Raw genomic sequence first — 143072 nt, 5'->3', positions numbered from 1 at the left:
TTAGTATAAGTCTTCCTTTTCTTATTAATATATTTCATTTCAATAAAAAAATATTTTGTTAGATGATATATATTTAATAAAAACCAAAAACAATCATAAGGCATACCTAAAAAAATAGACAGTATAAAATAAGATAAAAAGATATCTCTCAAACTAAAACCCCTTTATCTCATTATCCTGTTGAACTTTTTATGAAAATTATTCAACAAAAAATGTGTTTCTTAGAAAAAATTCTATCATTATTCCAAAAGCAAGCTTTAATTATATACATAAACAATATTCTAGAAATCTTGATATAAGTGTATTAAAAAACATAAGAAAACCTTGAAACTTCTCAATCTACTTGCCTAGACTAGGTTTCAAATTAAACCATATAGATGTTGACCTGATTTGATCCGATTAACTTGGCAGGTTTAAAGACAACATAGACGACCAGTAAAAATCCGGTTTGACTTCAAAAATTAAGAAAAAAAATTTATGTTGAGATGACAACACCTTCGATCAACCGAGGTCAACCCGCCAAACCTATAGTCCGGGTCATAGATTTGACTAGGTGTAATGACTTTATTTTTAAAAAAAGTAATATTTTATTTAGTTATATGATAATAAATATAGATGCTTATAAGAAAGGAAAACCCAACCCCTCTCTTTAAACATCAAAGCTAGCCACCACCACATAAGCAACACACTAACAACACACTAGAACCCCTCCAACACCCATTGTTGAAGAAAATCATCCACGTTCAACTATCATTAATAGATATCATTGTCATCTTTATAGACTACAATTAGAGGTGAGCAAAAAAACCGAACAACTGATTAAACTGGAAAAAAAATAATCAAAAAAACCGAATAAAAAAACTGAATTAACCGATTAAAAAATCACAAAAAAGTTCCAGTTCGATTTCGGTTTTCAAAGTCTAAAATCGATTGAACTGATCCAAACCAAATCGGTTCAACCAGGCCAACACTTAAAAAAAAACAAGTATAAATAAGATATTTTTTTCTAACCCTAAACCTAAAGTAGCATTCTCTAAAGACAATCAACCACCCCTCCTTTTGCTCTCTACGTTTCTCTTTTCTCTTATTTTTCTCTATACTCCACATCCCATAATTGTTAGGAATTGTTAGGCTCCTGCTGCTCCATGCTCCTCTGTCCTCCTATCAAAGGCACACCCTTCTTCACATTTAATTTTAATTCTTTTGGTTCTCCTATCAAAGGCACGCCTCCTTGGCTCTCTTTTCTTTTGTTTTTAATCTTTTTATCCTTTTTCTTTCTATTTCTCATATAACCTTGTAATTGTTATATAATTTTTCATACCCATGTAACCGAAGAACATGGGTAATTGTTATATTATTATGTCAAACCAGTAAAAGGCGTTTCTGTGCTTTTCTTTTGGTCTTGTGAGGACAACAATTGGACATCAGGTTTGGTTATTTATTAAAGAGACCGAGTATAAAAATACCACACACTCAATAGATGGTGTGGATCTATGTAAACTATTTGTAATTGATTTCCTCTCGTTCTAGTTTTACATTTGAATAATTGATATCTTTTGATCTTCCCTCTCTTTTTTTCCAGTTAAATGACTTCTTTTCTTTCCTTTTATTTTGTATATCTTTAGCGCAAAGTTTAGTTTTTGGGCAAGGATCTAACAAAAAAAAATTGGGGTTAGATTTCTGGATATTATACATGCCTAACCAGTTCAGATTGTTGAGAAAGCCAAGATTTCTAAGAAAATAAGCTCAAAGCTGTGAAAATAGAAATAAGACGAACCGGTTTAAATTGGTCTGGAAGGAAAAAAACCGAACCGAATCAAATCAAACATGGTCGGTTTAAAATGGTTTTCGATTCGGTTCGGTTTAAAAGCTTGAAAAAAAATAAGTTCAGTTTGGTTATTTATTTTGGCCCAAAACCGGACTGAACCGAAAATACTCACCCCTAACTACAATTAATCTTAGCCACTTCTCATTATCCACATCAGTCATGATATCCTCTATTTAGAAGCACTAGCTCCTTAACATCAACACCTAATTCATAAATGAGCTTAGCATTTTGTTTCTTTCTTTAATTATGATTTGTCCTTTATTTTAATTTTAAAACAAGTTTTAAAATTAAAACAAAAGACAAAGTGACATTAGTAGACAAGCCAGCTAAAATAATACCACATTAGTGATATTACATCAATAACAGCTTGTGTAATCCAAAGAAGTCCATTTACAATTAAATTTGAAGATTTAAACCATTCAATTTTTAAGCATCTTGGTTAATAAATCGGTCAACCTTTCAATTCATTGATTTTTACTTCTCTAGTTTGCACTTGTTATTCAAAGTTGTCATTGATAATACTTTTATACCTAGAAAAAAAATCATATCTTGCATATTATTCATTATAATTTTTTTATCAGTCCACTTTGTCATTAATATTTAGCAACTAGTCATTTTATTAATTACAGATATTGCCTATATTTGTGGAAAGCTATGATCTTATGTTTGGTTAACCATTTATATATAAAGGGTTAACATTATATGCTTGTGGTTTCCACAAATAGTTGGGCACCATATTCTTCCTCTCTAGCTTATATGAATTTAGATGACTAACATGTCTAAAAGAGTTGAACCCTTAAATAATACCTAAATAAAGTACCCTAATAATGGTAAGAATTACAATAATAACCATTATAAGAAAGTTCACCATGGACACCTCCAATATAACTACCAATTGGGTTACTTTGAAACTTTGATGAGCAAGTCATAAGACCTAACAAAATAGAGGCCTGCACTTTTAATGGTCGTCACGACCCTTGGATTTTAATAGGCAGATTCATGAAATGGATCACATGTTTGATTGGTCTAACTTGTCTGAAAATAGAAGAGCTAGGTTTGTTAAGATAAAACTTATTGGTGCTGCCTAACTATACATAGAAATTATTGAGGATTGTTTATAAAAAAGAGGTAAACCTCTTATCACTAACTGGGTTGAAATGAAATAAAAGTTACAAGAGATAAGACAACAAATTTACTAATAAGTATATGGTAAGATGTGTTGTAAAGAAGGACAACCCCATGACTTTAAGTAGGTTTCATAGGGTTCGAAACATGATCTTAGAAAACAAGTTATGTTCTTAGGTGTTTCTACTCTTGAACAAGCTCATACCTTAGTGCAAGAATATGAATGTTACTAAGAATCAATGGAAGAAATATTAAAACCCCTGTAGTACCCTTTTTATGTCTCTATTTAGCAATAGTAGTACTTTGTTAGGTGCTCTACCTTACAGATCCAGTCTTATTAATGCCCAACTTTATAAATAAGATAAGGGTTTACGAGTTATCAATGAAGTGTCTAAAATGAGTTTAATATTTTATTATGCTAAATATGTAGGTTTAGGTTCTATTTTAGCTAATTATACCACCAAACCCCTAGTCATCAAAAAAACATAAGGATATGGCTAGAGAGGAAGAATATGGTGATAAAATGTATGAACCCAATCCTAAAGATTTTAATGACCTAGATGAAAATGAGTTTTAAAAAAAACTTAATATAATAAGTCCACATGAGTTTGAGAATGAGATTAAGGTTGAATTTATTATGTTTGCTTTATTTGTTAAGGAAGTTTCAGGAAACACTTTAATAGAACCCTTTAAAAAGGTAAGTGCGATGTTGAAAGAGTTTAAAGATATTTGTTCTTCTAAGCTTTATAATTACTTATCTTCTATGCTTGACATCTTAACTCATAATAGATCTTGAGTAATTAATTCCTCTTATCACTAACCCCCTTTATACATGATAAGAATGATGAAAATGATCCTAATCCGCTCAAGAGTTGAATAGTGTTTGTTTCATTCCACACACTCAGTCATTTAGTGTTCATGTTTATAAATCTAAAAGCCTGAAGATCTTCTTCATGTATCTCCTCATACTAAGATGTTTGAATTAGTTGAGTCTAAGTTTATAATTCGCATGTTGAGACCATAAAAAAAATAAACCCAAACAAGTAACGAACAATACAAACTTCAAGCTGGTTTACATAAGTATCATGATGTTTTTAATATTGAAGATTATTTCATGATATATATTAGACTTGAATGGTATTCTCTTAAATCCAATTAAAAATTATAGGGGAGTAGTGTTAGATATCAAAGAATCATCTCAACCTAAAAGTTTAAGTTATTCGGTGAAGTCTTAAGATATAATTTATATTATTCTCTAACACACCCCCTTAAGTGAAAGTTCTTTAAGCTTGAAACTTGCATGAACTCATATTACATTAAGCTATTAATTAATATTAAATAGAAAAAAAAATGGAGGTGGTGAGATTCAAACTCATAACTGTTTAGTCAGCAAGACTCTGATACCATGTTAAAGAACCATCTCAACCCAAAAACTTAAGTTATTAGGTGAGGTCCCAAGATATAATATATATTATTCTCTAATACTATACACTTTAAAGTGTTAAAAATGGTTGAATCAAATACTCATGTCATCAACTTACAACCAAACTTTAGTATTAACTCTACTTTTAATATAGACTTAGTTATATATCAATGGTAACAGCCTATCCCTGACGATCCTCTTAAAAACTTTATCACATTACCGTTATCATTGGTTTAAAAGGAACATGTTAATGATATTTTGGATGCATAGGTTGTTTTTATCAGGATTTGTGAGGTGTAGTGAATCCTAGTTCAAAGGCAAAGCGACTTGATTCATACTGTATTTAGATTACTAAAGAGACATCGCAATAATTTGATCTTGATCTTTAAATGTATAATTGAAGCTGCAAGAGTTATAATTAATAAGGTTGAGTTTTTCTAACTCCATGAAAGTTAGTAGAGACACCAAATTTAAGACACCATTCACACACATGTATGGTTAAAAATGACAAATGATAGCTTTACCCTACATTATTGGATTTTATTTGGGTTATTGTTAGGCTTAATTTATATTATTTTTCTTGATATTTTATTTAGTGTGTTACAAAACTAATTGTTGGTTGTTATTAGGATTTTACTATTTATATATAATTTTTCCATATAATAAAAGTTTGATAAATTAATAGAAGTTGGAGAGTTACAAACTTCTCCTCCTCCATTCCCTTATTTTCTATTTTCTTCTTCTTCTTAGATTTTCTCTCTTCTTTCTTTCTTTCCTTTATTTGCTTCTCCTCAAATCTCACTTGTTCAGTATCACCTTCCAAGCCATGCTTCTGTGCTTAGGTTTTTTTTTTTAATTTTTTAAATTGGATGGAAGAAGCATTGTCGAGCCATTTTTTATAAAGAAAAATTGATGCAGTCAATACATCATCTGGTTGCTCAATTTTCTGTCACAAGATAGGTTGCCGAAAAATCAAGCTATGATTTTTTAAAATATATATGATGATGAGGAAGAAATCGTCGGGGGAGGGAAACCAAGAAAAAGACGAAATATATTATAAATGATGACTGAGCTGCCATGACGACAAACTCAAATCGATAATAGCATAACAACTACTTCGACATTTTGTGATTTCGAGAAGACATAAAAACATGTGTATCTCACTCCATACTTTGAAAATCTTGATCTTGTCGTCATCAAAGAAACGGAGAGGGTTGGTTCTTTTTTATCCAGTCATTGCTGGCCGAGATATTGTGGACGTCGTTCTTCCAGAGATCTCACATATGAAGGTACTGTCGTATTCCACAGTATCCTCATCAAAATCTAGGATGATGTAACTATATTTCTTCGAAACTAAATCATAGCTCCGTATTACTTTATTGGGAGCAAAATATTCATAAAACTCTGGTCGGCGGATATCCAGAGGTTTGCCGGAGGCATAGCAAATATTACTTTATTGTCACTGCACAAGATTCTCATATTCAAACTTTGGAAAAATCATTTCAAGGTTGAATTTTAAATAAACAAATATGATCGGAAACTTCTTGGCCTGAACGATTAAGCTGTTAGAATCTAGATACTAGCTACCAACAAACAAGAAGCAACAACATAACCAGACAAGCTTAGCTAAAGCCATCGAGCTGGAAAGTTGGGAGGAATAAAGAAAGAGAAGGTGGAGGATTAACCAGCCAAGAGAAATCTTCCTCTATGGTTTAAAAGTTGATAGCGAAGAAACGAAATTATTAATGAGACCTGGTCAAGAGCTTAAATCAAACGGTGTTTGATACTTTACGAGAGTCATAGTCTTTGTCGCTAACCTTTCTAATTTGTCTTCTCTTTTTAGTCACATTTATGGACTTTTCACGTTCCATTTTATTTTATATAATCAAGCATTATTTATCATTAGTTCACTTGCAGAAACCCACACCATGGATCTCATGATTCTTTTTGAGCATCCGTCTTTTGAATCCAAAGTATCCTCACCAACCATAATTCTAGTAACACTTCTTGCCCTTGTTGCAGGATTCTACTACAAACATAAGGCCTCAAAACTTGCAGGCAAGAAACTCCCACCTGGTTCATTGGGATTTCCACTCGTGGGCGAGTCTATAAGCCTTGTGAGGGCACAGAAACGAGACAAGATTGATGAATGGATGTGGAAACGGATCGACAAGTTTGGACCTATATTTAAAACCTCAATTTTCGGTACCAAGACTGTGGTTCTGACAGGCCAAGCTGGCAACAGGTTTTTGTTCAGTGGAGGTGATGGCATCTCTTACAAGCAACCAAAGACGATTGCCAGCATACTAGGAAAGTACAGCCTCTTTGAGATTTCTGGGTCTCGGCATAAGCTTATCAGGGGTGCAATAGTTGGGTTTTTGAAGCCCGAGAGAATCCAGATAATTGTAGGTGAAATAAATTCACTGGTCCAGCAACAACTATCCAAGGTACCAATCGAACTCAACTCTTACATTACAAGTTGTCCTTATCAATACAGCACTTGCTTTATGTTTGATGACTTTCAGTGATAGTTATCAATATGTTTCTGTTCTAATTGTAATGATCTTAGACAGAGTACTTTTACTCCTGACCAAGAAAAAAAAAATAATTTTACAGGAATTGGATGGAGTAGATTCTGTAAAGATAGTTCCATTCATGAAGAGGATTGCATTCAATATCACTTGCAATATCTTTTTTGGAATACCAGACGGGAAGGAAAAAGATACGCTCTTTGAAGAATTCTCGGTTGCTGTTAAAGGGTGTTGGGCTGTTCCCTTGGATATTCCAGGGACTGTATTTCATAGAGCAATGCAAGCTCGAGCTAGCCTCTGCAAAATACTCTCAAAAATTATTGATGAAAGGAAAAGACAAATGGAAGAAGGGACAGTTGATGTCAATGAAAACATCATCTACTGTTTTCTTAGTCTGAGAGACGAAAATGATGAACCTTTGATAGAAGAGGAGATTCTTGACATGGTCCTATCCTTAATAATGGCTAGTCATGATTCAACCACGATTCTCTTGTGCCTGCTCGTGAGGGTCCTTTCTCGAGATGCCGAGATATACAACAAGGTTCTTGAAGGTAATAAGATTTATCTTACATATGCATAAAGAATAAATTTTCCATTTCATTCAGGTAGAACAGTATAAAGCTTGTTGATAATATCAAAGCTGCTTGCTGTGTGCTTTGAAATCTTGATAGAGCAAAGGGAGGTTATCAAGGTTAAAGGAGGCAGTGATGGGAAGATCACATGGAACGAAATTCAAATGATGAAGTATAGCTGGAGAGTAGCTCAAGAGATCATGAGATTTTATCCTCCAATTTTTGGCAACTTTCGACAGATAACCAAAGACATCAAGTTCGATGGCTTCGATATTCCCAAAGGATGGCAGGTGCGAACCCTACTTGTTTTCTACCTTCTCCATCAGTCATTAACTTGTGTTTTCTTCAAATGTCAGAGTCATTACGCTTGCTTTTCACTGCTACACTAAAAGCTTCTCTGTTTCAGAAGACAAAATAGTCGAGACAGAAGTGGGAGGGAAACCATTTCAAGCTCTCCGATAATGGATTCAAGTATATAGAAATCTGGAGGGTTTAGTTGTTTCGAATTCTAGTAAATTCTAACCAGCAAGTACTCATCTTAATTCCAGGTTTTGTGGGTGGCTTCTGGGACGCACATGGACAAGAGCATTTTTGAAGATCCAGAGAAGTTCGATCCCTCAAGATTCGACACTTCATCTAAAACATTCCCTCCATACACCTATATTCCTTTTGGAGCAGGCCTGCGCATCTGCCCTGGAGCAGACTTTGTTCGAATTGAATCAATGCTGGTAATCCATCATTTTATAACAAAGTATCAGTGGAAAGAAATCATTCCTGACGAGCCTATAATTCGTGATCCCATGCCTTATCCAGCAATGGGCCTTCCCGTAAAGTTTTATCCAAGAAGTGGCGATCTGGCCATAGCAGGCAACGATATCTAATCCTTCTTGACCACTGGATGCTGTAGCCGATGAAGCTACAGTGTAGATGCTTTCTTGTTTTTGTTTTTTTTAATAACACGAGTCTTCAAGTCAGCTTGCGTGTATCTTGATTAATCTTATAAATCTGAAAGTTAATGACCATGTAAGCTTCTAATAACCTTAAAATTTGTGAAATTCAAACCGGTAATTTTTTTAAAATCTGATCAGATAAGCTATATCTCTTAAGATTATTTCTTGATAATTATTACTATATTAGAAACATTACATTAAAAAAAAGCATAATTAACCAGTAGATGAAAAAAAAATAATCATGAAGGGATTTAATCGCAAGAAAATTTCATCATAAAAATTAGACTCTATTCTTAAAAAAAAAATACAAGGACCAAATGATGACAAATTTGTAAATTAAAATAATAGATGGGTATTAGATTATTATTTTTTTCCTTCAAAATAACAAAGACTATATGTCTTATTATATTATTAAAACATGTAAAAAATGACATCAATTTTCATAATCAATTGAACTTGCAGTAATGAGAGATATCGATTGCATTGCCAATTAAGGGGATGGAAATTAAGGCTAGTTATTATTCTTCATACTCTTTTAATTTAATAGATGGATAAATTACTGAAAAAAAATAATTATTAAATTCAACTTGATGATCGACCCAATCTATTAACTTAAAACTTAATCCAAGCTGGATTTTTATTTGATATGTTTAAGAAGTTGATCTGATTAAACTTTAATGAACCAACAAGTTGATTTATAATTTGAATACTCGATAAACCTAAATAATACTTGATTTTGATTAAAAAATATTGTTTTATTTTTTTATTTTTATTTTTTCAAAAACAAAACTACTTTAAAATAAACCCAGATTAATGCATTAACTTATATGTTAATCCAATCATCCTACAATCTAAATCTCATACCGAAACTTATAACTATGCTAGAAACAAAAGGAAATCTAGCTAGGAGCCTATTCCTACTATACTTGTAACAAAACTGTAATAGATATCTATTCGATGCAAAATATTTGGCCTGTGAAACTCAATTTTCACAATAATTTAATATTAATTGCACCAACACATGATAATTTAATTCATAAGAATAAATTCATTAGAATTATTTTTTAAGAGTATTTAAACTCTTTATAAATCTAAAATTTAATAATTATTGAATAATATCATTCTGAATTTTCAGTTTATTTGTGAGAGTGATTCTTACGTTAACACAAATTTTATTATATTTTTCTATTTGATTTAAAATGAAAATTGTTGAGCAAAAATTTTCAAACCAATAATAATAATAATTTAGACGAATTGTTATTCGTGCAGCCTTGCTTCTAGAAAATGAATTGTCGTAGGTCACATTTTCCATGAAAATAAAGAAAATATTATATTTTATGAATTTGACTGGGAAAAAGAGAGAATATAATGTTGTGATATTCCTGAAAGAGAAGAAAAACAAGCACAGAAATTAAGCTTAGTTCCAAGCCTATTTGGAGGGTGTGTTTGGTTTAGCTTTTGTGGTTGAGGTTATGGTAGGGTACAACCTATTTATACACAAAACTCAACCACAAAAGCTAATTTTTCTTGTTTTTTATGGTTTTTTTAGTGGGTCCCACATCTAACCTCAACCTTCACCTCAAATACAAACACACACGGAATACCCCTAAACAAGCTTTTTTTCTTTCTTTTTTCTTTTTTCTTTTTTCTTTTTTCTTTTTTGGTAACCCGGGGTGTCCGGACCAGTTTACACGCACCACAACTAATCTCTGAATCCACTGAATACCCTGGAAGCCTAATAAACATGTAAGACATCACCGGGGGTGATAAGCTTTCTTTCTTGGTTTGCCCATGGAGCACCCAACCTTCTTTAATGTGAGGAGCAATAGAATGGAAAATAAGCTTTTTCTGTTTATTTCTTTTAGAAAAACAAGCAGTCTCAGTACGTGTCAATGCTCAATTTGCAACGATGACATTTTATCTTTAAAATTAGCCTACTGTAGGCATTGCGTTTCATTTCAAATAGAGGTTGATTAAAAAAAAAATTAATTAATTTTTTATATATTTTTTAATTTTTTTATATGTTATAAAAATTATTTTAATATATTTTTAAATAAAAAATATTTTAAAAATAATTGTTGTCGTACTTTCAAACACCTCAACTACAACAAGTCTAGTCCACGTTGATCAAAACTTACTGTTTAAAATTTTTTTTATTTATAAATATATTAAAATTATATTTTTTTTATTTTTTTAAAATTTATTTTTTGATATTATCACATTAAACCAATCTAAAAATATCAAAAAAAAATATTTATTTTAAATAATAAAAATTATTTTTTAAAAAAAATACAATTAAACCACAAAAACAAACCCATCTTTACTCAGTCAATGAAATATTTCCACCTACCAGAGAGAAAGAAGGACATGACTCGTGTGCAGAGACTGAGAGAGGTCAAGAGCTCATAGCACACGGTTTGACTATTAGAGAGAACTGGAGAGCGATGTCAGCAGTCAACCATCTCTCTTCAGTGGGAAGACTCATCTGTAATGTTGACTTTGTAGCCAGCTTATTTGACAGGCAAGGTGGACGTAGCTACTGTCTGAAAACGTGGTTTACTCTGTATTTTTAAAAAAATTAATAGTTTTTTTTTAAAATAATTTTTTTATATTTTTAAATAATTTTAATGCGTAGATATTAAAAATAATTTTTTAAAAATAAAAAAATATTATTTTAATATATTTCTGAATAAAAAAAAGTTTAAACTCAGTATCATTCTATCAACATCCTGTAATGTAATAAGATGGTGGAATCACGGTGTGTTTGGTTTCCCAAAAATAACTTGAAAAAACTTAATTTTTTCATTAAACTACATGTCCGGACATCCTGATGAAGACAATACAGAGAATTTCACAATATGTTTTAGGAAATTAAATAAGAACTCTTTCCAGAAGAAAGTGAAATGAAGAAAAATTTTCGGAATCGTGGAAAATGCGAAATGGGATGCTTTTCATAAATGGTCCCGAGAAGAAGAAATTAATGCTAGTCATGAAAAAAAAAAAAACCTTTCCTCTCAACATGTAACAAACATTAACTCAAACCTCCTTCTCACCCAAAAATAAAAATAAAAATAAATTCCTAACTCGTCTTCCGGTAACAAAAATTTATATATTCCAGGCATCCAAGTGTGTGTATTAGACTATTGAATAAAGGATGTTCGACGAAAATCTAGAGTGTATACATGTTTCAAACTATAATCATGTAAAATAATAACTCATGATAAATATATTTTCAACGCAAATATAATAATGGAATACTAGCATGCCTACTAAGCATATATCCAAACTTACAATTAATATTAGTTTGAAGTCTTAACATGCATACTAATTATATACACACACACTTAAATTAAAATAAAAAAAAAAATTATTACTTGTTGGAGCATTTTAAAGTAATGAGACTTTTATTAATAAATTATTTGTCCTTGAGGTTTTATTACTCTTCACTTTTGCAATTAGAATATTTGCAATATATCTTCCAAGATTTGAACACCACCAGCTTAGTTTAGATGCACTTCTAAGTAGAGTCTTTGAATCAAAATAAAAGAACTCAAAATAACTCTCAACAAAGTATGGACATAAGCTTTAGATTTTGAAGAAAAAACCAAATCATAAAAAAAATAAAAACACTAAAAATAAGGTGAGAAACTGTGTGGGAAAATTTAAAAAATTCAAGTTAGAAATTATTCACTCAACCTTCTTTTTATAGCAAATTTTAGAATCTAAAAGGTTAAAGAATTAATTCATATCATTGTCAATCTTTGATTAGCCATCACATATTAAGAATTAAATCTAGAAAAAATAGAGGGCTCTTTGAGATTAATTTTTCATTCACCATAATTTGATTAAATCATGTAAATTAAAATAAGTTTCTAACAATGCTAGGGGAATGAGAAGTTGTAAACCCTCATATTATTTTATGAAATTTTTTATGTTTAGGGAATTGATTTCATGAGATCATTTCTTGTATCTTTTATATATGTTTATATGTTGTTTGTTGTTGATTCTAAAATTGTTACAAATTTTATAAAGTCTAACATATTCTCTAGGTTTGGAATTCCAAGAAATCTAATAAGTGATCAAGGAACTCACTTTTAGAGTCAAACTAGTTACATGACCCACGTGATGTCGCGGGTTATTTTTTTTTTACATAAAAAATATCAAAAAAAGCTAATATCTAAAAGTGTTAGGTCTTTCTGCAAAGCTATACTCAAGAGTCTTGGGTTTGGCTGCAACGTCTGACCCAAGAGTAATATTTATGATATTAATAATAACATTAAACTTGTATGATCCAAGTTTAAGTGGGTCTGGCTGCAATACCAGACTCAATAGCCTTGGATATGGGTGTGGCTGCAAGGTCGTGTCATAAAAGTGTGATAATTAAATAAATTAATTAAAAAGAAAAAAATAAAGCAAAAAAACCAACAGGAAAAAAAAACCAATGAAGAAAAGGGAAAAAAATCTGAATTAATTGGGTTAAACCTTTAAACCAGATTAACCCGTCAAACCTTGGATTCGTGTCGTGAAAGTTTGATAACTAAATAGGAAAAAAAATTGACGGGTTAACCCAGAATTAACCGGGCTAACTCGTCAAACCAGGTTAACCCGTCAAACCCGGGATCCGTGTCATGAATGTTTGATAATTAAATAGAAAAAAATTTAACATTAACAAACTAAATTAAACGAAAAAATTAATTAAAAAGGAAAAAAAATAAAAATAAAAACAAACAAAATGCATCAGCATTTTCACTGTGGACTACACTGTGAAGAAAAAGAAAAAAAATCTGAATTAACTGGGTTAATCCTTCAAACCAGGTTAACCTGTCAAATCTAGGATTTGTGTCATGAAAGTTTGATAACTAAATAGGAAAAAAAAATTAACGGGTTCTGGGTTAACCCGTCAAACCCGAGATACGTGTCATGAAAGTTTGATAATTAAATAGAAAGAAATTTAACATTAACAAACTAAACTAAAACAATTAATTAAAATGAAAAAAAAAAAAATCCAGGTTAACTCGTCAAAGCAAGTTAACCCGTCAAACTCGGGATCTGTGTCATGAAAGTCTGATAACTAAATAAAAAATTTAACATTAACAAACTAAATTAAACAAAAAAAATTCACTAAAAGAAAAAAAACAAAAAAAAGCAAAAAAAAAACCGAAAGACAAAAAATAAAAAAAAATGAAAATAAAAATGAAAAAAATTAAAAAAAAAAAGACGGCTCAGCCTTCGGACTGTAGACTGCACTGTGCAGTCCAAAACCAGGTTAACCCGTCAAATTCGAGATATGTGTCATAAAAATCTGATAGTTAAATAGAAAGAAATTCAACATTAACAAACTAAATGAAAAAAATTAATTAAAATGAAAAAAAGAAAAAAGAAAAAATTCAAGTTAACTCGTCAAATCAGGTTAACCCGTTAAACCTAAGATCCATGTCCTGAGAGTCTTATAACTAAATAAAAAAATTTAACATTAATAAAAAAAATTTAAAAAAATCATTAAAAGAAAAAATACGAAGGAAAAAAAACTCGAAAGACATTAAAAATGAAAAAAAAACAGAAAAAAAATAAAAAAAACTAAAGACATAAATGTAAAAAAAATAAAAATAGAAAAGAAGAAGACATCAGTATTTTATTATAAACTGCATTGTGAAATCCATAGTAAAATAGTGATGCATTTTAGTATATTTTACGATTATGGAAACTTTGCTAAAAAAAAGTATCACGTAACCCAGAAGTTTTCAACGGCTTATCATCTACGAGCTAGTGGACAAGTAGAAGTGTTTTATATTGGCTTAGCTCTTGTTTAGAGAAACTTAAAGTAAGGATAAGTAGAATATTAAATTCTCTTGTTTAGTTTACGGAGAGTGACGGTTTTTAATACCATTATCTCTTTAGATGAATTTGTGCACGTGTCCTCCCCTGCGTCTATGGCCTCTGGATATTTATACACCCTTGTTGACAAGAATCGTATGGTCTTACTTATCAACCTTATACGAGGTCGTACTGTTTGATACCTGGAGGTTGTGACATTGCGAACATGCCATTATTCTCCTTGGCGGGCCGGGCCTGAAATATTTGCTTGGGCAATCATGGTTGACTAGACATATTGTTGGGGCTTGGGCTTTGGCCTAACTAGTGTTGACTGGACATCTTGTGCAGAAATTTTAGACAAACATCAAATTTGAGAAAACAAATGAAACAACTGCAGAAATTAAGATGGAGAAATTAAAAGCTCCGTTTTTTAGTTTGATCCATGAGTTGCACAAATCTGAGTTCGACCTTTGTTGGATGTTTACATGTGTGCTAGGGTTTGCTTTTTAAAATATTTTTTTATTCAAAAATCTATTAAAATAATATATTATTTATTTTTAAAAATTATTTTTTATATCAGCACATTAAAATAATTTATAAATATTAAAAAAATATATAAAAAAATTTAATTTTTGAGAAAAGTGAATTCCACTGCATCTCCAAACGCTATCTTAAAGTAAATTTTGATCTAAAATGAACTTTGTCCTTTGAATTGATCTATGAATAAACAATTTACATGCCTAATGTAACAACTCTTTATTATTATATTTAGGAAAAATATCATCTAGACAGGTAAAAATATTTCAATGCAAAAAAACAGATATTGGCATTGTTAATGTAATTTTTATATTCATTTAATAAAACAAAACAAAAATTATGTACATGATAATAAATTTATTGATTACAATCAAAGACCAAAGTCACAAAACTAAGATAAAAATGTTATTTTTAGAAAAAAAATTTTTGAATATTTGTTTTAATTTTAAATTGAATCTCACAAGTCTTAATTGGTTTGAATCAATAAAATTAAATTTTATTTTATCAAATTAAGCATTAAATCTACATCAAGACTTATTTTTAATATTACAAGAACTTTATATAAAGTCAAACCCGTGTCTCGGGTTATAAGACTGGGATAACTACATAGAAAGAAAATTAAAATAAAATTAAAAAGTCTAACTTCTAGCCAACTAAATGGTGAATGATAAAATTAAAAAATAAAGTAAAAAAAAACTCAAGCTAACCTTCTGAACCTGCGATTCAGGTTATGAGACTAAAATTACCTCATTAAAAACAAGCTAATAAAAATACAAAGCTCAATATTAAAGGATATTAGTTGTCGTATTATTTAGGTGGGAGCTACGGTGGTTTTTTCCAATGAGAAACATATATTTTATACTTTTAAAAAGTATAATCTTTTAAAAACATATATCACATTTTCTAAAAACAAAAATATATGTTTCTTATTAAAAAAACTATCGCATCTCCGACCCAATCAAACACTATATAAATCCAGCACCTAGAGAGAGAGAGAGAGAGAGAGAGAGAGAGAGAGAGAGAGACTCTAAAATGCTGTATTTTGGGTAATGTTAGGGACTCTACCGTAGGATCCCACACCTCTCTTTACTTCCTTTTGGTTTCTTTGCTTTTTCGTGTAAATTTTTGGTCTATGAACTTCGATTCTTTAATCTCCCAAGAAAATCAAACAAAAACGACAACGCTGCAAACGTGAAACGTTAACGATCAACAAGCCACAGCGATCATAACCATACAATGAAAAAAAAACACCAGGTCTGCAATCTATTTGTTACATTTCTGCCGTTTTATTTAACTATTATTCAAAGATGTTTGATTGCAAAAAAAAATTAAAGAACAAAAAAAATTATTAGATAATAATATAAATTATATCTTGGAAGCTTACCTACTAGTTTAAATTATTAAGTTGAGATAGTTTCTTAACATGGTATCAAAACCTTGATTACTAAGCGATCATGAATTTAAATCTCACAATCCCTATTTATTTGATAAAAATTAAGTAAAAGGTAATATGAGTATATGCAAGTTTCAAGTTCAAAGGTCCTCAAGGGGCGTAGCGTGGTGGCAAAGGGTTTGAAATCTGTACAGTAGATGTCGAGTTCGAGTCATGGCGTGCACCTCTTGTAAGAACATGTGACAGCCAGGGTTTTACTCACTCACCTGGGCCCACAAAGTGCGTTTTCTAGAGGGGATGGGGTTTCCTCGAATTCAAAAAAAAAAGTTTCAAGTTCAAAGGATTTTCATTTAAAGGTGTGTGTTAGAAAATAATATAAATCATATCTTGAAACATTATCTAACAGCTTAAACTATTGAGTTGAGATATTTCTCTAACAGGACTAAATAATTTTCTCTACCTACCCAATTTAGTTCATGATCTAGCAAAGAAAAAGAGTTGAACGTTTGTTTCAAATTCAAATTCAATTCTCAAAACCTTAATTATTTTAAATTAATAAAATTTTATTTTATTTTTTCAAACCGGTCATCAACCACGCGCTAGTTAAAAAAAAAAAACTAAATGATAAAAATAAAAATAAAAATAAAAATGAAAGGACTAAAAAAAACCTAGATAAATCACTGTACAATACCATTACAATATATAGTAATTCCCCTGTAATACTAAAATAATTTTGTCACACCCTTTTTTTTTCCCAATATATCATGTTTTAGTCTTCAAAAGAACGCTCTCTCTCTCTCTCTCTCTCTCTCTCTCTCTCTCTCTCTCTCTATATATATATATATATATATATATATATATATATATATATATATATTAAGAAAGTGACAGGCTATATTATAAATCATACACAGTTTGTAATCTAAAATCATGAGATTTGTGCATTATTGTAGAACCTAATTGTGCTACAGTGATTTTTACTCATTATCAAGAGTATATTATAATGTAAAAGACAGAATAAAAAAAGAAAAGCTCTAAAATGGTTTCCAAGCTTTTTAACTTTTGCTTGCTAACGCGGACCTCCTCATGCTGACATTTTCCACCGCCCCAAACTGGGCCCCAAGCCACCGCACGTGTCAAGCACTAATTGTTCCATCCATGATTTTTCCATTTATCTTTCACCATGCTAAACTCAATGGTATTGTCAGAGCTTCACTTCACGCTGGTGTGTTATACACACCAAATAAAACCCTTCGCTTTAAAATATTTTTTTATTTATAAATATATTAAAATAAAAATAAAATTATTTTTAAAAAATTATTTTTCATATTAACTATCAAAACGAACTGAAAATATATAACAAATTCATTTCAAGCAAAAAATAATATTTAAAATTTTTTAAAACACGATTTGCACCGTGTTTCCAAATACTTTCTTAATCTTTGACCTTACAACAAAAATAGTTTAATATTTATTAAAATTTCAAATTTAATCATTAAAATTTTAATTTTTTAAATTAATAAAAATAAATTTTATTTTATCGAACCAAGTATCAACCAATACTAAACTTCTTTTTTTCAACATCAAAATATCCTTATAGCTAGCTAACCAAAACAAACTTTCAAATCTAATCTAAACAAAAACTCAACCTTTGAGGTTTAATTAAAAAAAAATAAGCAATAAAAAAATTAAAAAAAAAACCTAGAATAAAAAAAGAGGGTTGAACATGTCTCGTATTCAAATTCGATTTTCAAAACACCAGCATCAACTGTGCACAAAAAAGTTTTCTCAACATCGCATGTTTCTTTCTTTAGGCAATTGGAATAAACTATCAATTTCGATTTCAAATCAACACAACATGAAAATAATTAAATTAAAAAAAAATCAAATAATTAGAAAAAAAATAAAAACCAAAGAATTAAATAAACCAGATAAATCATTGCATAATACCATTACAATTTATAGCGATATCCCCTCTAGTGTTAGTGTTACAGTTATTTTGTGACACCCTTAATTTTAATTTTTATTTTTATTTAACAAACATAATGTAAAAGACAGTAAAATTTTCATTTCATTGAAGGAAGATAATCCTTATCTTCGTTAGATAAAGCACATGCCACTTTTTTCGTTACCAAACCACACACAAGATGGTTTGTTTGGAGGATAAAAAAATATTAATTTAAAATAAAAAAAATAAAAATTTTTTTAATTTTTTTTAAAAAACAGGGACATAATTGAAAAGTAAACCATTACCAAATTTTTTTAAAATATTACTGTAATATATTTCTAAATAAAAACAATCACTATCACATTCTCGAATACATTTTAAATGTTCCATACATGATTTTTCTTTCACCACATTAAAATTATACAAGATTTTGATTTCTTTTTACTATGAATATCTCACAAAATGATTGTTTTTTAAAACATTTATTGCTCAAAAATTTATTCAAATAATATTATTTTATTTTTTTAAAGATCATTCTCTTGATTTCAAGCCATTTAATTAAAATACACAATTGATTTCAATTCCTAAAACATCTATGGAACAAAAAAATGAAAGAAAAACAGAAGAAATTATTTCATGGATCATGTCCCATGACTGCAAGTAGTCTAATGGATCTAACCTCCAAGCCAGTTTTCACTAAGGGAATCATAAAAAAAACAAGACTAATGCTAAGTCAAAATAAAATAAAATTGAACAAACAATCTCTTGTTACAATTGATTAATCATAATTGATTTTAAATGTATAAATCATTTACATCATAAACCATCACTCTTAATTACCAATGGTTTTATGTGTCAGATAATCGAAACGCCGCCGTTTCCAGTCTCATAGCCCTTGCGACAACCAGCAATTCTTGAACTGAGACCTGGCTGTCTCCCTGAAACTCTGTACCTTCATCAAACAAAAATGAGTGCAGCACAGGCCCAAACCAGGCCCAGCCCCAACCCTGCTTGTCTTCAGCAAGTAGCAGACAGGCCCACAATCCACTCCTCTCCCTTGCACCACGATCCCCCATGCCCTGGTAATCGCATCTTCCTCCTCCTCCTCTTCACCGTCCTCCAGTTTCTCCACAAAAATCACCCCATCAGGCAACTGGGTCTCTCTCTTTTCCCATCTCTCCATCAAGCCTGGCCATTTCTCCTCCGCCACCTCCTTCTCCGTCTTCAGCACCGTCGTTCCACCGCTTTCCTCCGCATAGACATGGACCAAAAGAGGCGCTTCCCTTAAGTTGTTAACAATCTCCACCACAGAATCCCTCATCCATTGTTCAACCTTCTCATATAAAACTGCAGATTTCTTGTTTCCATCAGAAGAATCGGCTGTCTTTACAATTCCCGGCGTTGTAATACTCTTCATTGACATCGAGACCCTCCCTTTCCTGAATCTTGCACCATCACACAAGTTTCCGGATATCTTGACATTATTACATGGCCACAGATGGGCATTCTTGACGGGATTGTTTCCAGAAAACCGGCAAAGACCATTCCCTTCAAGCCGAATGCCCGCTGATGCCATCTATGTATGGAGACGGCAAAGAATAGAGAAGAGAGGATAAAACAATCGCACAATACCTCAAGCCCAACAACGGTGTTCCTTCTATCCGTTTCCCTTCTATTTGATGATGATGATGATGATGGGATTTCCGGATTTGTGAGGAGCTTAAATTGTAATTTGTTGGTACGAGGGACGTTAGCAGTGTTGTATGGCAACTGGGACAATTATAGGCATTTACTCTCCGTATCAGAGTTGAAGTCCACAAGAAGGAAAAGGTCGGGCAAGAAAAGATCTGTGGACGGTCAAGATTGGTGTGAGAAGTGCAAGCAAGAAGGGTTCAAGAACCTGCTCATGTAAAACTTCCGTATTCTATTGCTAATGTCATTGGTTGTTGCCTTCTCTTATAAAGACCATGTCCACGAAGGCCCCTGTCATGTCCACTCGTTTCCACCTCAGATTCTAATCCTCTGCCTACAAAACCACTGAGATCTAATTGCATCCCTCTTGGCTGTCCAGTTAGGTTGAAAAATGCTTTTTCAAAAATTTAAATTTTTTATTTACTTCAAATTAATTTTTTTAATGTTTTAAAACTGTTTTGATGTGCTGATATCAAAAATTATTTTTAAAAAATAAAAAATATATTATTTTAATATACTTTCAAGCAAAATACATATTGAAAAACAATTGATACGAACATTACCAAACACTCAACAACACTATATTTTTTTTCTTTCTTTTTTCCCCCTATCTCTCTCATAATAATAATAATAATAATAGATTCTTTTTATTTAATCATGTTTTTCTTAGTAGTATAATTGATAAAGAAATTGTTTTATTTGTGAAGAAGATAAAAAAAGTTTTTTGTTTTTGAGTAAATGTTTTTTAATATGTATAAAACAAGATCATAAAAGTATTTCGTCATAAAAAATGGCATCAGCTAAAAAAAAGGATAAATAAATGCTTTTAATATGTGTTATCTTTCTCAAGACGAGAAGTGAAGAAGGGTCATGATAGGATGGGTGTAGTTGCTGATTCTGCTAACGGCTGTAGAAAATAAACAAAGGCAAAAAACCAACAATTGCGTGTTTGGGAGATGTTTAATAATCACGTGGTGCACACAAAACCTACCAGGCAATTATAGGCAGTGATTTCAATCAGGGCCGTTCGATTTCAAAAAAGATAGGAATGCAACGTGGAGAATGTGGCAGTATGGGATGGGAGGCACGCTGGCACGTGGTAGTCTTGCTGCAATTGCATGCAGCATTAATGCTAGCACACGCCCATTGGCTCCCTCACCAACCACATCAATCAATTCTTGACACTAGGAATGCCAAGTCATCAACGCTTATTTGGCTACTTAAAGTCTTAAACATGACGAGCACTCTTTTCATTTTCTTTTTTCCTTTTCTTTTCATTTCTCAATAACTGTTTTTTTAAACCGAAACCAGTCTAAATAGGTTTGATTTTTTTTGTTTGAATTTGATTCGGTTTTTTTAGTTTCAAACTTATAAAACTAAACCTATTAATTTTTTAAAAATTCTAATCGATTTTTTTTACAGATTAATTTTTTCAATTACTTTTTTCTAGTTTAATCAGTTTTTTCATTTTTTTTTCTCATTCCTAGTATAATGCTCTCTCTCATTCATATATATATATATATATATATATATAAAAACCAATTTAGAAACATGAAAATTTATTCAATGGAAAGTTTTGAAATAATATAAGTTTGTCATTATAATTGAATTAATATCTAAAATGCCTTTATAACTTTTATATCTTTTTTTCTTTCTTCTACCATAGTTTTTTTCAAATCAAAACCCAATTCTTATTTGGAACTTGTAATTTCCAAATCCTCTTCCAAGTATAATTTTAATTTGATAAAAAATTAATTTTATCCAAAGTATTCTAGTATGTTGGGAAAAAAACAAAATCAAGAACAACTCCTAATTAAATTGTAACTTAAAAACACAAAAAAAAAAATCAGTCTTAATCTTATATTTATATGATACAAACATCACTAATGTATCATTCAAATAGTAAAAGTAAACAAAAAAATATAAAGAGAAGCAGAAGATGGATTGCAACGGAACCAACTCATCCACACATTCTTCACCGCCGCCTAACCCATCCACGTCACCACTTAACCGTGCATTCTTCTCCACCCTATAAAATTTAAGTCCCGTTTTCAATTTTAGTAGGGTTCGATTTAAAATATTTTTATTTAAAAATATATTAAAATAATATTTTTTTTATTTTTAAAAATTAATTTTAATATTAAAACATCAAACCAATATAAAAAAATAAAAATAAATAAATAAAAAAACATGGATACAAACCACGTTTTCAAACATGCTAGAAGTGTGTTTGGTATTGCGTAGCTATTGTGGTTGTAGTTTGAAAAAATATATGTTTGGTTAAAACTGTGGTTGAAATTAAAGTTAAACACAAGGTAGTTTAATGTGTTTGGTTAAAAAAATGTTTTTCAAATTGAGGTTATAAAATAATATATATATATATATATTAATGGTTTTTAATTTAAATATTGTAGATTTAACTACTGTTATTATATTATGAAATAAATAATATTGATATCAAATATTTTTTATTATTCCATTAAACTATGTGCAATTTCATCACGTACGAAATCTATTCAATAAGGACTATATTTTCCATAGTTTCTTAAGTGCGCAACAACAAAAACTGAATTTTTTGTTACGTCATCATGCGATCTCCTTGTAATTTTTTGAATAAAACACAATTACAAATAAAAATAAAAAACTGAATTTTTTTAACTGGGTCGGACCCGACAAGAACATAATTGGGCTTGCGATCAAATTTTGTAAATGCTACATCATCAATCGATCTCCTTCTAATTTATGTAGTGTTACTAAATAATATTAAACACTAATTTTTTGAGTAAAATATTTTTTTTTTGTAATGTAAGTAGTTATTCACTTGGCACTGTTCACCTGAACAGTGCAAATGTGAATTATATTGAGCTAGGCACTGTTCACTTGGAGTGAACAGTGTCCAGGTGAATTATATTCACCTGGTTGCAGACGTGAGAAGCAGGTATTTCATAAAAAATATACATGAGTCCCACATGAAAAGCAATTGAGTTTTTTATGTTACCAAACTTAATATTTACACAATAAACTTTAAAAACAGAAGCTACCGTCTAAACAAACACCCTCTAGAACATCTAAGCCACATCAACACCTAGTTATGCCTTCTTTTTTACCGTCTAAAACCAACCATTTGAATTGCAACAACACCCAGACCAACACAACCCAACCACCAAATGCCTCCTAGTTTTGTCCTTTTCCCTACCACCATAACAACAAAACTAGCATGAAAACCAATAGGAACGCTTCACAACACAAGAACCGTCACTCTCCGACCACCAATAGCCACCATCCAAACCTCTATCCAACCCAAACCAATCCAACTCCTCGCCGCCGACCAAACACTCACATATAAAATCACATTATGTAATTTTAATTGTAGCATATTTACCGTGCTCAAACTTTTAAGAGATTTAAGGTAATATTTCCTTACTAAAAGAAACTTTAGTATTCTAGTAGTAACTAGCATTTCAAATTCCATTTATTTCAGTCAAAATAATCTGTGATATTTGATAATCACGTATAAAAGTTGATATATATTTTTATATTTTCATAAATAATTTTTATTTTTCTAAATTATTTAAATCATATTAAATTCAATATGATCATAAATTATTACGTGTGACTCTAATTAAATAGATAGAGTGCATGCTTATTATACTTTTAGATTACTATACTTTTTTCTTCTTTACATTTGGATGAGACAATTAACCAATTTATATTATACTTATAAAAAATTATAATTTTCACTCTGTCAAATCTTATCTTCAAAAAAATCAATTAATCTCAATTTACAACATTTAAGCTTTATATTAGCAAATAAAAATATTCCTAAAGATAACATACAATAAGCAAAAAAGAAAAATAAAATAAAAATAAATTATACAAACAACTGAGAAAATTGGGCCAACATTTCTGAGAAAATTCAAAGACCAAAAGGAAAGAATTAATGGTGAGTGTGATACATGCACCAACATATGGTGGAAGCTCGTCATGTCTAGGTAACACGTGAGCCTTTCATTGGGCTATGAAAGGAGTCTTCACCAGTGACATTGGAATTATCTTAGTGTTGCATTCTTATTAGGGTAACGCATGTATTGAGAAGAGGTCTGGTGTCTCATCACTAATCTTTTTTTATTTTTATTTTCCTTTCTCTTTTCTCTCTACTTACATTAGCTTTCATGACTCACTCTCTCAAAATTAGAATAGAGGGTTATTAATTTGTAATGACGTCAAATTTGATCCTCATTTTTTTATTGCTATTTTTAGCAATAATTTATTTGTAATAACCCCAATTTACTTACAGGATATTTCATTTCTAAATTATCATTGAAAATACAGGGAATTTTACACACACATACACACTTTTTTACTGAAATTTCAACAAAGTTTCCTTTATATTTTTCAATACCAAGTTATCAACTGAATTAATTTTCACAACTTGCAAATAAAATTTCTCTCATCATACAAGACTTCCATATTTATATATTATCATCAACATAAGAACAACTTCTTCTTTTCCCTCCATATTTCCTCAAACATATCAGTTATTATATTATTTTAAAAAATATCTTAAGTAATGAAAGATTAACTTAATTATGACATAAATCCAAACACATATTCATTTTAATACAAATCAAACCTAAAGCTTAATCTACATAATTACAGTCATATGTTTTCAAAAGAAACTAATTAAGATAGGCCATCCATATTTAATTTAGATTCATATATTTCTTAGTTACAAAATTATATTACATAGCAAAATATGCATTGGATACACAAATTACATAAGCAATATCCATTACTTGTCATGTCGTTGTGAAGTACCTGAAATTTATATAATACTAGGCATAATTAGTTTATACACAAAGAATATTTACTAATATTATTACTATTACTTATATTTATGTAATTATTCCCAACTCAAGCAAATTACATAGTTTAAGAGCACAATATCATCTCTCATCAAACTAAACTAACATTTGTTTTGTTTCTATATGAACATATTTCTCCAATTACCCATTAACTAGAGCATTATTTCCAAAAACTAGTTTTTCTATTTACCTATTAATTAGGGAATTATCCAATTAACCAGGGAACCAAAATATCTATTTGCCTATTAACTATGACATTGATCCCATTAACCATGGATCTAACATCTTCGTCTACCCATTAACTAGGGCACTAATTCTATTAACTAGAGTAACTAGTTCCTCAATTGTCAATTAATCAAGGCATTAGTTCCATTTACTAAGTTAACTAGTTTCTTCAACAATTTATTGTTTATCAAATAGGATTACTATATATTCAAGGAAGAATTACAAACATAATTAAATAATGCTGAAGTTTTAAAGTGTCCACCACCTTCCTGGATTCTGGGTGCATAAACTGATCCCCTCAAGTTGAGTGGGTCTTAGAAGTGATCATTTTCGATTTGGTTCGATTTTTACGTAAAAAATAACAAAATCGATTTAAAAAAAATCAAAACCGAACTGAAACCCAATCGATTGGCTCGATTTTTTGGGTTTGGCTCGATTTTTTCTAGTTTGGTACGGTTATTAATTTCAGTTCGGCTTGGTTTTTAATTTCGGTTCGGTTTTTTGGTTTTAGACTTATGAAACCAAAACTAAACCGGTCGGTTTTTTTAAATTTTCTGAACTGAAACCCAATCGATTGGCTCGATTTTTTTGAGTTTGGCTCGATTTTTTCCAGTTTGGTACGGTTATTAATTTCAGTTCGGCTTGGTTTTTAATTTCGGTTTGGTTTTTAATTTCAGTTCGTTTTTTGGTTTTAGACTTATGAAACCAAAACTAAACCGGTCGGTTTTTTTAAATTTTCTAATCGGTTTTTTTCATGGTTCGGTTTTTTCGGTTATTTTTTTTGTTTTCTCGGTTTAATCGGTTTTTCGATTTTTTTTCTCACCCTTAGTGGGTCCTACTGTCTTTCTTATACTAAGAGGAACAATATCATGTACTATTCTTATCGCAACATAAAAAATTGTTTAGCCAAGTTTAGTTCCACCTTCCCTCGATTTTTAATTTGTATTTGGAGTTTTATAACTCTGTCTTAAATAGGACTAGTTCATAGGAAAGATATCATCCCTCACTTTCATTTATTCAATTTTTTTTTCATTTTCAAGTCCTAAATCTGACTAAGAGTTGGACAACGAAGTTGTCCAGTTTCCAAGTTTCTTTCTTTTGATATATAACAAACTATTTCATTTATTTTTCTCAACATTCAATGCAATTGTTTCTCCTAACTAACGTTATTTACCCTATCATCCTAATAATCAACAAAACTTTTTCTCACTTCTAAAAATAACCAAAACTCTTATTAAAAACACATCCACTTTCTCTATATTCCTTCATTTATAATATTTAAACATAACACAAAAATCTCCATAATTCCTAATTTTTTAAAATTTTCTTAACAAAAAGTTCAACTAACTTTCAATTACAATTTAAAACACAAAAATATATATTTCTTTTCCATCCATTCTTTACATCTAACACATGCTAAAGTAGACATAAACAAACAACATTCATACATTGATTTGAATTTTCTTCAATTTGGTCCTTTTATGACTGACAGGCCCGACACTACTACCCTTCAAAACCCTAAGATTTGTTTTTTTAATTGTTTATTATTTTGAGTTGTTTTCATCCATTTTCATCCCAATTACATTAAACAAAGCCAAATTCTCATTCCATTAATTTTATTCATAACCCTAACTTGAAATTTGCAATTTACACTTCAATTTTTAATTGTAATCAATTTAAATGTTGTAGTCAAGTTTAAAACCCCTTAAGTGGTAATAAAATGAGTTTCGATCCTTAACTAGTCAAACAATTTTCGACACTCCCTCTTTACTCCCCTTAGCCAACCCTTCACCACCCAAAATTTCCCAATTTATTTCACTTTTTCTCCTTTAATCATTGTCTAAGAGTTGTTCCCTCACTATCTAATGTAACTCTTACTCAAATCCTTTTAATTTTATTGCATTTTCTCTCAATTTTTGGTGAAAAAAGATATGAAAACCCTCCACCTCTTTTCTTCTCTTTGATGCTAATCAATGGAGAGAAATAGTTGGGGTCTTATAGTCATATTTCTAGGTAATTACACAATTGACCTTTTATATTAGTTATTTTTTTATCCTATTCTTTTTTTTTTTCTAACACTTGTGCTATATACTCTTTTGTTTCCTTTAATTTCATCTCTTGTCATTTAACTCTATATCTTTGATTTAATTTAACCCATTTCATCTTTGGGTTAATATTTTAATATTCAGAATTTTAACCAAGGTTTAACATTATTTTTCAATTTAATCCTTTAATTTTTAGTTGGTTAGGAATTGAGCTTTTAATTTCTTTCGGTTTGCTTTTCATAGGTCTATCTCATCTTATGACCCGGACGTGGATTTAGCAGATTCACCCAGGTTTACTTTGGTTATTTTGTTTTTGTCATTTTTGTTAATTGATATTATTTTTTCTTAATTTCATCCTTCTACATTTAGTTGTTTGTGAATTGACTTCGTAATCTTTTTCCAGTTTGGTTTCTATTGAGTGATCCTAGTCTCAAAATCCAGATCATGAATTTAGTAGGCTGGACCAGGTTGACTCAAGATGGTTTTATATTCTTTTTTAATTGATTCTTTTTTTATTTTGTCCTTCAACATTGGGTTAGCTGAGAATTAAGCATTATAATGTTTTTTTTTCGATATGGTCTATGACTCGAATCATAATTGTTTTTAAAAAACATGTTAGCAGTATCTGAATATTATGTTTTTATTGTTAAAAAGTGTTAGCTCGAAACGCTGTAAAGCACGGGCCACCTATCTAATATCAACCTAAAAGAGCTACACATTAAAATTAAAAACTTTTTGAATAACATTAAGCATTGTAGAATATTATTAAGATTAAATTTTATTTTTCAAACATTGATTGTAAATTCTATTTTATCTATACCTTACCAATCATATAATACTGTGGATAATAATATTATATATTTTAGGCTACCTCATCAATAAAATGCATTGGTATTAATATATGGCAATCCATTACTCATTTAACTTTATTTCTTTTTATTAATTTCCTCCCCTCTTACCTTTTGTTTTCTTTTAATGTGAGTTCGATTTTGTCAAATATTATTTGACTTAATTTAGGTGACATGATGACTAATATTCCTCTTATTTTTTATCATATAACTTCAGTATACCTTTTTATCTATTTTCTACCAAACTAATGTCCCATTTAATTAACTAATTTTTTTTATTATTATAAGAGTCAATTATACCTGGCATTTTGAATTGGTGGTTCTATTATGAGTGTCTTTAAATACCATGCATAATACAACTTCTGGAATCTTTTTTTTTTGTTTTAAATTCAAAAATCCATTTGTCAATAGCCATGAAGTTATATTCCGATCCTTATTGTAAGATGTCTTTATACCAACTAAAATCATACATCTTTTTACATTTAAGGTTTGATAAGAGTTCTAAATTTTTATCTTTGAGGTGTAAAGGATCACTTATAAAGGTTTTGGACATAGCAAAAATTAAAGATGCAACAACATCTTTAATGGACTCATCCTTATAGTTTAAGATTTGGCTTCCTTTTTATTCTATCTTTACATATTTGTAAATAAACTCATGGTTAAATTGAGTAAGTAGATTATCCCACCATCCTTTTAGATGACATGTAAAACCAGCTACAAATAACTCAATTATATCTTTATCACAAATACTTATCTGGGTTTTATAGGTATTAGATACCATGATCATTTGTTAGAGTAAACTAATGATTTGATACTCAACTAATCCATCTTTGTTATATTCATAAATAGAGTTAAAGTTGTATTTGTTTGGGATAATTATGGGTTTTTTCTTCTAAAACTACATTTAAGGCAATGGGTCTTGGGTAATACATTTAAGAAGAAGATGGTTCTTATTTGAGTTTGTTTATTTTGAGTTCCTTTTCATCGAAAGATGAACTTGGAATATTTAGGGTATTGTTGTTCTTACTAGACTAGGTAAAATTAAGATGATTCTTAATTTCTTTGGAGAATTTTGATGAGATCTCATAAGGTTTGAGAATAGGTCTTAAAACAACTAGAGTATTAGAAACAACAGTCTCTGAATGACTTCAAGAAATTTTTATATTCGCCAATTGGTCCTTCAAATACTAAACAAATTTATTAGTATAATTATTTTGCTTTAAGATCTTTCGAATATCACTAGACTTGACATCCTCATGTTCTCTTTTCATTTTAAAAGGATTTCTAATTAAAAAAGTTTCTTTAAAAGGAATCTTAATTTATGTAGATGGAAGATATATAACTTTTATCTTAGAACTTATACCAGTTTTTAATTTCTAGTCTGTATATAGATACAAATTTCATTTAAAAATGACAGTCTATATAATTTTCTAAAACATAAAATTAAAACCATTCAAAAAAAAATATATGAAATGCATGGGTTTTCATAAATTCATAATATTGTTCTTGAATTTTAGTTTTAGTTTTAGTTTTAGAAAAAAATTGGAAAAACCACCTTTTTTCAAAATTATTTTGAGAATTAAAATCATTTCTTAAAAATTCTTTATTGAAAAAATCCTTTTAAAGCATGTCGAGTTCCCTATCTGTAGGTTTTGTTTTTAGGAAGGCAACCTGAAAGGTTGTAGGAGATATGTTTGCTAATTTTTGTCTAACCGTAGAAGCAACATTTTAGACATAAAAAAGATTGTGGTATATGTTTTGAATTATTTATTCATTTGAGATTAATATTTTAGGTTGCGGTCATCCTTATGAATGGTTAAGCTTTATAAGGCCTGACTTTTAGATAAGAAATTAGGTTCTATCTTGTAAGATTGGCTTATGGATAAGGAATTAAAGGCTCTAGACTTATTATCTCCATCACAATCATGACTTGAATCAGTCTTAAAGTTGGTTGAATGTCTAGCAAAAGTTATATTAACACGACTATCATTGTCATTGTATTGAGTGATACAACTCAATCTTGGTTTAATGGTTTGTGACTCTAACAACATTTTCAAGGGATTTTTCAATTATCAATGACTTTGTTAAAATTCTCAATATTTATTTCTTCTTTGTTGGTCACCTTATTACAACTGAAATTAGAGTTGGAAGATGAAGAAGCTCTGAAGTATGAGGACATAAAAAATATATGTTTGGTTTAATTAACAAGTTAATCCTATAAGATAATAATTGAACCAACAATCTTATTGTCTTCTTAGATGTATTATTAAGACTACTCTTGTAGGTTTAGATCTGCCTATTTAAAACATAAAAAAAATGAACTTATGATTCATCCCTGTCCCATGATCATAGACTCTAATACTAGTTGTGTGTGTGTGTTCTTTTGTATTTTAAAAAATCCATGAAATTATACAAAATATTGACAAGAATTCCACATGAGTTGAAAATTTAAATAAAGATGATGGTGTGGTTGTTAACTTAGGATTGCTATTATTAAATGAAAAGTAATCAATGAATTGGCTTTTAGTTTGAATCTTGAATTGGGTAGTTAGTGAAAATGTAATTATAAGAAGCCAAGCAAACACCTATCATATAACCAAGATCAATATATATAACATTAACATAACTAACTAGTCAATTGTTTACATCTTGTTTGAAACAAAATCATATGCTAAATTGAATTCATAAGTAAATTTGAATTTAATTGATAACCTATTATAATTTTTATGTTTGAAATAAAATATTATACTACATAATTTAATTCAATTATATTGTTTAGAATACATGTGAAAATAAATTTAACTAGCAATCTTGAATAATTTTTTCTTAATTTAGAAATCATTTTTGTTAGAGAAATCATTTCCTTTTGTTACAATGACCCTTATATATATTTTTAAAATGACATGAAATATAAGCATTTTAAAGAATATATGAATAGATTTATCTGAGTTGGAGTAACAATAAGTAAAATTATATTATGAGCTAGGATTAATTATGATAACAATCTAATAAATAATTTCAGTTGGCTGAAATACTTTATCTATTGTTACTCTACCTAATAAATAGGAATTTATAGTTATACCAATTTTGTTCCATATAGTAGCTATAATTTTAAATACTTATTTATATTTAATTTATACCTATTCACGCATCAATCAACCATCATCCACACATGTTATAAAAAAAAAAGAGAAAAAAACCATCATCCACGTATAATTGGTTGGCAAAACAAAAAACAAAGGAAAAAAAATAGGCAAGGAAAGATTAAGGAAAAAACCAAAAAAATAAAAATATAGAAAAAGAAAATGAAATATTAATAGCATAATATATGAGATACAAGAATAACTTCAGAAGGATTGATGCCAAGTAAATGGTTAAAAGTGTAATTGTGATTATTTTTTAAAATGTTTTTTATATCGAAATGTATTAAAATGATATTTTTTAAAAAATTAATTTTGAGATCAGCGTAACAAAACGATCCAAAACACATAAAAAATTATTTTTTAATAAAAAAATTGAATTTTTAGAAAACGTAGTTTGCACCGCATTCCCAAACGAAGTAAAAAAAATATATTGTATTGCCAAAGGTTTTTGAAATAAAAAAAAGAGGTGTATGAACAGGAGAAAGCAAAAATAGGATTTTCGTTAGCATGCAAGTGTTTTTAAAATATTATTTTTAACATTAATTTTAAAATAGATTACTTAAATAAATTCAAGGGTCTCCCATTTGATTCATTTACTTTTGCATATTTTTTTATAAATTCAATTCCATTTAAAATTCAAATTAATATCCTCAAAAGAATTCCAAACAAAAACACTTATTCAATCATCTAAATTAAATTAAATTCACATGGTTTTACACAAACTGTTTGATATTGCGTTTTAAATGAGAATTGGATAAAATTTAAATTTTTTTATTTAAAATTAATTTTTTATATTTTTGAATTGTTTTAATGTATGATATCAAAAATAATTTTTTAAAATTATTATTATAATATATTTTTAAATAAAAAATAATTTAAAAAATATTTGTTATCACAATTTTAAAAACTCTATTAAAAAAATAAAAATAAAAAGAAGTAGAAGCAGGAAGTGATAACAATGGGGGAATAATGTGGGGGCCCAAACAAAAATCCCTCCAAACGTCGTTTTTGAATTTGAAAGGAGAAAAACGAATCTCCAAGCCCCCAAACCTCCCTCCCTCACGTTGTCAGCGTCAAAAACTCCTTAAAAAAATAAATAAAAAGGAAGCTCGACTCCTCCATGTCTTCTAGCACTTGAAATCAGACAAGAAATAAGCCAAAGCAAGCGCGCTCTCTTTCTCTCTCCCTCTCTGTAAATTCAAATCACTAACACTTTTCAAAACATATCTTGCCACCCCTCCTCCTCTTTCTGAAACCCTAACTCGCTTCCAATCTCTCTCAAATCCTACTAAAAGTAGATACAGATACCCTTTTTAAAGAAATCAAGATTTGGCTTAGCGGGTAGGGAATCTTTTATTGCCATTTCTTTATTTTTGCCTTTTGTTTTAAGGTTTAGCGGTAAATTTCTTGATTTTTAATTGGGTTTCAAGATTAATTTTTTAAAAAAGTTTTGATGCTAGAGATCTTAATTTAATAGGGTTTCCAAGAATTTTTTTCTTTTTGATTTCGGCTTACGTCTTTGTTGTTAAAAGTCTTAAATTGGGTTTCAAGTTTTTACCTTTTTTCCTTTTGGTTCCTGATTTTGGTACTAAAAGTCTTGAATTTTGAATTAGGTTTAAGCTAATGGAAGATCGAGGAGGGGATACAGGGAGGTCCAGATCTGATTCCAAGGTTGGTTTCTCTCTTTCTTTGGTGCTTTTGAGAAGTTTTATGTTCCTGATTCTGGGTTGTTTTAGTTGGCTGGTGAGAAGCGGGCTAGTGGTGAATTGGGAGAGAAATCAGAAGTTGCTCGAAAAAAGATTAAAATGCGTAATCTTGAATCTGTGCTGAGGTTTGAAGGTAAGGTTTTATTAATATGTAACTTTTTTTGCTGCTGTTAGGTGTTTTGATATTGAAATTTGTGCGTATCTGGGATGTCAGAATGCAGCTATGTACAAGTACAATAGACAAATCTGTTCACTAGTAATACTTGTTAGCAGAACAAGACCAACAAGAAACATTTAATTGAAAACAAATTGCAATGCCTGGACACGTAGAATGGTACTTTAGTTCCACTGTAGATTAACTTGTTGTGGCCCGTTGAACTTCCAATATAAATATCATTTTAAAGCTTTGTTTTTTCTACTTGATAATGGCACAGAAGTAAGCAGCAATCACTTGAAAAACAAAGAAGACGACGACCGCTTTCAGTTTACTGAAAAGATGTCCCAAGTCACCAATGTTCCGGTAACCTTGGACTTCAATGCTTATCGAGCAGAAAGAAGTGGAAGGACCGCATTATCAGTTGAGGTCACTGCTGCCTCTAAGCCACTGGATCTCAGTAATGAAGCTTGCATTGCTAATCACTTGGTGAGAAAGGATATGGCAGAACATGCTGAGAATTGTAATGAAGTCCCATTGCTCAAGAAGCATGAGAGCAAACATGACAATAAATGCGCAACCTCTGTTGGCTTTGGCTTGGATCTGAATGCACAGGATGATAGCTCTGTGAACCAGGAACCATTCCACACCCAGAAAGATCATGAGAAGACAAGAGATATTTCTGAGTGTGGGAGTACTACTGGTCCAGTGCAGGAAAAGGATCCATTAAGAATGTGGAAAGAAATGAAGCAAAACGGTTTTCTGTCATCTTCATATGGAGGGATTTCAATTCAAAGTGGTTTTATGACATCTTCTCATGGAGGGATACCAATGGCAAAGCAACGTGGGAGGAAACCCAAAGATGACGTTCTCAAGGAAAAGATGGAACTTGCGAAGAGAGAGCAGGTGGATAGGTTTACCAAGATTGCTGCTCCAAGTGGATTGCTAAATGGCTTGAACCCTGGGATCATAAACCATGTGAGAAATAAAAAGCAGGTCCATTCCATAATAGAGGCTTTGGTAAGGTCTGAAAAACTCGAAAATGGCTGTCTTGAAAGCAAACAAGCATATCTAAAATCTGGAACTAAAGAAAACAATAGTATGAGTGATTCTGGAATACATCGACTCAGTTTTTCTCATGGGAATGGGAGTTCAACTTCTTTATTTGGGAGCAAGCAAACAAGAGAGTACCCTATATCCAACGGGGAGGGTGACTCCAGCATGGTAGACATGGTACATGACAGAAATTTTGTTTCACACTCAGCTGCCAGTGAGAATGATGCATTGACATTGAAGTTGTCTTCAGCAACTAACGCCTTGGAGGAATCTAGAACTGTTCTGAATGAGGAATCAGCAAACAACGCAAGTGTTTCTTGTCTTTCTGTGAAAGGTGTGTTTAATTTTTTTTTAGAAGGAATTGACAATTTAATATTCGAATATTTATATGTGAAACTGCGGTAGATAGGAATTGCAAGACACCAGGTGTGTTTAAAATTATAGTAAAGGTTATTTTTCAAAATATTTTTTGTTTGCAAATACTTTAAAGTAATATTTTTTATTTTTTAAAATTTATTTTTGATATCATCGTATTAAAACGATAAAAAAACACTAAAAAAATAATTTAAAACAAATAAAATTCAAAAATTTTCAAAAACAATGTTAAACTACAAAAACAAACATAACCTAAATGAATTATGTATCTTTATAGAATTAGGGTATTGCTATTTATCACGACATTGAAGTTACACGACAAACTGAAAGCCAAGAACATCTTAGCTGAAAGTACTTTGTTTTTGTACTTTCAGCTGCTACTGTTTCTTCTCAATGGTTGGAACTTCTTCATCAAGACATTAGAGGACGGATAGCAGGTAATGCTTTATAATGTGAATGGTTGTTGAGTATTATCTAGTATGGTACATGATGTCCATATGTTAATAAACCATCTCCTGTACTTTCAGCCTTGCGCCGAAGTAGGAAGAGAGTCCGAGCAGTGATAACTACTGAGTTACCATTTTTAATATCAAAAGAGTTCTCAGCTATTGAAGTGGACGGTGCTTATACTATGAAAAGTTCTTCAGAAGTAGTGTCCAATAATGCAACAGCTGCCATGCATCAAGCAAGATGGAGAGCATTGTTTGATCAGTTGGACAGTGCACTTTCTGAAGAAGAGAAACAACTTGTAAGTGTGATTGGAAAGACAAGTGCAATAGGAGAGACTTTTCCTTCTTTCTCATGCTACAAAATTCTACTAGTAATCTAGAGATGTGTGTGTGTGAATTTGACTCTCAGTGATTCCATGGTGATTTGCGATGGTTTGGTATCAACTTATATCTGACCAGACTAATTCATTTGCCTGAATACACTAGACAGTTTCTGAATACAGAAGTTGTTTCTTACTTGTAATAGGATTTCCTTTTTTTAAACAAATCTTCTTCTGCAGAGCTTATGATAGTATAGAAAATTCATTTTTTGAATCCAATTTCTTTCATTAGCTTATTTAGGTGCTTTCTGGTTTGAATTTCAGGAAACTTGGTTGAGCCAGGTAAAGGAAATGCAAGTGCACTGTGATCAGGGGCTGCAGCATTTGCACTATAATGCAATTTTAGGTTACCCCAGGTAAATTACTACGCCATTATACCTTTGTCAAACTTGTGGCAGGATCTGGTATAGTATCTTAAATTGCATGATTGAGCTCATATTATGGATGATGAATTTTGATGACTGAAGACACACTATCATTTATCATCATTATAAACAATCTGTTTCGTCAACATTCTTTTATTCATGCATCACCATGTGGCAAATATTCTGCAAGTTACTTCATAATTATGCAGTTTTCTTCAATGTGCAGAACTGAGAAAGCAGATAGCTCGCAGAAGGAATTGGCTGTTAGAGCTGCTGCAGCTTCCATCTATTCAACCTGCAATTTCCTGAGTTCGAAGGAGAATGTATCTTGTTTCTGATCTATTAACCGAATTCTAAAATATTAGCAAACAACTGATCAGTTCTTTAATCTTTGCAAAGCTATGCTGGATAGCAAGCTATATAACATCAAGTTGAGCCCCCATTTTTCTCTCTTTCTTTTTCTTTTTCAAAATGTAGCCAGAATCATTGTTGTGGTAGATTGTTATAAACTCTAGTTGATAAAGGAAGTTGCTGAGAAATAATAAATCGACTATCAGGTTCTTTGATGTGTTTTTCTCATGGCTCAGTTCCGAGTGTAGCATGAAATTGGATCTCTTTGTTCATGAAACAGTGCTCTTACCCATTTTTCGTGCTTTTATTTTTTCTTCTCTTGTTTTCTTTGATTTTTAGAACAGTGCACATTAGAAAAGGCACTTTAGTTGCATCTCGGTTTAGGTCATGTCTTCTAGTACAGTCTTTTTTCTGGTAATGGATGAGGTTAGCTTATGCCAAAGCATGTCTTAAATAATTTCAGATTGACAAACACTACACTATTTTTTGCGTCCTTAATGCTTCATCATGAGCTTATTTTATCTATTGACGACAATTTTTAAGATTTATTCTTTGTCAATAATTTCATATCTCAATATCAATGTCTTGATTTAGACAAAAAAAAAGAAGCAATCTTTCTCCATAAAGACTGTTTTTGGATCAAATCTCATCCCTTGAAAACCATAAATGCACCTTTTTAATGGATGTGGTTCAACAAAAATGGTAGGAAAATAAAAGGAAACAATATGTAGATTGGACTTTATTTTTTGATTTTCATGGTGTCAGATCATGTATAGATATGGAGTTGATGTTTGGTTTTGCAACAAAAATCTCATTTTATTATTTGCTGTAATTAAAAATATAGGGACTTGAATTGAAATTGAGAAAAAAAAATATAGCATTTGCAGTTTCAAGCACAATTTGTTTTTCCATCCACGTAGCTTTTTTTCAGTTTAATTTTTTTCATGTTAAGTTAGTTGAAATTGATCTTGATAGATTGATTCAATTAGCTTAATAAGAGGTTATTGTTGTGTAGAAAAAAAATCTCGATATTGGATTAATGTTTAATTTTAAAAAAATCAATTTTATTATTTGTGAAAAATTAGAAATAAAGGGATTGAAATTAAAACCAAGAAAAACATTAAAGTTTTTGTTTTCAAAAACTGTACATTAGTGCTTTTTTTTTATCCTTTTGATTTGATAATTATATATTTTGATTCAAAACTTTATTTTGTTCACATTTAAATTTTTGAATTTAAAAAATAAAAGAGAAAGTTGTCAAAAAATAAAAAAGAAAGAAAAAGTTATTAATTGTCAATATTATAACAAAAAAAAACTTATTATTGGTGTTAATGAGTTCCTTTCGACAAAAAAGTATATTGAAGTTAAGAAAGAAAATATTTTTTTATTTAATTTTGTGTTTTTTTCTTAACTGATTTAGAGTCATTTTAGGTTGATAAATTATTATTTTTTTAGATTCTAAAGGTGATTTTTAGGTGATTTTTAAGTTAAAACATGTTGAGAATTTTTTTTTAATTAAAACCTCACTAGTTAATTTTCTAACCTTCTCTTTGGTAGGTAGAATCTAGAAATGTAGACAACACATCTTCTGCTTTCTTTTAGAAAAAAAAAATGATGGATGACATGTCGTTCGATACTTGATCCAAACAAAAAAAAATTAAGCCTAGGTGTGTTGGACCACGTAAAGCCCAACTGTTCGCCTTTCTTTTAACCTTTTTTTCATTTAATTTAATTTAAAATTAATTACAATAAATCAATTAGAAATATGTTTGAGATGCTTGTCTCGACAAGTATTCATTAAAATAAATTAATTTAGAAACTTTTTAGAGTAATATTTATAAAATTTCTTTCAATTGTTACATGTTTTTTAATAAGATTATCTTTTCTTTTTTGTATGTTAGCATATGTTTTTTTTGTATAACCCTTCATAATATCTTTTTTTTCTCATAAATTTTATTCAATTATTTTTCTATATGTGTCTGTTTATTACATCACATAATTAGAAAAAATGATTCCAAGAAACAAGGTTGTTAAACCCAACTAGATCCATGACCCGTTTAATAGTTTGACAGGTTAAACCATATTAATCAAAAACATCTTCACCTCAAAATTAAAATAACAAATTTCAATAAAAAAATTCAAACATTAGTCAAATGAGGTTTCAACTGTTAAATTGAATTTACACTTTAAAAAAAATAAAAAAATTAGTTCACAAGAATGTTACCTACACTTTGAATCCACTCTCGTACATTAATTGATAAATTAATGTAATTTAATTATTACATTAATTTATCAATTAACACTAAATAGTAAATTTAGCATTTCCAAGAATTTCTTAACATTAATTCATTCATTAATTATTTTTCTATTTGATGTGTAATTTAAACAAAATTGTTCTTCAAATATTAAAAATGATAAGAATATTTCTATTAGACTTTATATTTTTATTTCATTTTAATGTATTGTGTTAAGTAAATGAAAGAAAATAAAATATTAAATAAAAATATAGGATAATTAAAATACATTAAATAATTGTGCGTTTTATATGGTAATGTTTTTAAGTGTTTAAAATAAATTCTAAAAAAAAAGACGTGAATTGATTAGAGTATTAGATGACTCTTAACTAGTGCTCTAAGTGCACTTTTGAGCCCACTGAAGTCTTGAGCTTGGTGGATTTGTTATCCACCATTCGGAAACAGAAGGATAAAAAAAAACAAAACACTTTGAATTCTCCTATATATATATTCTCCTATATATATATATATATATATATATATATATATATATATAAATGCCCTGCTAAACTGAAAAGGCTTCTTAAGATCTCTCATAATAGTTTCAATGGGCTTCTTGAAATGCTCCATTGAATTCTCTTTTTAATTATTGTGCTAATATAGTAAACTTTTTCAGAAGAAATATTAATTATATTTTTCACTATAAAACATGACTCGTAGTCAGACCAAAGCACAAATTTCTCGTTTACTATAATTTTTTTTTTTTTACAAGAGATTTGGATCTCTCTGGTTCTGACAGACTAATGATCAGCTGCTCTGGATAATTTAAACATCATGCACAGAGACCTAGCAGAACAACAAAGCTTGATATGGGATAATCATGTGTGCACAAACATTAGTTAGATACAGACAGCCTCAGTCATGTCCAAAACAAAAATAACATTGTTTGCATTTTAACTCTCATCCTATGCTTCCTAAAATTACATTTGCATCATGGCTTCTATAATTTACATGGCTTTACATTGGCTAGTAGGGACTGCAAGCAAGAAACTCATCGCGTAAAGAAAAGTTAGTCTTTGAGTATCGGAAACCAACCTGCTATGGTGTGTAGGCAGAATAATGCTACCTCGGTTGTGTATAAGCAAGACTAGAGCCAGTTTGGGGCAATCTTGGTTGATATTGTTTTTGAAGATGGATCATCTGAAAGCTTGGCAAGTGATCGATACTGCAACTTTACACTCTCTGCATTGTCCAACGTCTTCACTACATACCTGTAAATGGCTTTGTATCAGTTACAAGGATCAGTTGCTCACCACCTTTCATACAAACAGGCCACCATGCATGGTGCAGAAATCTCAACTGAGACAATCCCCAATCCTAATGACTAGAGGTTTGCTCGATCATTTCAAACCATTTAAGATGTATCCATCACCATATCCGTTATCTCATCTAAGCTGCAAATGTACTCACTTATTTACAGTACTGATCAAAGTATTAACTCATTCAAAACAGATTTTGTTCCATGTATCTCCATATGCATGTAATGACAGCCAACAAATTCAAAATCAACAATGCACAGATGTCTGATAAAACTTCTTGGTCACATAACAGAAAGCGCGCACAAGAGATAAATGTATTAATTATCAAGGGAAAGAAAAGAGCAATTGACATCGGTATAGAATTGACCTGAGCAATGCACCAAACCTTAAAACATGCAAAAATTGAAGGTAAGAAAAGCAAGAAAGTGACCAACCATCCATTTAAGCATTGCGTTGTCACAACAGCCTCCCGTCCAACAAACCGCTGAGGTGTCCTCTTGTTTCCCTGAATATTTTTTAATTCATATTGTTAATTTTAAATGATTAATAAACAACGCATACAGGGAAAACTTGGGAGCTTCGCTAAACAACCTTTATAATAACCCGGTCTGTCACAGCAAATGGGAACTGCACACCTCTACCCCTTGGTGGATCCATGACCCCTGAATCGCCATAACCACCTTTGTCCTATAAAAGAAAAAACAGTGGTGATTTTAGAAAAGCTATAAAAGTTGAGGCCACTGGTGCATCCTAAAACCAAAGGGTTGCCGAGGAAACAAATAAAAAAAAAATGTAGTGGATAGTTAAAACATAAAAGAATAATTAAAGAAAGCATCTGAGTTGCAGGGTTTTATAAATCCCCAGTGATTGACACAGTTTTTTAAATGCCAGGCTATTGACTTGTCATCAGTGAAGACATCTCATTGAGAAAATCTACTTCCAAATGAGGAAGAACCATGCAGCTCAGCATGACTGCAATGAAATGGAAAGGTATGCATTGTTATGCAGTCTGCTCCTATTCTATTGACAATTGTTAAAGAGAATTATGTTAAAAGGAAACCCAGGGCTTGACAGGAACAAACCTGGTCAAACCTCTCTCTCCTCCTTTTGGATGAGCGATAAAATTGTAACTCCTCTTCCCGCTGAAATGCCTGGACAGCATATCTGAGAGCTGTATAGACAGCAGCAAAATGAACAATTGAAAAGGCAAAGCCAAAGAAAATGAAAGCTGTGATGCACTGGTCATAGTTCTCTTTATCATAGTGACTATAGACTCCCTATATCTTGCCACTGCTTAAAAATACAAAGCCTGCGATTTTTTCTTGTAGGAAGCACGATCATAAAATCCTACAACCTTCAACAACAACAACAAATTACTACTTACAGAGGTTGGGAGCTATTGAGTCTTCTGAAATTGACTGTGAACAACTGTAGCAAACTTTCTGAAAATGCAAGCATAAAACTGAAATCAAAATCATATCATAACAACTGTAAGAACATCTTAGAGAGCGAGAGAGAGAGAGAGAGAGAGAGAGAGCAGAACGCAACACAACTGTAGATTTCTAAAATAACAGAGTCCAGTGAAAGTAAACCATTTGCACAGAACAAGCAGAGGCGCACAACTTTCAGCATTGCTAAGCAGAAAGCTAAAATGCAGAAACATCTCATATAAGTTATAAAATGAGTGGAAGGAAGACAATTCAACAAGAAGAAAAATACTTCATTCCAGTATATCAATCACAGGGTCAAGCTTGCTCTTCTTGAAAGTCCAAGAAGTGTTATCTCTGACCAACAAAAGTTTGCTATTTCATTAATTGTTGATCATAAGGCCTTGAAGACAGTTATGATACTATTGACAGATTGTCAGGACATGGTTTGTAGCTTGCTCTCGCCCAAAGCAATAAAATACAACTATTATAAAAACCAGCACCTAGAAACATGCATTACCATTAAAAGTTAAAAAAAACTGTACAAGTTCAAATAACAAACTACAAGCACTGCTTAAGGGTATAAGATAGAAAAGTGGCCAATTACAAGGACCAAACATGCAAATGACGCACTTAAAAGGCAGTGCTTGTGTCAGAGCCTCAACTGAGCCAAAATTACTGTTCGATATGGACATCCAGACTTCATTATAGTGCTTCTGAAGGAAACTTTATAGTAACAGTGACTAATGCTGGAGGTCTGTCAGAAGCAGCTTGAAGCTTTGTAGTAATTTTAAAGTTTGCAGATAAAATTCATTGAGGCACACAATTAACGAAGCTCAAAACCCCCACCCCCTCTCTTTTCTCTCACACTCTTTGATCTGGTACTTTCTCAGTATGAGAAGTTATTCAAACCTCCTATGTTGCAATGAATGATTTCAAAGACCAAAAATTCCTTCAATTGAGAACTGACCATTCTGATAACATGCTGCATTCCACCAGCTCCAAATGAATGCCCACAAGGCAATATCATAGCGTCATCCATTAAAGCTCCCCTGAATCCATAAACCAAAGTAAATAAATTGCACAAGTAAAAACTTTGCCAGCAACATGCTTACATGTAGAATAAAAAAAATGGCATGCCAAAACAGATATTCCAAAAACTTCTGATTCGAACACAAATAGTCCATGTCATGCCAAACACAAAAAATTCGCATACAAACATAGAAAAAAAAATTCAACAATAAATCTCAAAAACTTACGTAACAGGGTCCGATAAAATAGCCCTTAAAGAATCTCCAGACTCACTCGAAAATGCTGAAACCTCCTTCCTTCCACTAAATCCACAACCATTCTCCACACCCATATCCTTTCCACCAGCACCAGACCCCCCCGTCCCCTGCAAATACTGCGAATAATACATCTCCCCATCTGCCTCCGCGATCGTCACCGCATTATTCCCTGTCTGCCCCAAGCCGCCGCCGCCGCCACCAATTCCATCCTTCACCATTTCCCCACTAATCCCTAAACAATCAAGCACAAATAACACTAATAAAGAAGACGGAAATAAAGAAAGCTTTGAAAAAAAAGATTTTCTTTCCACTTACCAAAAGAAGAAAGATGCTTGGGCTTTGCATTTCCATTTCCAATTTTGTCCAAATGAACACTATTACTAGCATTACTAATAGTTCCACTACAGTTATTGTTGTTACAGTTAGTGTTTTTGCTGTTACAATCAATAGCAGCAACAAGCACATCAACTCCATTCTCATGATCACCACCGTCTACGTCATCAACCTCCTCCTCATCGTCCTCCTCATCATCTTCATCATCCTCACCGTCGGTATCATCTCCACTAGTTCCCTGCGGTTCACGCTGATAAACATTCCTCGGGAAATCCTGGTGGTGGTGGTGGTGGTGGTGGTGAGAGGGAAAGTAACGGTCGGAGCCGGCGGTGGAAGTGGCGGTTGCAGTAGTGGTGGAGGAGAAGAGCTTGTTGTCATCGATAAAACCAGTGAGTTCTCGAGTTTTGGGATCCCCGACACGGCGTTGCTGCTGTTGTTGCGGAGGCGGTCCGGTGCAATTGAATCGTAATGGATCGTCTTGGAAGAGGAGTTGTGAATTTATTCCGTTTTGTGGAGAAACTAAAGATATTTCCTCTGTTGACATTTCTCTTTGCTTTTTCTATTTGAATTTACATGGACGAAATCAAACCCTAATTTGAAGGAATTTGGGGGTTTGTTTCCATATGAGAGAGAGAGTGAGAGAATGAATTAAGACAATAGATCACTGATTTACAGACAAGGGTTCAGGGGAAAAAAAAAAGAATCTAATTCCAAACACAGATACGCTGTCGTTTCACTGAATGAGAAAAACGGTGACGTCTTCAAGATACCGTTGTGGACCCCAAAACTGCCACATGAGTAATTTGAAAGCGAAAGGGTAAGCTAAGCAGCAGCCTCAGTAGGAGTAACCGTAGAGGATTAATTAATTGTGAAAGGAAGAATGAAAGGGAGAAGGAGCCAAGAAAGGAGAGACGGAGTCAACGAGTATAGACTTTGACCTGTAGAAGAAGCTAGTTAAAAAGAGGAGATGATGAAGAAGAAGCGAAGGGAGCAGTGTCGTGCTGAAATAATTATCTGTAAATCAATTGATTATGAGTAATCAGAGGGTAATAAATCTTCTTCTTCTTCTTCTTCTTCTTCGTGGGTTGATGATGAGTGTTATAGTGGGAAAAGGATGCGATGGTTGGGTTTTTGAATTACCTCGGAAATTAATGACAAGAGAATCTCCAGAGGTGGTAACTCCATTTCCCTCCCTCTCTCTGTTTTTTTTTTAGAATTTTTAATAATATATAGATTTTATTTTATTTTATTTTTGTTGCAGAGCTCTCCGATTCCTGCACCATTTCAATATTACATTGAAACGAAGGAGAGGTGTTCCGATTCGATAGCTAAAAGGGGATGTCGGGACTCCACTAATAACCTCGCTGCTTGCCTTCTTTCGTCAAGTACCTGTGAGTACTCTTCTACTGCTAATCTCGACTCTCTCTCTCTCTCTTTCCTTTTCTTTTTGTTTAGATTTTGTTGCCCTAATATCTCAATATTGATTTTGTTCTGTTAATTTGTGTTCAAATAAATAGATTTGAAATAGTTAGAACTACAATCTTGGTTCTCAAACTTGAAGGTGTTCTTCTTCGTGTTATCTCTCAACTGTTCCCCCTGAGAAGATGCAGCTGCTTCATCGAGTTTCTCTAACTTAGGTCTTGCTGATTTATTTGTTTTCTATGAAAACATTCTTGTGATCTCGTCCACAGTTCAATTTCACCACTTTCTCATCCACCTGATAAATAGTTTTTGAGTTCGATGAAACCAACCTTCTAAAATTGCTCTTGTAATAACTTTACAGTTCTAATTTCATATTCGGCTACAGTATGTTAATCAACTAGTAGAACATTTTCAGCAAGCTATGTAAATCTAGTCCTTTTGTTTACATGGGATAGCAACATATGCCATTCCTTCTTTGCTTGTTGAAGATCATCTTAATGTCCCAACTAATCATCACTTTACAGTTCTAATTTCATATTCTGCTACAGTATGTTAATCAACTAGTAGAACGTTTTCAGCAAGTTATGTAAATTTAGTCCTTTTGTTTACATGGGGTAGCAACATATGCCATTCCTTCTTTGCTTGTTGAAGATCATCTTAATGTCATAAAACCGATAAGGTCAGGAAATCACCTGGTTTTACGATCATTATTTTTCCAAAGTATTTGGATACATGCTGCATTTATAACTTGTCCTGCAACATTGTCTGCACTACCATTTTGAAGATTGAATGATAATTCCCAATAGAGAGAGCATCTGGAGGTTATTTTTGCTAATCATGATGGAAACAACATTGTAATGCTAAAATTAGTAGAAATGATCATATATGCCAGATAAATCATTTTACTGTCCCATCTCCCCCCATAAGGGTTTTGTAATTTTCCTTCTTGCATTGACTGAATCTGGCTTTACCCTCAAGCTTGCCTGCTTTAACCATAATGTACTTTTCTTAATTGAACTGATTTTTTGCTTGACTTGACAGAATATGGATTTAGTTTGACTATTGAATCTCTTGGGAAATGGTTTTCTTTTATTATGGAGATTGTTTCAGTTAAATAGAACATTTGGAATGAACAAATGAAACATTGGATTATCTTATTTGTGATGTTTGATGACTCATGAATATACCTATTGTTGTCTAACCCCAGTCACTTTGGATCCATTCTTCTACCGAATTTGAAAAACTATCGCTCCAAGATTCCTATATTCTGGATGTTCTGCTTCCTAATGTCAGATAACCATCACTTCTTCCCTTCTGTTGTTCTCATATGCCTTTGACTGTGCAATGTTCTGTTTTGAATGGAAAAACATCAATCCAATCTGTAAACAGCTTTTCTCACTACTTGCTAAAGCAAATACATGGCAATTTTTGCTAATGAACACGACGTCATGTTCATATTGATAAAACTAGAGACAAGACTCTTAGCACAAGGCTGCAATTCTTTCATTGCAAATCTCATGTCCACTTAGATTTATGATGCATTCCTCATGCCTTACTGAATTTACAGTGAAGTGCTCTCTATTTTTCCTATGTAGCATCCAGGGAACTGTTTCTTCTTGTCCAGAATGATGGAGAGGGCATCTTGAAAGTGAATCTTACAATCACAGATATTAACGTTACTTTCCCAGAGATACAACTATCCAAACACGATGCCAAAAAGGTTCAGCTCGTTTAATTTCTAGCATTTATGCTTTACAGAAGTGGGACATGTCTTGGTGGGAATACATTGGGAGTCTTGTTTGACAACTGAGATAATGGGGGGTTGGGTTATAGAGTTGGAAACAAAGAACCGGTTTGATAAACAACCTTTGTAGAATCAATTGAGCATCTCCTACATATTGATCTTTGGTCTCTATCTTTTATTTGATAAGTCCAATTGCATTCTTTGTTCAGATTGATGTCTCAGAAAATGTTGAAGGAAGTCCGTCCATCATATTAAACACAGGAAATGGTTCGTGCAAAATTGAAATGGGATCAAAGAAACTAAAAGTCAAATATGAGCCGTTCTTTGGACATGGCACCTATTTATCCCCCAAAAACGGAGCCTACTTGTTTTTGATAGCTTTGATATCTGGAGGGGCATGTGCCTGCTGCTGGTTTCTAAAAAGCTCGCATGTTGATGGAGTCCCATATCAGGAACTTGAAATGGAGCGGCCAGACTCCCATTCAGCTAATAATGTGGAAACAACTGAAGGGTGGGATGAAGGGTGGGATGATGACTGGGATGAAATAAAGGAGGTGAAACAGCCAAATGGACATCGAACAGCAAATGTTTTATCAAATGTCATCGCTTCCAGGAACTCTGATGCAGAAGAAGGGCGCAAAGATTGGGATGATTAGGGAAATAATACAGGTATAGCTTTTCCATTGTCCATGAAAATGGAAAAAAGAAACACGACAGAGACGTTACATGTAGAAAAGTCAGGAAGTCAAAATTTAGTGTTCAAGATAAGTGCTTGAGTTTATGTGGAAGCAGATTGAAAATTAGATAAATGAAAACAGTTTTGGTACATGAAACGAATTTGTTGATATTTTATTTTAATCCACTAGGGAATATTATTTTTTTCTTGATTTTTGTTCAGAAAATACGTTTATGAAGAGGAAATTCTCTTTTTTTTTTTCTTATTTCAGGCTTTTTAATTATTGTAATTGCTTTTTAAATGGAGGGTTGGTTGTATTAAATGTTTAGTTTTGTATTAATTAAAATAAATTAAATTAGCTAATCATGTAAACAAAATTAATTTATTTTAAATAAAATATCCTTAAAATAAATATTTGGATCCAACTTTAACTGATGGTCTTTTCTTATTAGTTGTATGAGCTTGAATCAACAATTGTTTTTCAAGAGTGAGAACACTCAATCATAGTCCCTGTAGAAAATGCCTTTTCTCTCTAATCTAGTTTTAAAACCCTGACAGGTCGATCCGGGGCTGGATTGAAGAAAAGATAAGAAAGGGAAAAACTCGGCTGACTCGACGGGTTGACCCGGTTAAAAACTCAGTTGCAACCCGTTGACTTTTATTGTTTTTTTAACTAAAACAATGTCATTTTAATTTTTTTAAAAAAAAATTAATTTGAACGACCTGGTAACCCAGTCAAAACTTGAGTCTTGAATCGGGCCGAGTCTAAAAAACTATGTCTATAGTGTACTAGCATGGTGTAGTTTTCAAACCTACAAAAATTATTATAAAATATGAGATTTCATATTAAATTGGACATTTTAAATTTTCAGCACATATAATTAAACTCACATTTTAAGACTGATATTTTTTTAAGAAAATATTTTCCTCTATTCTTCAATGTAAAATAAACACTCCTAAATAGTATTAATTTGAATAAACATATTTCAATATCATGAAAAAGGAGAAAATGTTTTAACCTCACATAGGAAAAATGTTTTAACCTCATGCAGAAGGGTAAATATTTTCTTGACACTACAACTTATAATATTCATCACAATCATCATAATCGTTTGGAAATGTGAGCCAATCTATATTTTCAAAAAAAAATTAAAAAATATTTTTACTAAAATTTAATTTTTTTTATATTTTAAATTATTTTGACGTGCTAATTTTAAAAATAATTTTTAAAAAATAAAACAAAAAAAAGCAATCACACTCCTAAACAGACCTATCCTTAATTTTTCTATTTAATTTTATTTTCATGATATATATATATATATATATATATATATATATATATATATAAAAGAGTTTAGGAAGTGAAATAAAAAGAAAAAGAGGACAAGGGGCTAAGGTGATTATGAATTAAAAAAATAATTAAAAGAGATCATACACGTTAAATTAAAAAAAGAAAGTTTTATTAATTAGAAACCTGTAATCAAGTAGAAAATAATTTAATTGACTAACATTATTTTTTAGTTTTTTTCCTGTTTTGTGGAGGGTTTCAGCAAATATAAATAGGAAACACATACGAATATAGAGAGGGGACTCTTGCAAAATAATACCTAGCTAGCAAAAAAACACACCGGTCCCCTGAATCTCCTACTGTTCAGCCTCCCGCCCCTGTTGCCACCATCGGATTCTTACCACAACCAACAACCACCCACTCCAATGGATTGTCTCTCGTCAGCACTAGTAGCAGCGGCATTCATAGCAGCTCCAACAACCCATAACATTGGCAAAAAGAGTAGCAGCAGTCGAGAAAAAAAACAACCTCAGCATTGTTCTGCGAAGCCATCGATGTCCCACCATAAAAGATGTTGATATACCGGAAGAGGAGTATATTGGTTACTAATATCATAAACACAACAGAAACTGTAAAATAAAATTATTCATGAGCTTTTAAAATCTTGTTCAATAAATTTAGAGTTATTTAAATATTTATTACTTGAAGATCTTATTTTTTTCGGCTTTAAATAATGTTTTAAAAGCTGGGATGTCACAAACTACAAGTCATTCGGTTGTCCAACCTCCAATTGTAATCCATATCAATCACCTGTAATAAATCTTCTAAATCCCTATATTAATTATTGTTATGCTTAGAGTATTAGCTTAAATATTATGTTTACATAGTTTTTCTGTCTAATAAACAACCACTCTTCAAATAAAAAGAGACATAAAGGTTACCATTTATAGGAAAATCTGAAAAACCCTATAAAATAATAAAATATTAATTTTTCTCTGGAATAATATTCATATATTAATTCAGGATAATTTTAGAAATTAATCAATATATATATATATATATCAGTCTTTACGACTCTAATAAATGTCTAATATTAAGAGAGCATCGATTAGGAATATTTTAGAAACAATAATTTGATGCAATAAGAATCACATAATTATAACAACTTTATAATTCCCTTTTGTAAAGCATTTTTATCTTATAGAATTTACCTTTACTCTGGATTTATTAATCTATTATTATATGAATATTAAAGATAAATTAAGTCTTTATTAATAATAAATATGTATTTACATTAATATAATATGTCACATGTAACTAACTAATTTGTTATAAGGCATATTAAACTAACATAGTAACCTACATAACTATTCATGTACCTCTTTAACCCCACCGACGTGTGTTGGAAATGATCGCAGTCCAACTCGATCACCCAGTGCGTCTCCAGCATACATTATTGTTTTTTGTTTTTAGTAGTTCTAACATTTTTCATATGTTTTGGAGTTACTTTGCATTTTTAATGAAGTGTGATTTTTAGGTTCAATTGTTGTTCTAAAATCAATATATGTTTATGTAAAAGTAAAATTTGATAAAAATATAATAGCAAATTCATTGGTGAAATTTTGAGACATGTCATGTAAAATATTGGAGGCAATCCCTCTTTTTTAATCCTAAAATATCCTTTTCTAATCCCGATGAACTTGAAAAGGTAAAATCTTGTTAATCTCTCTTTTTTTAATCCTAAAATATATTGCCTTCCTAATGAATCTTAAAAGGGTAAAGTCTTATTTCAAACTCTCTTCTTGAACCCTTTAATATTTTTTCTAGTTTTAAAAATTTTAAAGGAAGAAATCTTGCTTATATTATACCTAAGATGAGAACTAAATGATTTGATAAATAGTATGTATTTATACCATGATCCCACTATACTTTCTTTAAGGTTACTAAATGATTTGATAAATAGTACGCATTTATACCATGATCCCACTATACTTTCTTTAAGGTTAACCTCATGGTTTTCCTATTAAATAATGGTTTCAAATAAGGCTAATATTTATCAACTAAGCAAACTTGGATTTGAGATAAAGAAAAGTTGTCTTTGGTATATCTTTCATAAATAAAACATATACATTGCAGTCCTATTTTAAGCCTTAAATATCTTTTGAATGATAACTCAGACTAGGATCACCTCTTATAGTGGGGGCAAGTGATGAAAATTCTCCAAATAAAAGAAAAGAAGAGTTAGCAAAAGAAAAGGAATAAAAAAAAAGCTCTCATAAATGTCTCTAATAATGGCACAAAGTCCATAATTAAAGACCAAATATCAACATCAAAAAAATGAGATAGAATTTAGAGAATTGAAATTGATATGACATCGATCATTAAAATATCAAAATCAAGGCAATAAGCTTAAAAGGTATGCACGATTGAATAAATGACATGTCTTTACACCTATAAACACCGTTTGACCCTTATATATTCTATTTTTTCATAGACATAAACCTTAACCTATATTATGTGCTTTTAAAATCCTTTTTGATCAAAAGCAATTTGTTTGTGTTGATAAGTCTTTATCCTTTAAAAAGAAGAAAGATGTTTATTAAGCAAAATCATGACTCAATTAGTTACTGCATATCAATTTTTAAGACTTTGAATGATGAATTTTCACCAATGAATAAGAAATCAACATAAAGTAAAGCAAGGTGTCTTTCATTTTTTAAAGCCAAAACTCTTTTTTAGGATCAAACCTTGTTTTCCAAAATAACGCTTCATTTATCAAAGAATTCATTTGAGTTAGTTACAACTAAATGTTAGGATAACCATTCTTTTTCAACCAACATTCATTTCATTATACAGCAACAAAAACACCCAAGATTGTATCTTAGCATTTGAATGATATGTTTCTAGCTTTTGACTAAAAAATCAATTTTTTTTTCATTCGATAAAAACACTTTTGAATTAATATCTCAATAATTTCATTTCAATGATTGTACTTATACAAATACAATCATTAAGGTTTGTGACTTGGTCCTGAAACATGAAAGATGTAAAAATAAATTGTTTTACGATACAATTTTTCTCATTTAACTTATTTCCTAAAGTTCTTGATAAAAATGATGATAACAATGCATATATGTCTCACGTTGGTTTCAAAAAAAAAAAACATTGCTAGATTAACTGAGGGGTGTAATTTTGTTTATATAAATCCATGAAAATGACAATAGATAAATGATAATTTGGAGAACTTTATCATAAGTATTGAATGGTAGAGGAAATAGTTTTGTTATGATGAAAAGTGAGCAAAGAGGAATAAATATACTTAAGCTGCTTTTAAAGGTAATTTTGGGGGGCAAATAAAACTTCAAATATAAAAACCATTGACAACATCAAACATAAAAAGCCTTATAACTTAATTGCTTAGAAATCAAATTTAAATGAATAAGCGAGCCTAATATTGTGGTCAATTGTATTATCTACAATAAAGGTTTAAAATGATGCGAGAAAGTTCGCACATTTCATTAAGGAAACTCATTTTAAATTTCATGTTAAGATTGATCACCTAATAATTTTGACCCACCATTAATAAATTTCATAACAAGGTTAGTTACCTCTCTCGATTTGATCACTTTTAAACTTATCAGTCATAATAGTATTTTTAAAGAACCTTATTCATTCATGGCAACTTTTATTTTTCAAAAAACTAACCAATTTGATGGCATATTCATTTTAAGAAGCCCAATAATTTGATGTCATTTTCCTTTAAGGATCACCAATCTAGCGACAACTTCCTTTTAAAAAGCCAAATAATTCATCCCGATGAACTTTTCCTTTTAAAAACCATTAATCCGGTGGTAACTTCCTTTTAAAAAAATCCACCAATTCGATGATAGTTTTCTTTTACCAATCTGATGGCACTTTTATCTTAAGAAATCAACTAATCCGATGGCAATCTTCTTTCAAATAGCACTTCATTTCAAAGTTAAATTCATTAGTCTGATGACAATTTTCTTTTGACCCTTTTTTTTTATATTAAGGTTGGTCATCTAATAATTTTAACCATTTTTTAGAATTTCATAACATTGTTGGTCACCTTATAATTTTAATCTATTTTTAAAAAAATTCATGTCGAAATTAGTTACCTAATAATTTTGACTCGTTTTAAAATTCTCATGTGACGGTTGATCAACTAACAATTTAGACTCATTTATTAATTCTCATATTGAGGGTTGGTAACCTAACAATTTGAATCAGTTTAAATTCCTTTCAGAGTTGATTCTAAGATTGGACACCAAATAATTTAAACTCATTTAGATTTCATGTTAAGGTTTATCACCTAATAATTGGGATCCATTTTGATTTTCCTGTGTTATCTTTTTTTTTCATTTAAAAACTTATTATACAAATTCAAAGGACATTGAATTCTATAATGTTTTTATGTCGTAAATATTGTAAAGAAAATGAAGTTTTCATAACCTATTTTTTACCCCTAATTTTTCTATTTATTTTTATTTTTTATGATATATATATAAAGAAAAATGAGTTTAGGGAGTAAAAGAAAAGGAAAAAAGTACAAGAGACTAAGGTGATTAGGAACTAAAATAATAATGGGAGATTATATAAAAGAGGAAAAGAAAATAAATTGGAGGATCAATGAAAATTAAAAAATTATTGAAAGAGATACTACACATTAAGAAGAGAAAATTTAATTAATTAGGAAACAATTTAATTGCCTAAAAATATTTTTTTTATTTTAGTTTTTCCTATTTTGCATAGAATCACATGCAATAAAAATAGAAGACATATAAAAATTGAGAGTGCACTATTGAAAAAATAATACATAACTATTAAAAAAAAGGAAAAAAAAGGAAAAAAAAGAAGAAAAACACTAGTATCTTGAATCTCCTACTATTCAACCTATCGACCGAATTCTGACTATAACTAATGAACACTCACTTCAACGGACCCTTTCTCATCAGCATCAACAACCTTACAATTCATAATAGCTCTAACATCATATAACATTAATAGAAAAGTAGCAGCAATTGAGAAAAAAACAATAGTAAAAGCATTTTTTTTTTAAGATTCATGAGTTTGAATTTCATCATTCTTATTTATTTGATAAAAATTAAATACAAGGTAGTATAAATTTGTACAAATTTCAAATTCAAATAACTTTCACTTAAAAAATATATTTAAAATAATATAAATTATATTTAAAATTTCACCTAATAATTTAAAATTTTAAATTAAATTAGACATTTAACAAATTCTTTTGCTTTTAAGAAGTTTTACTGATGATGGCTTTGGACACCTTATTTTCTTCAAACTCTTGGACGATAGTTTCTGTAAAAGCTGCAAAATCCCACTTCATGTCAAGTGAGCATTTGTTGAAAAGGGCACTTCCCACGTAGCAATCCAATCATGTATATTCACATAATAACATTATTTTAAAAAAAAGATTAGGAATATAGCATGTTTTTACATTTTGATAGAATAATATTATTTAAAAAATGATAAAATAACATGTTTTTACATTGTTGTGCTTTAGAATATTAGTCAGGCTAATTAATTCAATTATATAAATAGATTAACCATTTCATACGAAAACTATAATTTTTTGAATTTGTTTTAAAATATATTATATGAGTGTCAATAATATAATCAGATTTCTGATAATAAATAATTATAAATAGTTAAACAACTAGATAAAAATTTATCATAAATAAATTATATAAATAGCTTAAGAAATATATTTACTAACCAACAAAACAAAACATTACTGTTGAATTAGAAATGCAGGCCATGGAAGTGCAAAATATTTTATATGCGTGTCTCAACAAAATGATGCTTTCTGCTCTTTTGATGTATTTTGTTTTATTGCTTTTCCATAGATTACAGGATATGATGGTTTTGCTGCCACTCGTTGCTGTTAAATTAAACACCCTTACAATAAAGGTAAGATTGGAGCCTCGATTGGAGGAGCAAACGAAAAGAAGCAGTGCCTAGGGCAGAGGTAGCTAAGCGTGGAAGGGTATGGATGGGCTGCATGTGCATGTATGATAATACTAAACAGACATCTTTTGATAATGGAGATACTGTGGTAAGGCAATTCACAAGTACAGCAAGAAAAGAAGAAGTGGGATTTTCAAGCTGTCACTTCCATGGCCAAGAGGCTTAGATATTCCATCCTTGGACAAGAAACAGGATTGTGAAGGACCCCATGCGCTGCTGCTTGAAGATAAAAAAGTGTTCCTATGAGCATGAGGTGGTTCTCTTGGGCCCAGCATCATTTATAGAACCTTAAGGCTGACTCCACTAGCAGAGTAGGGACAGCACACTGGTTCCTATGCTCTGCACATGGCTGTCCAAATTTGTACGAGAAAAGGTTGTTCTTCCCAGAGGGTGAAAGATGGGTGTGTTTAAAGGTGCATCGCGGTTATTGAGAAGGGGTAAAGGAATGGAAGAAAAGGTTAAGCCCCATGTGAGATTAGCTGTGTTGAAATGAAGACAAGTCCAAGAGGAAAGGAACAAATAACCCATTTAAACAAAGTTGATTATGAACAACTGAAGGCATTGGTTGTCAAAATCCAACATTTTAAAAAGAATGCTTCTATTCCGACAGCATCATCTTGTGCTGCAATATTCTATTCCCATACCTTGACACTCTTTTTTTCTAGGGCCTTGCTTCTTTCTAGCTGTTGCCCTACCTTTCCCTTTTGTCTTTTTTTTTAGGTTTTCCTGTGCCTCTTCCTGTTATTCAATTGAGCACTAAGATTACTTGCTTCAAAGTGGGTGCTAAGAATCTTTTCGAGTCCTTGGGGTCTCTAGGACACTTTTGACTTGTAAAGAAAGCATTTTAATGCCTCCACCCTTGCTATCATTGGTAACACATGATATTGATACTAAGCGAAACAAGCATTCTTTATTCGGGATGTTGAGAGTCATATTTGCCCTTTGCCAAGTACAAGAAAATAAGAAAAACTTGTGAATTTATTCAATCAACCTGCTGACCTCTCCTGCACTGTAAGAATCGGGATTAGCCTTAATGGATTTTACTATCTTCGGGTCAGGTGGGATTGGGATTAAGAACAGTGCAAAACTATAACCACAAAGAGCAGGCACAAGCAGAGATGGGGAGCTACTTCTTTGTTAGCACAGTCACAGCTTTGTCCGCACCAACAGGGGTTCCTTACATATGCAAGGGATCTGCATTCTGCTATTTATATCTCTTGAAGATGCTACCTACTACTGTGCTGGGACCGATGCTTGAACTAGAAGAGCAACTTTTTTGCCCACTTCTCTTACTGATGTGGCATTTTTTCTTCAGGGAGATGATTCAATAGCTGGTCACTAAGGCTTGAAAGCACAACACCAAACCACAAGACCGAAAAAAGGCATTGGTCTGCTATCGATATCAAAGCAAGACTTGTAGCTAGGAAAAACAACTATACGAGTTCAACCAAAGAGTTCAAAAACACCTCGAATGCACTTAAGTGTCATGAGCTAAAGATGTGAAATTAGTTAGGAACCAATTCTACTATCAGCTCACAACTAGAAACAAAATCACGATACAAAATGCAGTACAGAAGAATTAGTAACAACCGAGCAACACGATATCCAAAGGGGTCCTATATTAGAGCCCGGTGAAAAGGAATCCGGTAATCTAACAGTAACATCGAGAAGAAACCACAAACATAAACTAAAAACAATTCAGGAGAAGAACCAATACAAAACAAAAGGAAAAAAGAACTCCCAACAACTGAATTTCTCCTCGTTGATTAATTGAATAAACCGGATTCCTTTTCCCCGGATAACCCCGTTATAAATCCCATCTCTTAATTTCTTAATATGATTCATGTTCACCCTGAATCCTCTTGTCCCTCTGAAGGACATCTGATCAGGTCTAATATATTAATTACTTCTCCCATGTCTGGCCGGTTTGATGGAACTTGCAATGTGCAAATCAAACCCAACTTCATAACTGGAACCACCTCATCTGCTGGGAAATTCCCCATGAGCCTCCCATCAACACATTCTTCCACCCTGCCTTCCTCCAATGCTCCTCTAACCATGTCACAAAGCACAACCACATCATCTTCCATGTATTCGACAGGTCTCTTGCCAGTAACAATCTCCAGAACCAAAACCCCAAAACCATACACGTCGCATTTCTCAGTTATCTTTACTGTTCTACAGGCAAATTCTGGTGCCATGTAGCCAAGCGCACTCTGAATTTTGCTGCTTAAAACATAACGGTCTAGCATTGGCAACAGCCTTGCTAGGCCAAAATCACCTACTTTCGGTTCACCTGAACTGTCGAGAAGGACATTGCTTGATTTTATGTTGTAGTGAATAATGTTAGACTGATGCAAATGAGCCAAGCTTTTTGCAGTCCCTAGAATTATGTTGAACCTCTCATTCCATGACAGAAAATGACCGCCTGATCCTTCGTGCAGATGCTTATACAAACTACCACCAGAGACAAACTCATATATGAGAAGCTGCAAGGATTGAGTCCAGTAATAACCTTCAAGTGCCACAAGGTTTTGGTGCCTGATTTTCCCCAATTTCTTAACTTCTCTTTCAAAATCTTCTTGAGACTTGACAAGACTCGAGACAGTGAGCTTTTTGATTGCAACAGGATGACCATCTCTGAGGACAGTCTGGTAGACTGCTCCAAACCCACCTCTCCCAAGTTCACAATCCTTGTTGAGCAGAGCATGTGCTCCTGTGCTAAAGTCAGGCTTTCCAGTAAACATGACAAGTTTTCCAGAGTTGGCATCTGTAGTAGGAGAATCACTAAAGCCATCACCCGCGGATAACGTGAGAGCAGCTGCAGATCGAGATGTTGATGACCGAACACGGAGATTAAGCACGGTGATGGCAATCACACCAACAACAATGACAGCAGCAGCACCAATGGCAATGAGAGCAGATATGCTTAGAATGATTCTTTTGTGACCAGGATTTTGAGGAAGTGAGCCCGGAGTAGAATCAGAAGAAGAGTTTGGATTGAGAACAATGGGTTTGGGAAGGACTGCAGGGCAAGACTTATTGACTGCAGCCCCACAAAGGGATGGATTTCCAGAGACAGATGAAGGTGATATGGTGTTAAAGAAAACTCCTGCAGGTAGTTCACCTTGCAAATTGTTGTGGGAAATGTTAAAGGAGATGAGATTGGGAAGATTTGCCAACTGCTTGGGTAGGCTGCCAGTGAGGCTGTTTAAAGACAGGTCCACATCTTTTAGGTTTCCAAGTTTTGCTATTGCTGCAGGTATTGTTCCAGCCAAGTTGTTTTGGGATAGGATTCTACATCATTGAAAGAAACAGAAAAACAAGAATGAGAAAGCTTGTTAAACTAATGAAAACATTATGCCAGCTTCAACCAATATTAAATTTTCAGGAAAAGAGAAGCAAAGGTCAAAGGACAAGGATCTTTTCGTGTTTTAGAATGTAGACATCATATAACAATGAAACACAACGAAAGTATCACATCCTTTTAAGCAATAAGCAACTACAAATTCAAATTCTAACAAATAATTGGTAGAGTCCAAAATCATAATCTAGAGACTGTATAATCTTCAAACTTAAACACCACCAACCCTAACAATAAAGGTATCTACAGCAGCAACTGTCGTGTTTTATGAAGAATTTGAGATCTTACCAGCGCAGAAAAATATGTTTCTAACAGTTTGATAAAGAGAAATTGAAACAAGATTTATGAACTTATCTAACTCTAGGCTACCAAATTGAACAAGGATAAGAAAACAAAAAACAAAACAGATAGATCAAAGAGAGCTTACAAAGCCATTAATGAAGAACAGTTCCCTATTGCATCTGGGATTTGCCCCGACAGTGAGTTCCTCTCCAGTCTCAGTTCCTTCAAAGCAAAAGCTCCTCCAATTTCCGTAGGAATGCTACCATTTAGCTTGTTATCACTCAAATCAAGAATATCCAATTCCTTCAAATCTCCAAAAGTTCCCGGAACAGGACCAAAGAGAGAGTTTTTTGACAGATTCAAGAACTGCAAGCTGCTTAAAACCCCGATGGAAGATGCAATCTTGCCAGAAAAATCATTGTGTGATAAATCCAGGAATTGAAGCTTTGGAGCAGAGCTAAATTTTCCACTGAGCTTATTCTCCAAATGCAAAACTTTCTCCAACCTTGAACCAAAAATCCACGTAGGAAGGTCACCACTCAGCAAATTCTGGCTAAAATCCAAAGCCAAAAGGTTTCCACAATTGGCCATAGATTCTGGCAAATTCCCACTTAAACCATTTGCAGAAAAATTCAACACCTTCAATAATTGAAGTTTCCCAATTGAAATTGGAACCTGACCCGAAAATCTATTCCCAGAAAGATCCAAAGTCTCCAGGCGATTCAGTTCACCAATCCAGTTTGGAACCTCGCCAGTAAACATGTTGCTACTCAAACTCAAATAATCACACAAGCCAAGCTTCTGCATTGTGTCTGGAATGTGCCCAGAAAGCATATTCTCACTGAAATCAACAGACCTCAACAACAAACAGCTTCCAATCCCATTTGGAACCTCCCCATTAAACCGATTCTTGCTTAAGTTAATCCTCCTCAAATTGTTCAAATCTTCAATCCCTTTGGGAATCTCACCATCCAGCAAATTACCAGACAAATCAAGTGACCTCAATCCATTCAAACCCCAAATCCCAGCAGGCAAAGACCCAGTAAACTGATTCGAACTCAAGTTTATAGATGCGAGACTAGCACATGAGCTCAAAGAACCTGGAATCTTCCCTGAAAACTTATTATTAGCCAAAGAAAGATCTCTCAAAGCCGCACATTCCTTGAAAAAGTCCTCCGATATTGTCCCGGAGAGGCTGTTCTCACTCAAATCAATGATTCTAAGGTTTTCAAGGCGAGTAAGGTTAGGATCGATGCTACCAGTAAGGTTGTTCCTTGATAGAGAGAGCTTGTGGAGGAACTGGAGCTGTAAGAGGCCACGGCCGATCCGACCTGATAGAGAGAGCCCATCAAGAGTGAGCTCAGCAACCCGGTTGGATCTCGGGTTGCATTTGACACCGAACCAGTTGCAGGGAGTGTCATCATCTTGGTTCCAAGATGAGAGCTTTCTCATTGGATCTTGAAGGTCTGCTTTAAACACAATCAGACCCAAAACATCATCATTTAATGATGGATTAAGGGATCTCACACATTGAAAAGCTAAAACCAAGAACACTAATAAGCTTAGCAACTCTTTTGCCCTTAACATTGCTAATTCTGATCAAGAAACTCAAAAGGCACTACAACCCATTGAAACTTAGATGGGGATAGAAAACAAAGGGAAAGCTAAGAAAAACCAGTGATATATTCTTGGCTTAAAGTGGAAAAAATGGGCTCTTTTCTTTTCTTTCCAACGGCTAGATTCCAAGAGGAGAGACAACTAGAATAGACAAAGAAGGATTAAATTCAGCAAAATGAGACACCCCTTTATCACAAAAACTCCTTACGTTGTATTTCTCCCTAGTGACCAAAACCCAGAAGTGTTCCTACACAAGGCAACAACTTTTAGGGTTCAAGTCTCACAAAGAAGAAAAGGATAAAAACTTGAAGCAAGCAAACAGTTGATCTGAGAACAAAATAAGTTGCAAAAAGCTAGCACATTTGAAGCTGAGTGAACGCTGAAGATGGTTCACCAGATTCCGGTGAAAAAGTTAGGGTTCCGGTGAGAGTTGCCGTCAAGACGGACAGGGAAGAGAGAGAGAGAGAGAGAGAGAGAGAGAGAGAGAGAGAGTTTGGTTAAGGGGTGTGTTGGTGTTTGAGCTGTGGATACTGAGAGAGAGAGAGAGAGAGAGAGAGAGAGAGACTCGTAATGAAGTTGGCGTTTTTATTAACGGGAAAGAGAAGAGAGAGAGTGGACCAAGTTAGCAGGTGGGGGCTATTTAATGAGGTTTATGGACACGTGTCTCTTTACATTAGGTGGATGGGCTGTCCTACGTGGCTTTTACACGTAGTCCTTTTCACTGTTAGAAAACAAAAAAGCTTTAGAAAAATTCTGAATGGATGATTATGACTAGCTAGCCCATTTTTGTTTAAAGGGTATATTTGTTTTTGCATTTTAATAATATTTTTTAAAAAAATTAATTTTTTTTATTTTTTAAATAGTTTTAATATATTAAAATTAAAATTAATTCTTTAAAAATAAAAAAATATTATTTTAATATATTTTCAAACTAAAAAAATACTTTAAAAAATAACATTTCCTAGACTCTTAAACACTTCCTCAATTTATCCCTATTTTAAAAAAAAAATTAATTTATCCCTTTTCTTTTTTATTTTAATGTAATGTAATGTAATGTATACTATAGATGCTGTAATAATTCTGGCAGATTGAGAGAGAATCTAGGACAGCAATTTCCTCCTGCGTCCCTTGGTCGAAACGGAGCAAAATGCAGACGCAGTCTTCTTCGGCGAAAGAAGCAAAACAAAAAATGGCTTCCATGTAAACAGAACGAAAACATGCATCCAAATCTCGAGGACATAAAAGAGGCAATGGGACTTCCCTTTCAGCTAATAAAAGACCGAAGAGATGGTTGAGGCAAATAGGCAGCCATGGGAAAAGCAAAGAAAGAGAAAAAAGCAATAAAGGAGAGTAGGTGGAATGGTGGGTTGTGTAATAAAGGAGGTTGTGAGGTGCTGCTGCTACTGCACACTGCAGAAGGGCTGAGAGCGACATAACTTCTGCTTTACAAGCTTTTCTTAAATCCCACTGCCCACGATCCACAGGAGGGTCCCCTCCCCTCCTGGCTCCTGTCATCCTCCATTTTCCTTGCTGAGTTAATGTGTCTTCACTCTTGCATGCAGTCACTCATGGAACTTCTCTTCTTGAGATTGATTTTGCTCTTGGAAACCAGCTTCTTCCCTGTTGTTATGTGGAGTGGTCTGGGCTGGCAACCCATTTTTCAAGACCCGAAAGGCATGAACCCTAGAACCATTGAAGAAAAAACTGTGACTGAAATGCATGTGGATTAAAGAATGCTTGATGGTTTTCTGGCGAATCTCACATCATTTTGCCTGGGGAAAAAAAAAGGCGAATGTTCACCTAACACCATTGGACAGGCTAGAGATCTTGGTCAAGAGTAAAATTATGAGGGATGCCGTTTCCTTGAAAGCAACTAAACCAGATTTCTCAAGAACTTAATGATCATTCTTATGAAAAACGAAAAACCAGTGCTGAATGTGGTGTCAATTTGCAATGCAAGCAAGTATGTACAAGTAGGAGGAGGTCGATTGGTTAGCATCATTCGTTCTTGGTAACTTCAATTACGTCCCCAACTACCTATTTAAGCAATATTACCCTCAAAGCATCATACATTTTTCGATGATTTGTTGATTGAGATTTGAGGTTGATGATTTGTTTTTCTATGTAATTATTACGGTCTCAAAAAATATCCTATTGATGATTTGTTTTTTTATGTGATTATTATGATCTCAAAAAATACCCTGACATTGGATTTTTGTTTGAATTTCATAAAAAACAATTCGATTTCAATTATTGACAAGAGATTAAAAATGAGAGGACCAAAATTGAGACAAAAACAAATGGTCGCCCTTTTTGTTTTTTAAAAAATATTGTGTCAACTCTAGTTCTTTTTCTTTTTTATTCCTTCAATCATTAATTTTTTTCTTTTCAATTTCATTATTTAATGTTGTGTCGATTAAGACTTGAAGTTGATAATTTTTCTTTATCTAACTTTTATATTGTTATCTCAATCTCAAAAAAATTCTTAAAATTAGGTCGGTGTTTGATTTCATAAAAAAAAAATTGATTTCGTTGTTTAAAAAAGATTGAAAATGAGGAACCAAAATTAAAACAAAGAAATAATAGGAGTCCTTTCTTGAAAGAAAATGGTGTTACTGCCTTTTTGCTTAATTTTTCCTTGGGGTGTTAAAAAAAATAGTCCCTATAGTTTTGCAATTAAATGATTTTATCCAAAACTTGTTTACATTTCAATCTTTGAGTTTGATAGAAAAGAAAAAAAGAATCATCAGAAATAATGAATAAAAGAGAAGGGTTAGTTAGTTGGATTTCGATGATAAAAATTGTTAAATTTTAGTGTTAAAGTGTTCCTCTTTACGGGAGGAGTTTTATAGAAGTTTTTTTAGGTTTCTAGTTGTTGGGTTGATCGGGTTCAAGAGAAAGATTTTTTTTCCTGTTTGATTTGATATTTTTTAACCAATATTTAGAGTTTTTGAAGTTAGAAATTAGTTTCATCTTTAATGAGTAAAAACTAAGTTTACATATAATGTATTGTGTATTTTTTTAAAAAAAAAAAAAATTAGCGGACACATGTCATCCACCCAATTTAGAGAAAAAAAAATAATCATTCTAACCCAAAATTAACTAATTTAGTTGGATTCTAAGTTAATAATTATTATTTTTTTCATGCTATAGGAATACACGTTGATAGCATATGAACATTTTTTTTTCACATTTAAAAAAACAAATTGTTTAACCTGTGAGGCAGCGCGGACAATTATATAGTTAAAACTATTAGTTGAGGCAGCGTTGATGAATTTAGGAAAATTTTAGGGTAACACTGCTAAAATAAATAGTTGGGGGACCTATTTGAAGCTTCCCTCTTTTTTTCTTTTGTTGGGCCAGATATTCAATCCAGATAAGTGTCTCCATTCCGTCTGATCTGACAGTCAAAGGGCAGGTGGTGGGTCTGGAGTATGTGCCTGCCTTGCTTCTTGAGCAAGTACATTTCACTGTGACCTGCACATACATTTTAAGTCCACGTAACCACAAATTCTGGTTGGTCAACGTGTCTCACTTCACTTCAGGTTTAATCACTTACACCGTATCACTAACCAAAAAAAAAAACTAAGGAGGCTGTACAAGTCTAAGAAATTACTGTTTTGATTTTCTAAGAAATTTTATTTGACCGGTTATTGGAGGTAGAACAATTTTTTCACTTGATTGAGGACATACATGTCTTTTCAACTTTTTTTTTTTTAGCATAGCAGAAAGGTTAAATTATTTTTAAAACCAAGATTTAATTAATGAGAATACAATAAATTTTTGGACATTCATGGTGGATTTTTTTAGTTATATTTAAATTGATTAAGGAATAATTTAATATTTTAATAAATTTAAATATTATTAAAAAAATAATTATGCATGCATTGCACACTTCAACATATAGATTGTGTTATCAAGCTCTTTGAGGGACGCCCGACAACCAAACTCTGACTCTGACTTCTAGAATGTCTTCGAATTATCTCGACTGTCCCTTTATTATTGGGCAACCCTTGTGATCAATAGACCTCATGTTTGGTAGTAATAATTTTTTTTTTCTCTCTTCATTGATCTTCATGCCTCACCCTTCAAGTTTTTAAAGCAGTCATTCAATTTATTTTTCTTTTAAATATAGTTATGGTCTCTATTCTTTTTATTATTATTATTTTTATTTGAAATAATTTATAAAATTGATTTTTTTTTAATTTCATCATCTTTCAATTGTTTCATATGTAAATTTGATATTTATTTTTTTATTAATTATTTTATTTGACATAATTTTAAATTTTGAATTTGTTTTACGATTTTATCCTCCTTCAAGATTTTTTTTATCAAACTTGATCCTCACTATTTTGATTGTTATTTTATTTTACTTTAGAAAATTTTTCCAATTCAATTTTTTTTCTAATTTTATCATTCAACATTAAATTAGTTGGAATTGAGCTTTTTGATTGAGATTGAGTTTAGGACTTCACGCGTTGCAAATTTGAGAGATTAATCCATGTTTAGGATATTCGTTCAAGTTTGCTTCTTCTTTTTTTTTAAAAAAAACTCATGTTTTTTTAATTTTATCATTTATAATTCATTCAGTTGGAGATTGAGCTACGTTATTTGTTTTAATTTGTTTTTTTATAGGATTTTTTACTAATTTTAAAAATGACTCGGGTTATCACGAGTTTTTTTATTTGTCATTCTTTGTTAAGTTTAGCTTCTTTCAAAGAAATTTTGTTTTTGAATTAAATTAAATTAATTGGTTAAATATAAGCATGATATACTTACTTCATGATATATTTTTTTGTTTGCTCTACAAGTTGTTGCTCTAACGGTGCATAAGGCCTTTTTCAGTATCGTCGTGCAACCTTTCATAGTACCATTATAATTCTCTTGGTGAACTCTTTTTTATAATGGGACAGTGTCCATAACAGAGTGATATTAAGCCTTCAACAACTTTTTATTTTGGTTGATTGAAAATTATGCTTCATTATTTTTTTTTTAATTTGCTTTCTACATGGTTATCTCATCTCTATGACTATGATCACATGTTTGGTGGGTTGACTCATGTTATTTTTTTTGTTTGCTTTCTATCAAGTTATCTTAGTCTCATGAATTGGGTTATATGTTTAATGGGTTAAATTAGGTTGACTTGAGTCCTTTTTTTGTTAATTGAATTTTATTTTCAATTTCATCATTTTAATATTGGGTTGATTAAGAGTTGAGTTTCATAATGTATTTTAATTTTCTTTATATAGAGTTATTATATTCTTATTATCTGAGTCACAATGTTTTTCAAGTTAACTTGGATTGAATCGAGTTAAATTTTTTTAAAAAAATTATTTTTTTTAATTTAATCTTTTAATACTGAGTTGATTGAGAATTAAATATTATAATTTATTTTGATTTGTTTTTTTTTTAGTTATCATAATCTCATGATTAGAGATGTGAATTTATTAGATTGATCTAGATAAATTCAATATGTTATTATCTCAATATTTTTTTAAAAAAAATCTTGAAAGTTTTACGAGTCAAACTAAGTTTACACCAATTGTCTTTAAACTCGTCAAGTTTATTGGATTATATCAAGTCAACCTTCACTCAATTTGTTTTACTATAAAAATATTTGTAATGTTTAGATTTTTTTCATGCTAATTATTTTTTAATCCACCTCGCAGCATATCACATAACAATTATTCAATTCTCTAGTTACTAAAAGAAAAATGTAGTTCTATACTCTACAGCTTGTCCATCGGACCTTTTCGAGACTATGCATGTGGAACATTGTCTTATCACATAAACTGCCATGGTTTGACTTATTGGCAAGCTTGGAACTTACTATATGGCTGGTGGTATCTTCAGTTTTTTTTTTTTTTCAATATTATTTCAAATGAACGGCCTGTAATCGTATGCGTTGTTCCTACCTCCAGCAGAAGACAAGAACATGGACCTAATCGTCTTCCCACAATAGCTACAACTCATGTAAAAAAATGTGTTTTTTAAGACACAAAGCTTGACTTCCCGAGGGAGACCTTGTTTTGACCTTTGAAAAATGCCGTGTAGATCAGATTGCGACCACTGATGCCGCAGAAAATGACATAAAATGTATGTTGCAAGCTTTGCAATGACACTACTCCTATAAAGTACTAGCCTTGGTACCCGTGTTCATATGCTAAAATGGAGTAAAAAAATACTAAAACTTCACGACAAATCTATAATTAATATATAAGTAATATTGAACTAACCTAAAATATAATGTTAATTTTATCGGGTAAATTATAAGATTTGAATAACCCGATAAAAAAATAAAAAGAATTATAAAAGCTTTTTTAAAAAAACTCGTTTCAAACTCATGGCTTTAGTTATTAGATCTGAAAAACTCAATCTAGAAAAACCATTAAGTTGAATTCTCAATCTGTTAAATATTGGAAGATGAAATTTGAAAAAAAATTCAATTGTCAAAAAAAATTTAAAAAATAATGATCAAAATTAAAATAAAAAAAATAAATCTTATATTTAATTGAATGTTGGAATTGAAAAAAAAATCAATTTAGTAAAATATTCAGAAAAAAATTAAAAGAATAGGGGTTATCATCGACATAAAAAAATAAATATTTTGAGGTGAAATTGAAAAGAATAATATTTTTTTCCAAAAAGACCAAGAAAAAAAATTAAAAATCAAAATAATAAAGATCAAATTAAAAAATATATACCATTAATTTGAATTGAAGAATGGAATTGAGTCACAGTAAAATCTCCTCTGTTTATAAAATCTGGTGTTCCAGCATCTCCTTTGTAATTAAAAAAATTACAATAATACAATTATGAGAGGTAACTTAACTGATTAGATTTTGAGTTTGATTTCTAATAGTCATAAGTTCGAGTCTTTTTAGGACCACCGGAGACTTACATGGCCATTAATTTCAGGACTCGTAAGATTAATTAAGATGGACGCAACCTAATTTAAATATCTATATTAATAATTAAAAAAAAATGATGCAAAAGAAAGAAGAACGTTGGAGGGGTGCTAGGAATGGGAATTGTCTATATCGACTTGCCCATACTGTGAATTTTCTTGTAGCAGTTGCCCATGCTGTTAAAGCTGCTGTGGTTTGCACGAATGATAAAAATATTCAAAAGGGCAAAAAGAAAGGGATACGTGTCCTCCCTCCGAATTGAAATTGGCTTCGCTATTCTCTAGGTGAAATAAAGCCAGACAATAAAACGACACTGTTTTCTTTCTTTTTTTGTTTTTACCTGCTGTCTTTTTTACCCTAGAGGGTCTGAGCTAGTGTATTTGTCAAAATGCACAGTCTGTCTGCTATGGTGCTATTAGCAGGAATTTCTTTTTCTTCGAGAAACATTGGTAAATTGGATCGGGGAATATATGGTTTTTAATGCTTTGTGGTGGGGTCCAATGATTGTCATTCTTTAATCATACACTCTTCAATATTTTCAATTTTACCTCAAGAAAAAATTATTGTTACCTTGATAATATTAATTTGTTAATGAAACTGCTCATATTAACTAAATATCATACAGTACATTAAAAAACTTTTTAATGAATGTTTATGTGCTCGGTATCACAGTTCATTATATGTAATATTTTTTTTCATTAAACTTTTTTCATTTTTAATTTCATTGTTTCATTTAATGTTCGAGAATTCAACCTTTTTTATAGAATTTCATCATTAAAATAGAAACCAATTTAATGAAATAGAGTTGAAATATATTGGATGAAAAATAAATTAAAGTACGAGAACTAAAATAAAAACAAAAAAATAACTTGCTTTTCTCATTTGCGCATGAAAAACTTCATTTTCATCCAAAAAATTGGAATCTATTAAAAAAATTTGGAAGAATAGGAGCATTATTAAAATTTTCCAATCCCAGATAAAAAACCCTAAACGACGCGCCGTTTAAACCTAAAGAAGAAAAGGTGAGTTAATTTGTGAATTGAATTTGACACAATGATATCCTATACCGAGTCACCAAGACTATAATAATAGACCCCACCTAGATTAGTTAATTTTTTTATAAGTTAAGAGAAGTTCTTTGAAGAATCAAAGCAAAAGAAATTTCTCACAGCACAATAATAATTACTGAAAGCAAAGTTTGTAAGAAAAAAAATCAAATACAAGCTAAATATCTTATTTATACTTGGTAAGAATATCATAAAAAAATACTGGAAAAATAGCAAAAAAGTTTCATATAAAATAGAAAAGGGAATCCTAAATTAACTAAGAAACTGCTACAATCTTGCATAATAGCTTTTGAACCTTATCACAAGACATTTTCGATGTCCGATTGATATGAAATTTAACCTAACAGAAACAAGGCCTTTAGAATCTTTCGGTAAAATCTCATCATGATCCAAAGGTCAAATTTAATTTTATGCTTGTTAAAGTAATATTGTGCATTTAAAAAAATAAAATCTCAAACTGCTGAAATTAATTAGCCTATGAAGTAGATGGACTAGACCTTTTTGTACATAGATTAAATTGACCAGGATCTGATTATCACTTGTTGAAAATGTAGCCTTCTTAAGATTCACATTGGCTTACTCTAAACAAGCCCATTAAATATATATTTAAGCTTATTTACCCTTGATCTTGTAATTGGCCTAATTGGATCTTGTAATGGACTTTTGATGTGGTCTTGATTATATTTTTAATTCTCAATCAATTCAATATTGAGAGATGTAATTGAAAAAATAAATCAATTAGAAAAAAAAGGAAAAAACTTGAGTCACTCGAGTTGACTCGCCAAACTTCAGGTTTGAATTATGATACTAAGATAACCTTATAAAAAAAATAAAAATATTATGAAGCCCAATCCCTAGTAAATTTAATGTTGAATGATGAAATTAAAATTAAAAAATCAATTAAAAATAGGATATAAAAAATAACTTGAGTCAACTTGGGTTAACTAGCAAAACCTATGACTTGAATCATAAGACAAAAATAATCTCACATAAAGCAAATAAAGACAAATCATAAAGCTTGATTTCCAATCAACTTAATGTTAAAGGTTGGAATTGAAAAACAAAGTCAATTAACAAAAGGAAAAAAAATTCGAGTTAACCCATCAAACCCACCGTCCATATCATGAGATTGAGATAATCTCATAAAAATTAAATTGAAAAATATCATGAAGTCCAATCTTAATAAACATAATATTGAAAGAAGGAGTTAAAATTGAAAAATTGATTAAAAAAATGACACAAAACAATGACTCGATTTAACTCGTTAAAGTCATGACCTGAATCATAAGACTGTGATAACCTCATAGAAAACAAATCAAAATAAATCATAAAACTTAATTTTCAATCAGTTCAGTATTAAAAGATAAAATTAAAAAAAAATAATTAATAAAAAAATAAAATTCAAATCAATCAAGTTAATTCATTAAGATATCTAACACCATTCTCGTATATATGGATATAGAATATAAGCTACCTAAGACCATTTATTCTGATGTGTTCATATAACCACTTGATTTCTCACTTTTTTTGGAAGGACACGCGCCAACCTTTTATCTTATAATTCAAACTTCTATACTAACTAACTAACACGAAAAGAAGACAGGTGGTTGAGAACAAAAGGCTAAAATATGCAAATGTTGACAAGCGCAAGCATGCGAGTAGTAGCAGCTCATGGACGAGATTTCTGACTGTGTTGGGTGCGTGACTCGTGATAAATTGTGAGTCCTGAAATTACCAATAATAGTAAAACTTGTCTCTATTTAATTTCACAAGTCAATTCTAAACTTGCTTGATTTAGAATTTAGATCAAACTTAAAACAAAATTAATTAACTTAATTCACAATTTTATGTCGACTTGTGACGTGAGGTGAGGTAAGGTAAGGTAAAACCCAATCAACACCTAAATAAAAAACTTATTTAAAAAAAAAAAGTTCAAATGATGCCGTTTTGATCTTTATAGAAAAAAATATTTGGATAAACATGGGTTGATTTTTTTACACATAAATCAGATTTTAAAATTATAATAATAATCACTTGTATTTTTATGTTTTAGTTAAATAATTTTAGAATTAATAATTTTTTATAAGGATAATTTAGGAATAAAGAATCATAAATATTGTTTTTAAAGATATATATTCCTATTTTTTGTTTTAAAAAAATATATAAATTTCAAAAATAAATTAATTTTTTTAATCAAACATATTTGAATTTTAGGGTACATGTGCCCGTATTGCTTCGTTTTAAAAAAAATACAAAGTTTTTTTTTGCTTTAATATTTAAAAAAAGTACTTGAAATCCAAAAAATTAAAAACATTAAAAAAAAATTAATTTATAAAAGCATATAATTGGCAGTAACATTGTTTCCGATGATACTCTCGGAGAGGTTTTTTTTTAAATGTTTAGAAGTATGATAATAGTTGTTTTTTAAAATATTTTTTACTTGAAAATATTGCAAGATAATATTTTTTTATTTTTTAAAATTATTTTGAAATCAGTATACTAAAATGATATAATAACATCTAAAAAATTAATTTAAAATAAATAAAAATTTAAAAATAATTTATTTTTTAAAATAGGTAGAATTAGAAATACAATGCTAACGAGTCCTGAGAGCAATACTAATGGACCAGATTTATTGTAAGCCCACGAAACCCCTCCCAAAACCCTATTGAAACCCGACCTCACTCTTGCCCCCGAAAACACAAAGCAAAATTACACAGGAAAAGAGAGAAGAAGCAAGAAGAAGCATGGGTTTGCAAAGAAAGCAAATAATATCATCAGCTCTTAGCAAGCACCTCTCTTTATCTCCTGTAAGCTCTTAAACAACAATCCCTTTTCAATTACTTGACAGAATCTATGATCTCTGTTTTTAATTTTTCTTTAAATTTTAATTACTGCATGGATAATTGGTGATCAATAAATAATGCACTTTACGATTCTTTAGATAACTGCATGCTAATCTTTTCTTCTGGGTATTTAGAAAGGAAGGTTCCTGGCTTGGAATGGTAATTTTTGCTCCTTTTGATGCCCATTTCTTTTGTCTTGATTTTTTTTTGGCTGACACTTTTTTTTGTTGCCCTTTTACTTCAAATAAACTCGTCAAGTTTTCTATATGATGTTTTGACTATGCATCCTATTATTTGTTTCAATTCTTATAGATTTGGTCAATTTTACATCATATTTTTAGCATTGTTGAATTTGGGAGTTATTCTATTTGATAGTTACTTAACAGCTTAAAATACTTGATTAATGTAGGAAGCTCCTTTAGGTGACCTTGGAGAGTATGATATTAAGAGTTTGTACTTGAACATTTTGATGTCATCTGGAAAAAGGTCCCCATCAAAAGAGAGTGAGGAGGTAAGGTTTCTTTGGTTTGTTATGAGCATCACAGCTGATCTTGCTCTTTGCCATGCTTGACTCTTAGGGGTCCCCGTTTGGTTTCTTGATCTAAAAAAGTAATTGTATGTTATAGGTGATGAAATGGATAAGCTTTGCAGAGATTTTTCCAATAGATTCTTCGACATGCTTTGATGCTCTCAGTGGGTTGAACAAAGACTTGGCTCTGAATTCTGTGCTTTTGGGCAATGGATTGACACCCTCTGAAGCTGATATTATAGTTTTTTCAGCAATACATTCATCTGTGGTATGCATTCTATTCCTTTCATGATAAATTATCCTTTCACATTGGTTGTCCCAGTCACTAATCATAAAGTTACTATATATAAATTTTATTTGCAGCATGGATTTTCATTTTTTCCTTCTCTGTTGTTGAAAACAATTTAAAACAACTTGGCATGGCGAACTTGAATACTTTCATGAATCAGTTGCATCCTTTGTGCTTTGCTCAAAATTGCTTTGGTTGCCCTTTTTTTTGAATTTATTGCTTCTCAAATCTGAAGGGTGGAGGCTTCAAAATTCAGAGCGGCAGAGTCAAGAAATACATATATACACATATATTTTTTTCCCTGTACAAAAGTTTTATCATATGATAAACACTTCTCCCACATGTTTGAAATTCTTCTGACTTTTGATTGGTTATTTATTGCTAGATTGGCCTTTCACATTTAGAGAGGGGAAAGTTGGTGCATGTAATGAGATGGATGGATTACATCCAGGTAAGACCATATTCATATTTTTAAACGTCATGGGAGTTGGGTGATGACGTGTATTAAAAGAAAATTTCTTAATTGCTATCTGTTGACATGAGACAAACTATTGCATAGGCACCAGTTATGTGATGTAACTATTGAGAGCTGCTTTGTTTCTGGCTAGGTTACTATGTTGTGTGTGATGGACTTCTGTCTGATTTGGTTGTCCCTGTCATGTTTGGCAGCTTATTGATTCAAGTAACAGATATCTTGTGGCATGTAATTGACTTGGAGTGTCAAAGCCTCAAACGCTTGCAGTTTGACTTTGACTACTCTTATCACTATACATATATGTTTACCATTAAATAACTTTATGCTGAGGGGTCAAGTGGTTGGCTTTTGGTATGCGATTGAGAAACTAGATCCAGCTGATAGAAAGAACAGTGAATAGTTTTTGGGAAAATTGTTATTTCTTCTCAATTCTGTCAGAACTTGAATCTACATGCCTGCACCTGGTAGCCATAGTTGTACAATCAAAGAAGAATAAACGGCTCTCAAATTTGTGTTTGTAAAATAAATTAGGTACTTGATTTCATGTTAAAAAAATGTTTAGTTAACCTATTTTATTTTTTTGCAGAACAAGGTAGACTTTGGGAAACTATTTGAAAAGGTTTTGCTAGAAAAGGGTGCATTTGAACTTCAGGTAGGTTATCTTGATATCAATATACATCATCTGTTCATTCTTTTTTACTGTTTTTTTTTTTTTTTAAATGAAGGCTAGAAGGTTTAAGGTTGAAGAGGAATTGATTTGTGTGGTTTTGGGAATTTGATATTATCTTTGTGCATCCCATGTCAAAAGTTTTAGGAAAGGACAGCTTATTGATTCTAACATGTAAATTCATATTTTAAATGGAATAGTTGCGTGTCTTATCGCTGCCTTCGTTGTTTCAAAGGTTTTTTTTTTTTTTTTGTCTAATTTACTATGATTTGTAATTTGTAGTTTTGTACACTAATGTGCCATTGATTGAGTTAGAGCATCTAGTGGCTTATTTCTCTGCGTTCTTGATTTAATTCTAGTTGCAGAAAATAAAAGGTGATGCTAAATCAGAAATAGATACAAATGCAAAAAAGACCGTGGAAAACACTAAGAACAAAGAAAAATCAGAAGCAGACCCAAGTACGAAGAAAAGTGATGTTGGGGTATGTCTTTTTCTAGCGCCCCCCCCCCCCCCCCCCCCTCAATACCTGTTATTAATGTATTCAAACTTATTAATGTATTCAAACTTTTCTTTCTTCTTAAGGCTGTAGTTTTACTGTTTTTCCTGTGCACAACTCTGTCCTGTCATTATGAAGAATCATGCTGAGTAGCTTCATCATGACAGCAGGGAAAAACATTAGAATTAAGAAAATTTGCAAAATCACAGCCTATTGAAGTCATAACTAGCATCTAAAATTCTACACAAGGGGTTTATTTGAACATATTTCCATGCTTGCATTGATGACAGGTGTGCATGCTCTCTTTAAGTTTTAACAAACCCAGTGGCATGTGCTAGAGATAACTGAAAATTAGTGGAGAATTACCTGGCACTAGCAGTACTAAAGTTGGAGGAATGAGTTTCTTGGAGAAACAAAAGCTCTCTAAGTTTAGAATTTGAACAAAAATTGGGTTTTAATTAGTCGATTAACTTTTCTTACTTTCAAAGTATAATTTATCATTAACTTCGTTAAGTTTGATTTTTTTACACTGAAAATTAAGTCCCTAAACTTATCATGGAATCTTGATAAAATATGTGATATAATTCCAAGATTTGGCTGCCATGTACTAGCTCAGGTCTGAACTGCTGAAAACTATCAGGATAAACACAAGAAATGTCAACTATGTGATAACAGCTCCAAAAGACTTTACTTAATACCAGTTAATGTTTTCTTTCTTCACTGATAAATAAGGGATTTCATAGAGCTTCCCCACGTGTAAATTTTATATTTTACAGTTTTACTGGATGATGCCTGGTTTATTTATTCGAGCAATAGTATTTCTCAAGTTGCTTGGCAGTTGGCCTGGTGATAACAGCTCATGACAAGCATAGAAAACTTAATGTATTGTACTATATTTGACCTCCTGCATGACTTTACTATTTCATTTTATTCCAAGTTGACTTGTGTTGTAATGGTTAGATAACATTTTTATTCGAACTTTGCATTATTGTGAGTGAGTGCATGGGTGGTCAAACTTCAATAATCCCTAATAAGTGCTTTTGATATTTTTTAATTGTTTTTTAAAGGTCTTAAAATCTGCTTGGAGACGGCCCTAGCCGTCAATTTTTGTGCATATTGTTGTTGTTACTATTATTTTTAATCTTGGTGCAATTCTTGCTGAGTATCATGTTGGTGTTTTTGGAACTCTTATAGAATAAGTCTACTGGAAAAAAAGAATCTGCTCAAGAGAAGAAGAAACCATCTGAAACAGAAGCAGGTGAGAAAGACAAAGAACTAAGTGTCAGTTTACTGAATATACAAGTTGGCCTTATTCGCAAAGCATGGAAGCATCCCTCTGCTGACAGGTATGCTGACAGTTTCCTTTCTTTTAATCTCTGAGTTTGTACTTCATCATTTTTTTGAAGGAAAATATGATATTTTTAATTTTTGATTAATGATTCAGTTTACTGGTTGAGGAGATAGATATTGGAGATGCTAAATTGAGGCAGGTAGTCAGTGGTTTGGCGAAGTTTTATAGTCCAGATGACTTGACGGTATGATGATTTGTCGAGTTTGATTTAAATAATATGTCACTTCATTTTATTCTGCTCTTTGGATTGCTTTTATGAAGTTATGAAGTTTAGTTGCTAATGCATTCTTTGGTGTTTGTTTCATCTGTAAAGAACCGCCGAGTTGTCTTGATTACAAATGTAAAACCTGGAAAGCTACGAGATGTGATGTCAGAAGGCCTGGTAACTTTTAATTTGACATTTTCATTTTAATCAATGCCTTTTATATTCTATGTTGAACCGGGTCCTCGCTTTTATTTCAAGATTCTTCCTTTTCATTCCTGAAACTCTTTGCAAGAAAATAAAACTGGACAATATGGTTAGAGTTTACTTTGTCTTGCTGGTAGAGCTATGCTATCTTAAATAACTGTACAATGGTCAGGTTGTTGTGTTGTGATTGTTTCATCTCAAATAAAAATTATTATACTCATCCAGCTTAAAAAATAGTCTTCTAATTGATCCACTTGTTCATATCAATTACATACAGCTTACAAATGGAAAGCAAAATCAAATTTTAAAAAATCTAATTGTTCAATCATGTCAGGATGCTTGTGATATCAGCTAAGTTTGTAAAACACTTTTGAACAAAGCAATACATCTAACTTCTATGGTACTTGCACTCTAATTTGGAAAAATGCCAATTTTGAATTTGAAATGACTTGCTTCTGCTATTACATAACAATGTTGTTGAATCCTTAATCATGTTGTTTTTCTTTATGAATGCTTTTTATTTTTATTTTTTATGATTGAAGTGTTAGTTTATCCTGATGAGTTGCTTACAATGTCTATGTCTGTGCTTTGTCATTTCACTAGAATATCCCCTTTTTTTTAGATTGCAATGACTGAAGAGTGCAGTGATGTCCATATGCATTCTGTAATTCCTAATTTTTCAGGTCCTTTGTGCATCTAATGAGGATCACACCGTTGTAGAGCCTTTGCTGCCTCCAGAAGGTGCCAAAGTTGGAGAACGTGTGTCATTCTTGGGGTATGTATTTAAAGATTACATGGAACTACATCATAATTGAACCATTTTGACACTTACTGCTTCGCTGTTTTGAATTATTTATGGGGAACAAGAATTTGTAGTTTACACTTTAGAAAATGCTATTTGGTTTTCAACACTAATTTTTTATCACATCCAAAAAAAAAAAAAACGAAGAGGAAGAAGCTAAAACAAGCTAGTCCTGTAATGTTACCTATGCCCTTTGAATATCTCACTACAATATACTATACTGCTATGTAGATTTTACAAAGGTACTGTTGAATTGTCTTCTCATAATCAGCAATGCATCTTTTAGAGAAGCAAGGCACCTTTTCTTATTCTTTTTTTTTTTGATAATGAAAAACATTCTTTTTGTTGCAATGTTGCCACTTATGGCACTGCCACCATTTGGCATAAATGTGAGTGGGAGCAGGCTTGTATAAGCCCACTTATAATCTGTAAATGTTGGAGAAACTTCATTTTCACAAATCAGTAGAGAGAAAATGAGGGGCACCGGTCATTGGTCTTGGAATTGTTTTGACTTTGGGCAGCCAAAGTACTTTTAAATGACAAAGTGCTGTGCCATTATGATTCTCAAAATTAGGAATAGTGAACTGTGATGCCTAGTGTCTATACATGGCTTATATGCATGCATTTGGCTGCAATAATCATAGTGTAACCTTTATTTACTGCAAACATTTTTTTTGGGCTGGATCTTCTATTATTTTCTCTTGATTTACTTATTCAGAAATAAAAAATCTTCTACTGCAATAATGTTTTCCCATGTATAAATGTTAAATGTCTTCATGTAGGATTGACGGTAAGCCAGAAGATGTTCTTAACCCAAAAAAGAAGCAGTTAGAGAAAATAACACCGGTATGAGGTTCAGGCTTAAGTATTTTTTTGTTATAGGTTTATGTTCAGCAAGCATCCTCTTGATATGCACTTGCAATTCAAATTCTTGATCATTTATTAGAATCATGGTTGTGAATTAGTCAGTTAGATGATGCAGTTCAGTTTGCTTTTGCCCATTGCAAACAGTTCAATTAATTACATGATGTGATGCTTGATGCTCCCATATTTTTTTTGAAATACATGATATATTCATCAAACAATGAACATATGGAAAAAACACTATTTCTAAAAAAGCATTTTCAATGGCAAAAGCAATTTAGAATAGTCAAATTGTTGATATGGCTCTCTGTTGAAATATAAGACATACCGATCATATTTTCTTTCCTGTGGATTTTGTAAAATGCTTTGCACCAGCGAGTCATTACTTTAGTCTCTAGCTTGTTTTTGCTTTTATATGGTTTCTGAATCGCTAGAAGTTTCAAGTCAAGTTTTTGGGTTACCTTGAAAGAGCTGATTGGACAGTTCTGATACATGGTTTTCATACCTAGCCATTAATGTTGTGATCATCAGCTGTGCAATTATTGTCTTTCCTTAAAGTTTGTTATAGGAATCCTAAGAGTATCATTATTTGATCAATGGGTGTTTCATGGGCGCAGAATCTTTTCTCGGATGATAAGGGTGTGGCCACATTTAAGGGAATACCATTTATGACATCTGGTGGGCCGTGTACATCATCCATTCCGAAGGCAAGCATCAAATGATGCAAATGATCAATTGGACCTTAAAAACGCCATGCGGCTTACCACTTTGAGGTTCATATTTCAACTTTACATGAGAAGATACACATGTAAACTGTCATTCAGTTGTATTTTGAAAATATTTAACGAAGTCTTGTTTTAATCAGTTTGTTGACTGTTGTATTAAGTTAAATTTTGTTGTCTTGACTCATTAATGATGAATATATCGTGTCAATTGATGAATATGCTGCTATTTTTGTGGCATAATGAGCAATCCTATATCCTGCTCTGATCGTTCTCAGAAATTATGTAATCTCCTTCCTTCTCTTCTGTGCAGTACATTGTACTGGAACGCATTCTAGAAATGGCCAACCAATCTTGATAGCTCATCAAGTTCCCTTTCCCAATTTGTTCCATCCATGACAATGGATTCGAGAAGACAGAGGCCACATGCAAATCTGTGTTGCAGATTGGCTGGCCAATGTGCCCATTACCATGCATGCAGGGAACGGCCACCACACCAGTGGGCACACACTAGTTCACTTATTTATTGTTATGGGTTTTCTTAAGATAACTCCGTTCGAGGCGGTATATTTCCTCATTCACTCCAAAAAAAAAAAAAAAAAACCCTGTTGCATGCTCACACGCTAGAGCTTTGCAAGCAATAAAAAATCCTTTATATATATATATATATATATATATATATATATAGAATGCAAGAACGTTTCGGATTCCAATTTAAAGATGCTTCCTCCATTTTCCCTTTATCTCAGGCATTTCTGAATTGGAAGTAAATCTTGCATTTGTGACTGTAAATCGTGCATGCGAAGCTCAGGGCCAGTTATCTCATATCACTCTCACAAAAAATCTTTAGTCCAGGACGTTTGAGAACGCAGGAAATCTTTAGTCTCACTGCATCTGTGAATTATATCATATCTAATATATGAATCATAATGGATTCATTCGGATGATGGTCATGTCAATCCAAATAATGCTGTTTGTTCTGCCCAGCAGGCCCTACGTGGGTCTCACGCCACATGGCTTGGATCCAATGCCACAAGCCTCGAGGACATCCCTTGTTCTCAATTCCTTGCAAGACATTTGAGTGCTTAAAGACGTGTAATAGAATCTTAGCAGAAAAGCATCATCTGATGTTGTTGCCAGAAATCATCGAGTATTGAATGGCCTAGAAAGGGAGAAGGCTCGTATACATAATTATGGCAATTGAGAGAAGGAAAGGAAAGGAAAGGAAACGTGCAAGGCTTGGCGATAAAAGGAAAGGCCACTCAAGCGGGGGGGGGGGTTGGGTGGGTGTGTTAGCTAGGAACTGGCTGTGAAATCACAGATATGTGATTTATTTTGTTTGTCTTTGGGCACCAAAACACAGAGAGAGAGAGGGAGGGAATCGCATTGGATTTTGTTGTTAATAACACTAATCCTTAATCAGCAAAGGCTCCGGCTCTCCATAATCCTGAATTGTCCATGATCAGACTACAAAGATTCTGTACTCCTAAAGAGAAATTTTAAAAAATTGGTCACATATTTTATAGTCCAAAATGATTATTCTCCAAATCTGTCCAGTTGTGAGATGGAGATTTTATATGGTCAAGAAATTGTATCTTCCAGGTAAAGCTCTGATCGTGTTAACCAATCTGAAAATCATTTCATATCATTTAGGATCATTAGTATTATACTTTCTGTAGATCTTATGGTAACAAAATCAATGTGTCAATTTTTTTTTACAAAAAAAAAAGGAAAAAAAAAAGATGGAAGTAACCAACGAAAAGTGACTGGGTTGGTAAAGTGGATGCGGGTTAAGAGACCCGGTCTCTAATTTAACTCTCTTTACTTTTTAATATTGATGGCCACGAATCACAAGGTACAAGTCTTGTTTTGTAAATTTTATTCAAAATATACAGATCTAGTTTAGTGTGTGTAAACTGACTTAAAATATCTTTTATATATATAAAAGAAAAGAGAAGAGATGAACCTAAAAAACCTTATATTAAAAACACAATCATGGGACATAATTTCTCTAGCCCCCATAGAAATGAAAGAAATTAAGTGGGGAGGTGTACTTTTGTAATGTGGTATAACCTAGCCATTGCTTGAAAGGATAGTATGATAATTAATTAGGTGTCCATGTTCATGGTAGGTGAATGCTAATTTTAGCTAACAAAGAAGCTTCATATATTTTGGCCAAAAAAAGTACTGTAGACTCTAGTATTTAATTTTAAGTCGAAGATCAAGATTCAAATCTGCCCTTAATTATTACCTCAACAGTGCCATGGAATACTTTAAAGAAAGTCAAGAGTAATTACACAAACATTATGGCAATGTATCCACTGTTTATTTCAATCTTGTTAAGTTAGGCGGTCCAAAATCCATGAAATGCCCGCAGGCAGCTGCAAGGCGAGGCAAAGAAGATCTTGCAGAGAGGATACGAACACAGATACTGATACTGATTCTATAAAAGACTGTAAGAGAAGTGAATCAGTGATGGTGTGATATGGTTGGGTGGGATGATGGAGGCTGACTGAATCAAATCCATAGGAACCCGAAAAGGATCACGAAATATCTGTGATCTACTTTGATATTATCCCCCCACCCTCTTGCTGTGAATATTTAGTCCTTTTTTCTCTCTGTAACATTTTGCCTCTCGAGTCTACTCACCTAACAACATATTTCACATTCACTGTGTTGTCGGCTTCTCATTCTCACTATAAATACGCATCATAAAACGTTCATACAACTCCTGTGAGTTTGTTTCCTTTGTGTTTTAATTGTAAGACTTTGTTGGAAAATAAAGGGTCTGTGTTCTTTAGCCCCCGTGTTAGTTATTTGCTGCAAGAAAAGCTTTTATTACAGTTTCAGTTATTCGTACACAGGCCTCCCTCTTGCTCTACCTTGGGGGGAGAATATGGATGGTGGTGGTGGGTCAAGGGAGAATGTGATGGTGGGGGGAGCATATACAGAAGAACCCCATGTTTTAGCTGTTGATGACAGTCTCGTTGATCGAAAACTGGTGGAAAGACTGCTCAAGAACTCTTCCTGCAAGGGTAAAACCAATCTCACTTTTCTTTCCATTTTCTTTGCCTTTACTTCAGACAAGAAGAAGATGTAGATTGACAATGGCGGAGTTATAAACACACGCTCAAGAACTAATTTGATTTGCTGCAGTGACTACTGCGGAGAATGGGCTGAGGGCGTTGGAGTATTTGGGCCTGGGAGATGAGAAAAGGACTTCCTTGGAGGATAATGTAAGTTGTTCATGTCATAATCAATTGCATGCACTTGAGCTGAAACGAAGACAAACAGTAATGGCTGTCTTCATGTTTGATTATCCACACTACAGGTCTCAAAGGTGAATTTGATAATTACAGATTATTGCATGCCAGGAATGACAGGGTATGAGCTACTCAAGAAAATAAAGGTATCCATATCGTTTTTGTTTGTGTTTTTGGTGCCCAGTCAGGTCAATTATGCTGACCACATATTAACACGTCTCCTTGTCACAAACAGGAATCGTCAATGCTGAAGAAGATTCCTGTTGTGATTATGTCTTCTGAGAATATCCCAACCCGTATTAACAAGTAAGAGATTGCTATTTCTGATGAACATGTTGTGCAAGCTTTGATTTTTCACCCCTCGCTCACTCTAAGTGATTCACTGCGCAAAACAGGTGCTTAGAGGAAGGAGCACAGATGTTCATGCTAAAGCCCCTCAAACAATCAGATGTGGTGAAATTGAGATGTAATTTGATGAACTGCAGAAGTTAATTATTATGTTCATGGTGGGTTTTTTTAAGAACATTAGTGATCAATATTACCAGAGGAATGAAGCCAGACAATGAACAATCCTCCGCAGTCCACATTTTGTTATCACTAGATGAACTTGGTTTAAGCTATAAACCAAATCGATTTTGATTTTGTTCTTTAGTTAAAATGACTTCAATGACTTCCTTGCCGCATTTATGGCTTTTACATTTCTGTTTTTCAGGCAGGTGTTGAGCTTTGACCTTTCTGAATGATTAATAATGGCCTGCTTTTTAGTTCACTTCTGGGCCTTGCACCCATGCCAAGAAATTTTGTTACCCATATCCATCTTTGAATCTACAGATCCTTCTAAACTGATGCTCTTAAGCGCCACTTGTGCTATGAATCATATATATATATCTAAAAAATCCAATCATGGTCATAATTCACTTCTGTGTTGATTACTCTGTTTCTGATTTTCCCTGACTACAAAAGGCAAATTTTGGCAATGATAAGGGTAGCATATGCTTGATGTTTACAGAATCAAATCAGAGATGGCCTTAACCAAAGATTTTAATAGAATTCCCTGGTTACCAGGCAGCTCTGCCTGGCCTTGATCCGCAAAAACATGGATGCTTACAAAGTCAACATGAATTTTCAATCCAATAATTGATTAACTTATTCTATCAGTTGAGACAAAAATGCTGCAATGAATGAGTAACAGCTCTTCAAATCCATAAAGAGCCGGATGATACCGATTATATAAACCATAGAACCTTCCCTAGTAACTTTGATTCCTCGCAACCCCAAGTGTTCAGCTTCCCCAGATTCAACCGATCTCTTATACAACCTCCAAACCTTTTCCTTTTCTTCTCTTTCTCCTTCATGTCTCTATCAAGACAATAAGCATATAGGACTGTGCAAGTACTGAAGCCAAAAATCAAGGCAGCTTGATCATAAGATCCTTGCATAACCAAAGAATCATATAACAACTTCTTTTCTTCATTAATATGGTACAAACTCAAAAACTCGTGATTGGACCAAACCTTAAAAAAAAAGAAAATGATACAAAATTCAGAAGGAATGAAAATGCTTGTGATGGTCATGCTGATGTCTGTGGTCATCCAAGCGAAAGCACTGCATGATAGGGTAACAGCTTACAAACAGGCATCTCCCAATCCTTCTAGCTATTGATGACACTGCAAAACAAGGGCAACAACGAGATGCCATGCATTTAGGTTTGCCATAACTTCTCCTCTTCTTTTGCTGACGGTGAATATTATTACCGCCCTTTACTTTGTTCTTCATATCATGATCACCTAAAACATTAAAGAACCAGCGAAGAATCAGGTCTTACAAAAGATAACAAGAGAATTAGTGACTAGAAAGGGACAAGAACATGCTCTAGTTAAAGAGCAGTTCATGTTTCGTACCCTGATGATCGTGCATGACGATGGTTTTGGCTCTGATGGATGGAAATTATCGATGGCTGAGATCGAAATGACAACAAAGTATATGCATAGAAAGAATGAAGAGAGAACAAGGATGGAAGAGAGGGAGTAATTGTATTTAATGAAAGAGCAAGTTGCTGTTTTGTTAGTGGTGGGTGGCAATGGAGAATATTCGCGAGGATGGGAGTGCTTTTCTCGTAAAGACAGCAGAGCTTCGAGGGTTGAATGAAAACTTTACCATACGCGTGGAAAACGTATCGCTTGCGTGTTCCTGTTAGTGTGTCGAGTGCCCAATTAAAACTTGTCTCTGATGTTGTCCTTCTTCTCCACATTTTTCAATAGCTTATTTCCCTTCTTTTCTGCTATTTTTCAGTTTCTTTTGCCTCTAGATTTTTCCTTTCTCCCTCTATATTCTAAAGCTTAGATTATTGTTTTTTATTGAGAGATTTTGACTTTCATCACCTTGTGTTTATGTATCTACAAGTGGTGTTATTAGAATTATATAAAATTAATTAGAATTATTTTGTTTATATTAAGAGATAAACAATAAAATCTTAAGAATAAAAAATCGATTATAAGTGTCTCAACGGGTAAATATTACTAGAAAAATTGTTTAATTGTTGTTTATGCTGTTTTATTTAAGCATACTTGTTATATTTTAAGACTTCAATTTAATATTATATTTGTTAGAATAATTTTGTAATCTGAATTTCATTTACACGCATTTTTCTTATAATTAAACTAAATAAAAAACTAATCTGAATTGCTTTAAGTTCTTTATTTAGATTACTACGCAACTCAGTATAGTAATGACATAAAATATTGGAAGATTGATTGTAGGAGTTTAATACCATCCATACATTTCAGTTTAAAAGATGGAAAACCTAAAAAAAATCCTCAATTTATAGGGACAAACTTGACTTAGTCCCCAAAGATCCCTAGTATATTAATAGATTAATCAATCATTAAGTAATCAAATAAAACTCTTTGCTTTATTAAAAAACGATATGAATTTAATAAAATTTCTCTAATCATATGGTTCGAAGTGGGGATATTAAGTAATTCAATGGTTTGTAAATAGAAAGGAAAAATTGCATGAGTTTCAAGCATCTAGTTAGCATTTTTAATTGAAACATATTGAAAATTCATTGATATCCTTTAGACTAATTGAGATAAAAATAAGTTGAGACCTAATCTATGTTGGTAATAAAGGTTAGGAGCTCTTAATTGGCTTGCTTAAAAATGAAATCACGTGGTGATGAAAAATAATAACAAGTAACACCACAAGATACGTAGATTGAACTAATTATAAGGACAAGAGTTAAAAAAATCAAAAAGATATTCAATGATTTGATTTATGATATTCGAGCCGAGCAAATTCTGAGAATTCCTTTAAGATGTTGTTGGTTCAAAGGAGGATTAAACCTTGATCAATGAGATCCATATAAGAGATTGAGCTACTTAACATGTATTAAAGTTTGACCACATAACTTTAAGTTAATGATTATAACTCTCAATTCGACTGTTTGATCAAGTTAAGATTTTTTCAAAAGATTTTAAATGCTCTATTTTCTAAAAGGTTAAAATTTTTTAGTAGTCAAATATTTGGAAGGCTTTTCGATATGGCATAGAAGTTACTATACAAATTAAGCTTTTATTTATACAAGATTTGGGCTTTTATTTTTATTTTACCCATACTTTTAAGTTAGCTAGTTAGCTATTCGAGTTTAATTTTCAGCTCATAGTTAATTAGAGTTTATTTTTATTTAAGTCAAACATATAAATACCTTTTATTTTTGGGATGTGAAGACAAATTAGTTTTTGAATAAAAATTACGTGAACACTGTTGCTTTTGGTTTTTTATTGCTCTTTTTAGAACTTATAAATATTTGTGGTATTCTAATCATATATTTTTGTTTTTTTATTCAAATAATCAACATATCAGGGTTTTATAATACATTTTTAGTTTTTTTAGGTAAATATTCCAATTCTTGATTGTAGGCTCCAAAGTTTTACCTTCTAGGTTCATATTAGTTAGTATCAAAGCTTGTTTTTAAAATCAGGTCAACTATAATTAATTTCTTGTTTGCATTATTGTTTTCTTTTTGTTTCAATATTACATCATATATAACAAACTATTGTTTGCATAAAAATCACACCTTATATGATTTGATTTAATTATGTGTGCATTCATCAAAATAGTTAGCACATATTACTCTAACTTGTTGTAATGCCCTATAATTTATTAATGTTATAAACTTCTTTAATCTTTGAACTCAGGAAAATGGTATTTTTTTTTATAATGATCTCAATCCATTTAACATCCCAATAGAATTTACAACCATTTCTACATATAGAATTTCCTCATAAGATCATTACCTCTTTTTAAGTGAAATTACAATTATTTACCAATGTAACAATTACTTTCCTATTTACCGTAGTACATTTACCAATTAATCTGTGTGATATGATCATTACAATACTTTTTTTTAATCATGGATGTTCGGGTCAGTTTATGTGGACCGCAACTAATCCCTCAAGTTCTTGAAGTTAACGACCAGGTAAGTTTTCAGTGGCCCTAAAGTTTGTGACACTCGAACTAGTGACTTTTGGGAAGCAAACTCAGGATTTGGTTAGTTAAGCTATACCCCTCAGGGTTGATCATTACAATACTTGATTCTATTAATGAGCTCGTCTTACACTTGGCTTTTTTATTCTTTTGTTGGGTCATTTGAATTATTTAAAGTAGAGGTAAGAAGAAAAAACAACCAAAACAATTAACAAAACAAAAAAAAACCAAGGAAAAAAACTAATTAAAAAAAATCTTTGGTTCAATTTAAGATCGGTTTAATATTTGTGAGACCATTTTAGATTAAGTCCCTAAACCAACCCGGTAAACCTAGGTATAAAAACATTTTTTTAAAATAAAAAACCCAAGCTCCCTAATTTCCCACCCTTCCAACAAAGTGACTCTCCCCTTTTCTTTCTCGAACTTCGTCACAGCTTCCTCACCTCCATTTTCGTCTCATGTCTCTCTCTTTTTTTAATAATGATGCAACCTCTTTCTTCTCTATAAGTTTCTTGCTCCTATCTGAAGCTGGTTTGTGGTCCAAAATTGAAATGTGTTTCTATATTTTGATTTCAAGCTCATAATCTTCTTGTCTAGTTATTCCCTCCAGCTGTGCCATTTGTTGTAAATTACATACATTCGTAATGTAGAAACCATTTTGGTTTGGTTTTTTTTTTTTTTTTTTAAATCTTAAAATCAAACCAAATCGAAAATGATCACTTCTCAATTTTTACATAAATTTTATTACAAGGAGAACATAAATTAATTATATAATTAATAATTAAAGCATCCATTTCAATTTGAATATAAAAAAAGATTAGTAGATTGTGACATGCTAATATAATTTCTTATAGTTTGTTTTTAATATTTAATTTATATTGAGTGAAAAATGGATTAACTACTGTGACCATAAATAAATAAAAATAACTCATTAGGCCATCACGATTATATTCAACAATTACAAAAAAAATTAAAATAGCTCAGTTTTCTCCTATGCATTGCGAGGACAAATATTGTGAATTCAAACAATATTTTGGCTATTTTATCCTTTCATAATTTAAATTTTATAACATACACTCAAGAGTAATATATTATTTTTCATAGGACACATCTGGTATTGCAAGATTGGGTGGAGGTAAAAGGATATTGTAAACTTTTATTGGTATAATGTAGTGTTAATAATACCATCAGATGTTGAATTCCCTTGCTAACATGGGCAGGGGTGTTTTTGGTTTTTTCTTATTCTAGGAACAATATAGTTACTTAAATGCCTTTTAATTCAAATCATCTTTAACTAATATTGAGGAGGTTCTCAATTTTTTTTTAATGTTTTTTTCGTTAATATTATATGGGATCAGGGGCAATTTGATATTTGTATGGAATAAATTAAAAAGAAAAGAAAGAAATTATCGGCGTGTGCATCACATACACTAGCATGTGAGAGGCGTTCACGCTCTTTGGGTGGCGCATGCGGCTCCTTCCATTGGAAAAACACCGCATGTCGGGGCGGCATTGTATGCGTCTCGCCACCCCCTTCGTGGTGGTGAGGTGCATTCCTCTGTCTCATGCATGGTGGAGCTCCAACAACGTGTTTTTCTTCTTTTTTTTTTTATCTCTCTCTTCAGCCTTGAAAAATATGTTATTTGTTATCTTTATCACATTTGGTCATCTTTCTTTTAATTGTATCAAATTACAATTATTAATTTTTTCAATTGTATCTTTTGTCATTTGATTTTTATATCACATTCATCATTTTATTTTATAATATTTCATGTTTGACCTTCAATGTTTTGATTTCTAATTTAGATTCTTGGCTCTTTTATGAAATTTTAATTTCTTTTCAATTTCATCCTTGGATCCATGATCTATTTTTATTTTTTTAGACTTGGTCCTCATTCTCTTGATTTTCATTTTTGTTTTGGATTCTTTTGTAAATTTAATTTTTCTTTTCAATTTTGCCATTCAATTCAAATTTGTATGGTATTTAAAGTTTGACCCTCAATGTTTTGATTCCTAATTTTGATTCTTAACTTTTTTATTTTATCAAATTTTAATTTGTTTTCAATTTCATCATTAAATCTATAATATTGATTTTTTTAATTTTTGTAGACCTGGTGCTCATTCTCTTGATTTTAATTTTAATTTTGGATTCATTTGTTATTTGTTTTTCAATTTTTCCTTTCAATTCAAAATTTTAGTTTATCATCTCAACGGGTTTTGACCCTTTTTTATTAGATTTTTCCCATGTTAATCAAAACATGGGTCAACTCGGGTTTTTGACCGTTTTAAACTTGATCAATTCTCTTCCAATTTCTTTTGAAACTCATCCCGGTCTAAGCTAAGGGTCATATGAGTCACGGGTCAAGCCGTTGAGCCGAGCCAAGTTTTAAAATAGTTGTTTTCCACATGCAGTGCTTCCAAATTAGTCACTAGCTAGGGTCATAAGTTTGAAAAGTTAACACAAATTGACATTGTTTTCTTTCCCGATTACATCCTTCGCGGTTATTTGTTATTTGCTTTGGTTTTCTTTTCAATCAAGTTCTTCGTATCTCATGATATAGGTGAGAGGTTTATACGGGTAGCTCAGGTTTTTTTTTTGTTGTCATTTTTGTTTTATCTTTTTTAATTTTGTTCTTTAAAATTCAATTCCTTTTAAATTAAACTTTATTTTTTTTCTTGTTGTCTTTCATTGGATTATCTTATCCACATTATCTCCGGTTTTGATAATCTTACCTGATTTTATTGGTGTTTTGTTTTTTAAGAATTTTTTTTTAATTTTATTTTTGAACATTTTAATTCTAAGAGATTGACTATCATTATTTTTTTCAGTTATTTTTCTATAATATCACGTCGTTGATTTTTTTTTATTCTTTAAAATACAATAATTACTCTGGAGCTTCATGTTTTCACACCGTATAAAATTTAACACGGCTCGTGATAAAGCGCAGGTCATCTATCTAGTTCGGTCTAAACGCACAAAAAAAATTGTATGCAAGACCTGTCGTCGGCGCTTATGGATGTTGGATGATAGGGTTTAAGAATCAGGTGCAAAAACCCTAAAATTATTAGTTTGGGAAAAAAGAAGCAACCCTCCCTCTCAGCGTCTCTCTCCTTTCCCTCATATGGATTCAAAAAAGAAGAAAGAAGACAAGGACAACCAAAAATCAGAAATATTTGCATCATGCTCTTTCTCTGCTCTCGGCCTACACCCCTCTCTCTGTAATCAACTCCAAGGTCTCTCTCTCTCTCATTAATATTTGTGTTCTCAATTTCTTTTGATTTTTTTATTAATCATTGAATTTGTTTATGTAAATAATTTAAAAAAAAAACAGAAAGGTTGGGTTTTGAAGGTCCGACTTTAGTTCAAGCTCAAGCTATTCCAGTCATTCTCTCCGGCCGTCACGTGTATCCTTCTCTGTCTTTTTTTTTTAAAAAAATTCTCTCAACAATTTATGTATCTCATTTTAATTCAATGTTTTTTTATATATATATACTTAACTGAAATTAAAATTTATAGACTTGTTAACGCGGCGACTGGTACTGGAAAAACTGTTGCGTATTTAGCTCCGATTATTCACCATTTGCATAGTTACCCTTCGAGAATCGACCGTGAGAATGGAACTTTTGGTATGTGATCTGGGTTTCTTTTTTCTTACTTGAGGTTAAAAATGAATGTGGGATTGTTGAATTGATTATATTTTTGTTTTTAATGCACTTGTTTATGATTGAATTTGATATGGTTGGTGACAGCGTTGGTTCTTGTACCAACGCGGGAGCTTTGTTTGCAGGTTTATGAGATTCTGCAAAAGTTGTTACATCGGTTTCATTGGATTGTACCGGGCTATGTAATGGGTGGTGAAAACCGGTCGAAAGAGAAAGCTAGGTTGCGCAAAGGTAGGAAATTTGCTTTGGTTCTTCAACCTTTGTTATATGGTCTGAATGCTATGTTTTACAGTGTTTTCCTTCTTAAAAGCATGGGAGTCGTCATCCTAGTAATCTTGATTAGATGTGTTATACTTGATGAGGGCTTGAGCACTTGGTTGTCCTAGTCAGTTCATTTGCCCAACAACATATTTTTGTAATGGTTTCAATTTAATAAAGTCATTTGTTATAAACTTATGAATGACCTACAAATGCCAACATAGATGCTGTTTTATGTTGGTTGGGCTCTTAAATACTTGGTACGTTTCCTTTCAGGTATATCTATTCTTGTTGCAACTCCTGGTCGCCTGTTGGATCACTTAAAGAACACAGCATCTTTTGTTCACACAAATCTGCGCTGGATTATCTTCGATGAAGCAGATAGGTATTCTTTGCAAAATAAGTTGGAGATATTTTATTTTGCCATTATGCATCTCCTATGACATCTTTAACTCTGTTTGAGCATCTTGACAGAATTTTGGAATTAGGATTTGGCAAGGAAATAGAGGAGATACTGGATCTTTTGGGATCTAGGCAAATTGGGTCTGTTGGAAATGGAAATCAAGTTTCAAGCCTTTCTAATTTTCAGGGACAAAATCTGCTACTATCAGCTACCTTAAATGATAAGGTAAATCATCTTGCTAAAATCAGTCTAGAAAATCCAGTTATGATTGGTCTTGATGACAAGAAGATACAACCGGATCAATCAGTTGATCATATTGAAACTGCGGAATCTGATGAAGATGATGGTTTAGGATATAGCAAAGTAAAAAACTCTTCAACTGGAGATTATAAGCTTCCAGCTCAGTTGGTTCAGAGATATGTGAAAGGTACATGTTCATTAAAGCACATTTGTGAACGTTTCCAGCTGGATGGTTCATTTCGGAGCCCTGATTGAATTTCCATGTAGTGCCTTGTGGTTCACGGCTTGCAGTACTTTTATCCATTCTCAAGAATCTGTTTGAGAGAGAAGCTTCCCATAAGGTATGGCTGCTTTCCTAATTTGTACTTGATTTATTTATTATTCATTATGTTGCTTTCGAGATGCCCTACATACAGGTATTTGAAATTTGTGTGTATTGGTGCTGTTTTAATTTTTTTTTGTTTTGTCGCCATCACTTTATCCTCTGCAAAATCATCATAGTCCGGTGCGGGTCCTGACATAATAAATAATCTCCAATATAGTGAATTGTAATTGAACTGAGGTTAAAATACATGACCAGTGTTTGCAGTAAAGCTAGCTTGGTTTATGAGGTCCAAAATCCAAAGGATACCAGTTTTGAATTTTGGTTATTATTGACTATTATCATATGTCCTCTAGTTGAGATATGTAAATTCTGCATTGTTCACTTATTTGGAGGTTATGTTCACTGCCTCCAATCCCGAGTCTAGGCAATAGTTTTGCTCAATAATATTCTCTTGTCTTTATTTTACAATAATTGCCTAAATTTAAGCAATATCAAATTTTTAACGCTTACTCAAACCTAAATGAATGTTTCTTGCCTTCATGATTACTCTATGCTTGAGATTATGTGCACGGTTCTGTTTACTTAGTTAATTTCTTTCACTAGTTACTGGCTTATTGAGCCTCAACTTGTCAAATCACTCACATACTTATTTTACAGATTGTGGTGTTCTTTTCAACATGTGATGCAGTTGATTTTCACTATTCCCTCCTAAGTGAATTCTGCTGGTCACCCAACTCACAATCAGAAGCAGAACATACAGAGAGGTTCCTGAGATGTAACACTCTTCGGTTGCATGGGAATATGAAGCAGGAAGACCGAAGGAATACATTTCAAGCCTTCAAAACAGAGAAGTCAGCTCTTCTTTTGTCCACAGATATTGCTGCTAGAGGCTTGGATTTTCCAAAAGTTAGATGCATTATTCAGTACGATTCTCCAGGAGAGGCAACTGAATATGTTCACAGGTTTTTAGGGACTTATTTCTCTTGTGGTTATATGCATATTTTCTCGAGTCAACTTTATCTTTGTTTTTGTTAAGATTGGATAAATGGTTTGTTTGAGCTTTGATTACAGCAATAATTCATGGTGCAGGGTTGGTCGAACTGCTCGGTTAGGTGAAAAAGGAGACTCATTGCTATTTCTGCAACCAGTTGAAGTGGATTATCTACATGACTTGGAGAAACATGGTGTATCACTGACAGAGTATCCCATCCTCAAAGTGTTGGGTAGTTTCCCATTATATGGTCAGGTGTACCGTGCCAGAAAGTTTGTTTCTTTAGATTTGCATCCTTGGGTTCTATATTTGCAGAGGGCACTGGAGTCATTTATCTTGTCTGAGGTATGGCTTTCCAATATCATGTTATTTTGTTTTGAGTTGTATTGCCTGCAATCCTTAATATTCTTTTTTGGTGATGCGGGGCGTAATCTTCTATCAGCTCTCTGATTGTATTATATCGAAGTTGTTTATATCATTTTTTTCAATCATTGCATTTGGCATTTGATATTTTTTTCAAAGTTGTTCGGATCTCTTTTATAAACATTGCATTTGGCATCTATATTTTTGTCTATTATCTGTTTATTCGCTGCTCCCTTGAGCCTGAGTTTCTTCTTATGTACTTCATAGTTGATTATTGCTTTTCATATCTTTCTTCAGCCAAGGATGAATAAACTGGCTCAGACTGCATTTTGCTCTTGGGTCCGTGCATACACAGCCCATCGTGGTGACCTGAAAAGAATTTTTATGGTGAAGAAACTTCATTTGGGGCACGTTTCCAGAAGCTTTGGACTGAAGCAGCAGCCATCATTGGTTGGACAATCATTTCAAAATCAATCAAAGAAGAGGAAGAGAGAAGGGAAGCAAAAGGGACTATCAAAGCAGAGAAAGTTTACTCGTAAAACACGAACCTAAAACATGAAGAAGATAATTTTGAAACATGGCAGATTGATGAGACTACAGACAGATGCCGAGGCTATAACACCGGACATGTTGCTAATTGTAGGCCCATCAGAACTGATTTGCTGCCTTTCATGGTTATTTTGAACTTGTAATTTGCCATTGGGCATGAAATATCTTATGCATATAGGGCTAATCATGTTTTATTGACTCATATTACAATTCTAATACACAAGAGTTATTGTTTCGAACTTTGTGGTTTCAGATAATTTATACATTTCCAATTTCTTCTAATACACTGTTTACTGTTCTCAGAAACTTGGTGATTCTGACTCCTCCCTAAGCCAATGGCAAACAATTTGGTGATATCTAGCACTATCACATCTGATCAATTCCAAAATCAATTGCCTATATGCATTTTAAATGTGGGTTCCTTTGGGGATGCTATGTTTGATAAATGGCCGGAAAGTGAAGTTTCAGTCCAAGATGCAACCTCTTGGAATTCTATAGTTTACGGGTACTTCTCATTTGGACATATGAAGGAGTGAATTTGAGACGAGTCATGTTAATTTTTTGTATTTTAATTTAAAGTTTAAATTCATACAATTATACTATTAAATCATAAAAAGATGCAATTGAAAGAAAAATAAAAATTCAGCAACTTTCTCTCGCTTTTTTCTAATTCAATAACTACAAAATAAACTTTTAGATTAAAATAAAATTATTATGAATTTGAGGTGAGGTATTCTCTCCTTGTATTCACTCATTATTTGACCATGTATTCCAAGTGCAAATTAAGTGCAGATGCTGAAAATGTTTTTGATCAGGTTTCTGAGAAAAAAGACTGAATTGTGGAATGCAACTATCTCGGCATATGTTGTTAATGGATGTGCTTCCAATGTTTCGAAAATTTACAAACAGATGAAGTTGCGTAAGATTCCCACTGATTCTCTTACAGTGACAGATGTTCTATCATCTTGCAGTTCGGTTGGTTCATATGATTTTGGTAGTTTGATTCATACAGAGTTAGAAAAACAAAGACCTGTTCAGAGTAATGTTGCTTTACAGAGTGCTCTGTTGACCATGTGCTCGAAACAAGGTAGGCTTGTTTCCAGATTCTGTCTCCATCACACGTGTCCTTGTGCGCAAGGAAGCAAAAGAGATACCATTTGAAGATCTGGTTTGAGCAACATGAACTGATTTGAGAAGGAAGCAACTACTCTGGTCGGGAGGATCTGGTTGGAAGCAACTATGGTGTCCAGGTTGATCTGGCCAGCAGCTTTCACCGTTTGAAGAAGCACAAGGAAGACCAGTGCAGAATAGAGCACTGTTTTTCCATCTTGTCACTGCATGACAGGCAATGATTATGGCATATCAATGCGTACCAATGGAAGAAACTGATTGAGGCTATGAAAATCTTAGTTTTATCGACTTTGAGGGACAAATGGAACCGCAGGATAAAGAAGCAACATGGGCTTAGTTCACTAGAAAAACCTGTGGATTAGCAGCTTGGCATGGCTTGGCTTTCATTTTCCATCGTTTCAGGTTATAAGGATTAAGGAGAAGATTAGCTTTACTAGCAAAGCTATCCAAAACTAAGGGGCAATCAATTTCTGAACCCAAAAAAAAAAAAATTGCTATTCCTCAACTGGAAGTATTTACAGCTACTAATTCCCAGGAGTATCAATTTCCAAACTATAGTTTATACACAGAACCCGTTGCATATTGGCTCATACAAGGGAAAGATTATCTAAAATCCATTTATTTACTACACAGGAGCATCATTCTGCATCTGGCTACTTGGAAATCCTCATTTTCACCAAATTATTCGAGACAGATTGCTGTGAAAATTGAAAATTTGCTACTCTCCCAGCTATAAAAGCAAGATTCATAGCATAAACCAAGAGGAATAAATCTTTTCCATCCGCGAGTCAAGACATTGATTCCTCTTGTTCCTATCACCAGCAAAATCAAAACCGAGTATTTGAGGAGCTCAGTAAAGACAAGAAACAGAGAAAACCATGAATGGAAGATCGCTTTAGCATGACGACGACCTTATGCAACAGTGACAGGTGCTACTAAAGATGGATTATAAACTCGCTTTGGTCCATGCACCTACAGGCACACAAACACATCTTATGTTTGAGATAACAATAATGAACATCCAAACAATTAAAAATATTTCCACAACTTTTCCAATCAAGTGCATTACATCTCAAGTATGTTTACATGCCTTGTGCGTTTGCTAATTCGAAAAAGAAGCTGTGGCAGAAACTAATTTACCTACTACATACATTGCAAATTGTTCTACCAGATAACAGTTATATTAAAAGGAGAAACAAAACAGAATGAATATGATGCAGAAAAGAATGATATTACAAATCAAATATGTGGGCAAAGAGTAGCAGATATAACTCACGTCAACTAGGATCTATTCCATTTTAATGTCAACCAGTCACCAGAATTTTTTTTTTTACAAAACTTCATTTTGCTTCCTCGTGTTCTCTGTCCCTGAATTACATCCCAGATGAGGACGTCCGGTTTATCCTTTGTGCGCCCAATTTTGAAGCAGCAGGTTTACCTCGGCCTCTACCAGCTACCAATGGTTTGGCCCTGGTAGTAGGCGGAGGAGCAGCGATAGCAGCCCAGGGGTCATCATCATCAAGTGCTGTAGCTGATTTGACATTCAAAGGTCTTGTCGTGGTTTTTGGAGCAGGGGCAGCTATAGAACCCCATAAATCATCATCTTCATCATTTGTCACCTTCACTGTACTTTTTGGTCGCAAACTTGTAGCTGAGGAAGGAGGGGTAAAATTAATAATTAAAGAGACTTGCTGAATATCTCACCAAGAGAACAGATGACAAGGATATGCATCTACTAGACAGAATGACATGCTTCTAGGAGAGTTCGTTTGTGTACATCATGAATATATGTTAAAGACAGTCATTGACATTTTCATAGCATAACAATATGTTCATGGAAGCAATTATAATAAAAGAAATAATACTGCAAACAAAGTAAAATGGGACGTTCATAGGAAAAAGTAACGCAGATTTCTCTAAACAAGCAAGTACCCCGCAGAAGTCGTCCCCAAGGAAGGTCTTCAACCCATCCCTGGAAGCTCTACAGCAGACTGGCTTTCAACTTCGGTATAATTGAAGCACTTTAAAGCCCAGTATCCAAAATGGTTTATAAAGCAACTCATAAGCCCGGAATTCAAAGGAGTTTCAAAGGGACCACATGAACCCAGTGGTAGTAAAGACTCTAAGGTGTCTCACAGACCCAGAAAACGTTACATGGGCAAACAGGCCCAGCATTCATGAGGGATCCTAGAATGTAAAGAATTCTAGTTTAGACAAAAACCTCTGGAAGCAAGCCGAACATCCTACTTCATCAAGGACTGCTCCATTCAAGAAGACCACATAGAATTCTAGGAGGGATCTCCAGCACACTGCTATTGTCAGCTAGGCCTAGCTCTTTGCCATAAACCAGACACGCTAATGTGCTATGGCTTGCTTCAGGACAGCATTAGCAGCTGCAATTCTATGTGGAGCTCCATCTCCTGGGCTCCACTTGGCCCTGTTGAGCTTATGAATCACGCAGCTTTTGGTATAACTATTAAAGAAATGTGATTGGTAAAGAGCTTGCTTTTAGGAAAAGCAATCAAGGTACAGGTTTATTATGAGAGAAGCATGTCTTCTCCAGCTTGTCTTATAATCAGCTATAGAGGGTGGCTGCTTTACTTATAAGCACAACAAAACAAACTCTTAGTTAACCTTGATTCCATGAGGATTTCACCCACACAAAATGCGAGGAAATTTCTCTTACATGGTAACAGTTCCTATCATGCTGGCAGAAGTTCTCAAAGGTTGAGACTCTTCAGGTCTTGTAATTGTTAAGGAGCACCTACCCTTGTCTCTAAATTTCTCCCCTCTTGTTCATGACAAGGGTTTCCATTCTCTACTCATTTATAACCGGCTCAGAATACCCTCAATTTCCCTTGGAATTGCTCCTCTTCCTTGAATCAATGCTTCTATACCATCCCTTTTGATTTCTTGATTTTCTGATAATTCATTAATCCAAACATATAGAAATGCAATTATGCGTACAGTTGATGACAGAACCATGCAGTTGAGCCAGATCCCAGATGGTCAAAGCATTCAGTCAGAAGCTTATACTTTTTAACTAAGAACTATAATTGTGTGTCTGAGTTATGTGTATGATGATGATGGTTTCACCTTGCGCTTTATGCTGAGAAACTGGCTGTGAGACCGGCCGCTTTTGAGCTGCTTGAATGTTCGCAAGAGCTGGAGAAGGCTTTGGCTCTTCAAAGGGTTCAATATCATCCCACCCATCTTTGTCACTGCCCTGCTCTTCATGAATTCCATTTTCAATTTCTCCCCAGCCATCTGTTGAAGGAGGGGACTCTGGTACAGGTTGATCAGCCAAGTCTGTGCTGGAATTTATCTGGACTGCTGCTATACTTGGAGAGTCCATCACTACAATTGCCGTACAAAAACACCATCCGATATTGAATAGTATAAATGCATCATAATAAAAGCAGGCATAAGCAATGATGAGGCAAGCATTGTTGAATCAACAATGCATTTCACCAACTACTATCAGTGTGCAGTTAACGCTTCATGAGGCATGCCAGAGAACAAAATGGCCATTAAGATACTGGACAATTGGTCAATAGAAGCTCTCCTCCATTTAAACCCATATAAAAATGTAAAACAAGCTATTGAGATATACCTGAGCTGGCATTGGAGGTTGTGGAAGATAGAGGGGAGCCAGAATTTGCAGGAGCAAGTGGAGCTTGTTCCAAAGGTTTACCTTTGATTGTCAAGGAGCTCATGGCCCATCTGAATGGAAAGGAATGGCTTCAGATTCAATACAAAATTCATGGAGCAAAAATGTAAGGAGAAATGCTTAAGGAAAATAAAAACTGGACAAAAATATCATTAATGGTTTAAAGTTGCTTTATGCATTTTTTAAATGAAGTTACACACTGCAAATGGAGATGCATCAGTCAAGGAGAATTAAGAGGGTGTTTGCAGCCATTGCAACCAGTGCAATGTAACTTGTAAGCATCTGAACATGCAATTTTGATCATGAGAAATTGCTACATATTCATGTTCACCACTCAGGAAAAAAAAGAAAAAGATTGATATGCAATTGATAAAAAATATAGGATATGAGATTACAAAGAAACTCTAATCTGAACCTCTAGGAAAAAATGAATACAACAAAAATGGGGCAGAAGAGGTTCAAAAGGAAAATACAACACACACATACACTTTCAGAATATATAGATGTTAAGATGTGCTCCTACCAATGGTAGTCCATAGAAAAAACCACCAACTCAATTGACCAGCTACACCAGTGCTTAAATCCCAGTTATGGAAGGACTAGAGTCAAGCAAGAGAATTTTGAAGTTTTCCAATATGACAAATTCAGGAATAACTTACCCAAGTAAACTAGCATTTTCTGGTGATGAGATTCTTGTGCTTGCAGCTGTTGTATCTCCAACATTTGTCTACAAATGACCAAAGGGGGAAAATCAAAATAGCTCAATGCTTTGAAACAAAAAGCAACAGTATCTTGCTGGAAGTAAAACAGATCATGGACACATCTAAATTATGGCCATCTATATCATGGAGAGACAGAGTGAAGGATGAATAACAGAGTTTAGTATTAAAAAGGGGGATGTTTTCATCTATGAAGGATGCAGACACCAGACTCTACTAAACGACTTGGAACTTCTTTAACCAACATTATTAAAATGCAGTTTCCGTGGAACTGTTATAATAAGAATGCCATACAAATTGATGTTTGGTTGTTACTGCAGCACGCAGAAAATAAGACATGTGAGTGGCAACCAAAAAGGTTTTCTCATTTGTTATCATAAACTTCTCCCAGTCAGGGATACTAACAAATCAGCAGGCTGCATATAATAAGGTGCTTTGCCTGGGTGAAGCAGGGGCAGGAAAAAAGGGCACTGAATGGGCTACCAATTATGTACTATTACGACCAATGTTATTAAAATAGCGATTTGGAGCATAAGATCGTACGATCTTAAGAGTCAAAATGCAGTGACCATGTTACATCAGCAAGAAATTGCAGCTAAGTGAAATCACGCCTGACTTGCGATTCAAAACTGTAAAATCATTGAAATCCTGATTTTAACACCATTTTCATCATTTTTGTTTTCTTACATCTTTAGGACTTTCTTTATATATATTATTTGAAGGAATATTTGATTATTAACTTCTATTTACTAATTTCAGTTGGATTGATTTGCCTAAGCCGTACTTTTAAGGTAATGTTGTTTGAATTTTTTTTGTTTCAGTAATGTTTTTCACATGCAAATTATTTTTTTTAGCTATTTTTATAACTAGTAAGATTTTACGGGACCCTATACTGATCTAATAAAAAAAGCAATGTTAAGTTTGCAAATGATCAGTGAACCACAACAAATATTCACACGAGAATACCATTTCTACATGAGTGCTTTCAAGTATTGACCGGGAAAAGCAGCATAACTGGGTTCATATAAGCTATGGGGTCTAATATCCTTTTTAATGCATGTTCCCTTGGTAATCTCTTCAAATTTTTAAATGTCCATATTGAAAACAGAAAGCATATTGAAACAAAAGGAACAGCAATTCAAAAGCATACCTTCTCATGGTATTGCTTCACTATTTGCATAAACTGTTCAACTGCTTGAAACGATTTTGATCGAACATCACTGTCCAAAAGAAAAGCATTTCAGTTCATTTGCAATGAAGGGAAAACACTAAAATCTGTATATATCATCCGAAGAAATATAACCTGTCAGGATCAATGGTAAGTACAACAACATTTGGAAGAATCCGAGTTGCGATCTCAGTGACATCATAATAAGAACTAGTGGCACACAAAGCCATTACTCCTGCCATAATACAAGTTTATTTTAGCAGGTGCACAAAACACCGGGATATAATAGAGTGAAATAATATCTACTAATAAAAAATCAGCATAGACAGTAGAAAATAAAAAGAAAAAACCTTGAAATGTATGAAACCTTCTCCCAAAACAAGGAACTTGATCAAAAGCAAATAAGAAATAAACAAAATGTAAAGTTTTGTACCTGCTCCTCTGGCAGGAGGAAAAGTATCACGCAGTGCACGGACTGTAAAAGCATTAATTAAAACTCTCTTCCTTGTCTGCTTGTAATTCAAATAAACAAGAGAACATTTTCACAAAGAAAATCTAGTAAATTTCTATTAATCAATGATTACAGAAAATTAATAGAATCCCTCTTCAACAAGAGTAGAATGCAATTCTTGACAGGTAGAACTAAAGACAACATGACAATTCACCGATTCTTACCCCTTCATTCAAGTAGATTGCGATATTCCCAAGTAATATGGTGGTATTTGTTCTAATTGCAGGCTCTTCATCAACCTACAGAAAAAATAAATATATTAAACCACAGACCACACAGTGTAGTAGAAGCATTCCTTTTGCTTCCATATAGAAGGTCAGAGGGAAAAAGGATTGTCAATTGAACGAAAAGAATTTCAAACTAACCCTAAAAGAAATGCAGAATTGGCAGTCTAAATAGTAACAAAGTAATCTAAATAGACTTCAGTAGTATCAACAAATAAATTGTGCAGACCTGTAACTTTGAAAGATATTTCAACAAGGAGCCTGAAATAGTACGTTGAGAAAGCTGCAATTTCAGGTCAACACAAAAGCAACATTCAGGAAGGACTCAAAAGCCACAATTAATTGTTCACACAAGCATAACACAGAATGAACCAATAAACCTAAAACGGAAAAACAGCAGACAATAACAAGAACCACATTTGGCCACTACAAAAGTTATACAGGTACCTTAGGCGCCAAAACCAGCATGGATTTAAGAGTCAATTCACGAAGCAAAGCAGATGTATCAGAGAACCCGGTAGCAACATGAGAGTAAACCTAGCCACATTATTCCAATTTTGAGAGTTACAAATATTATGAAGACCACATTCCAAATAAAAATAACTGGCTTGCTTGAATAAAAAAAACACTAAATCACTTAATCAGTGATGCATACTTGCTCATCGACTACTTGTGCTGACAATGAGTCTCCAAATTGATCAATATGTTGCAGGAGACTAACACGAATAGCACGATCATTGGAGGAAAAAAGTTTCACAATAGTCGGTAACACCTGAAAAAAAAAATTGGAACTTACCTCTATGACATGACAACACTACGCAAATGGTGACAACATCATGGCACTTCAAGAGAAGCGTTATAAAAGTCTTTAAACCAACCCATGACCCATTAAAAAAAGATAATGTAAAAAGAGGCAAGGAAAAAGACCTTGACACTAAATTCTTCAGCTGAAAGCCAAGAACCCATTTTCAACAACGCAGTCAAAGCAGGGGCAGCAGCAGAACCAAATTCAAGGGCAGAAGCTAATAAAGGAAGTAACTGCAGAAACCAAGATGAAAATCAAAAAAGGAAAAAAAGTATATAGCATAGAATTCATGTTGACATACACATTAGAATCTGAATTTCCCACCTTTTTCAGTACAATTTGGCGAGGAAGTTGCTCTGCTAAATTTGGAAGTTTGCGGAAGAAGGTGTCTTTCTCAACACTGTCTTTCAAAGTAAGAATTTCCATAAAATGTATGGTGTCCACCAACTTATTCTGGAAGTATTCTGCAAAATCCAATTTTTTAAAAATTTAGTAAGGTCCAATGGAAAGCTAAGCAAATTTAGAAGTTAAGGAAACAATGGGAAACAAAACACAAAGCAGAAACTACAGAAGAAAAACAACAAGGAGAAAGTATCTGAACTCATGCAATCTAATTGAGCATGGAGATCTAACTTAAGGCACGAATATAATAGCAATTTCCTATAATATGTATTTGAAGAACTATAAAAACATGAAAGTCAGCTTTCACTATTCCATTCATAAGAATTTCCAAAATCAGATTTAACTCCTACTTTCTCCTCTCTTCCTGCTGAGGTGGCCAGATCAAATAATGCTCCTCAACTCTCTCCAAATGACGACAAGCCACTGACTACAATAACTTCGAGACATAGCTAGAGAACTCAAACACTCTGGTCAGCCTACCCTATGTTTGTCCATCGGTTACCCAATCATTTTAGTGCAATTATAGATTTGAGTGAAGTCTTCTTCAATTTATTTTCTGTTTGAAAAGAGGACAATATAAGTCAGCTTAACATTTTCTACTTCTCTTCTGCAACTGCACACACCTGTTGATGTTAATATAACTAGAGAAAATTTGACCTTTAATTGGTTAAGATAGCTACAGTAACTAGACTAGACTAATCAGTGCAGAAAAACCCCTAAACTCATTCTATAGAGGCTGTTTGGAAAGTAAATGGTTGTGGTGAATTCAAATGAATTCATCATTTTTAGTCAATATTCATTTTTTGTTATAATTGTTTTTTATTAAAATGAACTGAAATGGCTTTTAAAAGCCATGATTTTTGTGCACTTTCAAACCTGTGTGGAAGGGTCAGATTTGCTCAAGAATTCAGCTGGTGCAGGGACCCAGTTTTGGAAAATCAAAATCCCCTAAAGCTTATGAACATAATCAGGTAAATTAAGAGGGGAGCTAAAAGAAATGTGATCAGCACAATTACTTGTCCCTATATTGTTGGGTGGCCACATTTTCTTAAAAGCCAAAATTATCCTTGAAATTTTATGAATGCAGCATTTTGAGATGGATAAAATCGGAATTTTATCAATTTTTTTCTCCCTCAATTAACAAGCTCTACCTCATTGAATTCTAATCCTTACAAATTTATACAAAATAAGTATGTTTAGCAAAAATAACTTCAGTTCAGTTGAATTTTAATATGGATCTGATGCCAGACATGCTGCTAGTAGGACTAGAAAGTTCCTCCAAGAATATAAACTACAATCAACTCCTAATAAGAACTCACCACTATTTTCTAGAAGCTTTGCTGTGTTCATCCTGCGAGAAGGCATAGAACTCAATAGGCGCTGATAATCCTGAAGTAAAGACTGGGGAAGAAGTAGATGCAAATGAAAATAAATCATGAGTTGAAATCAAAGGAATCATCAAGGACATAATAAAACACGGAAAGAAGCCATGAAACAGTATCTAACACTATCATTATTACTAATATATGCGAATAAATTCCTGAAGGCAAACCTTTGGAATGGAAGCAGTGTTACGCAGCTCTTCTGTTTTCCCCAACTTCATACCAGTAAATAGTTCATATATAAGACATCCTAATCAATTAAAAACAGAAGGAAAAGGAAAACAATCAGATTGTACGCAGAAACTTGCATGGAAGAAAATAAAAATAGCTAGAGATTATTTTTTCCCCTGCATTTCTTTGCCTCGCCACATGCTAATTTAACCAACTTTGTTTACAAGAGTTGCAATGCACGGTGCATAATGATGATAGATAAGGAGCTAATAGTAAGAAAACTTGGAACATTTTCTCATACTTGATAAAATTGACCCCAAAACACAAAGCAAACAATGCAGAATGATTGTCTGGGGATCTAATAATCTAAAGGTGTGAGGAAAGATAAAGCATATGTAATGAAGGGAGGGCTGTTTAAGAAGACTAAAGGGAAAGTGAGGAAATCCTCGGGATAATGTGGACTGCGTAGCAGAACATAAGAGTACAGCTAAGGGGAAGTGAAATATAAGTGGCTAGGAATGTGGGTAAATAGCAACCGGCTTCAACAGTTATCATGGATCAACTACAGTAGCATTTGAAAAAGGATCAAAAGATTTTTAAAAGATGACTAAAGATATTTCAGGGGTTTTATTGAAGAGCTTGTCTTGGCCTCAAAGAACAGAGAGCTTCAAAAGCCATTCTGTTTGTAATGTGGGTTGAGAGGCAATCCCCATGTCCATTGGCAAAGTGAATAGACCAATAGAAACACTTGAATAATAGAGTAGCGACAAGTTTGTTATTCCTGTAGACATGATCATGTTTCTCTAAAAACACAAATTGTTTTAAGTGAACATATATGAATCTTAGATCATGTGTTTAAAAAAAATGCAATATGGTGCCCATGTGAAAATCATGGAGATGAGTCTATAGAACCAGCATCATATTCACATAATCTCCTAAAAAGGATCTACAAGGAAAATAAAATGAACATGTATTATCTTGTCCCGTTGAAAGGCCGAGTTCTAGTTAATTGAACAAATCAGTATAAGCACGCCCAACACGGCTTTTTGTTGATGAATGTCATTAAGTACAAAGCTAAGCCAACATATTAATTAAGCAACACATCAACAAATGGAGCAAAGGAGACATACCCAAGCCCCAAGAATCGATGGCCCAAGGAGGAGATTTTCTGATTGCCACCCAATCAGACTTGGCCAACTCTATTGGTTTATATTGTGATCCAATAAGCCATTCATATTGCTGATGAAAAGAAAAGAAAAACAAGCATAAATAGTATGTTAAACCCATCCAGCTATAACCATTGCTAGTCTTTAAAATAAATCCACGTTAAAATTTATGATAAACAGAAAGGATATCAGCCTTGGTAATTCCTACTCTACCATCCACCACCATAAAGAATTCTATAGTTGAGTAATGGAAGAATGTGCTGAAAATTTATAGCATCAGAGTAAAGTAAAACATTTTTATCATTGAAAACATGAGGTTACAAAGAACAAAACAGGCTGCATAAGCCTTAATCTAAATTAATCAAAACTCTTTCCTGAAGAAAAGAAGTGTATTAGTCCATGTAAATCAGTTGACAAGGAACAAAATTCTCAAAGCAGTTCTCAAGAAGCAATCAGAGTATTCCTACTCGCAAATGCTGCTCAATTTTGAAAATTTAGGAATATAGTACAATATAAGCCTGATATAGGAGTAACATGAAACTTCCATCAATTGCTCACTTCCAAACACTTGAATTACCAGCATTGGTCCGGTTGCATTCCCATTGTTTCCGTCAAACTCGGATAGAACATCAAAAGCATGCAACTTCCAATCTAATGTTGGTGTGACAACGACACTGGACAAACAAACATTACCGTGAACCTGCCATGGTCAAAGCTAGTCATAAAGTGATGCAAACAAAGAAGAATAAACTTTGGCAAAAGAAGTTAATGATTTTTTTCTGATCACTTGTAGAGATGAAAATGCTTACAAGTTTACAATCATTATTCAAAAAGCTCACAGCTTTAGCTATCTGGTTCAGCCCCCAAGCGTAATACTCATCCCTACCATAAAAGGAATTATGAGAAAAAATTTAAGGAACCCCATTAATTGAAAGGTAATTAAAAGTGAAAGATAGCCCCAGAAAGGAAAAGGGTGGAGGAAACTGGCCAAAACACTCTTGGATAAGGCTTAGTTTGATTGAGAGGAGTTCAATTTCTAATTGTCGTTTTCAACAAGTGTCACCATTTTATGTATTGAGCGTGTCATCTTATGTAGAGAACATCACAGAATGAGAGCAAGGAATTATAGGAGATTGTCAGATCAAAAAGTAGTTATAAATGGAAGTTCTTAGAATGTTAATCTGCATGTCAAAAGAAAATATATTATCATGATAAGGAGAGCAAAAGCTTGTGTTAGGAATTGTTTAATATATATATATATATATATATATATATATATATATATATATATATATATATATATATATAAAGGGCCGCTGGAATTGGAATAGGCAAAATAAGAAAACAACTCCAGCAGATTAGAGCAGTCAAACCTTTGTGTTCCTTCTAAACCTAGTTCCTTAATCTTCTCAGATAGCGGCATAACAGGCTCAGTTACTATATAAATAGTAATTCTCGAGCTAGAACCTTCAACACTTTCAACTTCAGTACTGTGAAGAAATGACAGAATATTTGGATGTCTGACCTGAAAAGAAAGAACAGCAGCTTCATTACGAGTGGGGCAATGGTTTGAATACGTAAATTTAACAATAAAGGATAGAAAAAGCCCTTATGATAAGATTACGAGAGCTTTAAGCAGGTCAAAGATTGTAAACACCTAATTTCATAGCAGTTTGCAGGAGGATACAAGAAGCCTTAAAAAGGAGAACCCTTATCACAAATTATAGATCACAAGGAAGCAAGGATGAAATTAATATGTATCATAAAACAAAAGCTTTGAATCGGATAATTTTAAAAAGCAGCCTAAAAAATACCTAGTTTTAGGCTGCATTTGGTTATTGTCTCGTAACAGGAAAAACATAAACACAAAAATGTGAAAAAAAAAAGTAAATCGGTTTCAGGGACAGTTTTGGATTGAATTTTTGTCCTTCAAAAGCAAGAAATCTTAATTGTCTGTCTCTTCTATCCCGGAAAGTAAACAAACGCTAAACAGGATTAAGAAAGGCAGAAATGAAATCAATTTTATAGCAAAAAAAAAGAGAAAAGGAAAACTGACAGTACGAAGACGCTTGACACCATTACGAGCAGCAGCTAAATGGGCATCCTGTGCGTTACTTGCAGAAAAAGAAAAGATGGACACCGGAGATCCATCATCATCCTGAACATCAAATCAAAACCAACTGCAATTAAGCATCATAAGTGACAGATAAATAAAGGGAAAAGGAGAAGAGTAAAGGGTGAGAGACTCTCACCTTGGAGGAGGTGCCGCGATGGTGAGTCCAGGAGCCCCAAGCGGAGGGATAAGGATCGCCGATATTGTAAGGGAGATCTTTAAGTCCAGTACCAGATGCACCACCTACCACTCCTTTTAAAAATCTCAGCATTATAATTAACCCAGTCGCTGGGCTCGAGGACTCGAGAGATCTATTTCTAAACAAATCACAGATAGAGAGGGAGGGAGAGCGAGAGAGAGAGAGAGAGAGAGACTTCTTTTCCTTTCTGTTTCTGTTTCTCTGCGTAAGAGAAGACCTGGGTGGGGAGGGGTGGGGGTGGCATCGGCAAAATTTAAAATAAAAATAAAAGTTAACAATATAGACATAATTTACTGTTAATTGCTATAATAAAATTATCATTTCATTTTTTATTTTATTTATTTATAAAGCTTAGTCATATAAAAAAATAGTATTTGTAAAATTTATTGGGGTATTTTGATTAATTACTTTTTTTATATAGTGTAATGATTGAATTAGCCTTAAAAATAAAGTTTCAATTAATCATTCCAAAGACTTTCTGGATTTTTTTTAATGTATAGTGAAAATATTTGATTGCCCTTTATACTATATTTTTTCAGCTTTGCTTTAAGAGTATTTTTATATAGTTTTTTTTTGTTATATTTATGGTGAGATAGGGGTTTTTGCCTTTTAACACAAATCTAATATTATTAAAATTAAAAGTTGTTAGATGTGTTGGATCTACACAGAGATGCATCATCTCTATCTATATTATTTGATTGGCACTCGAGATGCATTACAATGATCGTATTTTGATTTCTTTTTATTTTATCCTCAATCCTTTTTTTGGTTAATTTTTTTCCAATTTGATCATTTGGGTCTATTTTATCTTCCAATTTGATCTTTATTCTCTCTATTGCTAATTATTTTTGTTTTATTTTGAATTATTTTTTTTAATTGCATCCCTTATATTTGATTTGTAATTTGATCTTCATTATTTTGGTTTTTTTTTTATTTTATCCTCAATATTTTTTTTGATTTTTTTCAATTTTATCCCATAATATTTTATTTTATTTGTGTTACAATTTCTAACTTCATTCCTTTGATTTTTGTTTTTTTTTTTAATTTCATCCCTTAATATTTTTTATAGTAAGGATTTAGTTTCGTTATTTTTTTTATGTTTGCCTTCTATGAGCTGATTTCAATATTGTAAACTAAGTAACATGTTTTAAAGATTAGTATGGGTTGACTCCAACTTGTTTTACATATTGTTTTTAATTATTCCTTTACCTATTTCATCATTTATCATTATGTTATCGAGAATTTAACTTTATTAGTTTTTTTAGTTTTTTATATAGGTTTGTCAAGATCTCATATCTAACGTTATATATTTTATATATTAACTTGTATTTATTTGAATTTTTGTTTTTTCACCTCTTTTTTTTTACGTAATTGTTTTTTTATCTCCATCAAAAAAAAAAATTGGCCAATTGAACAAATCTCTTTTTGAAAGGCCAAAGAATTGAGGATCATGACATGCCTAGCCTGTTTTTTTTTTTTTTTTTGGCTCTCTACAATTGCATCATTCCGTGTGTAGTTTGCTTATAATTTAGCACCACGTTTTATTTTTTTTTAGATTATCCTCACATTATAGTCATTGGCTTTTCTTATACTAAAAAAAAATAAATTAAGCGGCCAGCGGAAAAGCATGGTTTACACAGCTAGTAAAATAAAATACACAAAATGGAATGAACTGGAGATAACTACACCAAAAAAATTAAATTAAACTGGTCATTTTGATTAATTGGGCTTGTAACCACGTCAAATTTTGGGCTGGGCTGGGCTGGTGTGGGCTTAGGTGTGAGCTTAGATTTTGGGTTTGTATTGTTATTGGCCTTTTTTTTAATCTCCAGGAAAACAAAACCGTAGCCGATGGAAGAAAAAAGGAATAATAATAAAAAAAAGGTACAGATCAGCACAATATAAATCATCTTTTGTGTCTATGATCTTATTTGTTTTTTCCTTTTAAAAATATTTTTTAAAAAATTTAATATTTTTTTTTTGCATTAAATCAATTTTTTTTAATGTTTTTAGATCATTTTAATGTATTGATATAAAAAATAATTTAAAAAAAAATAAAAAAATTGATGTATTTTTAAGTAAAAAATATTTTAAAAAGCAATCAAAACCACACTTTAAAAAAAACAAATTTTCTTTGCAAGCAGCAAGAGGGAAGAAGAAGAACATCAGACCACTCCTATAAAAGCTTTGAGAAGCTTTTCTCGAGCGATTATATTTCCGGCAAAGTCCCATGTTAAAGCAAATTTCATGTCTTTTTTGGACTATCCTCTTCATACAGTTTAATGATCGTTTTTATACTTCAATTATTGGAGTTGTAACATGTAAGGTATCAATTTTCCAACTTTATCCTTGAATTATTATATTTTGAGTAAAAATTCTACCCACTTTTTTATTAAAAGGACCTTTTAAAAAGTTAGAAAAGATATTCGTTTTTTTTTTTCGTATTTTTAATCGAAACTTTTCAGAAATTATAACAAAAACTCAATGTATTTACATAAATAATTTTATAAATTCTCAAGGTCAAGAAGTATTTTTTAAATTTCTTAAATATTAAAAATCTGTGAAATTACAAAAAAAAAATAGAAAATAATGTGGAATGTGTTTATACAAAATAATAATAATAATAATGACGTGTTATTTAACTAAAAATAATACCTTCTATTTTAAAAATCAGTGAAGAAATATGAGATTGTCAGTCATCAACCAATAAAGATAGTTATGATTGATTATCAACTTTGAGGGTGTAACTCAACTGGTCAGACTCTAAATTTGCTTCTTAGAGGTCACTAATTCGAGTTTCACAAGTCTCAGGGCTACTGAAGGCTTATATGGTCATTAATTTCAGGACCCGTGAGATTATTTAAGATACACACAAGTTGATCAGGACATTCATTTTAATAATAATAATTAAAAAAAGAAGTTATTGTCGGATATCAACTATATATCAACAAGAGGTTAAGATTCATATTGACAGTCAACAATTAAGTCATATGCAAAACAAAACAGGAGTCTTTAGCAAATTAACTAGTAAATAATATAATATAACAAAAATACAGTAGATTAATATATTTTAATTTTTATGATAATTTGATTTAATTACAATATTGGTGCATTGTAACAGCAGATTAATATTCCTCGAGCTGTATGCATTTATTCTTCATATACTGTATGGTTTTGGAGTCTCAGTTGAAGCTCATAATTAATACATCAATTTACATATAGTAAAACTATTGGAGTTATGGTAAAATAAAAATAAGTAATTTGATCTATTATATCCTCAAACTGTAAATTTATTTTGATAATTTATTGCAAATTTATTTTTCATCAATTTTAATTCATTCTGGTAATTTTATCTATTATATCCTTAAATTATTATTTATTTTACAAATCAAAGCTTGCCATCAAATTTAATTTTTTTTATATAAATAATTTGAAAAAACAAACACTGGATGTCAAGCATGCAGTGCTGTCATTTTTACAATTTGAATTTGAACGAACATCATTAAAAAAATAAAAAATTCTCCCAAATGTTTTCAAATTGTTAAAAGGGCAACATTGAATGATTTGGTTTTTTTTTTAATTATTTTTGTATATATAAAAAATCATATTATTTTAAAATGGCATTATATATAACATGTGCATGTTTGGGAGTGTGGTTGCGGTTGCTTTTTAAAGTGTTTTTTATGTTGAAATACATCAAAATGATATTTTTTTATTTTTTAAAAATTATTTTTGAAATCAACGCTTGTATAAATCAAATGGATAGTTTGAGCCTATTTTACCATAAACTTAATAGTTTAAAGGTAAATTTGTTGACATTTAAATTTTTATACCTTATGGAAACGTGATTCAAGTGACGTTTTATAAAATATTTTTGTTTAAAATTGATTTTTTTATGTTTTTTTTTTAATGTGTTGATATAAAAAATAATAATAAAATATTATTTTAATATATTTCTAAATAAAAAATATTTTAAATATAATAACTATCATACTCTCTCGAATATTTTCTTGAAAATTCATTAGTGGACTTTTTATTTTTCATCCTCTACGTGGAATAAAGGCTAAAAGGGCAATTCTGCTTTTGCATTTATGTGTATAACTAGTTATTAGTCTACATACTATAACTGATATCATTTTGAAGCAATTTAATTTTTTTTATATATAAAAGTAATTAGAAAAAATCAGAAAAATCAAACACTGAATGTCAAGCATTCAATGCTGACATTTTTACAATTTGAACAGAGAGAGAACATCATCATTTCAAAAAAAAAAACAAAACAAAACTTCTTCTAAATGTTTTAAAATTGATAAAAAGCTTAAAAGAAATATTTTCAGTGTGTTTAAGAATGTGATTATATTTATTTTTTAAAATATTTATTATTTAAAAATATATCAAAATAATATATATTTTTTATTTTTTAAAAATTATTTTTGACATCAATGCATCAAAATGATCTATAAATATTAATTTAAAATAAAATAAAAAAATAAAAATATTCAAAATTTTCAAAAACGGTTTTAAAACATAATGAACACACAATTTTTTGAGATTTAATATTAATTAATTAATTTAAAATAATTAAATTACCCTGATTGTTCTGGAATTAATAAAAAAACTTATATGAAAAAACCAAAAAGCCCTTAAATTAATATTTGATTTTTTTTTATTTCAAGGGAAAAGATATCCTTTCACTGGATTTAAAAATAATGAAATATTTAAATACTCTCAATGAACAACTTAAAAATTTTAAACCAAAACATAATTAAATAATTTTACTGTTTTAAAAACAACGAAAAGTGTATACACAGTAGAAAAGTCACATATATACACAGTATTTTTTTAAAAAAATTATATATATATATATATATATTTTTGCTTCAAATTTTTTTTTTGAGTTTTTAAATCATTTTGATACACTAATATCAAAAATAATTTTAAAAAATAAAAAAATATTATCTTGATACATTTTCAAGTAAAAAACACTTTAAAAAACAATCACAACTACATTTCCAATCACACTTGGAAGGTTCTATTTGTTTTTGCGTTTGAAAAGCGCTTTTGAAATTTTTTTTATTTTTTTTAAATTAATATTTTTTTAATGTTTTCAAATATTTTGATATGCTGATATTAAAAATAATTTTTTAAAAATAAAAAATTATTTTATTATATCTTTATATAAAAAATATTTTAAAAAACAACAAAATTACACAGAAGCTACCAAATGTACTAGACATTGCCGATGAAGGGAGGGAAGAGACCGTAGTCATGAAGTCTTGCTTTGCCGCGCCAATGATTACGGAGAATCTGGAGGAGGAAGATTGGAAACCTCCTCCACAAAGCTACCTCCGAATTAAGAAAACCCAAACGGTGGCAGGAATTCACCGCCATTGCCCTTTATATACACACGACAAGGGACCCATGGAGGATTGACCCTCGTTTGCCTACATGGACGGTCGTCCTTCTAGGAGTTAAGGGCCATTAACGGTCACGACCCATCACCACGCAGGGCACAACTGTGGTCCAGCTTCGGGCTTTTTTTTTTAAAAAAATAATAATAATATTATAGCCACAATTTAAATTTACTATTTAAAAAACTTAGCTGTTGTTTAGTGTTTTGGCTTTTTATTAAGTTATTTCAAGAAATGAAAAACAAAATCTGATTTGATATAGAGAAAAACTGTTTCAGATAAAAAGGCATTGCTACTTACTTTGGTGGAAGCATGTTTGCTGTTTAAGAGCTTTTCTTGTCATGATAGCTTTTGATTACTAGTTTTTCCTAGATAATTTATTTGCATTGTGTTGCTGATGAAGTCGTAAAAAAACTTCACATAAAAATGAAATTTTCTTGGTTGAGTTTTGGACCTAAGTTGTTTTTATAAAATCAAGATTCTTGTAGAACAAATGACACTTCAATGCTTAATTAAGTTAGTACTTGAGTTTGATTGATCAAGTAACAAGTATCTAAAATAATATTTGGTTGTGTGTAGAGAAGCTCTGTATGTTCTTTCTAGGTTGTTGAGATGAATCCTCATTTTTTTTATCACTAAACCCGAGAACATATAGCTCACCCTGAAAAATATCTAGAATAGCTCACCATGAAAGGTGGCATTCTCCATTGTGGTAACTCTAGCTGAATTTGTAGCTTGTATAACTAGACATGTATTACTAAAGATAGCTTTCTCATTATAGCTAGGCCGTACCTAACTGAACTATAATGTGTAGTTTGGTTGGGTAAGCCTAAGATTAATCTTTTTTTTTTTTTGTATCACCTATATCTTGTAAACTTACATGTTTGAAAGATTTTAAACAGTTAAAAAGGAAGAGGAAATACTTACAATGTAAAATTTTACTTTTGTGTACGCATAAAAAAGTTGTCTTTATTAGCATCCCTTTGAATATTTTCCATTTTGTTTTTAAATTTTAGAGATAAGCAATCACATGAACCTAGAGACAAATGGTCATAGACCTGGAGATAATTGGTCACAATGACCTGGACATATGTGGTCATAAGGACTTGAAGATATAATGGAGATTTTACTATAGGAATTTCAAAGAGACATTCTGTGTTTGAAGACATAGAGATGCAATATTTTTTTTTTTGAAAATTCAAAAGATAATGGAGATATGACTTCTAAGATTTATCTTATATAAGGTAGTACATCAAGAGAATTGTTTCCTATTTATTCATATTGTATCTACTCATTCATAAAATTCTTGAAGATATCCTTTAGAAATCAATATTTCTATCTCTTTTTTAAGTGTATGACACTCTTTTGTGTCATGTCTATGATAGAAGTTGGAGGAGAAGACGAAGGAGAAGACAAAGGCGAAGACGGATCTTCACTGAAACCAGAAGGGCGATGAGGTTGACCAAATGGACTAGTGAGGGTTGCCAACAACCACTCGAGGGCATTCACTTTATCCCTCAATTCAATCATATCAAACCTAAATTGGGCTGTCTCAACATAAACTAGGCCGACTGAGCTTGAATTTGTTTTCGTATAATTGTCTAGATGTCTGAAGATTGCTAGCTCAATCCCGATTGCGAGGAATCAATAGTAGATACATTATGGCCCATCCATGTATCCTTGACTGTGGTGTTAGAGATACCATAAACTCAATTTCTATTAGGTCTACTAGACGACCTAGCCTCTAACCATAAATCCAAATTGAGTTCTAGATGGATCAAAAGATCATCCACTTATCTCTCCTACAATTAGGTGTAATATTTTTCCTGAAAAAAAAAACAAGTCAGTAAATTTAAAAAGAGTAATAACTTAAGAAAAAAAATATTGAAATCCAACTTACCCAGAGCTTTTAAGTTTGGTTATTCATGAGTTGTTGCATCTCTTTTCGACGGTTCTCATTTTGCATGTGGGTTTCAACAAAAAGCTTTGTTGGTCTTGGATCACATCCAAACATCGTAACCTGCAAAAATAAAACTATTGTTAGTTAAATATTTTCATATAATACAACAATTAAAAAAAAAATCTTATAAAATAGAATATTACCATTGGTTTTGCATGTGAAACAAATAGAATGGATTTGTTGGTGTGCATGATAATGGAATCATGAATCTTCTTGGTCTGGTTCTCCATGCTGAACTGTGACCACCGTATGAAATGCTTAGACATTACGTGTTGGATATAAGCATCCTAAATAGCTTTCGAGATGTGCGAAGGTCTAAAATCCCTCCACACGACCACGTCTTCCCAACCTAGAAGACCTTTTTTTTTTGCATATTTCTTTGATTTTTTAGGCCTTGTATCAAAAATCATGCAACTTGGTTCTTAGAAAAAAATTATCAGTTAATATTATGAAAATTTTTAAAAAAACATCACATTTTGAATTCAATCTTACCTAATAGCACTGTGATTCTTCCAAACTCTTCTGGCAACGACATTGTCAACCTCTTCCAAGTAAAATTTTTCCTTGCTTTTCTATAAAATGATTAGCTTATTAAAATTAAAAAACTAACCGAATTAAATATTTTTAAAAATTATTTATTATATACCAACCTTGAACTTTTCTATCCACACATCAATTATAGGCTTCCATTTAAGATTTTTTAAAACCTTACTCAACTAAAATAAAGACACTTCCATCGATAATTTCATTGGCGATGTTTTCATGTGAGCAACCTCCACATTTATAAACTTGAGATTTTATTCACTCATAGAAACTAATTATTCAAAAAATATTCATTGTTGTTTATTTTTTTATCATATAGGAAAGGAAAATAAACTTACATGTTGTGGTTAGGCTTCCATCGAGTAATAAACTTCTTAGTGCATACATCCTGCTTAGAAGAGACACCTTCTCTTTGGGCTGGCCTTACACTCAATGAGCTTACATCGAGAGAGGGTGCATGTGCTTGAGGTAATTAGTCATGGTCAACACCTAGCAGCTCACGGTCATCAAAAGCGCTGCCAAAAGAACCAATTATGTTCTATTAGTATTATTGTTTAATGACCTTGTCTTCATCATCTAAACAAATTATGTATAAAAAAAAGTTAATAACATTATCATTATATCCTATTTTAAAAACAATTTGGCAACACCTCCCTCATATAAGAGACTATCTAAATTTTATTAATTGCAAATATATACACATCAATAAATAAAGCCAAAAACCAATTGATTTTATTTATGACTAACATTTAATTTTAAAAACATTTTGAAAATTCAGTTAACATCTTAACACTCTAATATATTTTTACAATTAATGAATGTTATTGCTATCTATTGAGACAAAAGGAGACACATGTATGATAACTTCTAGAGAAAACATGAAAAAAAAAAATCAACATCATGTTTGGCCAAATACCTCATGTTCATTCTTTTAGAAATCAATTTAGCCTAAGTACATAAGTTCACAAATTTCCATACATATTTATACAAATTTAGCCCATTTGAGACATTACAACCATACACAAAATCAATCTATTTTCAACAATAATATAAGCACATTTGAAAATTCAAACTCAAGCACTCATACACATCTTTGGTTATTAATCCATCAATATATACACACATCATTATTTATTTAACAACCACAATACAGACATGCACTTTTTTGACCATGACGATCCACTCACACGCTTTCATGACTATCATAACCGTCCATAAATACTTGCATTGATGTTTGTCATATCAGCCCATATTCATGCATTTTTGGGTTGTTGTAATAGCCTATATTTTCCCACATGTGAGGGTCGTCGTAAGAACCATAAATTCCCTATATTCTAGCTATTTTCATATTTATTTAAACACAAACTTTTTATTTCCACGACTACCAGTTTCATCTCCACAAATCACTCACAATTTTATATTATGCATTTTACTTCAAAATATGAAATTTCCACACTTCTATATACCAAAAAAACATTAATCAACTAGTAATACTATTTTATCAATTTTCTAAATATTATCAATGAATTCACCGACATATATTAGCGATTGTTATATTTCATTGGGAATTCTATCTACAATACGGACATGTCATATTTTCTGATGGAAATATATACCGAAAGAATACCTGTTCCATTTTTTTCATTCATTGATTTTCACTTGTAATTCTCTTGATATTCATCGATGAAATTTTTTTATCAGTGAATACCAATAAAAACAAGTCATTTTTCATATATAAATGACACCATAACTTGCCACTAATATTTTTTCCGTCCATATTTTTATTTTTACTTTGAACCACTACTTGGTACCATCGCGAAATCACCTGTTGTTACTTCAAGTGCATTAAGAAGTTACAAATTGGATTTTCTTTATTTAAAAAAAGAAGGGTCGCTATTGATGTAAAAGATGGGTCGTTAGTCGTTGACAATTCCGTAATTAATTACGTGCTCTTTCTTTGCCTAGGAATTCCTGTAGGAACGCATATTTTTCCTATTTCAAGGTTTAGCACGGATCTGAATTAATGATTGATCAGTGACAGAAGACGGGAAAGTGGGAATTTCAAGGCTACACTAGGAAAGTTCTTCAAGGTCCAAAATTGACGAAATGGGTTTCAATGGGGGCATGGTCTTCGTCTAAACTCACTAAAAGGTTTGAAGTGCATGCTAAGGAGACCGTGACTTGGTCATATTTTCCAAGCTCTAATTTCCTCTTTGTACCGTGTCATAGATACATCAATACTTTGAATAATTACCCACTTTTTCTCTAAGATGAAGTACCGAAGCACTAACACAGAAAGCTCACCGAAAATCTCCATTATTGCCCCCATTTAAATTTCTTCTGTGTTCCCATCAAAGACCATCCAAAAAAGCACTAAAAAACAACAGGAAACCATGGATGACACCATCTCTCTTATTCTTCATGGGTGCAAGCTTGCTAAAGACCTTGAATTAAACCTAGCAAACTCAGCCAGCCAACCAGAAACTCTATCCAGGTTGTGTGAGGAAATCATTAGGGTTTTCGCTAATGCCAAGGAGAGTCTACATGCTCATCAACTAGGCACCACTTTCTACCCTCATCCTATGTTGTTTCGTGAGCCACAGGACTTACAGCAACAGCAGAATATTGATCCTATCTTACAGGAATGGCTAGGGACTAGTTGCACATCGGCCATGGAGACGTTGTTTCATCAAACGCAAGGCGTTATGGCTGAGAGTGCCTTGGGATTGATTGAGAGTAAGATAGGTGGAGGAATACAGATGGGATCAGGAGGTCTAGCTATTGAATCAGGTAGCAGATCAGATGTCCAGGCAGTGGATGCATCAGATTCTGGCAGAGGTTCTTCATCATCCTCAAAAAGACCGCGAATAAGGTGAGAGAATTCAATGCTTGTGTTCATTTTGATTTTTGCATATCATCAAAACTTCAGTCACTGTAACATTTTCCTATACGTAATATATATAGATTACTTGTGTTTTACTTCGGAATCATCCATGTGAACCAATTAAACGTAGTTCAATGTGTTTTACAACTCCCATGCCAATTGCCGAAAGGAAATTGTATGGAAAGTAGATCATAAAAGCAAAGCCCATTTAACCCTTTTCCCTGGAAAAGAGGTCGGTAGCATTGTTCGCACCATACATATTGTTTTCTATGAAAATGTTGAATTAATATACAGACTCAGGTATGTATATTCATGCATACCATATACACTATATATTTGTATTCCGTTTTGGAATCATGAAAATAGAACCTATCTTGATAAAGGAGATCAAGCTTAAGCGGGTCATGATTAACAAGTACGAATTCGTTTTATTAGGCTAATGACTATCTTGCTATGAATTCTAAACGTGTAGGAATGATGATGCCGAGAAACGGACGGTGAGGGTACCTGCTCAACAGTTCGGCAATACTGAAATCCCACCGGAAGATGGTTTCTCTTGGAGGAAATATGGGCAGAAAGAGATTCTGGGGTCAAAGTATCCGAGGTAATTACAATGTGAATGGCTGAGAGGAAATCTTATTCTTTTAGATTTTCGTAGAAAACATATGTATCTTATATGACACATTCAAATCATAGAATATTAAGATATGTATGCTGCTCTTCTCAGGCATTGAAAGTCTTTTCATAATATACTATTAAACTTGCGTTTTCTTCATGCTAGGTTTTGCCTTTCTTTCAGTAGACATTGACTTGGTACACAACCAACTAAAAGATTGAGTCATTGACTGTTTATTGGGAAATGGTCTTGCGCTTGGAAAACTCCCCAAGCATATCATTTTCCATGCCATGGCATGAATAGACTTGAGAGAGAGATTTAGAAAAATCAAATTGACCAAGTTGATTAAAATCATCTTGTTTAGGACTACTTATGCCATTGACATATGTTCTTTATTTTAACTCTATAATCTGTTGTCCCTTTCAGGGCCTACTACAGGTGCACCAACCAAAACTTGTACCATTGCCCAGCCAAGAAACAAGTTCAGCGACTTGATGACGATCCCTACAGATTTGAAGTAGTATACCGTGGCGAGCACACTTGCCACTTGTCTGCCACCGCACCATCAGCTCCACCACCAGCACCAGGAATTACTCAAGAGATGGCCCAAACTATGATTGGTCAGCCTCAACCATCCGCAGCAACTTCTCTAGGCAGATGGGTGGAATTTCGTCTGGGTCCTGGAGGTGGTGCTGGCAGCAGCAGCAGCAGCAGCATGGCTGCAGGTAGTAGCGGCGGTGCGGCTGGTCCCTCCACTGCTGGTCGATATGGTAAAGAGGCTGATTACCCTATAACAGATATGGCGGATGCCATGTTTAATTCTGGCAGTAGTAGCACCAACAGCATGGAACTTATTTTCCCTTCCATCTCGGAAGAAAAAAGGGATCAGCCAAGCGATAAAAACAATTCACAGGCCTAGCAGCAGTGCTAGTTAGAATGGATGGATTTCCTTTAATTAGCTGTTTCTTTGAGGGGGAAACGTAGTTACTTAAATTGACAGGTTAATTCATTAATTAAGGCATCGATTTGAAATTGTAAACATGACTGTCCTGATTCTTCTCTTTCTGTGGGACTTGCTGGGTTAGCGAGTACGATTTTGATAGCAATTTTTTGTTCGTTTCATATTGATTGATTGCTTCATGGGCAGGCAAGAAATCTCATCACAGTAGTCTATGCAAAGATCATCCTTAAACGTGTACATGTCAGTCAGATGTTGGTGTAGACATTTGTCATCAACAGTAGTGTACACTTATCTGTCTGTACTGAAGAACAGTGTAACTCGCTAGCCTCTGTAAGAATAAAGAGTACGAGGTTTCTTCCATGCTAATCTTCTACCTTTGGCTTTTTCGAGGCAGCATTGCATACCTTGCTCATTAAGAAATATGAATCACCAATAAACTGTTGATACTAAACCTGGATTAAAATTAATATCATAAAAAAGTTTTTATCTAGGACTTTGTCTTTGTTCATCGCTAACAATATTCGCTAGCTCGACAGGACGACTGATTGACCAATTAATGACTTGATACGTGTGTCCTAATTTCACATAAACAGTATGCTTAAAATCTTTGAGTATCCTCTTAATCAATTTGGTCAAAATATTGACCCATTAAACTCTAGATTTTGGTTATTTTAAAGCCTCGTCTTTGTCTTTGATTTGTAGTAGATTGACCATGTGGTCCATTAGTCAACAAATAGTAGCTAATGCCATGACGACATTTGGCCACCTGGTTTCACACTCGATGTTAACTTAAATAAGAAACTTTAATAAAAAAAAATGTACATAGTATTATTCTAAATATAGGAAGTGAAAGAAATAAAATATTCATTCATCTATTATTTCGGTTTTAGATTTTATGATAATGTAACCAAATTGGGTGAAGAGTTGAGCCTAAATGACCGGAGATCAAGTGACCCGAAAATATTTATAAGGGTACATGCAATACTGAATGACTCGAGGATGGGCTCGAGATTGGATCCATGTTCGGCTATCAAAAAAAGTTTTTCTTGTCTTCTTAATAAATATCAAATAATAACATCATTTAAGAGTTTAAGCTGTTAGATAAGATTAAAGATATGATTTATATTATTCTTTAATACATTTTCTCGGATAAAAACTTTTTAGACTTGAAACTTACACAAACCCACATCATCTTATATTGTTAATTTTATCAAATAGAATAATGGTGATAAGATTCAAACTCGTGATCGATTGATTAACAAAACTTTGATACCATATCAAATAACTATATAATTGAAAAACTTAAATAATTAAATGAGACTTTAAGATATTATTTATATTATTCTCTAACAGTATACTAATGAAAATTTAAATCTTTGATAGTAATACTGATGTGAAAAGGTGCAAGTTTAAGATCAAATTGAAAGGATTTTAAAGCTGAATGACCATTTTATAAAATCAATGAAAAATCTCATGTTGAAGTAACCGTTTTGTGAACTTGTATTTGGGGTATGACTTCAATTGCTCCTGTTCAATTCTTCAATACTCCCACGAACTGTCACAATTCCAATGTATCTGTGTCACAGGAAGGAAGAATCACAAGAGAGCAAGATTGACATTTAATTTTATTAAATCTTAATTGCGTGACTGCAATTTCAATATTATCTATTAGCAAGTAGTTTTATTACATCTAGCTGCAAGAGCAGGACCATCCTGGAACTCAAACCTAAACATTGGTATTTGATCCAAATTTTCATGGAGCAGTTGGAACCTTGTCAACGCCAAAAACAATTACTTTAAGGTTGTTTGAGAGAGGTCTATACTTAGCATTGTTTCTAACAACATTTAATTAATTTTTATAACACAAACCTGATCCTCATCAAGAAGTGGTCTGAATTTTTCAACCTGTGATGGGTGTATAGAGCCGTGGATAAGGGTGTGATAGAAACGCACACAGATTAGCAATTGGGCTATTATCTATTTTGATCTGTAAAGGATAATAATGTCCAAATTAAGAACAAGCCTTCTCATCAAGCAGTATGAAATCGTAACTCAACATTTCGTTTGTTTTTGCTTTGATTCGCTCGATATATATATATATATATATATATATATATATATTTTGTAAAATGTTTATGGAAAATATAATTCAGAAAGTTTTTTTATGTTTATTTCTCGTAAAATATCTTACAAAAAATTAATTAATTAAAAAAGATTTTACAATTAACATTTAAATATAATTTATTTATTGAAAAATACTTTTAGCTCATAAAATATTTTATAAATAGTAATGCATTCACAATATCATCCATCTATTTCAACCACTACCTCTATATATCTCATCACCACCTCCTTCTCCACCATCATTTCTTTTTTCACCACCACCACAACTACCATCTCACCATCACAGCCGTCATCTCACCACCATCATTACCAGAAAGTTAAAAAATACAAACAAAAATACCCATTGAAAAATTTTCATTGGTAGATTACGGTGAACTTTACCAACGAAATAGTTCGCTTTATATGTTGGTAAACACTGATGAAATTTTTTTTATCAGTGTATATCAAGGGAATTACAGTGAGAAAAGAAGGAATAAAAAAAGCAATAAGATACAATGAAATGTTATTTTTACAGAAAAAAATAACAATGGAATAAACCTGTCAGCAATATCTGCTCATGAATCCATCAGTAATATTTAAGTTATGATCTGGCGAGCAACCCTCCTCTCCCATCCTTTATTTCCTCTGCCTCTATTTTTTCTGCAAAAAACAATAGATCCCTTCCCCCTATTTTATCATAAATCAACTTCTTATCACCACAAATCTGCCCACCCCAGCACTTAGTCTGTCAACATCATTGTTTTGATTTAATTTTTTTATATAGTTTCCCACATCAAGTAAGCAAAACTACTCATTTTTTGTTTTAACAAAATTTTAAAATGATAATTTTTATTGCATATTTTTTTGTATTATATGTAGTATGTGTGTTTACTTGCTATATAGCTTTTTCCCATATAAATTTGTTATATGAATGTATGATTTGTACATGTTAGGGTTTGTTTGAGATTTTTAAAAATTGTATTTGTTTGTAATTTGATAAAATTGATTTTGATTTTATGACTTAGGTGTTTTGTAATGAAATAAATAATGGGTACATTTTATATTTTGTCAATTGTATTGTTGAGTTGAAAATTTTGGTAAATATGTAGGAATTTGAATTTATGTACATAATTGATAATGATTTAAGAGTACTATTAAAATAGATTCAATTTAGTTTGAGCTAAACCAATGTTAACTAATTTATTTAGTTCACATAATTAATGAATACATGTTGTCATCAATATTCTATATAGATTTGATATAAGTAACGAATTATCGTTCATAGATGTATCAAGATTCACCTTAAGGGTTGCGTAGGATGGATTATTGTAATGAAGTTGAGGGTTTTATTAATTACACACTATTTAATTCGAGAAATACTAGTGGAGGCAGTATTAGAAATATGATTATGGATGCGATGAAAATGAATCAGGGTTATGCATGTGAATGTTCAATTATAGATGAAAAACCAAATGTACATAACTAGGTTTTTTGATCTTTTAAAAGATTTTGGTGAACCATTATGAGATGGGTGCAAAAATTACAATAAATTATTGGTTGTTGCACAGGTGTTCACCATCAAGTCAAATCATGGGCTAAGTGAGGCCGGTTATGATAGAATTGTTGAATAAGCAAGAAACATTTTACCTAAAGGGAATAAGCTAAAAGAGAATTTTTATGCTGTTAAATCCATGATGAAACGCTTCGGCCTAGGATACTAGAAAATTAACATGTGTGCAGACTTTCTACATGTTATACTACCTTAAAAATACATATTTGACTGAGTGTAAAACTTATAGGCATGCTCAATCTAAACTCAGAACTGACAGAGAAAAGACTCTTGTTGCACATAGAAAACTTATATACTTCTCAATCACTCCTAGACGACAAAGGTTATTCATGTCTCAAAAGATTATTAAGCACATGACATGACATCATTTACATGATACGATGGATAGAGTCATGGTGCACCCATCCAATGATGAAACCTAGAAAAGTTTTAATAGGGTACATCCTCAGTTTTTAATTAAATAAAAGAATGTACATCTTGGGTTATATATAGATAGATTCAATACATTCGGGTCATTTGCTACTCCTTATTCTTGTTAGCTGGTGATACTTATGGTTTACAACTTGCCACATTGGAGGTGTATGAGGCCATAGTTCATGTTTTTAATCTATGGTCATACCCAGTCCTAATAGTTCGGGTCAAAATATAGATGTTTGTTTTCAATCGTTGATTGATAAGTTGAAGCAGTTATGGTCATTCAGATGGTTTTTGATTGGAGCACACATGAAAAATTAACATGTCCATACTGTATAGAAAATAACAAGGCTTTTATGTTAACAAATAGTGGTAAAATATCTTTTTTTATTGTCACTCGTGATTCTTGCCAATGGATCACAAGTATAAAAATAACAGAAATGATTTCTTTATTAGTAAAGTTGAAATGAATGTTACACCACCGGTACTGTTGGGTGAAAAATTGTAGGACATGGTGTTGCAATATGATGACATTATTTTTAGTTTTCAAACCAGTAAGCAGATGTTTTCTGGTTTTGGTGTGACCTACAATTGAGTAAAGTGAAGTATTTTTTTGGGAGCTTTCTTATTGGAAGAGCAATCCCCTCCGCCGTAATCTTGATGTATACATATTGAAAAGAACGTGTTTGAAAACATTTTTAACACGGTTACGGACGTGTTTAATCAATCCTTTCTATTGCAGTCACAATATCCATAAAATGAGTTGATGAATTACCAATCAAGTATTCAAAATAAGGGGTCAATTTGGGTTATGATAGTTTCCTCCTCTTTATAATGCTAACGGTATAAAGTCTTGTAAAAAACTTTGTATAGCAAGCTTGTAAAGAAAAATTATGTTTGAAATGAAAGGGATCAACACCCTTAGAATTCCTAAAGGTGGGAAGGAAAGGGATCTAACACCCTTGAACTCCAGAAAAAGAACATGACACCCTTAGAGATTTCATTTTGAAATGAAAGGGATCTGACATCCTCAAAAATCACGTAGTTAGAAGAAAAATGATCTAACATCTTTAAATTAAAAAAAAAATCTAACACTATTGAAAGTCATGTTTGAAATGAAAGGGTCAAACCTTGAAAATCATGTTTGAAATGAAATGGCCATACATGAAATCATTTTTGCACATGGCCAAACCTTAAAAAAAAAATACTTTCTAGAATCTCTTTCGAATTCGAATGTGTTTTGATACTTACAAATGTTGTTTTAGTACTTTGTGTTCACCGTTGTAAAGAATTTTTTTGTTCATCTTAGGTTTTCATAGGGTTTTGTAATTTGTTTATAAAGCTCATTAAAGTTTAGTCCCGATAACACACAAGTTTTGAACAAGAGTATTAAATTCCTCTTCAATCTAATATTCATTGGTGACACTTAACTATTTAAAAGGAGTATTAATTTCTTTTCATATAAATATTCATTGATGATACCTGGATGTTAATCGTGAGTAATAATTCCTCATTCATTATAGTAATTCGTCGATGACACTAAAGTGTCAATCAAGAATATTTGTTCTTTGAAAATTTAAATTTTAGTGCCACTAAATCCTACACTCAAATAGATAAACCTAAAAAAATAGTTATTAAGGATGATAATTTCACCCAAACTAGATGGATATCGACCTTTAAGGATTTTTTTTCCATTCAGGTTAAGGTCGGGTTCGGGTAACACCCGAAGTAAAAAGGTCAGGTTTGGGTAGGGTATGGATATTACCCTTCTCAACCTAAAACTCTACCCAAATCCGAGCTAAACTACATATATAATCATAAAGTTTTAAAAAATTACATTTATACCAAGAATACATAAATAAAAAATTTAGGGTTTTTCTAAACTTCACACCCTATCCTCTCTGCCTCTCCAGCTATCTCTTATTTGCCTCTTTAACCATTTTTTTTTTTGTTCTTCTAGCTTTCATGTTCTCTCTCCTCTCCTTATTGCCCTCATTGGCATAATTGGAAGAAGAATCGAACCCAGAAACAGAAGTACGAGAAAAAGAAAAAGGTGAAGAAAGGCATTTCGAAGCTCTTTGAATAAATTCATTGAACAAATTATGAACAAAAACACTAATTTGTTAATTTTTATTTCTTGTGCATTCACTTTGATATGCGTGTACTATTAACGAGGTTCAATAAAAATTAAGGTGGAAAAAAGACTATCAATGAGGGACTTGAGATCCGAATTGGAATTGAAAAGGTGTTACGAGAAGATCAACATAAAAGATCGTTTGGAAGGCTTGCCAACATTTTTTGAAAAGCAAAAACCAAGGTACAAAGGGGAATAAAATGAACAAAAGCTTTTCTGGTCAAGTTTTTGGGGATTAATTGTCATTCTTCGTATAATTTATGCTCATGAGCAAATGTGCATGCCAGACAGAATTTGATAAGTATATTGCTAATAAAGAAAATAGTAAGCATTCATCTTGTAAACCCCAGCCTAAAATTGGTAAATCATTTCTAGAAATGGTAAATTTCAGATGGAGAAATGATAATTAAGAAGGAAAATTTTATAGATAGGGATAAAAACTTATAGAAATGTAACTTAAATTTTGGATGAAATAAACTAAAAAATCGGTGCACAAAATGTCAATCTAGTGACAAATTATGTAAATTCTCCAATTTAGTAAAATGTTTATCTAAAGGGATTTTTTTTTATAAATTATGGTGAAAGTAGTTATACAACAACAACAATAATAATAATTAAAAAAAACAAAAAAATTAGGATTTTTTTAAAAATGATGTATGATTTTACGTGCAAAAAACATTGATTGGTAGTATAAACCCCATGTATAATCACGTTATTTTGACTGAAAGTAGTGAAAAATATAAGTAAATGTTTATGATGATTATGGATGGAAGTCATCAATGAGTTATTTTAAAAATCATGATGATTTAAGTAAATAAAATGGTACACAAAATTCAGATTTTGGCGTAAAATTATATAATATCTAATTTTACGGTATTAATCATATCTCTCAATCCGACCATTAGATTGGATTAAACTTTTATGAGGAGTTGCCTGGCATAATTTTCTATCTTGAGTAAAACATTTAAAGTCAATTAGAATTCATGAAGGCTGTACAAAATTACTAGTTGTCGAGAGATAATACCTGAAATAGTGGGAAAAGCATTGTGGTCAGCGGCAGAACTAAGGGGAGGCCAGCAGAGGCCCGGGCCCCTGCAAAACTTTTGTTTTTTTTTTAGTATTTAAATATAACAAGTAATGGGCTTTTTAATAATAAATTATTATTTCATTAGTTATGTTTGACTTTAAAACTATATCTCCGTATATCTACGTGTAAGTGGAAAACAAAAAGACAAATAAGCTTTTCAATTTAATTCATTTCCTTTACTATCTCTCTCTCTCTCTTCTATGTAACCCTAACAAAAAAATATGATAATACAAAGTAATGTGTAAAGGTTAAAGCAAAGCTGCCAAGTAATTCTTCATCAAAACAAGGTAATTAGTGACCTATATTTATTGTTTTTTTTATGTTTATTAAGAATTTGTATATATAATTCTGCTATTTTTTTCTTTTTTTTCAGATCTATTAGTTTTACCATTTTTTATTTCTTGTTATAATGAATGTTGTTTTTTCTAATTAATTGGATATATTTTATGGGTTTGTTTCGATTATGCTTGGATTTTTTTTATGTTTTGTTTTTAGCACAGCCACAAAAAATATCAATTTTTTCTTACGTATACCTTACTATCACTAGATCCAATATATAATTAGACACGATCTTTCTAGCCAAATTGAGTTCTTTGAAGAGCACATACCCAACTTTGATTCAGCGTAAGTTTTTTTTTAGGAACTAGTAATCATATTTTTTTAATGTTAGATATGCTTTTATATATCAATTTCTTTTTTTAATATGTTAATTTTGCTTTCATATGTCAGTGTGGTTTACATGTAAAAATTTATTTTTGGTTCTGATTATTGCTTTAACACATTGTTATTTGTATTTATTTTTAAAACAGGAAACAATAAAAATTTATGATGTTTTGATTTTAGGTTGAACCATGAACAAAATAAGAAGAATTGATTTCTCTTTTGAGAAAAAAAGGAAAAATATTAATAACTCACAGTCTAGTGAATCAACTCCAATGTGTAATGTTGAAGTTATGGTTGAACAACCCCAATGTGCTTCAGTTTATGAAGAACTTGCATTGATTACTGAGCAGCCTCCTACTAGAATCGATATTACTCATCTGATTAAAGATCCAAGCAATTATCCTTAAATTTAGAAATACTCGGTTAATCAACAAGATGAAATTAGAAGGGCATACATTAATTTGAGGCCATATCAACCTTTAATGTCTGAATATCCGCTGACTGGTAAAAAAATCCTCGTCAATTTCAGTCTCATTGGTTCATAAGTTATCCATGGCTTGAATATTCAAAGAAAAATACTGCATTTTGTTTCCCTTGCTATCTGTTTTCAAGTAAGTCATCTGGAAAGTCGTGATCATACACATTTACTGTTAAAGGATTCAATTGTTAGAAGAAAGTTAAAGATGGGGAACGATGTGCTTTTTTAACTCATATGGAAAAAGGTCCGAATTTAGCTCATAGATTTGCTACCAGGTGCTTGAAAAATTTAAATAATCAGTCATGTCATATTGGGAAGGTAGTTACTAGGCAAACTACTCAAGAAATTCTAAATAATTGATTGCGTATTAAAGCTTCAATAGATATTGTTCGTTGGCTCACATTTCAAGTATGTGCTTTTAGAAGACATGATGAACGCCCAGAATAAAAAACCGAGGTAATTTTCTTGAAATGTTGGAACTTTTAGCATCATATAATGAACAAGTAGGTGCTCTTGTTTTGGATAATGCTTCATAAAATACTAAATACACCTCGCATCAAATTCAAAAAGAAATTTTGAATGTCTTTGCTAGAAATGTTCATTCTTCAATTCGTCATGAGATTGGTGATGCAAGATTTTGCTTAATTATTGATGAAGCTCGAGATGAATCCAGAAGAGAGCAAATGGTCCTTGTTATTTGGTTTGTTGATAGAAGTGGATTTATACGAGAATGATTTTTGGATATAGTTCATGTCAAAGATACAACTGCTTCAACTCTTAAGAAAGAGATTTCCTTTGTTTTATCTCATCACAATCTTGATGTTTAAAATATTAGGGGTCAAGGGTATGATGGTGCTAGTAATATGCGTGGAGAGTGGAATGGATTGCAAGCTTTATTCATTAATAATGGCCCTTATGCATATTATGTACATTGTTTAGCTCATCAATTACAATTGGCTCTTATTGCTGCAACTAGAGAAATATTTGATGTTCACACTTTCTTTTAAAACTTGATTTTTATTGTTAACATTGTTAGTGCTTCTTGCAAGTGTAATGATGAATTACAGGCTTTTCAAGCAGCTACAATTGAACATTTAGTTGATATTGGTGAGATTGAAACGGGTAAAGAAGTTAATCAAGTAGGTGATTTGCAACGACCTGGAGATAGCAGATGGAGTTCGCACTTCAAATCAATTTGCAGTTTGATAAAAATGTATAGGGCAACTTGCTTGGTTCTTGAAAACATCGCTTTAGATAGATCTACTTATTCTCAACGTGGTGATGCGACTTTTTCATTTAAGTTGCTAATGTCATTTGATTTTGCATTCATCTTGCATATAATGAAGAATGCTATGAGAATTATTAATGTGCTTTGCCAAGCTTTGCAACAGAAATCTCAAGACATTTTAAATGCTATGCATTTAGTGACTACCATAAAGACTTTAATTCAGAAGTTAAGAGATGATGGCTGGGAAACTCTTTTAGAAAAAGTGACATCATTTTGTAAGCATCAAAACATTGAAGTTCATGATATGGATGCTTGTTTTTCTAGTGTGGGACAATCTCGCCGTAAAATAAAATCAATAACAGTTGAGCATCACTATCGAGTTGATATATTTACAGCTACCATTGATCAACAGTTGTAAGAGCTAAATAATATATTTAATGAGCAGATGATCGAGCTTTTTAAGTTGAGCACAACTTTAGATCCTAAAAATAACTATAAATTATTTAGTGTTGAAGATATATGCTTACTTGTTGACAAGTTCTATCCTGAAGACGTTTTTGACCAAGAAAAAACTCATTTGAGATTATGAGAGTTCTATCCTGAAGACGTTTTTGACCAAGAAAAAACTCATTTGAGATTATGAGCTTGATGTACCCAATCATCCAAAGTTAAGGAATATGTCATCGATTGCTGATTTATGTCAAGGATTGGTTGAAACAGAAAAATCAACAATTTATCCACTCATTATTAGGTTGATTCAGCTTATTTTGACTCTTCTTGTTTCGACAGCAACTATTGAACGAGTTTTTTCAGCGATGAAGATTATTAAAACTAGACTTCGCAATCGAATGAAGGATGATTTTCTTGCAAATTATTTGATTGTCTATATAGAAAAAGAAATTGCTGAAAGATTCACAATTGATATGATAATCGATGATTTCTACTCCATGAAAGAATGACGAGCACAATTAAAATAAATATATAAAAATTATTTTTTACTTTATTTCAAAGTTTTATCAAACATAAATAATGCATCGCTTTAGTTAATGTTTCTTATATATTTTGTATGTTTATATTTGATAGGTACAAAGACCAACAAAATTAAAGAGATGAATACATTATGAAGATGAAATTAACTTCATAGCTTTGACTCAATTTGGTATTGCTTTAAACCTCTTATCTTATACAAAGATTGTCATATGTTTGTAGTTACTTCTTTGAATAAAACTAAATCATGCAGTTTTTTTTATTTGTACAATTCATGTACAGTAAATAAAAAAATTATATCTTTTTATATTAATTTTTACACCCCTATCAAATAATCCCAGCTCCGCCCCTGATTGTGGTAACTATACTTAAAAAAAAAAACATGTTAGCTCCATTTAAATGAAGGAGTTGACGGTAATAAGAAGAGAATTTTCTTTTCTCTATTTTTTCATCATATCTTCCCCTTAGAGAAACAATATGAGAGCTTGATTGATTGATTTTATTTTTTTTGATGTTGGAAAAGTGAGTTAATGATGAAATCATCCAAACATTTAAACCTAAAGCTTGGGAAATAATCTCGATAGAGAATTTAGAGAGTAGCTAGAGAGAAAACACATTAATGGTTGAAAATTTTAGTTGTTGTATCTCTACCGTCCACTATTGGATTAGGCTGAGTTTTTGGTATGATGTTTTTCTCAATGTCCTTTCTGAAGGGATTTTTTTATGTTAGTCTATATTTGAGAGATATTGTGAGAGGAATTTTGTTGGAAAAACACCCTTCTGCACAGTCTTATTTGCCAACCATCTCCTCCTCCTTCAATCGTTGAATTGATCTGAAATTTGAATATGTTGTTCTTCTAGATGTTCTCTAAATTTGAAACGGTGAAGATAATAAACAAATACTCTGAACAAAAATTGTTCTTCCTAGATAATAGGTTCGTAATGTTTATATCAGTTATTTTATTGTAATTGAACCGTTGGATGAATTTGGTTTTTGAATATGTGATGCATATGATGATGAACTACAACTTTACCATTTGGATTTGTTTGAATATTCATATTCTATGAGTTATTGTTGTTTTAAACTACTACCCAGAACTAGTTTTGTTACCGTAGCAACTCACCGAGTCATTGTAGCAACTTGGTAGCGTAGCTAATCGATACTATTCATTTCATTAGCTAAATCTAGGAGGAAACATCCTAAATTCTGTATAAAGAATTAGAAAACCCTTAATTTTCAACTTTAGGGTTCATGAAAGAAGTTGAGTAAAAGAGTATGTTATTAGAAATTGATTTAACAATCATGGAATGAGTGTTAATTAGGGTGAAAACAAGAAGTTATGAAGAAGTTTGAAATAAAGTAAGAAAAAATTCTCATTCTTAGAACCGACCATGATAGAGAAAATAAACAAATGATAGGAATTTGTTTACAACTTATGAATATGAAAGGAAGATTGTGTTAAAATGAGTTTTTAGTTGTGTTGAAAAAAATTATATGTTCTTTACATGAGAAGGAATTGTAACTTGAAAGTGTGGTATAGTAGGAAGAAATTAACCATAGATAATAGAAGAGACTTGAGTTGTGTCTTGAATTATTTTAATGTTTGTGTGAAATTATGTTAATTAGTGTGTTCGGTAGTTGATTCTAGAATTAAAATTCATTGAAAAACAATTAAGTCGTGTGTACATTAACAAAATATATGGACATCGAGATGAATTATATATATAAAAAAATCATTAGACAATAAGTGTTTAATTAAATACAAAGGATGTGTGTGTGTGTGTGTGTATGTGTGTGTGTGTGTGTGTGTGTGTGTGTGTTTAAGCATTTGATAAATATTAGTTGTTGAATTGTGATGTATTAAACATGAGATTGGGATGTGGAAGGGTAAAAGTCTCAAGTGAGGGTTTAAATTGATAATTGTGATCTATGAATATTAATTAGGGATAGTGAGATATATAAAGATTTCTATAATTAGACTTACATTAGCGTTATGAGAGCTAATTAATATTATTCAGGGAGATGTTGGAAAAGAGGTCAGAGTGGGACCTGACTTCTCAAGATCTTGTACATCAGGAGTTCAAGGTAAGGGTTGCCTCCTTGCTTTCTTAATTGTTTAAATTTTTATAATGCTAGAATACAATAGACATTATATGTATTTTGTACTACCATGTATTATAAGAAATATTATTGTGTGAATACTGTCCACGAGCAGATATATATTTTTTATGGGTATAAGAAATATTATTATTGTGTGAATATTGCCTATGGGCAGGAAAAGTATTATTATTGTGTGAATGTTGCCTACGAGCAGGAAAAGTAGTGTAGGAAAATAAATATTGTTATGCGAATATATCTACAGGGATGGAAATTTTTATATGTGTGTGTGTGATTTGTGATCAACCGTAACAATGAACATCCTTATATAAATCTAATTTGACTAGCCATCCTAAATAGAGCTAGTGGCGTTGTGTAATTGACATTCATAATATTTAAATTGACTAGCCATCTTGAATGGAGTTAGTTGCGTCAATGTAATTGATGACGAAGATATTTAAATTGATTAGTTATTCTTAATGAAGTTAGTGACGTTAATGTAATTGAGTACTGAGATATTTGATTAATTAAGCTATTCGGAGTGGAGCTATTGACACCAATACGATTGACTTGCAGAGTTATTAATGGATTATTAGATGGATTCAATAATTGACTAATAAAATAAACTTATGTGTTTATGTTAAGGCATTAATTATGGATAAAGGAAATAAAAATAGAGGTATATATGTTCTGTTATACTATTGTTGAATGCTATTCTTGATTAGTGATGTAATGGTAAAGGTTTAGGGTGGTGAGACCATGGAGTCATTTGGAATGTTTATGGATTGTTGACTAATAAAATGCTATTTTTTTTATACAATAGAAGTCTCCCTTTCCATCACAAACTTCTTATTCTTCCTGCACCCCAAGAACCTAGCAACCACCTTAGCATTGCCGCAAGCCACTAGCCCTTCCACTGTCCTCATCTAGACTAGTGACGGCAGGCGCGACCCTTGAGCCAGGTGAGCTTCTCCTTCTCTACTCCCACGCTGCATACAGGAATTCACATCCTGCAATTGCTGGCTTCTGCGAGCAGATGCAAACTGGGTTGAACCCGTTTCAGCAAAGCCCAGCCCTAAAAAAAGCATAAAGAAGCCTATTAGGCTGCTAGTCAACCCAACCTAGCTTGGTCCTGCCCAGTTGGCTGAGCTAGACGTAACCCAATATAATAATATTATAATAATATATAATATTAAAAAAAAACAAAAATATTCCAAAATTTCAAAAATCCTTTCAAAAAAATTTGTATTATCTCGCATATTTTTCTATCAATTTTGCATAATATTGAACTGTATATTTATATTGTAAGAAACATATTCGGTATTAAAATACTTGGTTTTCACCGAAACATTTCTTAAAAAATTTAAAAATTCAAAAAAATCCCAAAACTTTTAAATTAATTTTTCTTTTTGAAAAACAAAAAAATATTTTGTTTTCATGCATACAATTAGATCCTAAAAGTTTTACAAGCATGTTTTCATAAAAAAAAATTACATCTTTCTTATGTTTTAAAAATGCAAAAAAATAGATATCGTAATTAGTTTATAATTATTCGTTAGGATTTGATCAAAATACCAAAAACCCTTCACCAATCATTTTGTTCATTTTACATTAAGGTTTAGATGTAGACTTTAATATTTAGAGGTGTAAAACTACACGGTAGATTATACCCTTGGGTATTAAAGATACAAAGAAATAAATGCAATACTAAAATTTAGACTTTAGATTGGTCAGGATTTAACCCGATAAAGTAGAGACTTCCTCATGAAAAAAATCTTTCTTGAACCTTAGATGAGACCAACGAATAGAAACTTGACCTAAAATAATGATCAAATAACAATGCAGCTTACCTTATGTAGGTGCCCTAAGGGTGATGTATATTTTCCTTGCACAACAAGTCCCTTACCTGAACTCTTGCAGACCATAGGTTTCCTAGTAACCCATAATACTAGGAGACGACTTTTGAACCTTATAATCATAACTTTATAATTATACTCCAAAACCTTCCCTTCTCCAACACCCTCTTAGGAGGCTAAATAGCACACCATTTTGACGTCGCCTAACGACAATTTTAATGACTTATAATAGATGCATGTATGGTATGGAAATGTGTTATAATCATGGGATGAGTAGTTTTTTTTTTCTTTTCAATAGTTATCAATATTGCTTATGCAATGTTTGGATGTTGGGTGTTGTTTTATACTCGATAGTTTAAGGTTTCTAAAACCCACCTAGTTTTGGTTTGTGGGTTTTAAGTTATCAAACAATAACATTAATTTTCTTTTCAGTCAAATATTTGTTGATGACACATCAAAACTATTATTTCTTTAGAATTTTTGAATGTCAGTGTCAATAGATCCTGCTTTAGAGTAAATAAACTCTAAAAATTTATTATTGCTCGAATATTTAAGGATTGGGGTATGAAAAGTCTCATTCAGCAGAAATTACGAGTGAACCCTGATATTATAGGATAAATGAACTTGAATAGGTCATTATCTGTGGATTATTGTTGCATAAACAAAATGTTTAGAAATATCTCCTCTTTAAGGCTTGGGGATGGGTTCAATGAGCTTGGTAAAATCCCACCCAATTATTCATTGTCATGGCTTGATAACTATCAATAGTCACAAGTCATGATTTGGAGTAAATGAGCATATAAATGTCAATTTAGGAGTAAAAAAAACAACCAGGACTTTAGAATGGATAAATATAAAACCTACTCGAGGCTTATCTCATTACAGTAGACCTATATAGATAGACCATCAGTAAATTAGGCATAACAAATAATTATAAATTAAGGCAATTGACAATGCATCTTGTCTTAGGTAGGATATTTTAGGGTGATAATATCTTTTATTTAGAATAACTAGTTCCCTATCTTAGATTTCTAAAGATAGTTAAGACTTCTAATGATCACAATACTAGACAGTGACCCTTTTCTTTATTTTTACTCAATTTTCAAAACATAAAACCAAGCATTTGTTTTTATTTGGCTTGTCGCGATGTCAGGTATGACAATATTTTTCATCTAAAATCAATCGATCATATTTTAAAACATATACAATATGTTAAACGCTTTCTGCCAATCATTTTAATTTAAAAAATGGGTGTTTTGATTTTTAGTAGCGACATTGAGATTTCTTAAATTGTATCAAATTTATCATTTCCTAAATAAAAATCCCTAAAATCTATAATAGCATTAGAGATTTTCTGGAAAGATTCAACCAATCACCCTATACAACCATCCTACTTCCCAAAATCAACTATTTTAGTTTGTCACTTTTGTTTTGTAAACTACCTTTCTCACGTTGAGTGATTTACTATAAGTGTTATTCAAAATGAGAAAGCAGAATGTCTTCACCTAGACATGATTGCATTTATGTTCTTATCTTTTATTATTATTATTATTATTGTAGAATAAAACTCTCCTTAACTAAATTTATTTTTATAAATATTTTATTAGATTTTATTTAATAAACAATGCTACTAATAGAAATACATTTTATTATTATAATAAAAAAAATACATTGAAGACAATTTTAACTAAAAAATACATTTTTTCACAAAATTATAATTATTATATTTTGTTTTTACTAATATTTATTTTAATTATTATATAATTAAATAAAAATAGATTTTGAAAAGTGTTGTACACTGTTATCGGCTTACTGCTTAGAACATCCAATGGGCCAACAGAGATATAAATAAAATAAAGTAGGAGTGCAAAGCAGCAGCCTTATACTATGCTCAGGAGTTGTTCACCTCCATTGCTCTTACTGAGGATGCTGTCATCATCACCTCATACCTTAAACCCTAACCCTACATTTCTAACTCCTATGAAATCAACCACCCAAACCCTTAATTCATCGCAAAATCATAATCACCCTCAACTCTTCTCTAATAACCCTAAGGTTTCTCTTTCAAATTCACACAAATTACCTCAAAACATGACAGTCTCCAGCTGCCTGTCTGGGTCTGCTAGCACAGACCAACTTAGCATTTCGGGCGCACCCGGATCCAATAACTCGAACCCAGAATCAACTCTTGTAGTGGTTTCTTTCTACAAATTCGCTGATTTTCCTGACTATGCTGACATGAGAAAGCCCTTAAAAGAGCTTTGTGAAGAATTGGTACTTTGTTTCTATCATTATCTTTCGTGTTTTCTTTTCTTTTTTATTTATGTAGTATCTAATCTTGATGTCTATTTGAATTGTAATGCCGTAAATTTGGGATTTTTCTTTTTAATTGTCTTGTTATAGGCTGTGGTTGCTTCGTAGTTTACTTTCCAAGTGAATGTGGCATGAAGAAAGTGGATCTTTGAGATTTTAGGAATCATTGATGTTGCCAATAAAAGCAATTTTATTTTTATTAAGAAATGGGAGCGCATTCAATCTTAAATCTTGCAGTAATTACTGATACTTGCTTCTTTTTAGAAAAAAAAAAATTCTTTTAAAATGGAAGAATAAATGAATCTGGAATAGGACATGGTAGCCAAACCTGTAGTGTCTGGGACTATCCTTTTTTTGCTTTGAGTTTAGCAGATTTTAGATTTTTGTTTTCTAGGCTGGATAGTATTTACGTGTCTGACCTTGTAATTTGCACTTCCCTTTACATTGTTCTTCTGCTGGTCAAGTTCATCCATTGTGTTCGCACCTTGCCAAGCTGATGCTTTTCAGCGTGTTTCAGGTGGGATCATTCTTGCACCAGAGGGAATTAATGGCAGTATCTGTGGGACTTGGGAATCAGTGGAGAATGTTCTTGGATTCATCCAAAGTGATGACAGGCTAAAGGGGTTAAGACAAGTGGAGTCACCTGTTAGTCCCGAGGAGGAAGCTATCCATCATGGACACACAAGTGGTTCTCCTCTTGCTGCAGGGGAAGATGCACCCTTCCGCTGGGATCATGTGAGGGTCAAGTTGAAAAAAGAGGTATTGCTTCATAAACACGAGAATTTTCATTTTGTTTGGAGAGACTCGTGATTATGGGAAATACATCTCATGTATTGTATAACGAGGCTATTCCTATATTGTTCTTTCTTTATGAATAAGCAGATTGTTACTCTTGGAATGCCCTCAATCTCACCTAATGAAAGGGTTGGGAAGTATGTGAAGCCAAGGGACTGGAATGCATTGATTAGTGATCCGGATACAGTGAGTATAATATAATATTATTTCATTTTTTTCTGTTGCTTGTTATAATGTTTTTTTTTCCCTATCTTAAGATATTTCGAGTGTCTCACACCGCGTGCTTGCTTTTCTTATTATTTAAAGAAAGAGGTTGAGTTTAGATACTCAACTAAGACTTACCCTTACCCCGAAACTAGTTAGGGTTGGTTGTGTTTGTGAATTGATATATGGCTAAACTTTATTTTTGTTAATCGTCCACAAATTTTCATCTCAATAATTATTCAGTCCATACACGGTGCAAGTTTTTTTTTTTTAATCTAAGTGTTTCTGTGAGTTAGATGATGCTATTCCAATTTTTTTAGATTTTGACATTTTTAAAAGTTGGCATTTTCTGTTTAAGTACTGTTATTAAATGGATGGATTTGATGTTTTCTGCTTTTTATTCCTTAACAAACAGATAAAAGGCTTGTCAATCTTAGCATTGCATGCTATGGTTTATTGTTCAGCAGCTGTAATTATAACTGCAACAACACGTGTTTTTAAGCTGTTGACAGATGAAGTCAGGAGTCTTTTTTTATTTAAATTGTAAAGGTGTGTTCCAACCATGTTAGAATTGATTATATTATGCTGATTTTACAGCATTCATGCAAAGCTTAAGTTTCCTACAATAAAAAATTGTTTCTGACTTTCACTACATAAAATCGAACATAATTGATTTTACAGTATTCATGCAAAGCTTAAGTTTACAACAAAGAAAATTTGTTTCTAAACTTTCAATACATCAAATCAAATATGATTGTCAAAATTGGATATGATAAGCTCCATAAAAATTAAGTTTAGAATTGAGTTTTGGTGTTTTTCCCTTTCTTTCTTTGTTTAGATTGAGGTGTTAATATACATAGGGCATAGTTGGAGTTTAATTTAATAGTGTTTTCCCACTTTCTACAGTCTGATCTTGTAATTGATCCTATGCATAGGTGGTAGTTGATGTGCGAAATAACTACGAAACTAGAATTGGGAAGTTCAAAGGAGCTGTTGATCCTTGTACCTCAGCATTTCGTGAATTTCCATCTTGGGTGGGAGATGAGTTCCAACATGCAGAAACTGATGAGGTGAACTGTTCTGGTGGAAGCACTGATAAAGAAACAAAGAGCCCAAACAAGAAAATGCCTCAGAAAGTTGCAATGTACTGCACAGGAGGAATTCGATGTGAAAAGGCTTCGAGTTTTCTCCTAAATAAAGGTTTCAAAGAGGTGATTTTCTATTTGAATTCTTTCTTCTGCCATGCATTTTGATGAACTTACTGGTTGATTGTATGGTGTTTGATAAACATGATCTTGTACCTTGTGGTCACATACTAAAGGTGATCTTTTGATTAGTATTTTGTGTATTCAGGTTTTAATTTTTAATGAATCCACAAATCATGCACTGTAATAGCAGAGGCTAATTTCCTTTTGTTTTCTAGATTCAGAGTTCAGACTTAATTATATATCTAGTACTATTTTTGGTTTTCTGTTGAGATACATGTTAGTTGTGTTCTTCACAAAATGCATTACCACTGCCAAACAGCATTAAGTGCCTGCCTTTATTTGACCTCAGTTTGTTTGTTGTGATGTTTTTGCATTTTGTTTGTTTTTGAGCAGTGTTAGCGTTTTTGGTTGGGTATTGATATTTTGATCCTTCAATTATAATTGTTTGCCAGGTTTATCATTTGGAGGGTGGGATTCTGAAATACCTTGAGGAAATTCCGAAGTCAGAGAGCTTGTGGGAGGGTGAGTGCTTTGTTTTCGACAAGCGGGTCTCGGTGGAGCATGGTTTGGAACAAGGAACTTTCAAGCTTTGCTATGGATGTAAGCAACCAGTTAGTGATGCTGACATGGAAGCACCGGAGTGGGAATATGGAGTTTCTTGTCCCTATTGTCATTCATCAAAATCTGAAGAAGAGAAGGAGAGGGCAAGAGCTCGGCAAAGGCAGTTTGAAACTTGGGGCGTTATTGGGGGTCCTGATAAGGGTCGCCGACCCACGTTTAAACCAGATAGTAACAACAGTGATGCTAAACAGCAGCTTTCAAGTACATTTTAGCAAGTGTGGAAGACGAGATATAACATGGATATTTCGATGGAACTTGCTTCCAAAAGTTTCTATATTTTCTCCCCTTGCTGTGGATTGTCTCTCTTCCCCTTCAAAAGCACTTTGTTTGTCCATTTCGCCATGAATAAATGTCTATGAAGAGATGTGGTATGGGGATTTTAGAGTGACCATCTTGTTTTGCTGAAAGCATACCAAGGATGAGTTGAGGGAAAAAAAAGGCGAGAAAGAAAAGAGAAATTGGCACAATCTCTTGGGAATGAAGAAAGATGAAAACTATGATGAGGGGTTATTTAATTACTGTAGCTACTATTAGGCAAGGAAAAATAATTAAAGTCACGTTGTCATAGTGTTTTTGTTTTTTTTTTAAATTGGGAGTTTACGTGTTAGCTTACATGTATCTTGATTAATTTTTTAAAATTTTAAAGTTAATAACTAGGTAAATTTTTAGTTTGACGAGATTAAGAGAATTTTAAAAAACATTCTTTTTTAATTTGCTGCCTTAATGTAAAAATAAATTGGCTTTAAAGTCATGTTATCATATTGTGTTTTTTTTTTAATTATAGTATTTGTATTAGTTTACGTGTGTTTTGAGATTTTGAAATTAATATAATTTTTCAGTGGCTTTACTATTATAGTGTTGTAGCTATTATCAATTGCTATTATCAAACGAAGAGTATTTTTAAAAATATATTATTTATAAATTATTAAGATTATATTATTTTTTAAAATATTTTTATTTAAAAAAATGTATTGAAATAACATTTATTTTATTTTTAATATTAGTACATCAAATCAAACATTAAGAGAAATTTAATTTGAAATAAAAAATTAAATTTTTTTAAAAATATTTTTGAAATGTGAAAATAAATTGGATTTAAATTTCGTTCTTGATTAAAAATCAAAATTGTGATGCAAGACCCTCCAATTTTAGACATGAAATGAGTCCATTTACTGCCTCATAGTTAAATTCTTAACTTGGTCAATGATTACACGCAATTCTCAAGAAAGTACACAATTACATTAAACCCAAATGGCTTTGGATTTAAGAATTAGGTTGACTAGGTCAAAGTCCTTTCCAATCAAATGTCTTTGATTATTATTTCTAACTATATAAAAGAAGAGATTGATATAAGGCTACGAATTAAAATTGATAATGTGTCTCCTTCCTCGTTCATTTACAAGGACTTAAATTCATGTTTAGTCCCAATCTGAAAAGCATAGAGAGCTTTCTTTATTTTCTATTTTATTTTATCAAAGAGTACATAATTAAATAACCGATTACATTGAGACAAAATTGTATTTAGATTGTTCGAATATTTCAGTATCTGATTTTTAGTTTTTATTTGTAATAAAATCTTGAAAACAATTTGATGAAATTAATTACTTTTTTTTTAAATTTTTTTCTCCATCATTTGTACCGAAAATTGACCAATTAATTCGTTATTATTAACAAGAACTAAGGGAGGAAGAGGTATTACTCTACCCCTAGACTTGTGACACTATTCATTAGAATAGTATTCACATGAATTTTTCCTTAGAAAAAAAAAAATATATTAAGCTTGGATTTGAAGGCAATATAATCTTTTTATAATGATTCAATGTAGTTTTTAAGTTGTTCAAGGGTAGTTTGAGAACGTTTTGCACCGTATTTTCAAAAAATTTAATTATTTTTGGTTTTTTATAAAAAATTAATTTTTTTTGTATGTTTTGGATCATTTTAGTGCGCTGATCTCAAAAATAATTTTTTTAAAATAAAAAAAAATTATTTTGATGCATTTCGACATAAAAAGTATTTTGAAAAGTAACCGCAACCACAATTCCAAATAGACTCATAAAAAAACACTTAAAACACTTAAAAGCACCGAGAATATAAAATAAGGACTTAAGCCTCGGGTGTTTTTTGTTAAAATGAAAACACTTCAAATTAACAAGGCTATCTTTCTAGAGGTTTTATGATTTTTTATCATGATTTTTTTGTTAATACCTAGTTAACTCAAGGGCATTTTTGAATTTTAATAAATATTTAATGTAAAAAAAAAACCTTGTTAACTAATGTCACACATGCTCTACTAAGTGTTGGCCCTATGCTTTTTGAATGATGTGTGCGATATCATTTAATAATTAAATATCATCTTTTATTGCAAACACATCTTTAATTTGGTGTCGATAATCATTTTTTTCTTTTCTTTCTCTCCACCCAAAATTCTGCGCCAACCCCTTTAAAATTTTAGGCTAGCCCCTTTAATTTTTTTCCTTTATATTTGGTCCTTATCATTTTGATTATTATTTTTTTTATCCTGAATAATCCATAAAATCATTTTTTTTCTAATTTCACCCCTTTTATTTTTTTTTATTTTTTAAATTTGATCCTCATTCTTTTGATTGCTATCTGTTTTGTTTGGGATCATTTTTAATTTTTTTCTTATAATTTCATCCTCATTAGGTTTTTTTCCTATTAATTTTTTTTCTTATTTTTTTTCTTGTTATTTTTTACTTTACAAGTTTTTAAAATTGATATTTTTTTTCATGATTTCACCCTTCAACATTAAATTCGTTGAGAATTACGCTTCTTAATTGAACCCGATTTCAAGATTTTATGGATTGTGAGTTTTAGAGATTAGACTAGGTTTATGAAGTTCATGCTTGTTTTTTTTTGTTTTTTTATTTTCCTCTGTTTAAGTTTTTTTTTAATTTTTGTTTTTATCCTTCAACATTTATTCAATTAGAGATTGAGTTCTATTTTTTTTTTTTTATTTTCTTTTTGTAGAATATTTTGTTGGTCTAGAAAATGAACTCAGTTATCTTGGGTGTTTTTATTTTACGTTCTTTGTTGGGTTTTTCTTTGGCTAATTCTTTAAATTTATATTTTTTTCGATTATATCCTTTAATATTTTGAATAATTTTTTCTTTAATTTCATCCCCTTTAATTTTTTAAATCTTTTGAATTTAATCCATATTTTTTATTGCTATTTGTTTTATTCAGGATAAAATTTTAAATTCATATTTTTATATATATAATTTTATCCTCCTTAAGTTTTTTTCCTTGTCAAATTTGGTCCATGTTCCTTTTATTACTTTTTTTTTCTTTGATAGATTTTTTAAATTGATATTTTTTCTGATTTCATTATTTGACATTATATTGGTTGAGAATTAAACTTTTTAACTGAGTCCAAGTCTATGATTTCATGGGCTTTGAGTTTTAGAGATTAATCCAAGTTTGGGAGATTGTCTGGGTTTGCTTGGCTTTTTTTGTCTTTAAATTCATGTTTTTTAAGTTTTATCATTCAACATTTATTCAATTGAAGATTGAACTCTTTTATTTTTATTTATTTGCTTTCTGTAGGATTTTTAATTGATTTTAAAAATGATTTGGGTCTTTTTATTTGTTGTTCTTTGGCTAATCAACATTAAATTTTTTGAGAATTGAGTTTCTTGATTCAGTCGGTGTCTAAGATATAATGGATTATAAGTTTAAGATTTAGCTTAAATTTAGAAGATTTGCTAGTATTTACTTTTTTATTTTTTTAAATTGATATTTTTTAAATTTTATTATTCAATATTTATATTATTAATATTAATTTTTTTTTAACTTATTAAGATACCGCTGTTTAATAAATGTTTTTGTTAACAATAAAAAAAAGTTCTGGCCATGGTGTAGCTCGAGCCCATAAATCTAAGTATAGAACGAAACTAAATTTAAGGGAAAGCGCACAAGTCACAAGCAACTCCAGGACTAATAGGACTAGAATGATATGGACCATAATGAAAAAAAATGTAAATATGAGGACCAAATTGGGATCAATTTCCAAATACAGAGCAATCCAACGGTGTGAATATAAAGCGTGGTTACAGCAAAGAGACGCTGACAGTGAGCGAATTGACAAACAATTCCTTGTTTCCAAAACTTAATTGATTGAAGAATTAATGGCAGGAGAAAGCGCAATGTTCAAGTTCTTGAGTCCCAGACTCCGTCTCCAATCCACCGATATCCAAACTGCCGCCTTTTGGGGTGTCGCCGCCGGCACAACCGCTCTATGGCTCGTCCAGGTATAGATCTATCTCAACTTCGATACGGTCTCTCTCTTTTCTTTCATAAATCAACAAGGTCTGATTTTTATTTTTTATTTTTTATATTTTTGGTGGAGAAATAACAAAAAAGTAATTATATTTAAGACGGATCTTTTTTATGGATTCGTAATTTGATTTTCTTTTCAAGTGGAAGATTAGAGAAATAATAATATTAACTGGGTGTTTGGAATTATATATTATTTATAGATAGAAGATTGATTAGAATTATGATGGAGTAGTAGAGCCATGTTTTTCTTTTTGTTCATTCTGGTTGCGTTTGATTAGTTAGTGTTTGGTTATTGTCTATCTGTACTTCTCTTCTGAAAGGAAAGAGATCCATTCCAACACCTTTAGAGACAATTTACTTTATGTCTTTGGAACAGTTTTGGACTGAATTTGAATCTCCGTGCTTTCAAAACATGAAGTTTTTTGGAACTGTTTTGGAGTGAATTTCGGAAGCACTCTGACCCCATTGTCTTTGTCTCTTTACCATATGTTATGTTGTGTTCTGACATGGCATCAGATTGGTATTAGCTGCTGTTCCTAGTGTGTGTGTGTGTGTGTGTGTGTGTGTGTGTGTATCCATTTGATCAACCTATTAAACTTCGAGTATACATTACTGCCCTTAACATCACTTAATTGATCCTGTGCTCAAAACTTTTGTATGAATCTAAGGTTTTGATGTGGAGATTAGAGATATCAGGTTTAGACTATTAAAAACTTCGAGTATACATTACTGCCCTTAACATCACTCTGGAATTGATCAAAACTTTGAACATAGAAAAGTACAGTGAATGGGATTGTCCTCATTCATTGGCTTGGCATTTATGGGCAACTCCATATTGTTAGACTAATGGGGCTTGTTGGGTCAATGTCAATTTGCATAATGATTATAAACTCATCATCTTCTTGTTTTCCTTCTTGAATAATCCACATCACTTCATTTTCTATTGTGACCAAAGGTTTCGTCATTTTTTTTTGGTTGAAAAGATCCGTGTCAAGAATTATGATTTATGCATTGACAATTACTTAATATCTTATTCATTCGCAACAAAATATTTTCTCTGTGTAGTGGTGAAAAAAATATTCTGTTTTTAAGATACCATTTCACCTATGAAGTTACAGATATCTAACATATTTACACATAATAAATTTTTTCAAAGTGGTGGTGAAAGCTTGTAAAAAGTTTTCCATGTTCCAATTCAACCTGATCCATTTTTTCTTAGCTGAACTTGAGCCTGTGATAGAAGTTAAATACTCTATAAAATTGGTCTTATTCAAATAGAGAACACACAAAAGCTTTAGTGTATTCTTTTCAGGCATTAGAATGACATCCTTTCTTAATCTATGGTTTTAATAATTTTGCTGTAATAAACAAACCCCCCCCATCTAGAATGTTTCGTGTATGTCGATGGTGCATAGTTGTTTTTAATCTGATTGTCTGCTTGCCCATATAAAATAGAAATGCTCTTGTTTCACTTTTTTTTTACGATTATGGATGGAAATGTGCTTTAACTGCTGATTTAAACCTGAGAAATTGTTTATCAAACATTATTGTTGATTATGTGTAGGCTAAGTTAAATATCTCAACAGGTGGTACTTCAATTTCATAAGCAAATGCGCTTTCTCTACTCCAACGAAAAGAAAATGTTTTTGCAAGCTATGTTTTGTCTATAGTGTCTCTTTTCCTCAATTTATGAACATGAAACCTTAAAGTTTTAATTGTTTCTTTTCCAGCCATTTGATTGGATTAAAAAGACCTTTTTCGAGAAAGCAAACACTGAAGAGAAGTGAAGAAGAATCAACTTTCTGGTAACAGCTTTCTGATTTCTTCTTTCAGGTTGCTGAGGAAAACAATGAACAAAGTTGATATGAATAATGTTGTTTAATTTTGCACTTTATTGATGAGTCCTTGTTGGCATTATTCATGACAATGATTTGAGAATTAAACGCTTTTGTTTCTTGTTATATGTACTTTGGCTTGCCACCCCCCCCATATGCATTGCTTTCAGTTTCTAAATTGCTGTGTGAAAGGTAAGTAGTGTTAAATCTCTCTAAATATGCCAAAAGGAAATGAGACGGCAAGTACCTCTTGAATCATGAGGTTAAGTGTGTTGGGTTGATTCACAGTGGAGAAAATTTGAGTTTCTACTTAATTATATAACCGTACAAATGGTAGATTACTTCTTCACAGATTTAAATAATGCTGGTGTGAAATTTATCGTTGTATCCTTTGC

General features: G+C 31.9%; 12 protein-coding genes and 1 long non-coding RNA gene across 21 annotated transcripts; 8 read left to right on the top strand and 5 right to left on the bottom strand.

Annotated features, from left to right (window-relative positions):
- Window positions 1–6003: 6003 nt before the first annotated feature.
- On the top strand, window positions 6004–8501 carry LOC133668166 (taxadiene 5-alpha hydroxylase-like). Of its 4 annotated transcripts, none has more exons than XM_062087904.1 (5): window positions 6004–6152; window positions 6399–6823; window positions 6993–7458; window positions 7579–7769; window positions 8028–8501. In XM_062087904.1, exons 1-5 carry the CDS (start codon window positions 6122–6124, stop codon window positions 8358–8360), a joined length of 1446 nt encoding a protein of 481 aa, XP_061943888.1. In that variant the 5' UTR covers window positions 6004–6121; the 3' UTR covers window positions 8361–8501. The 4 variants fall into 4 exon arrangements, 3 of the variants coding, with proteins under 3 accessions (XP_061943888.1, XP_061943887.1, XP_061943889.1); XR_009833637.1 differs by lacking the exon at window positions 6004–6152 and adding an exon at window positions 7886–7950 and having other exon boundaries at window positions 6159–6823; window positions 8028–8159; XM_062087903.1 differs by lacking the exon at window positions 6004–6152 and having other exon boundaries at window positions 6159–6823.
- Window positions 8502–18787: 10286 nt separating this feature from the next.
- On the bottom strand, window positions 18788–20055 carry LOC133667939 (uncharacterized). The gene has a single exon (XM_062087655.1). The coding sequence runs from the start codon at window positions 19695–19697 to the stop codon at window positions 19008–19010; it is 690 nt and encodes a 229-aa protein (XP_061943639.1). The 5' UTR covers window positions 19698–20055; the 3' UTR covers window positions 18788–19007.
- Window positions 20056–32003: 11948 nt separating this feature from the next.
- Window positions 32004–35990, top strand: LOC133667860 (uncharacterized). The gene is made up of 8 exons (XM_062087542.1): window positions 32004–32280; window positions 32553–32610; window positions 32676–32778; window positions 33080–34189; window positions 34605–34667; window positions 34758–34978; window positions 35324–35415; window positions 35651–35990. Exons 2-8 carry the CDS (start codon window positions 32563–32565, stop codon window positions 35760–35762), a joined length of 1749 nt encoding a protein of 582 aa, XP_061943526.1. The 5' UTR covers window positions 32004–32280; window positions 32553–32562; the 3' UTR covers window positions 35763–35990.
- Window positions 35991–38856: 2866 nt separating this feature from the next.
- Window positions 38857–43052, bottom strand: LOC133668478 (U-box domain-containing protein 62). Its single transcript, XM_062088350.1, has 8 exons — window positions 42360–43052; window positions 42015–42276; window positions 41726–41807; window positions 40713–40770; window positions 40411–40499; window positions 39920–40015; window positions 39763–39833; window positions 38857–39280 (listed from the first exon to the last, which is right to left on the bottom strand). The coding sequence occupies exons 1-8, from the start codon at window positions 42919–42921 to the stop codon at window positions 39157–39159; spliced, it is 1344 nt and encodes a 447-aa protein (XP_061944334.1). The 5' UTR covers window positions 42922–43052; the 3' UTR covers window positions 38857–39156.
- A 172-nt stretch (window positions 43053–43224) lies between these two features.
- LOC133668479 (uncharacterized) lies at window positions 43225–46376 on the top strand. Of its 2 annotated transcripts, none has more exons than XM_062088351.1 (4): window positions 43225–43552; window positions 43639–43768; window positions 45395–45519; window positions 45753–46376. In XM_062088351.1, the coding sequence occupies exons 1-4, from the start codon at window positions 43409–43411 to the stop codon at window positions 46197–46199; spliced, it is 846 nt and encodes a 281-aa protein (XP_061944335.1). In that variant the 5' UTR covers window positions 43225–43408; the 3' UTR covers window positions 46200–46376. The 2 variants fall into 2 exon arrangements, with proteins under 2 accessions (XP_061944335.1, XP_061944336.1); XM_062088352.1 differs by having other exon boundaries at window positions 43226–43549.
- Window positions 46377–55121: 8745 nt separating this feature from the next.
- LOC133706366 (probable LRR receptor-like serine/threonine-protein kinase IRK) lies at window positions 55122–59360 on the bottom strand. Its single transcript, XM_062131892.1, has 2 exons — window positions 57311–59360; window positions 55122–56816 (listed from the first exon to the last, which is right to left on the bottom strand). Exons 1-2 carry the CDS (start codon window positions 58750–58752, stop codon window positions 55367–55369), a joined length of 2892 nt encoding a protein of 963 aa, XP_061987876.1. The 5' UTR covers window positions 58753–59360; the 3' UTR covers window positions 55122–55366.
- Window positions 59361–69408: 10048 nt separating this feature from the next.
- LOC133706315 (uncharacterized) lies at window positions 69409–76489 on the top strand. 3 transcript variants are annotated; one of them, XM_062131820.1, is made up of 12 exons: window positions 69409–69567; window positions 70013–70114; window positions 70230–70400; window positions 70807–70872; window positions 71483–71548; window positions 71929–72045; window positions 73255–73406; window positions 73505–73595; window positions 73725–73793; window positions 74504–74595; window positions 75405–75468; window positions 76104–76489. In XM_062131820.1, exons 1-12 carry the CDS (start codon window positions 69505–69507, stop codon window positions 76206–76208), a joined length of 1158 nt encoding a protein of 385 aa, XP_061987804.1. In that variant the 5' UTR covers window positions 69409–69504; the 3' UTR covers window positions 76209–76489. The 3 variants fall into 3 exon arrangements, with proteins under 3 accessions (XP_061987804.1, XP_061987803.1, XP_061987805.1); XM_062131819.1 differs by having other exon boundaries at window positions 71923–72045; XM_062131821.1 differs by lacking the exon at window positions 71929–72045.
- A 1984-nt stretch (window positions 76490–78473) lies between these two features.
- Window positions 78474–80317, top strand: LOC133668273 (two-component response regulator ARR17-like). Its single transcript, XM_062088049.1, has 5 exons — window positions 78474–79243; window positions 79365–79444; window positions 79540–79617; window positions 79707–79777; window positions 79867–80317. The coding sequence occupies exons 1-5, from the start codon at window positions 79105–79107 to the stop codon at window positions 79961–79963; spliced, it is 465 nt and encodes a 154-aa protein (XP_061944033.1). The 5' UTR covers window positions 78474–79104; the 3' UTR covers window positions 79964–80317.
- Window positions 80318–80909: 592 nt separating this feature from the next.
- LOC133668274 (uncharacterized) lies at window positions 80910–81671 on the bottom strand. Its single transcript, XR_009833663.1, has 2 exons — window positions 81373–81671; window positions 80910–81258 (listed from the first exon to the last, which is right to left on the bottom strand). It is a non-coding gene; the product is annotated as an uncharacterized LOC133668274 (long non-coding RNA).
- Window positions 81672–86937: 5266 nt separating this feature from the next.
- On the top strand, window positions 86938–90990 carry LOC133706200 (DEAD-box ATP-dependent RNA helicase 17). 2 transcript variants are annotated; one of them, XM_062131677.1, is made up of 10 exons: window positions 86938–87193; window positions 87292–87364; window positions 87477–87586; window positions 87710–87853; window positions 88157–88265; window positions 88355–88710; window positions 88791–88864; window positions 89506–89810; window positions 89938–90184; window positions 90500–90990. In XM_062131677.1, exons 1-10 carry the CDS (start codon window positions 87082–87084, stop codon window positions 90752–90754), a joined length of 1785 nt encoding a protein of 594 aa, XP_061987661.1. In that variant the 5' UTR covers window positions 86938–87081; the 3' UTR covers window positions 90755–90990. The 2 variants fall into 2 exon arrangements, with proteins under 2 accessions (XP_061987661.1, XP_061987663.1); XM_062131679.1 differs by lacking the exon at window positions 86938–87193 and having other exon boundaries at window positions 87748–87853.
- A 1906-nt stretch (window positions 90991–92896) lies between these two features.
- LOC133668548 (uncharacterized) lies at window positions 92897–104621 on the bottom strand. Of its 2 annotated transcripts, none has more exons than XM_062088466.1 (21): window positions 104353–104621; window positions 104157–104258; window positions 103474–103625; window positions 102910–102982; window positions 102678–102800; window positions 102065–102173; window positions 100934–101013; window positions 100701–100782; window positions 99304–99443; window positions 99102–99212; window positions 98830–98946; window positions 98622–98711; window positions 98404–98457; window positions 98115–98189; window positions 97873–97948; window positions 97575–97674; window positions 97422–97491; window positions 96212–96279; window positions 95496–95605; window positions 94979–95239; window positions 92897–93533 (listed from the first exon to the last, which is right to left on the bottom strand). In XM_062088466.1, exons 1-21 carry the CDS (start codon window positions 104482–104484, stop codon window positions 93256–93258), a joined length of 2403 nt encoding a protein of 800 aa, XP_061944450.1. In that variant the 5' UTR covers window positions 104485–104621; the 3' UTR covers window positions 92897–93255. The 2 variants fall into 2 exon arrangements, with proteins under 2 accessions (XP_061944450.1, XP_061944451.1); XM_062088467.1 differs by having other exon boundaries at window positions 104162–104258; window positions 104353–104491.
- A 9961-nt stretch (window positions 104622–114582) lies between these two features.
- Window positions 114583–116932, top strand: LOC133706223 (WRKY transcription factor 55). The gene is made up of 3 exons (XM_062131708.1): window positions 114583–115198; window positions 115683–115814; window positions 116253–116932. The coding sequence occupies exons 1-3, from the start codon at window positions 114720–114722 to the stop codon at window positions 116743–116745; spliced, it is 1104 nt and encodes a 367-aa protein (XP_061987692.1). The 5' UTR covers window positions 114583–114719; the 3' UTR covers window positions 116746–116932.
- Window positions 116933–133265: 16333 nt separating this feature from the next.
- On the top strand, window positions 133266–137113 carry LOC133706267 (rhodanese-like domain-containing protein 7). Its single transcript, XM_062131764.1, has 5 exons — window positions 133266–133679; window positions 134226–134477; window positions 134601–134699; window positions 135653–135928; window positions 136378–137113. Exons 1-5 carry the CDS (start codon window positions 133293–133295, stop codon window positions 136756–136758), a joined length of 1395 nt encoding a protein of 464 aa, XP_061987748.1. The 5' UTR covers window positions 133266–133292; the 3' UTR covers window positions 136759–137113.
- The last annotated feature ends 5959 nt before the right edge of the window (window positions 137114–143072 follow it).

This window comes from Populus nigra, chromosome 11 (genome assembly GCF_951802175.1).
Source record: "Populus nigra chromosome 11, ddPopNigr1.1, whole genome shotgun sequence".
NCBI classification, from domain to species: Eukaryota; Viridiplantae; Streptophyta; class Magnoliopsida; order Malpighiales; family Salicaceae; genus Populus; species Populus nigra.
Note: the sequence above shows the minus strand (reverse complement) of the source record. Positions and strands in the feature narration are given on the sequence as shown.

Excerpts from the sequence above, each read along its gene's own strand:
- LOC133668166 (XM_062087903.1), top strand. The coding sequence starts at position 6,305 with ATGGATCTCATGATTCTTTTTGAGCATCCGTCTTTTGAATCCAAAGTA. Across the intron at positions 7,459-7,578 it reads ATACAACAAGGTTCTTGAAG|AGCAAAGGGAGGTTATCAAG; the intron begins GTAATAAGATTT and ends AAATCTTGATAG. Across the intron at positions 7,770-8,027 it reads ATATTCCCAAAGGATGGCAG|GTTTTGTGGGTGGCTTCTGG; the intron begins GTGCGAACCCTA and ends TCTTAATTCCAG.
- LOC133667939 (XM_062087655.1), bottom strand. The coding sequence starts at position 19,697 with ATGGCATCAGCGGGCATTCGGCTTGAAGGGAATGGTCTTTGCCGGTTT.
- LOC133667860 (XM_062087542.1), top strand. The coding sequence starts at position 32,563 with ATGGAAGATCGAGGAGGGGATACAGGGAGGTCCAGATCTGATTCCAAG. Across the intron at positions 34,668-34,757 it reads CATTAGAGGACGGATAGCAG|CCTTGCGCCGAAGTAGGAAG; the intron begins GTAATGCTTTAT and ends CTGTACTTTCAG. Across the intron at positions 35,416-35,650 it reads GCAATTTTAGGTTACCCCAG|AACTGAGAAAGCAGATAGCT; the intron begins GTAAATTACTAC and ends TTCAATGTGCAG.
- LOC133668478 (XM_062088350.1), bottom strand. The coding sequence starts at position 42,921 with ATGTCAACAGAGGAAATATCTTTAGTTTCTCCACAAAACGGAATAAAT. Across the intron at positions 41,808-42,014 it reads ATTTTATCGGACCCTGTTAC|GGGAGCTTTAATGGATGACG; the intron begins GTAAGTTTTTGA and ends TTATGGATTCAG. Across the intron at positions 40,016-40,410 it reads GGAGAGAGAGGTTTGACCAG|GACAAAGGTGGTTATGGCGA; the intron begins GTTTGTTCCTGT and ends TTTCTTTTATAG.
- LOC133668479 (XM_062088351.1), top strand. The coding sequence starts at position 43,409 with ATGAGTAATCAGAGGGTAATAAATCTTCTTCTTCTTCTTCTTCTTCTT. Across the intron at positions 43,553-43,638 it reads CAAGAGAATCTCCAGAGGTG|AGCTCTCCGATTCCTGCACC; the intron begins GTAACTCCATTT and ends TTTTTGTTGCAG. Across the intron at positions 45,520-45,752 it reads CCAAACACGATGCCAAAAAG|ATTGATGTCTCAGAAAATGT; the intron begins GTTCAGCTCGTT and ends TTCTTTGTTCAG.
- LOC133706366 (XM_062131892.1), bottom strand. The coding sequence starts at position 58,752 with ATGTTAAGGGCAAAAGAGTTGCTAAGCTTATTAGTGTTCTTGGTTTTA. Across the intron at positions 56,817-57,310 it reads TGTTCTTCATTAATGGCTTT|AATCCTATCCCAAAACAACT; the intron begins GTAAGCTCTCTT and ends TCAATGATGTAG.
- LOC133706315 (XM_062131819.1), top strand. The coding sequence starts at position 69,505 with ATGGGTTTGCAAAGAAAGCAAATAATATCATCAGCTCTTAGCAAGCAC. Across the intron at positions 73,596-73,724 it reads ATAGTCCAGATGACTTGACG|AACCGCCGAGTTGTCTTGAT; the intron begins GTATGATGATTT and ends TCATCTGTAAAG. Across the intron at positions 75,469-76,103 it reads AGTTAGAGAAAATAACACCG|AATCTTTTCTCGGATGATAA; the intron begins GTATGAGGTTCA and ends TCATGGGCGCAG.
- LOC133668273 (XM_062088049.1), top strand. The coding sequence starts at position 79,105 with ATGGATGGTGGTGGTGGGTCAAGGGAGAATGTGATGGTGGGGGGAGCA. Across the intron at positions 79,244-79,364 it reads CAAGAACTCTTCCTGCAAGG|TGACTACTGCGGAGAATGGG; the intron begins GTAAAACCAATC and ends GATTTGCTGCAG. Across the intron at positions 79,778-79,866 it reads ATCCCAACCCGTATTAACAA|GTGCTTAGAGGAAGGAGCAC; the intron begins GTAAGAGATTGC and ends TGCGCAAAACAG.
- LOC133706200 (XM_062131677.1), top strand. The coding sequence starts at position 87,082 with ATGGATTCAAAAAAGAAGAAAGAAGACAAGGACAACCAAAAATCAGAA. Across the intron at positions 87,587-87,709 it reads CCGTGAGAATGGAACTTTTG|CGTTGGTTCTTGTACCAACG; the intron begins GTATGTGATCTG and ends GGTTGGTGACAG. Across the intron at positions 88,865-89,505 it reads AGAGAGAAGCTTCCCATAAG|ATTGTGGTGTTCTTTTCAAC; the intron begins GTATGGCTGCTT and ends CTTATTTTACAG.
- LOC133668548 (XM_062088466.1), bottom strand. The coding sequence starts at position 104,484 with ATGCTGAGATTTTTAAAAGGAGTGGTAGGTGGTGCATCTGGTACTGGA. Across the intron at positions 98,947-99,101 it reads CTGAAGAATTTAGTGTCAAG|GTGTTACCGACTATTGTGAA; the intron begins GTCTTTTTCCTT and ends TTTTTTTTTCAG. Across the intron at positions 98,712-98,829 it reads CACAAGTAGTCGATGAGCAA|GTTTACTCTCATGTTGCTAC; the intron begins GTATGCATCACT and ends TAATGTGGCTAG.
- LOC133706223 (XM_062131708.1), top strand. The coding sequence starts at position 114,720 with ATGGATGACACCATCTCTCTTATTCTTCATGGGTGCAAGCTTGCTAAA. Across the intron at positions 115,199-115,682 it reads TCAAAAAGACCGCGAATAAG|GAATGATGATGCCGAGAAAC; the intron begins GTGAGAGAATTC and ends CTAAACGTGTAG. Across the intron at positions 115,815-116,252 it reads CTGGGGTCAAAGTATCCGAG|GGCCTACTACAGGTGCACCA; the intron begins GTAATTACAATG and ends TGTCCCTTTCAG.
- LOC133706267 (XM_062131764.1), top strand. The coding sequence starts at position 133,293 with ATGCTCAGGAGTTGTTCACCTCCATTGCTCTTACTGAGGATGCTGTCA. Across the intron at positions 133,680-134,225 it reads AAGAGCTTTGTGAAGAATTG|CGTGTTTCAGGTGGGATCAT; the intron begins GTACTTTGTTTC and ends GATGCTTTTCAG. Across the intron at positions 135,929-136,377 it reads TAAATAAAGGTTTCAAAGAG|GTTTATCATTTGGAGGGTGG; the intron begins GTGATTTTCTAT and ends ATTGTTTGCCAG.